Here is a 144,179-nt window from a genome sequence, read left to right as displayed (position 1 = left end):
TGGATTTTAATACCTAATTTTGTTTCCTTTATTGCTTAGGGGTATCTCAAATAATTTACTAGCACTTTCTACCAGTTTTGCATAAAAAGACATCGAAAGTGCTGTCACTTCCGACCCATAATCCAGAGATGCTCTCGTCTTAATTCGATTATTTCGAATAATTTAAGAAAATTATTAGTTATACTATGCTGTGTAAAATCACAAAATTATGTTGAAATTTTTTATTTTCTTTGTTTCGCGATAGTTACCTTTTAATACACATTCAGTAATGAGTTAAAAGAAATAATTATTATGGTAGTAAGCAGGTTAACTGAAAACGAGTGGTGTGAATCATGATAGTGTTACGGTGCTGTTACGGTGCTGTGGGCACACTTAGAATTTGTCCCGGTGCGCGAACCTTCAGGTAAAGTCTGGCGCCGGCGGGCCAGCGCTGCGGCTGCGGCTTCAAAAGGACTAGAGCAGAAGCGCCTGGAACCCTCCGCCTCGCGTTGCCTTAACGCTTCGAGACATTGCGACACTGCTACTATGCGAAGCCCACCTTGCTGTCGCAGTCATTCAGTGTGGATAGTTTCGTTCAGTGCATGCTGCAGACGTGTTTAGTGTTCCGACTTTAGTGTCTAGTGGACTGTTTTATATGACTGTATTTTATTCGTTTACTTTAGTTTCTTAGTATATTGTGTTTCAATGGATGAATTTGTTACCAAAAAGGCGCGCTTGGAAGTTGATACTGCAAGTCAACCTCCAAAAATTATTGTGAAGTCAACTGCTTCGTCGTCTTCAGGCTAGAACCGTTCACAGCCGAAACCTGGACAATCTGGTAAGGGAAGATCATTTCAGAAGTCTTGGTTGATCAAATATATATGGCTAGAATATGAAGCATCTACCGAAAAAGTTTTTTGCGAAACTTGCAAAGAGGCAGATGCTAAAAATCTATTAGAATTTTCTTAAAAAAAAAGAAGATACATTTACTTCCGTAGGGTTTTCTAACTGGAAAAAGGCTTTAGAAAACTTCTGTCTTAATGAAAATACGTTTACGCATAAAGAAGGTATTCTGAAATTAAGTTCTATCACTAACCGAATTGTGGCCTCCCAATTGAATGAACAGTTAGATAGTGATATGAAGAAAGGCCGTTTAGCTCTTGAGACAGTTTTTACTACCGTGCAATTTCTGTGGCAACAAGGACTAGCAATTAGAGGACACGGAGGTGTAAACTGAAATTCTTTTCAGTTGTTCGAACTCCGAAAGAATGACATACCTGAGTTTAAAGATTGGTTAGGGCGTTCGGGGTATAACTGGACGTCCCACGAATATTCAAAACGAGATCATTGATCTACTAGTAAAGTCTGTGTTGAGAAAGGTACTGGCTTCGATCAAGAAGACTGAACATTTTTCTATTATGGTTGACGAAACAAGTGATTCTTCGATTCACGAACAAGTGTCGTTTTGTATTCGTACTGTCGATGATTCCTTAATCATCTACTAAGACTTTATTGGCTTATACAAGACCCCAAACACTGAATCACAAACTCTGTTTGGTATTTTAAAAGACGATTTTGCTCCTCTTTATTTGTCAATGGATAACAGTGCTATGATGGTGCCTCGAATATGAGAGGTAAGTTCAGAGGACTATAAAAGTTAGTTTTGGATATACAACCAAAAGGACATTATGTGCACTGCATTGCTCACAGTTTAAACTTGGCAGTTGTAGACAGTCTCTGCCTTCTTACGTCTATGAGGGATATTATGGCTTTAGCCAAGGACTTAATAAACACCGTAAGGGAATCCAACAAAAGAATGGGACTTTTCAGAAGCATATGCTGTGAAGGCGCCAACGACCAAGCTGGTCTACGACCCCTTTGCCGGACTCGATGGACTATGCGAGCTTCTAGTGCCTTGAGAATATTGAAGAACTTCTAGAGTTTTATGAAACATTTTCTGCAGGGGACAAAACAGAGGCAGGGTACAAACGTGCAGGCTACCTTGAGCCAATGTTACTATTCAAGACTTATTTCTTTTTACGTCTTTATTGCCATTCAATGAACCCAGTAGAGGATGTCAATGAAGTCAGTCAAGGAGCAATTCAATGCCCTCATCTAAGTGTTGATGATCTGGATAAAATATATGAGGGCTTGATTTGTATATTGAATGGAAAGCGTGATGGTTTCGAACACTTTTGGAAATTGTGTTTAAAAGAAAAACCTTCACAAGTTAATGATCCTTCGCTTCCTCGGAATCGAAGTGTACTAAAGAAGTATGAAAACAACGAAGCCATCTCACCACACACTTACAAAACCCCAAAGGAATACTACAAAGCTATTTACATTGAAGTTTGTGAAACGGTGCAGTCTTGCATTACTGAGCGGTTTGTTTCAGCTGGACTCTTAACACAGGTTATTGCAATTGAACAAGAGTGCTTGCTTTTAGTAAACAGAGGTGAAACAAATTTGGAAAAAAATAAACTGAGTTTTTCAAAAATGACCTAGACATTGAGAGACTGCGCTTATACTTGAATATGTTACCCGATATCGCTAATAAAAAACAACTGGTCTTAAAAAACATGCATGATGTGAGAAAGTACATTACACAAGAGCCTGCAGTTGGAGAAATGTTATGTGAAGTAGTGAAGTGCATTAAGCTTCTCCAAGTAGTTCCAATCACGACAGCAACAGCAGAACGGTCATTTAGCGCCCTTAGACGTCTGAAGTCATGTCTCCGATCAACAATGGAACAGAAGTGATTGAACAATTTGGCTGTTCTTCATGCCCACTGAGATGTTTTGGGTGAATTAGGTATTCGACCAGTCATCAACGACTTCATATTCAGTACTCCAGTCAGACAGTCGACATTTGCACCTTTATAAAGACACTCTAGCCCTAATAATGGCATTTAGAGCAATATTAAAAATCTTTATAAAATAGATAATTAAATACATACATAGTTGTTGTTGTTGTGGTCTTCAGTCCAGAGACTGGTTTGATGCAGCTCTCCAAGCTACTCAATCCTGTGCAAGCTTCTTCATCTCCCAGTACCTACTGCAACCTACATCCTTCTGAATCTGCTTAGTGTATTCGTCTCTTGGTCTCCCTCTACGAGTTTTACCCTCCACGCTGCCCTCCAATACTAAACTGGTGATCCATTGATGCTTCAGAACATGTCCTATCAACCGATCCCATCTTCTAGTCAAGTTGTGCCACAAACTTCTCTTCTCACCAATCCTATTCAATACTTCCTCATTAGTAATGTGATCTACCCCATCTAATCTTCAGCATTCTTCTGTAGCACCACATTTCGAAAGCTTCTATTCTCTTCTTGTCCAAAATATTTATCGTCCATGTTTCACTTCCATACATGGCTATACACCATACAAATACTTTCAGAAACGACGTCCTGACACTTAAATCTACACTCGATGTTAACAAAATTCTCCTTTACTACTTTAAGTGTCTCATTTCCTAATCTAATTCCCTCAGCATCACCAGACTTAATTCGACTACATTCCATTATCCTCGTTTTGCTTTTGTTGATGTTCATCTTATATCCTCCTTTCAAGACATTGTCCATTCTGTTCAACAGCTCTTCCAAGTCCTTTCCTGTCTCTGACAGAATTACAATGTCATCGGCGAACCTCAAAGTTTTTATTTCTTCTCCATGGATTTTAATTCCTACTCCGAATTTTTCTTTTGTTTCCTTTACTGTTTGCTCAATATACAGATTAAATAACATCAGAGAGATGCTACAACACTGTCTCACTCCCTTCCCAATCACTGCTTCCCTTTCATGTCCCTCGACTCTTATAACTGCCATCTGGTTTCTGTACAAATTGTAAATAGCTTTTCGCTCCCTGTATTTTACCCCTGCCACCTTCAGAATTTGAAAGAGTGTATTCCAGTCAACGTTGTCAAAAGCTTTCTCTAACTCTACAAATGCTAGAAATGTAGGTTTGCCTTTCCTTAATCTATCTTCTAAGATAAGTTGTAGGGTCAGTATTGCCTCACATGTTCCAACATTTCTATGGAATCCAAACCGATCTTCCCCGAGGTCAGTTTCTACCAGTTTTTCCATTCGTCTCTAAAGAATTCGCGTTAGTATTTTGCAGCTATGACTTATTAAACTGATAGTTCGGTAATTTTCACATCTGTCAACACCTGCTTTCTTTGGGATTGGAATTATTATATTCTTCTTGAAGTCTGAGGGTATTTCGCCTGTCTCATACATCTTGCTCACCAGATGGTAGAGTTTTGTCAGGACTGGCTCTCCCAAGGCTGTCAGTAGTTCTAATGGAATATTGTCTACTCCCGGGGCTTTGTTTCGAGTCAGGTCTTTCAGTGCTCTGTCAAACTCTTCACGCAGTGTCATATCTCCCATTTCATCTTCATCTACATGCTCTTCCATTTCCATAATATTGTCCTCAAGTACATCGCCCTTGTATAGACCCTCTATATACTCCTTCCAGCTTTCTGCTTTCCCTTCTTTGCTTAGAACTGGGTTTCCATCTGAGCTCTTGATATTCATACAAGTGGTTCTCCTTTCTCCAAACGTCTCTTTAATTTTCCTGTAGGCGGTATCTATCTAACTCCTAGTGAGATAAGCCTCTACATCCTTACATTTGTCCTCTAGCCATCCCTGCTTAGCCATTTTGCACTTCCTGTCGATCTCATTTTTGAGACGTTTGTATTCCTTTTTGCCTGCTTCATTTACTTCATTATTATATTTTCTCCTTTCATCAATTAAATTCTGTATTTCTTCCGTTACCCAGGGATTTCTATTAGCCCTCGTCGTTTTACCTACTTGATCCTCTGCTGCCTTCACTACTTCATCCCTCAAAGCTACCCATTCTTTTTCTACTGTATTTCTTTCCCCCATTCTTGTCAGTTGTTCCCTTATGCTCTCCCTGAAACACTCTACAACCTCTGGTTCTTTCAGTTTATCCAGGTACCATCTCCTTAAATTCCCACCTTTTTGCAGTTTCTTCAGTTTTAGTCTACAGTCCATAACCAATAGATTGTGGTGAGAGTCAACATCTGCCCCTGGAAATGTCTTACAATTTAAAACCAGGTTGCTAAATCTCTGTCTTACCATTATATAATCTCTCTGAAACCTGTGAGTATCTCCATAATTCTTCCATGTATACAACCTTCTTTTATGATTCTTGAACCAAGTGTTAGCTATGATTAAGTTATGCTCTGTGCAAAATTCTACCAGGCGGCTTCCTCTTTCGTTTCTTACCCCCCAATCCATATTCACCTACTACGTTCCCTTCTCTCCCTTTTCCTACTGACGAATTCCAATCACCCATGACTATTAAATTTTCGTCTTCCTTCACTATCTGAATAATTTCTTTTATTTCATCATACATTTCTTCAATTTCTTCGTCATCTGCAGAGCTAGTTGGCATATAAACTTGTACTACTGTGGTAGGCGTGGGCTTCGTATCTATCTTGGCCACAATAATGCGTTCACTATGCTTTTTGTAGTAGCTTACCCGGATTCCTATTTTCCTATTCATTATTAAACCTACTCCTGCATTACTCCTATTTGATTTTGTGTTTATAACCCTGTAGTCACCTGACCAGAAGTCTTGTTCATCCTGCCACCGAACTTCACTAATTCCCACTATAACTAACTTTAACCTATCCATTTCCCTTTCTAAATTTTCTAACCTATCTGCCCGATTAAGGGATCTGACATTCGACGCTCCGATCCGTAGAACGCCAGTTTTCTTTCTCCTGATAATGACATCCTCTTGAGTAGTCCCCGCCCGGAGATCCGAATGGGGGATTATTTTACCTCCGGAATATTTTACCCAAGAGGATGCCATCATCATTTAACCATACAGTAAAGCTGTATGCCCTCGGGAAAAATTACGGCTGTAGTTTCCCCTTGCTTTCAGCCGTTTGCAGTACCAGCACAGCAAGGCCGTTTTGGTTAGTGTTACAAGGCCAGATCAGTCAATCATCCAGACTGTAGCCCCTGCAAGTACTGAAAAGGCTGCTGCCCCTCTTCAGGAACCACACGTTTGTCTGGCCTCTCAACACATACCCCTCCGTTGTGGCAGCACCTACAGTACAGCCATCTGTATCGCTGAGGCACGCAAGCCTCCCCACCAACGGCAAAGTCCATGGTTCATTGGGGGGAATACATACATAATGTTAAATTTTCAGTTTCGAAATATTAGTTGTACTTCAGTACTCATTACAATAGTACTGTATTAGTTATTTTCAAATACTTAAATTTTTTTATGGTGTAAGACCCAATTAAAAACCGTTATTTACATACTTTTTGACTGAAAGTATTAGGCACACTGTATTAACTTTATTAACTGTATTAAAGCATTAACTTTGAGATATTGCTTTTATTTAATTAACCCTGGGCCTTATTCAAAGTAAGCTTAAATTGGTTATTTCACTTATTAATCAAAGTGCTATTACTGCGCGACAGCAATATTTTATGTTTTATTCTTTTAATGATAGTTTAGGATCTATTTAAATATAATTTCTGCCTTTTCAGAGCTATTTATTCACTGCTCTTTAAAAGTCTATAAGCATGATTATTGCTGTAAATTAGATTAGCTTTTTACGAAAATACCGTGCGTGATTGTTTTGTTTCTTTTTTCAGAGCCAAAAACTGTGTCAGGCATGTCGAGTTTCCCGGAGTGTCGAGTTATCCAGAGTCCAGTTTTCGGGATTCTAATCTTAATCATATGACTCTAAAACGCTTTAAAAAACTTTAAATCTCACTATTTTTCATCTAAAATTTAGAAAATTTCCCGGGGCAAGACCCCCGGTATGGGTCCCCCCAATATTTTTTATAAGTCGGCGCCCCTGGTGATGGCCCTTCGCTACTGTGCCGTCCCCTGCGATATCTCACTGTCTGTGGTAATTCACGCTCCTCTGCCTGATGAGAGGCCAGAGGTGGTGAACCTCCATTATTCTCACAGTCTCTCTTTCATTATGCGATGCTTCCACGCAGTTCACGTGGCGTCTGTGGTTTGGCACTTCGTTCCTGCCCTGCTCTCCCTGGTGTGAATCATGGTGTCTTTCTCGCTATCGCCTACTCTCTTCTTCTTTCCTTCGTCCGTTACTGCGCCAGTTCTGCCTGTCATTGCGGTGCACAACCCCTTGTGGCGCCCTATTTTGTGTTCTCATTGCGTTGGCGTGTGCCGTCCTTTGTTTCTCCTGCTCTTCCATGTCGTCCAAGGACCTTAAAATAGCGAGGAATCGTTCTCTCGACAGTGCCCCGACAAGTGCAAGTTGTACGTGAACAGGGAAACGTGAGCGCATCGCGCTACACGATTTCTCACGTCATTTCGTCGTCCAAGTATCCCGCCGGAACGACAAAGTGAGCAGCGTACGTTGTCATGGACTGGCGTAATTGTGGCGCATACTGTCCCTGATATTTACTCATCTTCGCACTTGTCTGTGCAGCCAGGTTCCAGCATGTTGCCAGAAACGCAGCGCAGAAAACCTTGTAACTACTGTTATCGCGAATTGTGAAGTCAAACTAGGCACCTTCCTCCTGGGAGAGCGTCTGCTGTGCAACCAATAAAGCATTACATTCATCCACTTTTTACGCTCGCAGATATGCATCTTTAGATATGCCTTCTGGTGGGTACTGCGTGTTCGGCCGAACTTAGGCAGTGGTATGTCCACCCCGTGCATCGGGAATGCATGACCTGCATTACAGAGACATTGCACACACTTCTTGCTCGAGGACTGATACTCGTGTTTGTGTTTTCTTGGACGATATGCTTTCCCTTCTCTATGGGATATATGGGCACAGACATGTCTGTCATCTTCGCTAAGTTGTCAACTTTCGTTTCACACGCTTTCCTCACCTTGTCCAGGCTGTTAGTGATCTCCGTCTGTATCTTTTCGTCCCTAACCGCAGCGATCTGCCAATCAAGTTTTTGACTGCAAAGTTTTAGTTCAGTTTCCACTATTTCAAACCGTATTTTATTCTCCTCGCTCATGACTGTTAACTGTGATGTGTAGTTTTCTAATATCGTGATCATTCGATCCAGTGGACTCAGCCTTTTTTCAGCCCAGTATTGGACCACGCCCAGGGCTTCTTTCTTATCCAGCCACAGATCCTCGAGGTTCCACGAGTACGGACAGTCTGGACAGCCCAAGGGTGTTCCATGTCTTACAAAGCACTTTAATCGCATTTGTCTTCATCCACATTACCACGACCCCTCCTGGTCACTCTTGTTTTCACTGAGGCCATCCTTGATCTTATAAAGTTCAGGGTCCTCCATGTTTTCTAGTTTGTTCTGGAGCCGCCAGGCCCTACCTGTACTGGTGGATAGTCAGGTGGTGGTTCTTCAGTGGCTGTATTTAAGAACATTTTACAGGATCTCAGTCATCAAGGTTCGCACTCAATACCAAAGAGAGGATCTCAATCGCTGATGGTTTGTCTGAGCCTCTCCAGAAATTCGTGAGATGTTCTTCAGAGACATGTTTCATTAAGGCTTATGTCGATTTTCTTTGCATAGGTTGATCTGGTCTACAGCCAGCAGGCACATTCAGCTGCATAGAGCTTGGGTAGTGGTTCACAGCATAATAAATTTTGCTCCACATTTGCTATTTACGAGTTTTCACAAAATATTATTTCTAGAGGCCACTAGGTCTGTTTATCTGTGTATTCCAATGACGTATTAGTCCATGAAACACTGACTTTCACTTTGCTTGCTGAGATCGAAAGTGGGTAGCGCTTATTTGAGCCTTTGAACTATTCGATTTACAGGACTTATTTTGATAGTATTCTGACAAATCTCTGGGTGCTTTTTCAGTTTCTGCTCTACGTCTTCAAAAGTCCTCCCCCTGAGCTGTGAATATCAGGTCGTCTGCATATAGGAAATATTAGGTTGATTAGGTGTTGGCTGGTCGTTAATTTATATGTTAAAATGAGAGGGGTGCTAGGTTCCTTCCACAGGCCAGTACATTTCTTCGGTTTTTCCATCGGCTCTTTTTTTTCCATCGAGGACGACGTAAAATTGACCCAATGATCTTGACCACGTGGTAAACTCTGAGTTTGTTATAGAGTTTCCAAAAGAGCAACCTGCGCCTGACTGTACTGTATGCAGAGCTGAGGTCGATCAATTGTAGCCGTGTAGTCCGTTTATCTTTCTGTCAGGTACAGAATTTGACTGGTAGTTGATTTGCCATGTCTAAAACGAGCTTAGTGACGGATAAGTCTCAGATCGATAGAGTCTGCCATATGGTCCAAAATGAGTCTCTCATACAATTTGTGTACGTGACAAAGAAGTGACATAGGTCGGCAGTTTCTTTCGCAAGTCTGGTTCCTTCTCAGGCTTCAGCAGCACTACTATCCTTGCCTTTATCCACATCTTTAGGATCTTCGTGGCCATGGCTGAAGAGCCACAGAATCCACATTTTGGCGTCTGCGTCAAAATGTTTGATCTGCTCCATCCACCTGTCACCCTCTCGAGACACTTACCGTTTTTCATAGTATTGAGGCACTGGTTGAGTCCTTTTATTGCGAAAGGCATTGGGAGCATATGGGTTTCTGACTGTTGGACCCTGTTGATTTTTACTTTTTGGTGTTTTGTATTGGAATTTCCATTCAAGAGAAATTGATGGGCCAGTTGGCTGGGTGTTGCCTCAGCAGACTAACTGGAGCCTCTTGGGTCACCATTGAGCTTTTTGCTAAGATTACAGGCTATTTTACTGCTTTGTGTCGTGACCATCCTCTGCAATGTCCCAACCCATCTATTTTGCATTGCTTCACTTAGCATTTCCATAAGTGCTGTACCGCTTGTCATAGTTTTTTCATTGAAAGGGCTTTCTGATAAACACTCAAGGTGGAGAAAAAACGACGTACCACGAAGGAGTTACCCCAATGGGACGGAAATCGGTAGATGTGATGAACATACACAGGCAATCAAATGATTACAATTTCAGAACAATTCGATGATTTGTTTAAAGAGGAAAGCTCCACAAACTTAGCAAGTCAACACCGCGTTGGTCCACCTCTGGCCCTTACGCAAGCGATTACTTGGCTTGGCATTGATTGACTGAGTTCTTGGACGGCCTCCTGAGGGATATCGTACCAAACCTGTCCAACTGGTGCGTTAGATCGTCAGAATCCCGAGATGGTTAAAGGGCCCTGCTCATAATGCTCCAAACGTTCTGAACAGAGATTCGGCGACGTTGCTGGTCAAAGTATGGTTTGGCAAGCACGAAGACAAGCAATAGAAACTCTCGCCGTGTGCGTGCGGGCATTATCTTGCTGAAATGTAAGTCCAGGATGGCTTCCACGAAGGGCAAAAAATGGGGTGTTGAATATCGTCGATATACCGCTGTGATGTAAGGGTGACATGGATGACAAACAAAGGGCTCCTGCTATGAAAAGAAATTGCAGCCCAGACCATCACTCCCGGCTGTTGGATTGTATGGTGGTTGACAGTCAGGTTGGTATCCCACTGCTGTTTGGGGCATCTCCAGACATGTCTTCGTTGGCCACCATGGCTCATTTCTAAGCAGGATTCATCAGTTCTACTCCAGTCAATAAGATTACAGGCCGAAGACGTATCTGGAGACACTCTGGACAATGGTGGGAAATCAATTTCAATGGCGTAAACGCCGTGGTCAGCAATCATTGGTGGATTCTGGATAGAATCTACCAGAGGCTGATGATCTGTTTAGATGGTCAGAAGTGTGCCCTCAACATCGTCTCTGAACTGACATTCTACTCTATACACTGTCAACAATTCCCGTTGTCGGAGAACGATAGGTGTGCGATGGTAGTGGGTGTACCAACTTTGTAGGCTGAGAAACGCAGTCTTTAATTTGCTCAAATGCCTGCTGGATTTGAGGGGTCCATTTAGTATCTCACTTGTCCGTTGTGTGCTTGCTCGCTAACACATTCATCAGCTCGTTTAGGGCATCGAAATTTGAGTCAGAACGTTCTTCATGTTCATGTTGAGAAGACTGATATATCATCAAATAATCGTAGCAAAAGGAAAATAAAAAACGTCTATGGACATCTGCCAAGTCTCTGCTCCATTTTTGTGTCCATATGGCGTGTAAAAGAATTGATGAACTCCAAAAGGGGTGATAGTGGCTATCTTTGGTATATCTTCTGGATTCATGGGAATCTGAAAATAAGTCTTCCTATAGGCCAAGACGCTAGTTAAATTATGAGTAAAGTTCTGAAAATTCAGGATTGGATAAATGTCTGGGATTGTATGGGCATTAAGACCCAATATTCGCCACTCAAACTGTGTGAACCATCCTTTCTGGATATCAGATAAATGGGCGAGGCCCAAGAACTATAGGACCGTCTGCCGATATCGGCTTGTAGTATCTCATGTGTAAACAACTTGGCCACACGCACTTTATTCAGCGCTAATCTGCGTGCCTTGTGACGAACTGGAGGGCCTAGTGTGATGTTCGTTTTATGAACAGTTTCACTGCGGATAGCACTCTGCCTGAACAGCATATATAAATCTAGAGGGGTGGGGAAAACACACACAGTAGGATTATGGGCACCGGGAGAAGGGTACACCGTACTAAGCTGCGGTACGATGGTACAGATGTTGCAGGCTTCTCCAATGAGATGTGTGTGTGTGTGCATCTCTAGCCAGCTGCCCCACGCCCGCTGTCTCATTTGTGATAATACTGTCGAAACAATGCTATTCTCGAGCGAGATGTATGAAGTACTGAACATGCGGCAGTAAGGTCGTGAACTTGAACACACCCAGAGTAGTTCTCTTCGCATAGACGAAGTGTTTGTTGTTTTATGTCTATAAAGAGTTGGGTGAGTTGCTGTAATTCCAACACTGATGACAGACAGTCTTGGTGGTTCTGTTGGCCGTGATTGTATGTCTTGCCTGAACGAATAGTTTGTGAGCTGGTGTTCGGGGGGCGGCTGCGTGGATGGCAATGGAGCGCCGATGATTCTGGTTAAGAAACATCCGCTGCTGTGATACAAAAAGAGTTCCACGTGCCAGAAGGAGGGGGGTGGCGGTGGGAGGAGGGGGGGAGGTGTAAATGTTTGAGGAAATCATCCACTAGTATGGGTTCCTTGATGTTGGTGATGAAAAACTGCCATAGGAACATGTCTTCTAAAACCAGGTCCACGGTTAGAGATGTGGTTCCATATACGGCAACACGTTTGGGATAAAAATAAGCAAATATATGTGTCGGCTTATCCGGAAATTCTCGACTGTTTCTGAGAATACGACGCCAAAGCTTTTGAGGTACTTTATGTGCCTTTTATTGAGTAATTAGTTCAGCCGTAGCGGTGGCACAGTGGCTCGCTAACTTTTGCGCCATGCGTTCGAAACCCGATTATTGTTTTTATTTTTATTTTTCATTCATCTAGGCATGCCTGTAGAAGATTACCACACGAATGTTTTCCAATGTGTCTTTATTTGTCTACTAATTCCATGTCTAGTGAATAAATTAAAAAGAAAAAAAATAAATGAACGAGAAAATTGTTTGAAATTGTTTCCGGAGAAGTTCCTGTAGTGTCTCTTGAATCTTAATCAGTTTCACGCGCCAGTTTTCGGTAAATTGATCCGTTGTGAGTGGTTTGCCACGAAATTATTGCCAATGCATGAGATTTTTAGTAGTGTTAACGATGCTTATTTCCCGAGAGAGATTCATACGACGAAATGTCAATGTGGCAAACCTGCCGTCGCACGATGTTAGCGGAGTTCAGAATTTATATATTTCGAATGTTTCTTCAAACAGTATCATCCAAGGGAATGCCAAATCTTCCTGAAGAATAAACAGAATAAAATATGCTACTTAATATAAGAATTGATATAAGAAAGAAACATAAGAATATGAGAATTCAGGGAGATTGTAGCCCATGAAAATACCATACACACATTTACTATATAATAAGTATATGACAATTATCGTGAAACCCAGTTGTAATTTGACAATTAATATAACACCCTTGTAGTTCCTAACTTGAAAAGAAAGATTCGTGCAATAATCTTCTACTGACATTGGTAGATAAAAGAAAAAAAACAAATAAATAAAACAAACTAAAACAAATAAAAACAATTAACGAGTTTCCTACATCAGGCGCAAAATTGACTGGCCACGACGCCAGCCACTGAAATTATCGTTTGCCAAATTCATCTAAGGTACCTCGAAAACTGTGAGCGTTGTTTTCTCAGAAAATATCCAGCATCTACGGATAAGCCAAGACAACTATTCGCTTATTTTGACTCCTCTTCCACTGAGCGAAGTTTCTGGGAAATCTGGATATAGCATTTGCCGAGTTATTCTCGTTAGCGATTGGTCCTCATCAGTAGTGTACATCCATCTGGTGTTGTAAGGCCACTGGAGATATATCCTACTTATTTCGTCATTAAATGTAAATGTAAATGTCGTGCGACTAGGGCCACCAGTCAGGTAGACCGTTCGCCGGCTGCAAGTCTTGCTATTTGACACCACTTCGGCGACTTGCGCGTCGATGGGGATGAAATGATGATTAGGACAACACGGCACCCAGTCCCTGAGCAGAGAAAATCTCCGACCCAGCCGGGAATCGAACCCGAGACCTTAGATTGACATTAGGTCGCGCTGACTACTTTTTTTTCTTCCATTTTGTTCGGTATTGTTCGTTGCGGTTGGTTGGGCGGACGTCACAAGACATCCGTTCAAGTTGATAGTTGATCCCTTTTTACTCAGTTTTGTAATACAGAGGGCGAGCAGCCCTCTGACCGAATACGCTGAACTACCGTGCCGACAACCACTCAGCTAACGGGGGCGGACATTTCGTCAGTGGTCTTGCGCGAAAGATGCACTGAGACACACTTAACCATTGGAAGTCTATAGGGTGTTTGCTGATCACCACGGTAAATATTGTTATTTCATACTGTCAAGGCATTTTTTTATGACAGTGACAAACTTAAACACAACGTAATTTCTTCTTTTTCTTTCCTCCATCGTATTTTGTAATTTAACAGGGATGAGTTACTAATGAATCTGCTAAAACGTTATAAGTTTATAAAATTATTGTTTTCTCTGAGAAGTTACTGTATCGCCAAATGTTTCTTTCGTTAGACGACAGAGTCACGCTCTACGAACAATGCAACGAAACCTCACAGTTGAGGAGTTAATAATAATTGCCAGTAGGGAGCAGCAGTGGAACCAGAGAAAATTTTGAAGTGATTTTTCGACCTGCACACACGTAACAGTGATGAGCACACGAAATTTTTTTTTTATAAAAGAGTGGTGTTGGTTTCTTCTAGAAAAACAGACTTTAGAAGCATAAATGTACAGTTGAAAAAACTGGAAAGATGTTACGGAAAGAGAAATATAGCTGATAATGTGATATAAAACGTGAACATTGTTTCCTAGGTTTACTATATTTATTTACATGGGAAATTTGAAACGCCATAAATTTTAGTCAGTAATAAATGTTACATGATGTGCATTCATTTGTGTTTTAATAAAGACCCACCTAGTAATTAATACATCAAGTAAACTGAAATTTTATTCTTTTTAAGTATGGAACTTTGCTACTTTTCATACCAATGTACTCTTGAGTCCGATAAGTAGTTGTAGGTATGATGTATAGTATAGTTGGACAGTGAATAAAAGTTCCATCACATAGCACTTTCATGAACGAACATTTAGAGAGGATTCTAGTGCAGCCTTGATTTCATACATTGTATGTGTAAATAAGTACAGTGTTACAGTAATTTGGTGTTTACATCTGAGTGTGCAGAGTCGCGGTGGCTTGATTGATCCATGTACTTTTGTTTGATTTCACGTATTTCAAAAAATCAGAGTTAATTGAAAATGGTCATTAATTCACTTTTTATCAAATTCGGTGTACATTTATTTCGTACATCAGTCCATTTTAATGCCATCTGTGAAAAAACCGTTACTACGAAGCAATTCGAACTAGGAATACTAAAGATGAACAATATGACGTGAAAAAGTCAGGGATGTCTTTCTTGGAAAACCCATCCATGATTTTCTTCTATTTATCAATCAGACTCTTTTTTTGTCATCAAAAGATTGTGCCATGTCCACGCTTCCTTTAATTATCTGAAATCATTCGTATAAGGACTCCATGGTCAGTTGATCGATTCTTAAAAGTTCCACAAGTTTTTGAAAATGGCCGTAATTTATTGGTGATTTTATGTTTAGAAACAGCATCTTGGAAAGGATGATGTTTTCTGAGAAATCATATCGTGGTAACAAGTGTTCTGCAAAATTTGTGTAGAGCTGTGGAAAAGCATTCCAAATAGATTCTTTTGCGTAAGTGCTTAATTCACCCATTATTTCGGCTATCTTACTTCAGAAAATGTTGTCTTTTATTCTTTGCTCAATCTTTTCGCGAGTCCTGTGCATTTCAGCATGCGTCTCAACAACTGACAGATAATCTGATTCAGTTTTCTTCATGGTTGTTTCTGCGGAAAACATTACGTTATTAAGAATCGACATTTTTTTCTCTTCTTCTTCACGTGTTATTATCTTTTCTAATAGACGAGGACATTCATTGTGGAATTCCAGAAAATGAGATTTTAGTGCACGCCATATTTTTAATACTCTTTCGACAGCAGGAACAAGAGATAAAAATCTCGTGACAACATGTTTTATTATTTCTTCCCATTACATCTCATTCGCGTCAAATTGGAGCTGCAAATCCACTCTTCGTTTCGCAGATCTACTTAAGTGATTCGATATTTTCAGTATCAGAGTTTCTACATACACTTCGAGTTTATCAGTACTTTATTTTGCAGAATTGTGGAGAATATGGACGGGCAACCGGCATTCACAGTTTCATTATTTTCAGCTAAAAAGGTGTATAAATGTAATGGTTTCTGCTGAAGTTTATGTGTGTTGTTAGCGGCGAATGCTGAAACTTTCTTTAAAGAGAATCCCTTCTTCTCCAACGTGTATATTAATAACTTCGAAACTTGATATGCTCATTCATTGTTACATTTTACAAATTCCAGTAGACGGTTTACAACCCGGCTATCATAACAAAGAAACGTATGCAGATTGGAAACATTTTTCTTTTTTTTATTACTTGTATCTGCCGCTATGGAAAAGTATAGATGTTTTCTTGCATGGTCTTAAAATACAGGGTGTCCCACTCAAACCTCCCTGATTTCAAGGACCCAGGAGGGAAAAACCACAGTAGATACGACAATGAAAAATGCACCACATTGTAGAGCATTTCAAAGAATTTATATTCCCGCATAAGAAGTGCCAAGTATCATCGTCAGAGTGCAGCATGGTCGCATGAAGTGAAAATAGCGACTCCACAGTAGCCCGCACAAGCAGTAGTGTGGTTTTCAGAAACAAAATCGCCGATTACTGTGCAAAGAAATTATCGTCGTGTGTATGAATGTGATCCACCTGATGTGAAAACAGTTAATGGATGGTATAGGAATGATAGCTCTAAACATCTAGTGTGGGATATAGAATGACAGGGTTGTTGGACCGTTCTTCTTTCCGGAAAAAAAAACAGTGAATGGGTCAGTGTATCTGGACATGTTGGAGCAGTTTGTGTACCCTCAGATACAAGACTTGCAACCCAACATAATTTTTTCAACGAGACTGAGTTCCGCCGCATTGGCCAACGGCTGTTTGCAAGTTCCTGGATACGAAATTTCTCAATTGTTGGGTCGGACATGAGGACCCATTGCCTGGCCACCATGTTTACCTGACACTACGCCGCTTGATTTCTTCATGTATGAATTCGTGAAAGACCGCGTGCGCGCGACCACAGTGGATGACATTCCTGCGATGCGACATTGCATCACTAATGCGATTGCAACAATAACAGAGGAAATGTTACACAGAACTTGGCAAGAAATTGAATATAGACTCTATATTCTTCGTGCTACAAATGGTTCACATGTGGAGCTTTATTGATGATAAATAAATAAATTCTTTGAGATGTTCTACACTGTGGTGCATTTTTCATTGTCATATCTACTGTGGTTTTTTTTCCTGGGTCTTTGAAATCGGGGACGTTCGAGAGAGACAACCTGTATCTTTAACACATTCTCTAGCCAATACTTTGCATACAGTAGCTTTTGCTTTTGTTCTTCTGCAGCTAAAACTGTGCGATTTTTGAATCACTGGAGATATATGATAACAAATTGTGTGAACAATCCATACCATTGTAACTAAGAGAATGCTTTACCGTGTGATAAACATATGCAAGTTATCCAGCAGTAATCTAGTCTTCTCCGAGGCAGATGGTTCAGGATTCGAGAAATATTTGTGAGATTTAGTAGATACATGTTGTTTTAGATCAGCAACGCTTCCGTGAGCACAAGAGAAATCTTTATTTCACAGGTAACAGTACGCCTTGTTAAAGTTTTCTTCTACTTGTCTTAACCAGGAATAACTATTTTCTCAAAAATGGTTCGAATGGCTCTGAGCACTATGCGACTTAACTTCTGAGGTCATCAGCCGCCTAGAACTTAGAACTAATTAAACCTAACTAACCTAAGGACATCACACACATCCATGACCAAGGCAGGATTCGAACCTGCGACCGTAGCGAACTATTTTCTCAGTTCGGATCACACTTAGTTAAGCCTTTGGCTTTCTGAGAAGGTATTCTACCACTTCCAGACGAATTATCTGTGTCACTGCAACTTAAAATCATTCATTTTCTCTCTAGTTTTACAAAAAATTCACAAGCACAACTGGTTCAATAGTCAGCAGTTCTCGCAAAACAGTGAACGAAGTTTTAAACTAGAATGACAATCAAGACTGGAATTAAAAAATCCTTCCAGAAACACGCGTTGACATAGCATTTAAATGACGTAGCAAACGAACGAAAGTTGTAACCGCAAAACTGTAGAAAGAAAGATGCATAATAAACAAATAGAAGAATGTAAAACAGACAGAGGCGATGCGCGAGATGCTGGGAATCGGTAGTATGGGTCCGTCCGGCACTGTTATAGACTGACAGCCGAGCTTGTATTTTCGTGGGGTACGTGCGTAAATAGTAGGCACTTGCTAGCTGTAGCGCGAAAGATTTTGCGATAGCAATTGAACAATGTTGAAATACAGGACAGCCTGTCCTATACCGGAAGTATGGGAGGGATGTCTGCCAACAGTAGCCCGCTAGTATGTTCTAACAGCATCAGCACTTTTTTATTTCTTTAAAGATAAAAACGAAGCCCACGCCTATCACAGTAATACAAGTTTATATAGCAACTAGCTCCGCAGATGACAAAGAGATCTATGATGAGATTAAAGGAAATTATTCAGATAGTGGGACGAAAATTTAATAGTCATGGGGGGACGGGAATTCAATAGTTGGGAAAGGAAGAGAAGGAAAGTAGAAGGTGAATATGGGGTAAGGAATGAAAAAGGAAACAGAGCATAACTTAATCATAGCTAACACTTGTTTTAAGAATCATGAAAGAATGTTGTACACGTGGAAGAGGCTTGGAGACAATGGAAGATTTCAGATAGATTATATAATGGTAAGACAGAGATTTAGGAACCAAGTTTTAAATTGTAAGACATTTCCAGGGGCAGATATGGACTCTGACCACAATCTAGTGGTCATGAACTGTAGATTAAAACTGAAGCTACTGCAAAAAGGTAGGAATTTAAGGAGATGAGACCTAGATAAACTGACAGAACCAGAGGTTCTAGAGAGTTTCAGGGAGAACATTAGGGAACGATTGACAAGAATGGGGGAAACAAATACAGTAGAAGAATGGGTAGCTTTGAGAGATGAAATAGTGAAGGCAGCAGAAGCTGAAGTAGGTAAAAAGACGAGGGATAATAGAAATCCTTGGGTAACAGAAGAGATATTGAATTTAATTGATGAATGGAGAAAATACAAAAATGCTGTAAATTGTTGTAGTTGTGCTGGGAAAGTCCCTGAGCTTCAAGCGCTAATAGAAAGCACAGAAGCTGAAATCGTTATAGGTACAGAAAGCTGGCTAAAGCCTGAAATAAGTTCTGCAGAAATTTTTACGAAGTCTCAGACGGTGTTCAGGAAAGATAGATTAGGCAGAATTGGTGGTGGAGTGTTTGTGTCTGCCAGTAGTGGTTTATCTTGTAGTGAAGTCGAAGTAGATACTCCGTGCGAATTGGTATGGGTGGAGGTTATACTTAACAGCCGAACTAAGTTAATAATTGGCTCCTTCTAACGACCCCCAGACTCCGATGATATAGTTGCTGAACAGTTCAGAGAAAATTTGAGTCTCGTAACAAATAAATATCCCACTCATACGGTTATAGTTGGTGGGGACTTCAACCTTCCCTCGATATGTTGGCAAAAATACTTGTTCAAAACCGGTGATAGGCAGAAAACATCTTCAGAGATTGTCCTAAATGCTTTCTCCGAAAATTATTTCGAGCAGAACCCACGCGAATTGTCAATGGTTGCGAAAACACACTTGACCTCTTAGCCACAAACAATCCAGAGCTGATAGAGAGCATCATGACTGATACAGCGATTAGTGATCACAAGGTCGTTGTAGCTAGGCTCAATACCGTTTCTTCCAAATCCACCAGAAACAAACGCAAAATAATTTTATTTAAAAAAGCGGATAAAGTGTCACTAGAAGCCTTCCTAAGAGACAATCTCCATTCCTTCCGAACTGACTATGCAAATGTAGACGAGATGTGGCTCAAATTCAAAGATACAGTAGCAACAGCAATTGAGATATTCATACCTTATAAGTTGGTAGGAGATGGAACTGATCCCCCGTGGTACACAAAACAGGTCCGAACGCTGTTGGAGAGGCAACGGAAAAAGCATGCGAAGTTCAGAAGAACGCGAAATCCCGAAGATTGGCTAAAATTTACAGACGCGCGAAATTTGGCACGGACTTCAATGCGAGTTGCCTTTCATAGGTTCCACAACGAAACATTGTCCCGAAATTTGGTAGAAAATCCGAAGAAATTCTGGTCGTATGTAAAGTACACAAGCGGCAAGACGCAGTCAATACCTTGGCTGCGCAGTGCCGATCGTACTGTTACCGACGACTGTGCCGCTAAAGCGGAGTTATTGAACGCAGTTTTCCGAAATTCCTTCACCAGGGAAGACGAATGGAATATTCCAGAATTTGAAACACGAACAGCTGCTAGCATGAGTTTCTTAGAAGTAGATACGTTAGGGGTTGCAAAGCAACTCAAATCGCTTGATACGGGCAAGTCTTCAGGTCCAGATTGTATACCGATTAGGTTCCTTTCAGATTACGCTGATACAATAGCTCCCTACTTAGCAATCATATACAACCACTCGCTCACCGATAGATCTGTACCTACAGATTGGAAAATTGCGCAGGTCGCACCAGTGTTTAAGAAGGGTAGTAGGAGTAATCCATCTAACTACAGACCTATATCATTGACGTCGGTTTGCAGTAGGGTTTTGGAGCATATACTGTATTCAAACATTATGAATCACCAAGAAGGGAACGATCTATTGATACGTAATCAGCATAGTTTCAGAAAACATCGTTCTTGTGCAACGCAGCTAGCTCTTTATTCGCACGAAGTAATGGCCGCTATCGACAGGGGATCTCAAGTTGATTCAGTTTTTCTAGATTTCCGGAAAGCTTTTGACACCGTCCCTCACAAGCGACTTCTAATCAAGCTGCAGGCCTATGGGTTATCGTCTCAGTTGTGCGACTGGATTCGTGATTTCCTGTCAGGAAGGTCGCAGTTCGTAGTAATAAACGGCAAATCATCGAGTAAAACTGAAGTGATATCAGGTGTTCCCCAGGGAAGCGTCCTGGGACCTCTGCTGTTCCTGATCTATATAAATGACCTGGGTGACAATCTGAGCAGTTCTCTTAGGTTGTTCGCTGATGATGCTGTAATTTACCGTCTAGTAGGGTCATCCGAAGACCGGTATCAGTTGCAAAGCGATTTAGAAAAGATTGCTGTATGGTGTGGCAGGTGGCAGTTGACTCTAAATAACGAAAGTGTGAGGTGATCCGCATTAGTTCCAAAAGAAATCCGTTGGAATTCGAATACTCGATAAATAGTACAATTCTCAAGGCTGTTAATTCAACTAAGTACCTGGGTGTTAAAATTACGAACAACTTCAGTTGGAAAGACCACATAGATAATATTGTGAGGAAGGCGAGCCAAAGGTTGCGTTTCATTGGCAGGACACTTAGAAGATGCAACAAGTCCACTAAAGAGACAGCTTACACTACACTCGTTCGTCCTCTGTTAGAATATTGCTGCGCGGTGTGGGATCCTTACCAGGTGGGATTGACAGAGGACATCGAAAGGGTGCAAAAAAGGGCAGCTCGTTTTGTATTATCACGTAATAGGGGAGAGAGTGCGGCATATATGATACGCGAATTGGGATGGAAGTCATTGCAGCAAAGACGTTTTTCGTCGCGGCGATATCTATTTACGAAATTTCAGTCACCAACTTTCTCTTCCGAATGCGAAAATATTTTATTGAGCCCAACCTACATAGGTAGGAATGATCATCAAAATAAAATAAGAGAAATCAGAGCTCGAACAGAAAGGTTTAGGTGTTCGTTTTTCCCGTGCGCTGTTCGGGAGTGGAATGGTAGAGAGATAGTATGATTGTAGTTCGATGAACCCTCTGCCAAGCACTTAAATGTGAATTGCAGAGTAATCATGTAGATGTAGATGTAGAAGCAGGCAAAAGGAATACAAACGTCTCAAAAATGAGATCGACGGGAAGTGCAAAATGGCTAAGCAAAGATGGCTAGAGGGCAAATGTAAGGATGTAGAGGCATATATCACTTTGGGTAATTTAGATACTGCCTACAGGAAAATTACAGACACATTTAGAGAAAAGAGAACCACTTTTATGAATATCAAAAGTGCAGTTGGAAACCCAGTTGTAAGCAAAGAAAGGAAAGCAGAAAGGTGGAAGGAGTATACAGAGGGTCTACACAAGAGTGATGTACTTGAGGACAATATTACGGAAATGGAAGAGGATGTAGATGAAGATGAAATGGGAGATATGATACTGCGTGAAGAGTTTGACAGAGCACTGAAGGACCTAAGTCGAAACAAGGCCCCGAGAGTAGACAACATTCCAGTAGAACTACTGATAGCTTTGGGAGAGTCAGCCCTGACAAAACTCTATCATCTGGTGAGCAAGATGTATGAGACAGGCGAAATACCCTCAGACTTCAAGAAGAATATAATAATTCAAATCCCAAAGAAAGCAGGTGTTGACAGAGGTGAAAATTACCGAACTATCAGTTTAATAAGTCATGGCTGCAAAATACTAACGCGAATTCTTTACAGACGAATGGAAAAACTGGTAGAAGCCGACCTCGGGGAAGATCGGTTTGGATTCCATAGAAATGTTGGAACATGTGAGGCAATACTGACCCTACAACTTATCTTAGAAGATAGATTAAGGAAAGGCAAACCTACATTTCTAGCATTTGTAGAGTTAGAGAAAGCTTTTGACAACGTTGACTGGAATACACTCTTTCAAATTCTGAAGGTGGCAGGGGTAAAATACAGGGAGTGAAAGGCTATTTACAATTTGTACAGAAACCAGATGGTAGTTTTAAGAGTCAAGGGGAATGAATGGGAAGCAGTGGTTAGGTAGAGAGTGAGACAGAGTTGTAGCCTATCCGCGATGTTATTCAATCTGTATATTGAGCAAACAGTAAAGGAAACAAAAGAAAAATTCGGAGTAGGAATTAAAATCCATGGAGAAGAAATAAAAACTTTGAGGTTCACCGATGACATTGTAATTCTCTCGGAGACAGCGAAGGACCTGGAAGAGCAGTTGAACAGAATGGACAGTGTCTTGAAAGGAGGATATAAGATGGACATCAACAAAGGCAAAATGCCAATAATGGAATGTAGTCAAATTAAATCGGGCGATGCTGAGAGAATTAGATTAGGAAATGAGACACTTAAAGTAGTAAATGAGTTTTGTTATTGTTGAGCTAAATAACTGATGATGATGGTTGAACTAGAGAGGATATAAAATGTAGACTGGCAATGGCAAGGAAAGTGTTTCTGAAGAAGATAAATTTGTTAACATCGAGTATAGATTTAAGTGTCAGGAAGTCATTTCTGAAAGTATTTGTATCTTAAGCAAAGAAGGGAAAGCAGAAAGGTGGAAGGAGTATATAGAGGGTCTATACAAGGAAGATGTACTTGAAGGCATTATTATGGAAATGAAAGAGGATATAGATGAAGATGAGAAGGGAGAAATGATACTGCATGAAGAATGACTTAATCGAAACAAGGCCCCGGTAGTAGGCAACATTCCATTAGAGCTACAGATAACCTTAGGAGAGCCAGCCGTGACAAAACTCTTCCGTCTGGTGAGAAAGATGTATGAGACAGGCGAAACACCCTCAGACTTTGAGAATAATGTAATAATTCCAATTCCTAAGAAAGCAGGTGCTGACAGATGTGAAAATTACCAGACTATCAGTTTAATAAGTCACCATTGCAAAATACTAACACGAGTCCATTACAGAAAAATCGAAAAACTGATAGAAGCTGACCTGCGAGAAAATCAGTTTGGATTCAGGAAAAATGTAGGAACATGAGAAGCAATACTGACCCTACGCCTTCTCAAAGAAGGTAGGTCAAGAGAAGGCAAACCTACGTTTCTAGCATTTGTAGACTTAGAGAAAGCTTTTGTCAATGTTGACTGGAATGTACTCTTTAAAATTCTGAAGGTGGCAGGGGTAAAATACATCAAGCGAAAGGCTATTTACAATTTGTACAGAAACCAGATGGTAGTTATAAGAATTGAGGGGCGCGAAAAGGAAGCAGTGGTTGACAAGGGAGTGAGACAGGGTTGTAGCCTATCCCCGAAGTTATTCAATCTGTGTATTGAGCAAGCAGTAAAGGAAACAAAAGAAAAAAATTGGAACAGGAATTAAAGTCCAGGGAGAAGAAATAAAAACTTTGAAGTTGCTGATGACATTGTAATTCTGGCAGAGACAGCTAAGGACTTGGAACAGCAGTTGAACAGAATGGACAGTGTCTTGAAAAGAGGATAAAAGATGAACACCAACAAAAGCAAAACAAGCATAATCCAATGGAGTCGAATTAAATCATGTGATGTTGAGGGAATTAAATTAGGAAACAAGACACTTAAAACAGGAAAAGAGTTTCGCTATTTGGGCAGCACAATAACTGCTGATGGTCGAAGTAGGGAGAACATAAAATGTAGACTAGGAGTGGCAACAAAATTGGTTCTGAAGAAGAGAAATTTGTTAACTTTGAGTATAGATTTAAGTGTCAGGAATTTTTTTTTGAAAGTATTTGTATGGAGTGTAGCCAGGTATGGAAGTGAAATGTGGATGATAAATAGTTAGACAAGAAGAGAATGGAAGCTTTGGAAATGTGGTGCTACAGAAGAATGCTGAAGATTAGATGGGTAGATCACATAACTAATGAGAAGGTATTGAATAGAATTGGGGAGAAGAGAAATTTGTGGCACAACTTGACAAGAAGAAGGGATCGTTTGGTAGGACATGTTCTGAGGCATCAAGGGATTATCAATTTAGTATTGGAGGGCAGTGTGGAGGGTAAAAATTGTAGAGGGAGACAAAGAAATGAATACACTAAGCAGATTCAGAAGGATGTAGGTTGCAGTAGGTTCTTGGAGATGAAGAAGCTTGCACAGGATAGAGTAGCATTGAGAGCTGCAGCAAACCAGTCTCTGGACTGAAGACCACAACAACAACAACATGGTGATGTTCTCTGTATGTTTCAATGTAACCTAAGATGTCTTTCAATACTAGTTTAATAATGTCTTATTGACTTAAATCATAATTTCAGTCAACATCAACTGTCACACTTGCAATATTTAACTGTTACATGCTATATAATTTGCATAATGTCATTTGTATGCCCACAACTTAAAGTAACCTGTATCACATTTTTCTCACATGGGAATCTCTTTATCGCATCCCTCTCAGATTTAGTGGTAAGGTGGCCCCGTTGATAACCTGTCAAAAACTGAACACAGATCAAGCATGAAAATAGGATGAGGGTGTACTGAACTGTGAAAAAAGGAGGAAAATAGAAACAGTGAATGGTCCTAGCTTACGATGTGCAACATCAAGTGAATTTGAACAGCCACAACTACGAAGCGGGAGATCCATGTTAAAATGTCCCTAGTGTCGCTTTTTTTTTTCACAAAGTTATGAACTGTCCATCTGGTAACTGACGTGTCTGTTGGCTGTATTCAAATTTGTGTCTGTGTAATAGTGTAATGTCCATTTGCAACAGGGAGGTAAAGGAAGATGTATGTACACCCTATTTGTTCTACACAAGTACCACATGTTATGATCCTTGCATTCCATTTTGGAAGTTTTGACTTTTAAATTCTTTTGTTGTAACAGTTCACACCCATTTATTTGTTGTTTTCATTTCTGTGAAAGGTCTATGTGGCATCTTGCCTGCTCTCGCTATTCATCACATTTACTTGTGATGGTAATATATTCTCACCACATGTCTCTTATTCTATAAGTAAGACTACGGAAGGAGAACGAATACATCACTGACTGGACAGGAAGTAAATAATTTTGTAGATAAAAAATTTGGGCACAAGGGAGGTTTAAACACAGATCTCATCAATTTTCTAGTCGAACACCATGATGGCACAAACATTCTTGCAGTTCACTCAATGTTGCATGTCTTGAGCTTGGACCATTCACTGTTTCTATCTTGCTTCGTTTTTCACAATTCAGTACACCTCCTTCCTGTTTTCATGCTTGATCTGCGTTCAGTTTTTGGCGGGATATCCAGTGGGCCATTTTACCACTAAATCTGAGGGGTGTGCACTGGGGAGTTTCCATTGTCAGTAATGCACTTAATGCAAACCCATTTGGTTCACCTCTAACTTCAGTTTTCAAGGCTTATTGTTCATTTTTTTATGCCTGTCATTTCAGTGATACGGCATTATACGTATGACATCTTTCAGTAAGCAATACATCTTACAGCTTACCAGAAATGTTTTTGGTCGCTCTTCTACTTGAAACAGGAAGAAATTGTAACATAATTAAAGAGGAATGGCTTGGATTGTAAAGCCATATGAACAGATCTTCTGCCACCTTTATATAGTATGCACATACTTGCAAGAGAGTAAATACACAATGAGGCTAGAAGCCTAGCTGATAACTTAGTATTAAACTCTAACTCTAAGCAATTAGTAACTGCACTAGCAGCCATTCCTCATTATGTTGGTCTTGTTGTACTTGTTAAGTCTGCTGGCACAGATACTGCATAACATCAACATTAGGTCAGTTCGTATTTATTCCAGTGGTCCGCAGGTGAGTGTTATCCTACAGTTGAACACGGAGTGACTGTTCTGCATCCATCCCTTTTATACCATTCCATGCTGCACATTTTAGTGTTTTACACGAGTGCCATGAACATTTTTGATAGGGACTTTTTTTTTTACCTTTCTTAAGTAGGATAACTACCAATCAAAATTCTATTGTAAGTGGTGGGGAGGGTGGGAGGGAGAGGTGTGTGTGTGTTGGGGGAGGGGGGGGGGTGTAAGTTATGGAAGGTTATAAGCTGTCTGGCTTGCCTAATTCCATTTATACTAAATTTAACTCCCCCTCATCACGACTGGTGATAGGTGGGACATTTTTGTTGCATCTACTTAAAAGTCTCGTTACATTGGTTTATTACCAGGAAACATATTTTATAAAATTTCAGTGCTCTCGTCAGTAATGGGTCTAATCTGTGAATATGTGACAAATGCACAGCCTGCACACTGCTCTGAACGCGGCATGTATGTTGTGGACACTCAAAGTTGCATGCTGGCTTGAACATATGACGTCAGAGTTGGCGGCCTGCTGCAAGACTTGCCACTTGAGATGCTATGATACCATAATATATGGTGGAAAAGGCCAAAAGTCTGGGAATGTGGTTTGGCCTCCAGAAATTCAGCAGTGTTAAACTACACTCTGACTCACCCATTGCTGCCTGACATGTCAGAAATTTCTAGGACAAACTAGTGAGGAAGATGTGATCTGATTGGCCCACCCACGACTGACGACATTCTGGGGTGGGGATTTGTTAAACATGGCACTGACATGCTATTGTCAAAAAAGAGTAATGTTTTTCCTATTTGGTGTTTATGGCCAGATTGGCACAAACTGGTGAGTTGGGAGTTGGTGAAAGAGGAAGGGATACTTTTGGTTTGATGGTGGATGGAGATAGGTTGCTGGTTAGAGATGTCATAGTGCTTGGAGGCGTCTGACTCCTGAAGAGCGAGATTCTGGTTCTCCATCATGACCACATTCCTCTGACTTACCACCAAAGCAAATTGGTGAGACTATACAACAGCATGGCTGACTAGATGGAGGTTAATGTTTTTGTCACAGCTCTGCAAAATCTGATTCATACCATAGTATTGTTTGATGTGGTATTCAGTTGACAACTGGAGTTTCCAACTTAATCATTGGACTGTATTACATTAATGATTTAATATGAAAGTAGGATATGGTAGCCATTCCTTCGCTTGCCTATCTTGTTAGTTGTTGTCAGCAATTAACTTTGATTTTTTGTAGAATGTTGATATCAATAGTTTGTCATTAGTTAATACAATAAATAATCAGTTTATGTTTCATTTGCATTTTTATCTCAAGGGGCATGTAGTTCCCTTCAATCGACTGATTTATTCAACTGATTGAATTCATAATTATATAGGAGGATTATTGCAATTTCCCACCTCATAATTCTATGTTATGGCATTGAAAGATAGTGATTCTGTTGTGTAATGCACAGTTAACGTGGAGTCTTAAGGGGAGTATGTTGCAGTTTGGGTAACTTCGTTAGTCGGATAGGTTTCACAGTTTCACACACATTGGGATATGGCATAATGTGGCGTACCCTGCTCAGCCTTCGTTCTTTGGGATATTCTGCAGGCACTCTGACTTTTCCCATGTGTTGTGGGTATCATAAATGTGTGTGTGAGAGAGAGAGAGAGAGAGAGAGAGAGAGAGAGAGAGAGAGAAGGCTACCGAGATCATCATATTATTGTTATGAGGTATCTTTTAGGACATCAGTTATTAGGCAGTTCTAATGCATTATCCTGCATATTTGGTAAATGAGTACATTAGTACTCTGCATTCACAATTACACACAGTAAGGCATGGGAACAAATTACTATAATAGAAGCTGACACAATGGAAATACAGATGACAGTCAGTCTGACAGTGTCGCCAAAATGGGGGAAAATCAGATAGTCATTCCTGTCGTACAGGCAGTCTCACATGAGGTAGTCGATCATGCGACTGAATGGCATCAAATACAAGCTGAGACCAAAATCCACCACTGTGGTGATATGGGCAAAACTGAGGGGAAAAAGAAGCGGAAAACAGGACAGTGAAGAGAGAACAACAGTGGGAACAAGTAGTGATCGAGAAGATTAAATCAGAAGTGAAAGAAGAAGGCAGAAAGACCTGAACACTAGCTCCACATGCCTTGAAGTTGGCACAAGAAACTAAATACTTAGCAGCAATAGCGGTCAGAGAGATGAAGAAGGCTCACATGGTGATTGAGACGTTAAGAGAGCACAGTCACAAGATTAAGCAAGAAACAGATAAGGTAAATATGAAATGCACCACACATTATGACAAAATTGCGAATAATTTTACAAAATTACGGGAGCATGTGGAACAAATATAATGAGACAACAGAACGACAAGTGGTATAAACAACAGCACACCACCACCCAGAACTGACGAGCACCTCAGCAATGTGGTGAATCCTTTAGCAACTAAGGCATTATGAGTTCGGAGTCAGCACCAGACAGTTTGTCTGGAAAAACATTACACAGACGTAGATGACACATTCAGCTGTGTCAGTCAGAAAATTTCAGAACTACAGAGAAAATAGGAATACCCTACACCCAAAGACCTTCAGTTCTCAGTCTGACGTCTCACTACGTCCACAGTAGCCACTCAAGAGCAAGTTAGATTTTGTATGAGGGCACCTTGAGTGAAGTGTCACAGAAAGAATGCACGTGATCATGAAAACATGCTCATCATATAAGGAATTTATGGGTGCGTTCAAGGCAAACTATTGATTAACCAACTGCAGGAACGTGTAAAACATGAGATTATTTTTAATAATGTTCTGGTTGCCTCAGGATTTAAGAGCGCTATGAAATTTTCGGAGCCCCTAATCAAATAGAACTGTTTTGTCAATTAGATTTGTAGCAATGCTGAAATAATCTGCTTTTGCCATATGAAGCTCCCACCAACCCTCCAAATGTGGGAACAATTGAGAATCATTCAAAGGCACTCTACGAAGCCTGGAATTCACACTGGATGAACAGAGCACAAGGGAATGCAGATTTGGGCCTGATTCCAGAGACAACAACTGGCAGTAAGGTAACTATTATGAAGAAAGCATGCAAACGGTGATAAAAACTGCAGGTGACAGTGGACACAACCGCAACCATCCCTGGCATAGCAGGATGCTGGAATAACCAGTACTACAGCTCTCATGATAATGGGAAACAGTTTGGACAACATAAGTTTATTTCGAAACAATATTGAATACAAAGACAGGTCATTGAATGGCGCCCACCAAACCCTAACAGGAATAATCAACAGGGAAGTCTGGGCAGCAATGACTATTGGTATCAGTGGGACAGGCAATACAAATGCCCACAAAGTCAATTGGAAAAAGCCACATCAGTGCCCTGCAGTATGAGGACATATGGGGTTTTCTGTTAGAGGAAAGAGCATGGCAGAATTGCAGGAACTGCACCTAACCATTGAAGTATACATAGGCAACACACAACTGAAATGGATTTTGGACAGTGGGAGTGAAATTTCAGTTATCACTGACACGGTCTTTGAAAAGTGTACTTTCAAATACAATTGGCCGGTCCCCTCAGTGAAGAGAGCAAAAGTGAAAGCAGCCACTGTAGGCAATGTAACAAAAGACAGATGAGGTTAGGCTTCAAGTGTCAGGGACACATGTTAACAGTGAATTTTATGGTGGTGCCAAAATTGGCAACTAACCTCGCATAAGAGTAGATTTCTTAGAAGATCAACAAGCCATACTCTATTTCAGGAGAGGTATTGTGACATTACAAAAAGGGCAAGGAGATCCAGTTGCCTTTCAAAGAACAAGCTATTCATGCCCAAATCTTTGCAAACTGTCTGAAGCTTGGCTACATGCAGGAACGCTCTGCAAAAACTGGGGAGGACCTGCATGATTACCGTCACCAATAAGCATAGAAAGACGAGAGTATACAAGAGATCACAAGTAAAACTGACAAAAGGATTGAGCACAAACCATGTCCAATGGCATGATAAGGATGAGCTGTGCGACATACTTCACTCCAACATGGAGGTATCTGCAATGAAAGTGAGAGTCATTAATGATTTACAGTATGTATTTATGGTTAAAGACCACAACAAGTTGTTTATCAATCCATATCCAATACCACTGGCGTAAAAGAAGAAAGTAGAAATTGAAATACAACGGATGGTCAATGATGGAGTAGCTGAACAGGCTGTGTTCACGCATAACAGCCCTCTCCACGTGGTTGAGAAGAAAGACTGGTTGATACAACTGGTACTCGATTCACAATCAATCAATAGGATCATTGCGCCAGAGACATATCGACCAGTGGAACTCAAAGAGTTGCTGCAAAAATTTCAAGGGGTGAAAGTATTCTCCTCCACTGACCTCTGCTTGAGTTTTTGGCAAGTGAAGTTGCATCCTGCAAGTAGGAAGAAAACGGCATTTTTTGCATTTGCTCTTTGTCCTGAACATTTCCTCATCTGCCCCACTACCATGCTTCAGTAGGGCAACTCCTGTGTGAAATTCTATTGTGAGGTTATGTACATAAACGATAACTTTAGTACATAACCTCCTCCACCCCCCTCCCCCACCCATCATCACCACTGGCGAAAGGTTGGACATTTTAGTTGCATCTATTTAAAAGTCTCATTACATTGATTTATTACCTGGAAATGTATTTTATAAGATTTCAGTGGTCTTCAGTAAAGGGGCTAATAGTTCCAGTCTGTGAATATATGATAAATGCACAGCCTGCACATTGCTCTGCATGCAGCAGGTGTGTTGTGGGCACTCAAAGCTGTGTGCTGACGTGTGCGTCTCAAGTGGCCACCATCAGAAACTCATGGAACCTACCAGTCCTTTTCGCGAAGTCAGGATTAGCGGCCTGTGGCACAACTCACTTCTTGAGATGGCCGAGGGCAACAGTTTGAAGTGCTTGCTGAGACACCATAATTTATTGCAGAAAAATGCAAGTCTGGGAATGTGGTTTGACCTCCAGAAATTCAGAAGTGTTAAAGTACAGTCTGCTTCACCCACCATCGCCTGATGTCAGACAGGAGTTTTTAGGACAAACTAGCATGGAAGATGTGCTTTGATTGGCCCATGATTCATGACATTCCGGGGTGGGGATTTGTTAAAGGTGACACTGACACATTATTGGCAGAAAAGAGTAACATTTTTCCTGGTTGGTGTTCACAGCCAGTTTGGCACAAACTGCCAAATTGGGAGTTGGTGGAAGAGGACACTCACGATTTGATGGTGTATAGCGGGCTGCTGGTTTAAGACTTGATGGCACTTGTATGCATCCAATTCTTGCTGAGTAATATTCTGATTCTCCACTATGACCACAGTCCTCTGGCTTACTGCCACAGCAGATTGGTGAGAGTATACAGCAGCACAGCTGACTAGGTGGAGGTTAATGTTTATATAGGAAGCATACTGTTGCCACAGCTCTGCTAAATCCAATTCGTGCTTTAGTATCGTTTGACGCGGTATTCAATCGATCACTAGGGTTTCAAACTTAATCATTGGGTTGTATTGGATTAATGATTTAATGTGCAGGTAGAATGCAATACCCAACCCAGTATTTGCCGGCCAGTGTGGCCGAGTGGTTTTAGGCGCTTCAGTCTGGAACCGCACGACCACTATGGTCACAGGTTCGAATCCTGCCTTGGGCATGGAGGTGTGTGATGTCCTTAGGTTAGTTAGTTTTAAGTAGTTCTAGGGTACTGATGACCTCAGATGTTAAGTCCCATAGTGCTCAGAGCCAACTTGCCTATTTTGTTAGTTGTCGTCCACAATTAACTTTTTTTCTGTAGAATGTTGATATCAGTACTTTGTAATTCATTAATATAATAATCAGTTTATGTTTCATTTGCATTTTTATTTGAAAGAGTATGTAGTTTCTTCCAAACCACTGATTTTTTCTGTTGATTGGATGGATATTTATATAGTAGGCAAATTGCAATTTCACACCTTATGATTCTATGTTAGGGCATTTCAAGATAGTGATTCCGTTGCATAATGTATAGTTAACATGGAATCTTGAGGTGAGTGTGACAGTCTGGGTAAGTCCATTACTCTGATAGATTTCACAGTTTCTCACACCAAAGGGTATTGCAACATGACCACTGTTTCCAGGACGTAATTTTATTTTGAATTCTAATTAAAATTGTGGATAATCTGGTTATTCAAAGCCTACTGTAAGAATGGTAATTCAGCAAAACAACAACAGAGTTAATCAAAGTGACTAGCCTGGAACCCAGTGACAGGTGCAGGTTGCCTATGTAAACAGCCTCCATATGCAACAAACATTTTATTTTATTTGAGGTGATTATTAACTGATTTTAAAATTTTTAAATGCTGCCATAATCTACTCAGTAACAGGTTATCACCTACCGAAATCTGTTGTGTTGAACGTTACAGGTCATATTATCACCTCAACTCATTACTAATCACCTGAACGGTTATAGATGGATAAAAAATTATTATGATGTGTTTTATTATTTTATAATTTTTTGTGTATAAAACATCGTTGTAGAGAGCTGGTGAGTGAATGGAGCTACCATTCATTCAATGACTAGTGTTTCCTGCCTCACATTGGTATGTGCAGCATGGAGTTTGCACCACGCTGCTGCTGGCTGCTATGACTGAAAACGATGGCAGGAAATCACAAAGGGTCAACTGTTAAAAGAAAATGGTTGCATAGTTCAATTGTTCATTCTGAATGGTTTTACATGATCTTAATGAGCAGTACCACTTTGGCAGAGCACCAGTTTAGACACTGTACTAGTTTGGTAATCTGGCCAAGGAAACTTGTTACTCCATGTATAGATGGGTTCGACATTGCAAAGTATGATTAGTCAACTGCTTAATTTCGCTTAAGTGCAGTCTTGAGGTGACACAAATAGTCAGGGCAAATTTTCTTGGATAAAATTAGCCCAGGTTCCACCCAATAATTTGATTCGGTTGGGATTCTCTAATTAGAATCTTCTGCGGAACTTTGAGATCTTGTTCAGCGCAGTATTGTACTTGGAGCATTAAATACAGGGTGGCACACGAAATGTGTTACCATTTTGTTTTTGAATATAAACTTTATTGTCAATACAATCTGAAAGGAACATATACTACAACGAAGAGCCATCCATGGAGATTTGTTCTAACTCAGCACATGCTCAATATGTCCACCATTTCGTTTCCTAACTTCCTTCAAACGAACACTGAAGTTAGTGATTACCCCATGGCACATGTCTTCTGTAATTTCACTGCAAGCTTGAATAATAAGTCTTCTGAGCTCCATTAAATCACGTGGACATTTCGGAAAAAGTTTTTCCTTTAGGTACCCCCAAAGAAAAAAGTCACATGGATTGAGGTCTGGACTATTGGGGGGCCAATTTTGTCTGTCACTGAAGCGACCTGGAAACCTGATTGAAATGATCCAAATGTCGAAATGCTCGTGTAAAAACCCCAACACAGTGTTTGCAGTATGTGGCTTTGCTCCATCTTGCATGAACCACTGCGTGTTGAAGAGCAAGGCAGTAGCAAGAAGCTGTGGAATTTAATCTCTCTTCGTTGTAGTATATGTTCCTTTCAGATTGTATTGACAATAAAGTTTATATTCAAAAACAAAATGGTAACACATTTTGTGCGCCACCCTGTAGTTATTTGGTGGTCTTGTGTAATTTAGACTCATACCCTGTGTATGTTAATAAGGCGGTAGACTGCTTATGGTATTCGGTTGAACATTTGAATGGTATTGGCTTTAGTTCGAATTTTGTTCCGTATTTGAGGTTCGTTGATCTGGGGGAGGGGACCAAACAGCAAGGTCATCGGTCCCATCAGATTAGAGAAGGACGTTAACTGTGCCCGTTCAAAGGAACCATTCTGGCATTTGCCTGAAGTGATTTAGGGAAATAATGGAAAACCTAAAGCAGGATCGCCAGTCATGGGTTTGAACCATCATCCTCCCGATGCGAGTCCAGTGTGCTAACCACTGAGCACCTCGGTCAGTCATATTTGAAGAATGGTAGTACTGTACACAAGCCTCTCAAGTGGAAGACCGGTTTTCGTTTGTATGTGAAAAGGGTAGTATGAGTCTGAAAAGAGCACTGAGTACCTTAAGTCAGCTAAAGTGTATCATCATCAATTTGTAGTCTCTATCCAAATTTGGTTATGCTATGTAACAGTGGTGGTGCAAATTTTTTTGCCCAAAAGAGAACACAATTGAGACCCGAAATGACAACAGGGGTATTTATAACGGGGATCATTAACTTGGAACCATGAACAGCATCTTTATTCTCTTCTGAGAATTCACTGTCAAGTGGCCAAACTTCAGTAATATTACAGGGATTGAGTTGTATCCAGATGCCAATATCTGAACAGGATTAGCTGTCCTTCCTCGTGTTGAATATAGGGTCAAAGTGACGGTGACACTAACTGCTTCTGTTTGTTCGGCAAGATTGTTAATAGGACCTGGGGTACACCGGGCCTCAAGCACAGCTTGATATGTAACTGAAAATTAAGTAAATATATCTAAAAACACAGCTGATGTGACTTACCGAACGAAAGTGCTGGCAGGTCGATAGACACACAAACAAACACAAACATACACACAAAATTCAAGCTTTCACAACAAACTGTTGCCTCATCAGGAAAGAGGGAAGTAGAGGGAAAGAGTGTGTGTGTGTGTGTGTGTGTGTGTGTGTTTGTGGTTTACGGGCGCTAAACAGCGGGGTCATCAGCGCCCAAACGCATAAAAACAGGAACACATGCAGGGAAGGGACGAAGACGAACAACGAACAAGGGGAACAGCTAAAAGACACAGACCTGCCGCAGTTCCAAATCCTAACATATAGAGGCAAAACAAGAGGAGAAGGAGTGCACTAAAAAAGGAAAGGAAACACAAGGAAGGGAGGACAGAAACCGAAGGGAAACAAGGAGGTATTCGTGACTGGCGGACCTCTTACCTAAAATCTGGGTGAGCCAGTCATCCAGCAGCACATTAAAACCCTCTCCCTAAAATCCGTGGCAACAAATTGGACAGCACACAAAACCGTAAAACCTTAACAACAGACGTTGCGTCGTCTTTCAAAATAGAGGGCAAATCCGGTGGCAAAGAAACCACCGCCCGCTGGTCAGAGAATAAAAGACAGTCAAGTAAAATGTGGCGGACAGTAATCTGGACGCCACAAGCAGTGCAGAGGGGGGGATCCTCCCGCCGAAGTAAAAAACCATGGGTGAAGGGACTGTGCCCGATGCGGAGGCGAGTGAGGAGAACCTCATCCCGCCTGCGTGACTGGTAGGACGTACGCCATGGCCGCGTGGTGGCCTTGACCAGACGCAGCTTATTTTCACCGATTGCCAGCCACTCCTCTTCCCACTGACGCATAACGCGAAAACGCAGGAGGGAGGTAACAGCATGTAGGGGGACGGCACATGCAACAACGTGAGGGAGGGAACACGCATCTTTGGCAGCCACATCCGCCAGTTCGTTGCCCCTAATACCCACGTGCCCCGGCACCCAGCAGAAGGAAACCTCCTTCCCCTGCCGTTGCAGGTGGAGTAGGGCATCATGGATGTTCTGGACGACCGTATCCGCTGGGTACAAGTGTTGCACGGTCTGAAGGGCACTCAGGGAGTCGGAACAGATGAGGAACTTAAGACTGCGAACACATCGCATCTGCTCCAATGCCCGCAAGATCGCAAACAATTCGGCATCAAAGATGGTAAACGCCGCAGGAAGCCGTAACTTGACGACTCGATCAGGGAAAACAACAGCACAACCAACAAAGTCCCCCTGTTTAGAGCCATCCGTAAAGACTGGTACATGGTCGGGATGCTGGTTTAAAATATCATAAAATAAGGAGGTAAAAACAAACGCAGGAGTGCAGCTCCTCCGGTACTCTGACAAGTCTAAAAGGACGCTGGGCCTCTGGAGCAACCAGGGAGGCAGGCGAGTAAAACCTAGTCGTTGGGGGGGCACACGCTCCACACCAAGGGACTCAAGCAAATGTTTGGCACGAATCCCAAATGGTCTCGTTGCCCTGGGACGACAGGAAAAGAGACGTTCCAGAGGCGGTCGGGCAACGGTAGGGTACGCAGGGGAGGTAGGACAGGCAAGGAATTGACACACCCGTCGCACCATGAGGAGTTTCCGCCGGATGGCGAGCGGCGGTTCCCCTGCCTCAGCACACAGGCTGGGGATGGGACTGGTACGGAAGGCACCAGTGGCCAGCCTGATACCCTCATGGTGTACTGCGTCAAGAATCTTCAGATACGAAGGCCTTGCTGACCCATACACGGTGCAACCATAGTCAAGACGCGATCGGACGAAAGCCCTATAAAACTGCAGCAGACGCGCCCGATCTGCTCCCCAGGACCGATGGCTCAGGCACTTCAAAATATTCAGTGCCTTCAGGGCCCGCACCTTGAGGTCTTTAAGGTGAGGCAACCACGACAACTTGGAATCAAAAATGAGGCCCAGGAACCGCACAGTGTCGCTAAAAGGAAGAATGGTGTCCCTCAGACGCAGTGCAGGGGAGGTAAAAAGACGTCGAGAACGATTAAAATGAACACACACACATTTGTCTGCAGAAAAGGTAAAACCCGTCTTCGCAGTCCATGCCTCTAATCGCTGTATCGTAAGCTGCAACTGCCGACTAGCAGTGACAAGACTGGAGGAAGAACAGAAAACAGCAAAATCGTCCACAAACAAGGAGCATTGGGCAGGACTCCGGATAGTGGACGTGATACTGTTAATGGCGACGGCAAAGAGGGTGACACTTAAAACGCTTCCCTGAGGAACACCATTCTCCTGCACATACAAATCAGATAGCACATTACCAACCCTATATCGAAAGAGGCGGTGGGAAAGAAAGGACCGAATGAAGATCGGGAGACGGCCACGAAAACCCCACTCGTGGAGTTGATTGAGGATATGGCGGCGCCAAGTAGTGTCATACGCCTTATGAATGTCAAAGAAGACACCGAGACAATGCTGGTTACGTAGGAAGGCCTGCTGGATGGCCGCCTCAAGCAGGGTCAAGTTGTCTATAGTTGAACGATATCTCCGAAAGCCACACTGCGAGGGGCTAAGGAGCTGCCTGGTTTCGAGCAGCCAAACCAGGCGACGGTTGACCATGCGTTCTAACGTCTTCCCGACACAGCTCGTCAAAGCAATACTGCGATAACTACTGGGATGCGTTCGGTCCTTCCCCGGTTTCAGGAGGGGGATCAAAATCGCCTCTCTCCACGAGTCAGGGTACGTGCCAGATAACCAAACCATATTAAAAAAATTCAGGAGAACTTCCTTGGAAGGCAGTAACAAGTGCTTCAGCATGCTGTACCGGATTTGATCATGGCCAGGCGCTGTATCATGAGCCTCAGACAGCGCCGAATCCAGTTCCCACATTGTGAAGGGGCAGTTGTAGGGCTCAGAATTTGGAGACCGGAAGTCCAAGTGAGCCCTCTCGATGGCAGTGCGGTAGCGGCAGAAATCTGGATCACAGTGAATAGTGGCGGTAGATGCCGCAAAATGCATGGCCAGTGTCTGGGCAATGTCTCTCGGCGCCGTGAGAAGACTTCCCTGATGCAGCAATGCCGTGACAGGTAGTTGGCTGCGTTTCCCGGAAATCCTCTTGATGGCTTCCCATACTTTTGTAGAACTAGTGGAGCGGGAGATGGAGTTCAGGAACGATTGCCATGACCGTCGTTTGCTCTCTTTAATCACTCGCCGCGCCTTGGCCCTTGCCACCCGAAAGGCCGCAAGATTGTCAGCGGAGGGACGGCACTTGAAGCGGCGCAAAGCTGCACGGCGGGCTCGGATAGCTGAGCGGCACTCAGTGGTCCACCAAGGGACAGGACGCCTCTTGGGATGACCGGATGACCGTGGGATTGATAAGTCAGCAGCATGGGAGATCACGGCTGTAACATGGTCTACCCATTCGTGGATGCTGGCACGGTGTTCCAAAACAGCCAGTCGGCCGAAAAGTGTCCAATCAGCTCTGCAGAGGTGCCACCTGGGCAGCACTGGTAACACCACAGCCTCATCCAGGAGGCGAATCCAAAGGGGGAAGTGGTCACTAGAATGGAGGTCTGCAGCAACCTCCCACAGAGCAGAATCGGCGAGTGCTGGAGAGCAAAAGGAAAGGTCAATAGCTGATGACGACCCAGAAGCAGTACAGAAATGAGTGGGAGCACCAGAGTTCAGGAGGCACAGTTCTTCAGACATCATGAGGTTTTCCAGAAGGCGACCCCTGGGGCAAGTAGTCGAAGAGCCCCATAAGACATTATGAGCATTGAAGTCCCCCAGAAGAAGAAATGGGCGGGGGAGTTGGCTAATAAGGTCTGTGAGAGCCTCAGAGTCTATCGCAACCTGAGGTGGTAAATAAAGGGAACAGACCGTGAGCCTCCGACCCACGAGAAGGTCAACTGCAACTGCTTGCAAGTCTGTAACGAAAGGGAGCTCAGATGAGGGGTGCATGTCACGGACAAAAACCGCAACACCACCTTTCGCCCTTTCCCCCGTCAGATCATCTTTCCGATATACGGTATAGCCCCGTAAAGAAGGAGCATCAGTGGCCCGAAAATGTGTCTCTTGGAGACATAAGCACAAAGGGCACTCTCGTACAAGGAGTAGTAATTCGGCCACATGCGTCCTGAACCCATTCAGGTTCCACTGTAATATGGGAGCCAGTGATCAGGGTGGTTGAACTTTCACCCTGCCTCTGTGTTTTGGAGGAGAGCCCGTACTGGCCGGAGATTTATTCCTGGGGCGAGAAGATCGCCCCCGGTCGACATCAATGTCCATCAGCTCCGATGACGACCCACGGGAAATGTCAGACAGTACGATGGCCTCGTCATCGGACCGACCCTGACCAGTCTCCGCAGGTGGCAAAACCTTCACCTTCGGCGTCTTTGTCTTGGGGGGCTGAGAAGGCAGAGCTTTGGCAGCAGGTGGAGCTGTAACCGCCTTGGCAGAAGGCGCCATATGGGAAGAGGCAGGAAGTACTCCGATGTCAGCAACCACAGCCTTGTCCGACGTTGCGGGGAGAGCCGCAGGTTGCAAAACAACCGCAGCAGCACAAGTGCACTGGCAAACGCAAGTATTAGTGCTAACACTAGCAACCTCCGTTTGCGTAGCAACAGTGGCCATTTGTACCGGTTTTGTCAGAGCGGAAGCGAAAGATGTCGTAAACACAGGAGGTTGCATGGCCTTAAAGAGCTTCTTAGCCTCACCATAGGGGATGCGCTTAGATGTTTTGATCTCCTGGATCTTACGTTCGTCGAGGTAGATGGGGCAGACCCGGCTCCAGACAGGGTGACTCCCAGAGCAATTCACGCACTTCACAGGCGATGAACAATCGGCTCCTTCATGGGCAGGCTGACCACATTTACCACAAGTGGCTATCCCATTGCACCCCAACGTAGTATGCCCAAAGCGCTGACATTTAAAACAGCGCATTGGGTTGGGGAAATATGGCCGTACTGGCAAACGTAAGAAACCCGCTTGAACATGCTCCGGGAGTCTCGGGCAATTGAACGTGAGAATAAACGAGTCGGATTTGACTAGGTCACCATCGACTCGTTTCATAATATGCTGCACATCGACAATACCTTCGTCAGCCCACTCAGATTTCAACTCGTCCTTGGGGATATCCACCAAGTCCCTACATGTCACAACACCCTTACTATAGTTCAAAGTGGAGTGGAGCTCGGTCTCGATAGCGTACTCTCCGAGACAGGTTGCTTTCCTAAGAGAAGTGACTTGACGGGAACTAGAAGTTTCAACTAACAGAGTCCCATTGCGCAGACGCTTCACAGATTTCAGTGTTCCTGCAATTCCCTCAAGACCCTTGTGGATGTAAAAGGGTGAAACTCTCTCAAAGCTACCTTCCTTCCGTTTAACAATCAAAAACACATTCTGGATATCAGCATGTGCTCTGTTACGACAGTCTGATAAATCTCTAGTAACACCAGGCGCTGGAGGACTCCCAGCACGAAGTCGCTTTTTCGATTGGGTGTGTTTTCCTACCAGTGGCCCACCCAATCCACTGGTAGGGGGAAACGTAGAGGGCGAAGGGTCCATTGTGGTCCCACGAGCAGCTAGGGAACGAAAGGTCCGCTCAGACAGAGCCCCGCGTGCCTGAGTAAGCCTTATACAACTGGGGTGCGGCAGGTGCCCCAGAGGTTGCCCGCTTGCGACTGTTCCACCCCAACAGCCATGCATCTCATAGGCGCGGAGCACACCGGAAGATTGAGGGGTTTTTATAGAGGTTGTCCTTCCTCGCAATCCAGGCGGTCAAGCCAAGATTACCATTCCCCGCAGCACACAACATTCCACCGCCGCGCCATACGGTGGTCGCTGAAGCATGTCCGGGGGTTACGGAGACAGGAGACTGGCGGCGCTGACCAGTCCCCAGCTCAGGACCCCGGGGTCGCCAAGCCCGTACTCAGCAATTGAATGCTGAGCCCCTGGGGGCAGAGGGAAAGACGAAAGGATGTGGGTTTTTAAGGGAGAGGGTAAGGAGTCATTCCAATCCCAGGAGCGGAAAGACTTACCTTAGGGGGAAAAAAGGACAGGTATACACTCGCACACACACACATATCCATCCGCACATACACAGACACAAGCAGACATTTGTAAAGGGCAAGAGTTTGGGCAGAGATGTCAGTCAGGGGCAAAGATGTTGTTGAAAGACAGGCGAGGTATGAGCGGCGGCAACTTGAAATTAGCGGAGGTTGAGGCCTGGCGGATAACGAGAAGAGAGGATATACTGAAGGGCAAGTTCCCATCTCCGGAGTTCTGACAGGTTGGTTTTAGTGGGAAGTATCCAGATAACCTGGACAGTGTAACACTGTGCCAAGATATGCTGGCCGTGCACCAAGGCATGTTTAGCCACAGGGTGATCCTCATTACCAACAAACACTGTCTGCCTGTGTCCATTCATGCGAATGGACAGTTTGTTGCTGGTCATTCCCACATAGAAAGCTTCACAGTGTAGGCAGGTCAGGTGGTAAATCACGTGGGTGCTTTCACACGTGGCTCTGCCTTTGATCGTGTACACCTTCCGGGTTACAGGTGTGGTGGGAGGGTGCATGGGACAGGTTTTACATCGGGGGCGGTTACAAGGGTAGGAGCCAGAGGGTAGGGAAGGTGGTTTGGGGATTTCATATGGATGAACTAAGAGGTTACGCAGGTTAGATGGACGGCGGAAAGACACTCTTGGTGGAGTGGGGAGGATTTCATGAAGGATGGATCTCATTTCAGGACAGGATTTGAGGAAGTCGTATCCCTGCTGGAGAGCCACATTCAGAGTCTGATCCAGTCCCGGAAAGTATCCTGTCACAAGTGGGGCACTTTTGGGGTTCTTCTGTGCGAGGTTCTGGGTTTGAGGAGATGAGGAAGTGGCTAAATTAAGTAATAGACTCATGATGCTTGTCTTGGAAAATCATAGTGAGAGAAGAGGGAAAAAGTTAATTTTTTTTTCTTCAAAACACTGAGCAGAGTATTAAGCAAAGTGCTGAACAGGCAGAAATAATAGCAAAGTTTTTTAAGAAAGTATTTAAACATGATATTAAAGAAAGAAGTCATAAGTGTGTGAATTCTCTAGTAAAAATATGAATAACCTTTCTAGAAACTATACAGAACATTGAAAAGAAATAAGCAGTAATAAAGAAAAACTACATAATTGTTATCCATAATCTCTTCAGTGTTCCCTAAGAATTGTTTAATTATATTTTTATCTACAGGGAATTTTGTGGTTTTTGCAAGGCTTACTATGTTGGTGATATGATTGGTGGTTAATACTGAAGGCACCACAGTAATTTATGTTCTCTTGTGTTTCGGATCAATTTTCTCAGTATAAGAAGTTGATATTAGTATTCAAATTATTACTTTCATACAACGCTTATCACATAGATTATCTGCAGAACGGTAATTAGGAACCTTAAGCTTACAAGAAAAATATGTAGATTGACGGATTATTTTCATAGTACGGGGCTTAAACTCTATGTAGCATCACAAGGTGTAACCTCATGTTAAAAGTTTAACACAATACAACAAGTATTACAGGTAGAAACAGTGTGTTTGTCTTGAGGTGCATAACTGATGGCATACGAATACTCTGACTTTATCCATTATTTGAGGATGAGAGCACTTAATGGGTTCCAAGGGACTTTACACATAATTTCAAACCTTTTCTAAACTTTTCCTCACTTAGATGCTTAATGTCAAATACTTAACATATAAATACATTTGAATATTCAACATGGCCCGAGCTGCCAGTCACATATGCGTGAGGTGTGCTTGCTTGTGCGACTGAATAGTGTGTGTTTCTCGTCTCGATGAAGGCTGTAGCCAAAAGGTTGTGTGTAAATGTCTTGACTGTGCCTGTCTGCAACTTAGTGCGTCATCTCTACGGTACGTAGCAACCTACATTTTTCTACATTGTCATATTCCCACCTGGAGTTTCCATTGCACAAAACAGTAACTCATTTGTAAAGTAATCAGATGTTTGAAGCTGTTTTATACATGGAACTTCACTTGTTTAAAGAACTGGTGTTTACAGGTAAAATACTAATGTAAATGTAAATGAGACTTGCTCTGTTATACAGTGACATTGGCATAACATACACTACGTGATCAACAGTATCTGGACACCTCCAAAAACGTGGGTTTTTCATATTGGATGCATTCTGCTGCCATCTACTGCAAGGTACTCCATATCAGTGACCTCAGTAGTCATTAGACATCTTGAGAGAGCAGAATGGGGCACTCCGCGGAACTCATGGACTTCGAATGTGGTCAGGTGATTGGGTGTCCCTTGTGCCATACGTCTGTACGAGAGATTTCCACACTCCTAAGCATCCCTACGTCCACTGTTTCCAATATGATAGCAAGGTGGAAACATGAAGGGACACGTACTGCACAAAAGTGTATAGGCCGACCTCTCTGTTGACTAACAGAGACTGCCTCGTAACGAGTAATAGGCAAACATCTATCCAAACCATCACACAGGAATTCCAAACTGCATCAGGATCCACTGCAAGTACATCTACATCTACATGGATACTCTGCAAATCACTTTCAAGTGCCTGGCAGAGGGTTCATCAAACCACCTTCACAATTCTCTATTATTCCAACCTCGTATAACGCGCGGAAAGAATGAACACCTATATCTTTCCATATGAGCTCTGATTTCCCTTATTTTATCATGGTGATCATTCCTCCCTATGTAGGCCAGTGTCAACAAGATATTTTTGCATTCAGAGGAGAAAGCTGGTGATTGGAATTTCGTGAGAAGATTCCATCACAACGAAAAATGCCTTTCTTTCAGTGATTTCCAGCCCAAATCCTGTATCATTTCTGTGACACTCTCTCCCATATTTCGCGATAATATAAAACGTGCTGCCTTTCTTTGAACTTTTTCGGTGTAACTCCATCAGTCCTATCTGGTAAGGGTCCCACACTGTGCAGCAGTATTCTAAAAGAGGACGGACAAGTGTAGTGTAGGCAGTCTCCTTAGCAGGTCTGTTACATTTCCTAAGTGTCCTGCCAATAAAACGCAGCCTTCCCCACAACATTTTCTGCGTGTTCCTTCCAATTTAAGTTATTCATAATTCTAATACCTAGGTATTTAGTTGAATTTACGGCTTTTAGATTAGACTGATTTATCGTGTAACCGAAGTTTAACGAGTTCCTTTTACCACTCATGTGGATGACCTCTCACTTTTTGTTATTTAGGGTCAACTGCCATTTTTCGCACCATTCAGATATATTTTCTAAATCGTTTTGCAGTTTGTTTTGATCTTCTGATGACTATTAGTTGATAAACGACAGCGTCATCTGCAAACAACCGAAGACGGCTTCTCAGATTGTCTCCAAAATCGTTTATATAGATAAGAAACAGCAAAGGGCCTATAACACTACCTTGGGGAACACCAGATATCACTTCCGTTTTGCTCAATGACTTTCCATCAATTACTATGAACTGTGACCCTTCTGACAGGAAATCACAAATCCAGTCACATAACTGAGATGATATTCCATAAGCACGCAATTTCACTATGAGCCGCTTGTGTGGTAACAGTGTCGAAAGCCTTCCGGAAATCCAGAAATATGGAATCGATCTGAAATCCCTTGTCAATAGCACTCAACACTTCATGTGAATAAAGAGCTAGTTGTGTTTCACAGGAACAATGTTTTCTAAACCCATGTTGACTGTGTGTCAATAGACCGTTTTCTTCGAGGTAATTCATAATGTTCGAACACAATATATGTTCTAATATCCTGCTGCATATCAATGTTAACAGTATGGGCCTGTAATTTAGTGGATTACTCCTACTACCTTTCCTGAATATTGGTGTTACCTGTGCAACTTTCCAGTCTTTGGGTACAGATCTTTTGTCGAGCGAACGGTTGTATATGATTGTTACGTATGGAGCTAATGCATCAGCATACTCCAAAAGGAACCTAACCGGTATACAGTCTGGACCAGGAGACATGCTTTTATTAAGTGATTTAAGTTGCTTCACTACTCCGAAGATATTTACTTCTACGTTACTCATGTTGGCATCTGTTCTCGATTCGAATTCTGGAATATTTACTTCGTCTTCATTTGTGAAGGCATTTCGGAAGGCTTAGTATCTCTGCTTTGGCAGCACTGTCGATAGTGCCTTCATTGCTATCACACAGAGAAGGCATTGCTTGTTTCTTGCCACTAACATACTTCACATATGACCAGAATCTCTTTGGATTTTCTGCCAGGTTTAGAGACAAAGTTTTATTGTGGAAACTGTTATAGGCATCTCACATTCAAGTCCGTGCTAAATTTCGAGCTTCTGTAAAAGATTGCCAATCTTGGGGATTTTGCGTCTGTTTAAATTTGGCATGTTTGTTTCGTGGTTTCTGCAACAGTGTTCTAATCCGTTTTGTGTACCAAGGAGGATCAGCTCCGTAGTTTGTTAATTTATTTGGTATAAATCTCTCAATTGCTGCCAATACTATTTCTTTGAATTTAAGCCACATCTGGTCTACACTTATATTATTAATTTGGAATGAGTGGAGATTGTCTCTTAGGAAGGTGTCAAGCAAATTTTTATCTGCTGTTTTGACTAGGTATATTTTTCGCTTTTTTTTTTTTTTTTGAGGATTTGGGGATTACAATATACAATCTCACTATGACAACCCGGTGTTCATTAATACCTGAATCGGCTTTGATGCTCGTTATTAACTCGGGATTATTTGTTGCTAAGAGGTCAAGTGTGTTATCACAACCGTTTACTATTCGCGTGGGCTCATGAACTAACTGCTCGACATAATTTTCAGAGAATGCGTTTAGCACAATTTCGGATGATATTTTATGTGTACCTCCAGAATTAAACATGTATTTTTGCCAACATATCGAGGATAAATTAAAGTCACCACCAACTATTATCGTATGAGTCGGGTATGTGTTTGAAATCAAACTCAAGTTTTCTTTGAACCTTCCAGCAACTGTATCATCTGAATTGGGAGGCCAGTAAAAGGATCCAATTATTATTTTATTCCAGTTGCCAACAATGACCTCTGCCCATAGTAACTATGAAAGTTATGTGGAAGGTGAGAAAACTTTGATTTCATGGTCGAGCAGCTGATCATAAGCCACACATCATGCCAGTAAATGCCAAATGACGCCTCGCTTGGTGTACGGCACATAAACATTGGATGATTGAATAGTGGAAAAATGTTGTGTGGAGTGACGAATCATGGTACACAATGTGGCGATCTGATGGCAGGGTGTGGGTATGGTGAATGCCCCGTAAACGTCATCTGCCAGCGTGTGTAGTGCCAACAGTAAAATTCAGAGGCAGTTGGTGTTATGGTGTGGTCGTCTTTTTCATGGAGGGGGCTTGCACCCCCTTGTTGTTTTGTGTGGCACTATCACAGCACAGGCCTACATTGATGTTTTAAGCACCTTCTTGCTTCCCACTGTTGAAGAGCAGTTCAGGGATGGCGATTGTATCTTTCAACACGATCAAGCACTTGTTCATAATGCACGGCCTGTGGTGGAGTGGTTACACGACAATAACATCCCTGTAATGGACTGACCCGTACAGAGTCCTGACCTGAGTCCTACAGAACACCTTTGGGATGTTTTGGAATGCCGACTTCGTGCCAGGCCCCACCAACTGACATCTATACCTCTCCTCGGAGCAGCACTCCATGAAGAATGGGCTGCCATTCCCCAAGAAACCTTCCAGCACGTGACTGACCTTATGCCTGCGAGAATGGAAGCTGTCATCAAGGCTAAAGGTGGGCCAACATCATACTAAATTCCAGCATTACCGATGGAGGGTGCCAAGAACTTTTAAGTAATTTTCAGCCAGGTGTCTGGATACTTTTGATCACATAGTGTATCTACATGTCACATGTTAATACAGGTAACCAGTCACAGGTGTGCCAGAAAAATTCCACGCAGATATGGAGATGAGAATTATCAGAAAAAGGGAAACATTTGAGGAAGATGCCTCAGTTTTAAACTAGTACATGCAGCTGTATTTAGGATGGTTATGTAAACAAAATCACACACGTGTCACCAAATGATGCACCATCATACTGATGTTCAGAAAAATGCAATGAAAGATATGCTATTATGGAGTCAAAAGGACTCATTACAACAAGTGTGGCTGCCCATGAAAGCTCACTTTCTGCTGTGTAAGCAAATAAAATTACTTTACTCTGATCAGTTTACCACCTGAAGATGAAGAGTAACCATCAAAATACTTTGTACTTATCAAGTAAAATGACTGATGCAGAAATATCTCTACTTTCTAATTTGACTTTACAGCAGCTACGTCAAAATAGTTCATTTTGGATGAGAATGTGTAAAAATTGGTGAATAATTTCAAATAATATATTTAATAATCTAAATTCTGAAATTGTGCAATACAGGAACAAAAAAGCACTGGCTCACGTAATATGTAAGGAGCCACTTACACCTTGTCAACAGGTTTTTTATAGAAGAAAAATGTTAGTTTTGAAGCTCTTTATAAGATGTATAAAACTGAAAAACTCGACACCAGGGTGACTACTCACACTTGGGGCTTCCAGATGTGAGGAGGGAGATGGTGTCAAGAAGCTCCTGATGCTGAGGAGGGGAGGGGGGGGGGTTAGAAATACAGTAACAACTTTCTTTCTTTCCTCACAGCTGATATATACTACTCGTAAACAACAGTTTAAACACAGGTTTTAAACATAGATATTTTATAGGCAATAATATTCATGTAATTACCACACTTCGTAATATTAAGTATCTTAAAATCCGTGATTTATAACTTATAAAACTAAGTCAGTGCTCAGTTAGAAACACAGAATTACATGAGGTTTTATGAAGTTCCTGAAATTCCCCGGGATTTTCCAGATTTTTCTACTTAGAATGTAATTTCCTGAGTATTCCCTGTTTTCCAGAAGACCACCACCCTGAACACTGTCAAGATGAACTGTTTGAATAGGATAATGAATTCTGGGCAAGCAGTCTAACAACAATACCAACGGCAATAATGTGGGTGAAACAGTTAAATGTCAAATGGACAACGTGAAGCTCCTGCTGCAGACAAGGAAACCCTGCTAATATCTGGTGAGCAAAATTCGAGAATCAAACAGGAGAGGTGGGTGGGCGTATATGACACTGGTAAATTTTGGACATTCTCCCAGACACAAGAAGTGTGGTGATTTGGGGAATACAGAGGTAAATTAAAAACTACTTACCTGAGATATAAATTTAAATGCTTAACTTTAATGCAGATTACAAGAAAAATTACCATTTGATTTTAATTTAGTTTTACCTCTTGAAGGGTGTGTATGTGTGGCAAACACCCCCCCCCCCCCCCCTGGTCCCTACATTCAATGGTAGTTCATAGAAGCCTTATACACATTACCAAAGTGTATTTCTGCAAATAGAGAAGAGTCAAACAATGGAAAGTCCAGAATGCAATGAAAAAAATGCTGTTCAGAAACAGATCTCTTGTGCCTCCTCTTTCCAGTCCGCCACAAAGGAGCACTCCTCTCCTGGCTCAGTACCACCCAGGACTGGAGCAACTGAATGCCACTCTCTGCTGGTGTTTCAACTACCTGTTGTTGTGCCCTGAAATGAGAAATATGCTCCCCACTACCCTCTCCACCTCTCCCACAGTGGTATATCTGCTGTCCACCAAATCTATGCAACATCCTAGTCCCTCCCAACTCTACCCCTGCTCCCAACCTTTTGCCTCAGTCTTTTTTTCCTGCAACAGACATAGATGCAAAAGCTGTCCCATACATCCTCCCAATGCCACCTACTCCAGTCATGTCCCAGACATCTCCTACTCCATCAAAGGTGGGCTACCTGCGAAAGCAAATATGTGATCTACAAAGTAAGCTGCAACCACTGTACCACTTTCTACATGGGCCTGACAACAAACACACTTTCTGTGCGCATGAATGGCTACTTCCAAACTGAGGTCAAGAGAGAGCTGGAGCATCCAGTTGCTGAACACGCTGCCTATCATGATGTGCTTCACTTCAACGATTACTTCACAGACTGCATCATCTGGATTCTACCTACCAGCATCAGCTTTTCTCAACTGTAGGGAACTCTCCCTACAACATATAGTTTGCTCCCATAATTCCCCTGGCCTCAACCTTTGCTACTCCCATAAGTAGTCTTCTCATTGTGCCTGTCCGACACAACATCTCTTGTTGTAACAATAAAGGTATTTGACAACATTATTTAATTAGATAGATAAAAAATCTACTCAAGTGGCAGCAGAACACAAAAATAAAGATACTGTTGTAATTGGCAAGCTTTTGGAAGTTTGTTTTAGGGTCTCATTCTTAGACATACTGTGCAGTCTTGCAAAGGCAGTTTGAAACACATGCTTGTATCTGGAAACTTCAAGTTATGAGCTATGCCCAGGAAGCACAGTGTAAGGTAATTGATTTTTCTGTTGTGGTTGACTAAAATGAACATTTCAGAGATCCTATTCTTACATAAACTGATAATCCGAGAAAGAACGTCAACATTTCTCCACTACCTTCACATGCCACAAAAAATCCTTACTAGAACAATAACTGGTATTTTCAAGAAAATAAGGCATAGTTACATTTTACTTCTAATTTAAGTTTTCATAATACTGATGGATTAAAATAATTACTTTTTTACATACTTATTGTTGATATTTTGTGACGTACATTTATTGCAACAATACAATTTATTAGCAAAAATGTAAAATAGTAATGTTTATATACACCAAGGAAATCTGTTTAAATATGTTTCTCTTATATAAGTTATCATTCATACTAGTACAAAATACTTCTGAGCAGTTATTATATTTAGTGACAGTCAGCAGTTCATACTCCTCATAAATGCAGAGGCCATGAGAATAACACTGTACAAATACTGTAAATGACACACGGTTCCATGAAGGACAGATCACAGTTCCTCTTAAAGGTACACAAAAAACAAACCAATAAATAAACTGGACAGTCAATAAATTTATGAAGACAACAAAGACTGAGAAAATGTCACATACTGTTCTATTTTTCCAGTGTGATTGATGAAATGATCACATTACACAAAGTGTGAGAGATGAAAAGTGTTCATGATTACAGAAGAAGACATGTGCCTATATCTTTGACTGACCCATGAATTCAACATTTAGTGTTTTCCTCAGATGTTCAAAACAAAAGGTTTGTCTGATACATTAAGTGATAAAACTTTCTACTCATACAACTCATATTTCACTCCCAATATTTTCCTCAGTTCATCTTCCAATTCTGCCAACAGTATGCTCTCATCGTGTGTTATTTTAGGACTCTCCAACAGTCCTGTAACATATCAAATGACATGGTTATTATTTCTACATGTACAACAAGTTGTTTGATAATGCATAAACTGCATTCAAAATATAAGAAGCGTTATGGCGTTCAGTATCAAATCCAAAATGTTAAGAACAAAGCCTCTGTTCCAAATTGCAGCATCTTAACTGTTGCTCCAACTACTTAAAACACAGGTAAAAGGATGAATATTTGTGCAGAAAGTCATCTCAGTTTCACTCACAATTCAGACAAATAATGAAAGTACAAGAAATGCAACATTATACAGAGACAATCCTCTTAAATATTTAAAAAGTAATCTCCATTTGCCTTGCAATATCTCTACGAACCCAACAATTTATATAAAAGTTACAGAGGATTTTATTACAGGAAAGCACAATGTCAGAATCATTTCAATATTGGAACTTGTGCAACAGAAATAAAATACAGCAAGAAAGAGACAGCAACAACACTCCATGCCCTGAGTTGAAATTTAACAGCTAGAGTCAATAATTTTGAAGCATTTACAGTTATTAACACCAATACCGAGCGTGTAAAAGACACATCAAAGCAAAATTTACATATATTATAAAATAAAAACACAAAAAAGGAATAAGATGAAACAAAAAGTGCAGAAGAAAGATGGTGAAAACAAAAAAGGGCAGAAGAAAGATGACTTAAAATTGGAAAAAAAAACTGCATTAAATGAAGGCTTTAAAAGTAAATGAACATTGATTAACAACACAAAGAAAGCAAGAAGTGGAAAGCAGGAGGCAATGAGAACACTACATAATGTGAGGTTTGGTACTACGAAAATAAGATGAGGGACATGTGAATCAGTGAAGAACAATGGAAGGAAAGCTTGATGTCAGTACAATAGAATTTGTTGCAATCTGTTGCATTAATGATATAAAAATGATATAAAAACAGACACACTGCAATCTATATGGATCTGAAACAGCTACAGCAATATTGTTCTGCCACCAGGCATTTCCCACAAACATGCAGACCGATAGTGTCTTTATGTATCTGCTTTTGTTTTAACTCACTGAACAGATTCCTCTACAACTGCCATTAGAATTTTAATGTTATATAAGCATACAATCAAATAGAAGTGTTGATTAATAATTTGCCCCTTTCATTATTACTTTACTGTCAAACTGAACATTATCAGGAATAATGATTCTTTAAGTATGTCTCTCCCTGTCTTTTTGCAGGCAAAGGTCCCAGGTTTGAATCCCAGTCTGACAGACAGTTTTAATCAGTGTAAAGATGGCTGATAGCTGGGAGAGAGAGGCAGCAGGTGCACAAGATAGGAATCTGACATCTATGAGTTCATTCTGGTCACAGATGGGAAAATGGTATGCAACATATGGTGGTATGGATAGGTGGCTTGGCAGGGAGGGATAGAATAGAGGAAAGAGGTAGGCTGTGAGGAAGAAGATGTGGATGCAGTATGAGTTAACTTATAGATATGGGGCAGGGGAGGTGCTGCATGTGAGGGCAGCAGGGGGTCAGGACAACTACAAGACCAAAGAATGTTTTGAAGAGAAAACTCCCAGCCACATAATTCAGAGAAGCTGGTATTGCAAGGAATGGTCTGGATGACACATGCTATGAAATGGGCTTTGAAATTGAGCATGTTGTGCTCAGCAGCATGTTAAATCCCTGGATTGTCAACTCTGGTTGACGGTGGTCATACATTCAATTGGACAACTAGCTGGTAGTCATGCCCACATAAAATGCTGTCCAGAAATTACAGCAAAACAGATACATGACATGAATGCTTCCACAAGCGGCCCTGTCTCTTGACAGAATAGGATAAGCCTGAGATGGGACCGGTGTGCGTGTATTGGACAAGTTTTACATATTGGTCTTCCAAAGTTGTATGGCCCATGTAGCAAGGGGTGGGAGCAAGTATGTGTAAGGACGGCCTAGGATGTTATGTAGATTGAGTGGGGTGTGGAATACCACTCTGGGAGGAGTGGGGAGGATTGTAAGTGAGTGTTTCTCATTTCTGAGCACAATGATAAGTAGTTGAGCTGTGTGAAGGATATTGTTCAGTTGTTCCTGTCCGTGATGATACTGGGAGATGATCTAGTACTTCTTTGCAGCTTGCTCCTGGGGTTGTTTGGAGTGGGAAGGCGGGGGGGGGGGGGGGTGGTGCCTGTCAGTGAAAGCCTTACTAAGACCTTCCTCATCATGGACAATGGATTGCTTGGCACTGCAGATGTGCCATCTGTGTGTGTGGCCAAACTATAGGCAATGATATTTTGGTGTGGAAGGGATAGCATCTGTCAAAATTCAGATATTGTTGATAGTTAATAGGCTTGATATGGACAATGGTTTGGATGGAGATATCTGAGTGATGGAGGTCAACATCCAGGAATGAGAGATACTGGCCTGGTGAAGTGGATGGGAGAGGTGTTGAGGCTGTGGAGGAATGACGATAGAACATCTTGGCCCTGAGTCCAGATCATGAATGAACTTGACTGGAAATATTTTCTGTAGGTGGCCCATAGGCAGGTTGGCATAGGAGGATGCCAAGCAGGTGTGCATGAGCATGCTGTATATTTGTTTGTTATTTTCTCCTCAAAGGAGAAGTTGTTACATGTGAGGATTAATTAGTTAGGTGTGTAAAGAATGAGGTGATTGGTTTGAGGTTGTAATAACACTGAGGGGAGGTAGTGTTCAAAATGCAAGGCCATCCACATGGAGGAGGTTGATGATGTATACAGAGATGGTGTTAACAGTGACAAGTACTGTTTTAGATATCAAAAATGAGATGGGGAAGTTGAGAGTTGGCGAAGGAAGTGTGGCATGCGTTTGATATTGGAATCTAGGCTGTGGGCAATGGGTTGGAGGTATTGGTTAACAAGAGCCCAGATCCTTTTGGGCTGAGCATTGAAAATAACCAGCTACAATGGAGTATCCAGAACTGTTATATTTATGGTGAAGTTCTGTCTTGCCTGTGTGTCTAGTGAAGGCTTAGTGTCTCCACCATCTGGTGATCTGTTGCCTTTATTCCTCAATTATTTATAGTCCACCAAGGATTTTCCATTCCTATATGTTCGTAAATGAGTACTTTCAGATATGCTCGAGCGTGTCATGCTAATTGTAACTTACTAAAATCAACTGACAAGTGGCAAAAACTGTTCACATATAGAGACTTCAATCTTGTTTATCTCACCTAGCCATCCTCATTTGGGTCTTCCCAAACCAGTCCAAGCAAATGACTGTACTTACTAACCTGCTATGGTCAACAGCTTCCACTTTCCTTACCTATTATAAAGATATGCAAAATGAAGCAAATTATTACACTATACTATTGATGGCAGTGTTGTAGCTGTTAATTTTGTCTTGGAATTTCATAGTTCATTGTGTTACTATCTTTATCTACATACAAACTATTATGAAGTGCTTGGCAAAGGATGCTTCCCATTGTACATGTTGTCAGGGATTTCCATTTCTGTTCACATAAGGAGCACAGGAAGAAAGAGTGTTTAAATGCTTCTGTGTATGGTGAAACTATAATTGTGATATCTTCTTTCAAAAAAGTTATGTTGTTTCTGTGACCTTATGTAATTGACACTGACTAAAAATGAACTACTTCTATCTCATACGATCATATCACTCCTTTCAAACCTCTGTCATATCCACTTCCATTAAACAAAGGAATGTAATTAAGTTTGTAAATACATGTTTATAAAACTGATGAGACTCTAGCAAGAACAAAGGATGTATTTTGTCTACAGTCCACTTATACATGGACAAGAAGCTGAGAACTAAGATGCAGAGTGTCACCCATGCCATAAGCAAGCCACAGGGCATGTTAACAAATGAATTCTAGACTCAAAAAAGAAGAGGGGGAGGGAAGAATTTCGCTAAGCATGAATCTGAGCTCTACCTGACCAAGACGGGCAGATATGCAAGTGTAGTGCACAGAACTAATATGGGCAACCTGCCACTAATATCGGGAAAGAATGGAGACAACTGTGAGATGATGATGATGATGAGAGAAAACTGCAAATGAGAACTGGACTATGAAATTATAAGAACAGATTAACTCTTTCGTTGCTGTAGATGTGTATGCATGTCCTGTTCCAATGTTCCCAGGTGCTGTGGACATGGATAAGCACGCAGCTAGGGTTTTCCTACTGTGCTATTGACATCTGTGTGCGTACTGAGCTGGCAAACTCTCATTGCTGCGGACAAGTTACTTCCGTATCTCAGTAAACAAAATAAGTTCTGAGTATTGACCATACAAAATGTGTCTCTCTTTGTGCACTATAATTTTCAAAAAAACCTAGTTTCTATATCTTGAACTATTTATGAAATATGACTATTGTTGTGACCAATATTGTTAAAAGGATGGCTCCTACTCACCTTATAGTGGGGATGTTGACTTGCAGATAGGCATAACAAAAAGACTGTCAAAGTAAACTTTTGGCCAACAAGGCCTTCATCAAAAATAGATAAAACACACACACACACACACACACACACACACACACACACACACACACACACACACACACACAAAACCACAGTCTCTGGCTGCTGTTATAACCACTTTATTAAAGATTTGCAGAGACAGAAATGGGTGTGTCATGCGCAACAGTTTGTTGGGTCTGAAAATCAATAATTTGAGAACAAAATGAGATATGATTCTGCTCCCAATATTAAATAAAATTTCAGTATCTTATCTACATTTTGTATACTGCAATGTATGAGCTAAAATCAGCCATACACAGTTTATGCACTGCATACTTACCTCTGCAAACTATTTAAAATTTCATGCAATATTTTACTTCATTTGATGCAGCAGAGTAACCATGACATATAATGAAAAGAAATTTAGTTATTTATTGAGTGAAGATATCAGACACTAAGATGTGCAAAAATCAAATTTTTTCAGTGAATAACTTTTTTCAAATCTGATGATAAGTATCTCAGAGTGGCTGGAATGCCATTTGGTGAGCAGTGCATACTGGGAGTGCTTATTAAATCATTGGGAGATGATAGACATTAAAAAATCTAAAATTCATACATGAGAAAGATAAAATTTCACTTGCTCACTCAATTGTATGCACATTCCTCAAAACATCCATTCACAGTCACATGGGAAGATAAAAAATCTAAAATTATTAATACAGTCTTGCTTAAAATATTCAGTTCAGGACAATAAAACTAATGATAAAAAGCTAATTCAATAGCTTGTGGCTAACTCATCATTTACCAAATAAATGTGTATGTTAGCCATCCTAAAGTACACTAAAATCTCAACCCTGACAGTACAGGGAGAAGCAGTGAAAGGAGAGAAGGTAACCAAACACTGTACAGTCGGGGCACTGAACAGTTGATATACACATAACAAGACTGAAATTGATGCTAAGGTTTCAGACAATTTTCCTCAGAGCTAACAGATCAACAAAAACAAACGCACACACAAATGGGATAGTGTGTGATTCAAATGGCTCTGAGCACTATGGGACTTAACATCTTAGGTCATCAGTCCCCTAGAACTTAGAACTACTTAAACCTAACTAACCTAAGGACATCACACACATCCATGCCCGGGGCAGGATTCGAACCTGCGACCGTAGCAGTCCCGCGGTTCCGAACTGCAGCGCCTAGAACCGCTAGACCACCGCGGCCGGCGGATAGTGTGTGATTTTTTTGACAATGGTGCAGTTGTTAGATTTAATGAGATAAACTATACCTCAGGCGAGTTACTGTGGTTTTCTATTTAGAATCCTACATTACAATGCTCAAAACCTTGTTCATCCCAGAACTTTGATGACACAGGTGTGCAACGAGGAAAGTATGGTTTCAACAGATTGGTACAACTGCATACACAGCTTATAATTCAATGGCTGTCTTGGACTACAATCATAGCATATGCACTCGCTTGTCTCCTAGGTACCTTGTGACTTGCTAAGTGCTTGGATGCTCTGAGGCCACACCAGAGCATTGATGCCAGTCACTACAGGTGTGTTGCTCACTTGTACCACTGAAATGTATCTTCCAGTGTTGAGTCAGAAAATGCTTCTGGCAGAAAATATTTCTTTGAAATATGAATTGTTACGGAAACTATGAACTGTGTACATAGTATTAGTTGTGAGGGATGTGCCTGTGCTGAATTCATGTTTTACAAAGAACTATAGCAGTTCCCAGACAAACTTTTGCTTACTACAAATAACTGTAACATCATTGGACATCCCTCTCACAGCTATTACAGAAAAACTACAGAAACAAAATACTAATTATAGAGCTAGTATATCTCCTGAGGCACATCTAGTGGTAACATTAGGATCAAGAAACATATTTTCAGTACATTCATTTTACTTCTTACAGAAGTTGTTCAGATGAATGCATATTACAAAATGAGTTAGTAAGAAGAAACTTTCTAAAACTTTATTTACATTTCCAAGAAATTGAAGACAGGATAAAGAAATCTGGCATGATGATGCACTTGTTTGGGAAATAATGAGACTACAACAACAATGTATACATGAGTATCCAAAGATGGCTGGTAACTGCCATCTTGAACCAACCGAAGTTCTGCAACAATTAAATTTTGAATTGTACTTGGCACTTTAAGTTTTTGCGTATATATAAGGAGGAGTGTTAATTTTCAATTTTTTTTTTTTTCACTCAAGGTTCAACAACTGGTTGACTGAAAGTGGAGAGTATCACAAAAAGCTATTGACACTGATGGAAGTATTCCCATAATAATTACAAAAGCAGTGTGTTCTCCATAACTTTGTGATGGAAGATGGACAATCCTCCATAACTCAAGACGACAATGACACACATTTTTCGCTAAAATTCAGTTCAGAAGAACCCCAGTGAAGATATACAAAAAGTGCAGTAAATATGAGGAGTATCTTGGTTGATTAAGTCAACAGGGGTGGCTCGGTGCCCTGGCAAATGAACTGTCTGCCTCAAAACATTATTTAACATGATGGTCATTAGATGAATTCATTCAGCGTTGAATTTATTACAAAATTAAAAATACTGTAAATCACTATGATTACTATCTTAATTACAAATGTTAATTAATCTGTAGCTGCTTTCACAAATAAAAATAAAACCAAAACTTAACAGAGCTGCCTGTTTTCCTCTGCAACACCTTCCCACACTTTCTTTAAAACAATTATGTTTTTATGAAGATCATGCACTGGATCCCACAAACATTCCCTTTTGAAAACAGCCCATATTAATGCTTCGTTATCCATGGTAGAGATGAAGCAAGTGAAATTACATAGTCAGCAACATTTATAAGGTAGTATTCTCTCTTAAACCAACAGGCAACACACCAGGAAGAACAAACATGACCATTCATCTAGCGACATGTCAAGCAACTGACGTTGTCACCTAGCAATCAGTGCGGCCAGTCTCATAGGCTCACAGCTGTTTGTTTATAAAGATGAGTCGCCTGGTGAGACCTGAGGTAGCTAGGCACCAAGCCACGTGCATCCTGTGTGGCCGTAGCCATATGCGTGATCAGTTTCCCCAGGTCACCTTATCTCTAGATAAGGCAATCTTCATTCACCATCTTGCTGCTCATAATCACATTCACTAAGTTGCTGATATACCCCAATTTTGTATGGGTGTTAATGATCATTGTGCAGAATCCTTCACATTGTTGCCTTGTTAATCCCTAAACTCACAGCACACCCAAGATCTGACCATTTAGGGCTCTGTATTGCAGATGCCCTAACTTGCGTGATTTTTTTGGGCATACTGGCTGTGTTGACAGGATCTTGTGGTTTCCTGTTCATTATGGAGAGCTTTGAACACATATCAGAAAAGTGTTGCAACCTGGAACATATTGGCAGATTGGGCTATTAAAACAGAATGCACCTGCATCACAAAGTCGCTGTTTATTAAAAATCACTGGAGTATGAGCATACAATACTGCACATTCAATGACATCATGAGAACTAGACTTCCCACTCTAATGGACAAATTGAGGCCATTCCACAAGCTCTCTCAGGACAATACCTCGGACATACTATCCAATACAAAAACACACCGATACTGATGAAATGCATTCTGTGATGAACCTTGTAAATGTTACCTGAATCTCTGATTTGCAATGTCAGCTGGTATTGCTCTTTGACTTATGAGGCACAGTATTTCTGCACCTGTACAACCTCTGGACTATGTGTGTTGTTGGTTTGTGTAGGAACCATTTATTGGTGAAAGTATATTTTCATAACAAAACTCAGAATTATATATGCAGAATGAAGCAATGAACAAAAATTTGTACACAGGCTGTGATTCGAACCTCGGTCCCCTGCTCGTGAGGCAGATGTGCTAACTACTATGCCACCCTGACACAGTTGCTTTGCAGCTGTTCAAATTTGGGCAGAATGCCAAGTGGGTTCAGGCACGAATGGGAAATTGGACTGAGGAGGAAGGTGTGCTAGGGTAGTCTGTGCAGTTGTGCAATGTCACTGTGCTGGGGTGGCACAGTGATTAGTGCATATGCCTACAGAGCAAGGGATCCAGGTTTGTTCCTTGAACAAATTTCCATTTGTCACTTCAGTCTGCGTACATACATCACAGATGTCTGGGACTTGGAAAGGTCTCTGAAACCATATGGTTTATTTTGAGAACCACAGTCCTTTCTGCTGAAACACCTTGTAAGTAGCTTTATCTATTGATTAAAATTTATAAATCCATTGTCATATTATGAGTGGAAATTATACCTTATTTGTAGTACAATGAAGTTCAAAATGGACATCTGGTTACAGCCATCAAATGAAATTCCAAATCTGAGTAAATTTACTGATCTGGTATTGAACAAGTCATCAAACAATTTATTTTAAGATACTATGACTTACAGCTTTTAAGTACACTGTGTCACACGATTAAAGGGTCACTTTTTTGAACCCATAATTGTCTCTCATTGTGATGCAGATGTTTGAAATTTGGCTCAAAGGTGCCTACAGCCTTGCTCTGTGTGGTGCAAAAGCATGGCACCCTGTAACGTCAATTTTGGACTCAGCAACAGTTCAAACAGCATGGTGACAACACATGCGAAAAAAATGCCATAGCTTACAAGTTCCTGTGAGGTGTAAGGTGGTCTAATGATGTCACATTGGCTCCAAATTTCACCTCAGTTCTGTACAGTGTCACCATGGACATAACACACCCCTCTAATCTACACTTCACCCCTTCTTTTGATGCCCTTGTGACGGAGGGCAAAACGGTGATGCCCAGCATTGATTTCACACGGTTTTCTTATGGGTGGCCAAGGAAAACATTTTAGACAATCTTCCACTCACTCACAACCAACATGAAAAGGCCTCAGGAGGTGGCATAAAGGGCATCAATTAAACCACCACTTCCCATGGGGCATAGACTCCCACAGATTTTGCAGCAGGATGAGTAACAGGATGTTATTCTTGACAACATTTGACACTGCTGATACCCACAGAAAGATTCAACCCTTCTGTAAGGACATTGTGGGTCTCCGACCCCTTTAAAAGTGATCAGACCCCTTTGAAGTGTAATGTGGCCATAATTTTCACTCTGGTGTACAGTGTGGAACCAGTAGGGACTGTTCAAACCATTTGACAGAATCTGAATGTGATCCGAAGCAGCAAAAGGGTGTTTATCCTTCCTGTCGCATGATCATGAAAAAGGGGGGGGGGAGGGTGGCATTGCAACAATGACATGTGTATGAATAAAACAGCAAAGAGTCCCTCGAAGATCTCCCATTTTGGCAACACTCTCAGTGCTACCTGAGCACCTTCATTGAGCACTTCAAAGATGTACCTGTACACGTTCAGCTGAGAGGCACTCTGCTGCTGTTATAGTGCCTGAGGGCATACAACCCCTTCAACACCCTTAAGGTTTCACATGCTATCAGGGACAAAGATAGTAATAAATCAGAAATGAACAATTGCCTCCCAACAAAATCACTGGGAATCTGCTTTAATCACAATGGTGGCTTGTGCAATTATCGATCATGTTGCAGTAGCATTCAATGGAGTTTTCCAACTCATTGTCTTTGATTGAGGCCATCAGGCAACAGTTGACAATAAATGTCAGTAATTATGGTTACAGAAGTGGGAAACAGAATGTAGTGCACAATGCATTCTTTAGCCCCTTATACACATGAAAATACATTTCATGGATGGGTGAACATTTGTGTAAGAAGAGTTTACTTTTCTGTTAATACCAATGCAGTCCTTTCATGTTTCAATGACAATATGGAGGTGCCATATTTCAAAATCAGTAAAATATTTGGATAAGAATAGTCACTGGTGCTCCTGAGACAACAAGCAAACTGAGATGCACATATAGTCACTCGAAATTTTTGCTATTTTCACTTACATAGCACACACTGTAGTTCCAAGCTTTGCTTATTCCATTCAGATCTAGTACAATAGTTGATTGGTCACTATTCCTTACATATTTCAACTCTGGGGATGACCAAAGTGTATAATCATAGATCAGAATGTATTCTTAAACATCCTATGGGTGACCTTTCTGCATTGTGTTTAATCACTCACATAACAGCGGCCCTCTTTGACATGGCAATCTCACAGTAAACAGAACAATTGTTTGAAGACACTACCACAAGCCTCAAAAAGCAAATATAATGGAAGTGTTAGTTATTCTATACTCGATACAGCATAAAAAAAAAAACCTCTTTGAATGTAGAGCTTTAAAACACATTTACAAGTGCAACATACCAAATAAACAATGATAGCTGATAAATTGTCTTAGCAAAATATTGCCACACTAATGAACATACATGCTATAAACTTATGCACTTATCTAATAAATAATTTGTGGTACAGGTAAAGACCATGAACAGACATTTAAGTGGATGACATTAACAAAAAAATAACTACCACTCCATTTACAATGTCAGAAATTGGCTTCAAAAATCAAAAGGCAAGTACACCTAAAATGAGCCTTTTATATTCTAGTTGCACACACAACTTTGATAAAATGAAGCAGTTACCAACTTCAAAATCTCGTTTCTCAGAAGCTAAACACAGTTACATATATATTAGCCTGCTTATCTGTGGTTTCATAAAAAATGTCAAAACAATCATAAAACTTACGGAAACTTTCTTTCATGTGAAGTGCTTAAAATATATCATACCTTCTCTCAGGCATCGCCTAACTTCCATAGCCTCATAGCGCAGCCCTGCACTGTTTATGAAATTAAATGCCTTTGATGCTGTTGGAAGAATAAAATCAGATGTCTTGTCTGGTGCTGCCACTCTTGTAGGACACCAGAAATTTGGTATCTGTACAAATAACATCAAACAAATTAAGTAATCTGAGTTAAAGCATAGTGATGTAAACATTTTAACATAAGGGGTGCAGTGACAGTGTATTTCCTAAAAAGTCATACAAAGTCCAACTTACATGGTTGTTAAAAACTGTGGCTTACTAACAACATAAGAGTAGCCTGTGAGGCAATTCTACATATCATTAAAACACTCCATAAAATATTCACAGTCAAGGCATTGTCCTAGTTAACTATGACAGTGTTAAAATATTCAATTCACTGCCTAATAATATCAAAGACACAAGAAGTTATATTTCTTTCTCAGAATGGATGGAAGAGGTATGTGCCTGACACCCCATTTTTACTCTAGAGGCTTTTTTTTTTATTTTTGCAGTGACAAATAAAATCTTTTATGTGAAGCTCTCTCATTATACAGAGAACTGGAAATACCTTATAATAATTTCCTTATTGTATATAATTTTTAATCTATTATTGCATCATTTCTGTGAAAATATGCATTTAATCTAAGGTGGCAGAGCAAAGGAGTGTTTAACTTGGCACTCCTTTTTAATTTTATTACTACTAGTGCATAGTTATTGTTGAAACTTCCTGTCAGATTAAACCTGTGTGTTAACCAGGGAATGCTGCTTTTCTCAGGAAAGTGCTCTACCAACTGAGCTAGCCACGCATGACTCACAATCTGTCCTCAAAGCTTTACTTCTGCCAGTACTGTATCTCCTACCTTCCAAAGCTCAAAGAAGTTCACCTGAAAAACTTGAGGCACTAGTACTCCTTTAAGTTAATTCTGCAGTGTAGTGTGCCTGGATCTGAAACTTCCTGGCAGATTAAAACTGTGTTCCAGATTAGACTTGGACTTGAAACTGGGTCCTTGGTCTTTTGCAGGCAAGTGCTCTACTGACTCAGTTATTATCATTGTGTTCATTACTTCCTATACTCTATACATTGATATTTATATTCTATGTATTGTTCATTCCACACCCAAGCAACCAGCTCATACGTAATATGAATCTACCCAGCCAGTGGTTCTCCACCTTTCTGATACCATTACCCTTAAGTTCAATCAGATATTAGCAAGTCTCCCCAACCCCCTCCAATTCTCCCACCATTACATTAGTGCCTCACTAAAATTTAGAATGAAAACGAATTTTCTTTGAACACTTATTTTTAAAATGAAGAAACGGAAATGACGTTTAGGTTTGTAGATATTTTATGAAACCACGAACTATTAAGTCAATGAGACAACTGGTACTGCTTATTTCCAACCCATTTCTTTAAGAATAATGAAGTAATTCTCAGTATATTACAAGTGCTATCTTCAATTTCTTCTCAGAAAAGAAAACTAACTGTCACAGTAATGGTAGCCATTTGTTACAAAACATTCCTCCTCTGCACCCCCATTTGAAATCAACCAGGTTAAAACGTGTGCACTTCACTTATTCATACAATGTAGGCTTTCACGGCCGGTGTTGTCTTCAGCTGAAACTTCGGGGCTGAGAGGCCGTAGTTGATGTATAAAATTTCCACCTAACATTTCGTCTCCATCTGCGGGAGACATCATCTGAGGTTGTCTGGATGACTTCAGATGATGTCTCCCACAGATGGAGATGAAACGTTAGGTGGAAATTTTATACATCGACCACAGCCTCTCAGCCCGGAAATTTCAACTGAAGACTTCACTTATTCTTTGTAAATCACATGATTGCTGGACCCATTACTTCTGAACTGGCACAAATTGAAATACTCCAGGCTGCCAATACTTTATGTCTGACTAATGCCACTAATGAATGATGATCATAACAACAACAATGTGTAGGGCTTACAGAAATGTAGTAGCCATTGCATTGTTACTCTTGTCTTGTGCTGTCAATTAGTTTGATTAGCAGTTGCGAAGTGAATACTGAACAAATTTCTGGTCCATTGCAGAACTACCTAAGATTTGGAGAACGCATTTTCATGACATACTTTAAGCATATGTGTTGTATAAGTCTCAGTTTTACTGTTACAGATGCGTGGTATGAGGTACAAATTATGTATGCAGTAAGTGTACTATGCGGGGGAGGTATTAAAGGTATGATCACTGGTATGTAATCAGTACTACAATCTTACAAAACAGTGATAATAGTAATGATCTTTTAAAAGTAATTTGGTTTCGTACTATTTGTTTTTACCCTCCAGACAATTTAATTTTAGCCCTTAGGGACAATTACCCCCAGGTTGGGAACCACCTTACGAGAACTTAATATATTAACAAATAAAAACAGATGGAAAGCATCACAGAATACAAAGAGACAACAGTAGTTAATATTACACACAATCAGAGTTTGGCGCTTTCAGTGAAGCAAGTAAAACTGCTTGTGTGGTACACTGACAACAAAACACATTTTACCTAATCTTTATTTGTAAAGAAAAATATTACACAACACAAAGAAAAGTAGTTACTTTGAAAAATGCTGGTAGTTTACACTGAAGAAAGTGAATATACAGGAACTATAATAAATATTAACTGCAATATACTACATAGTCTGGACACCATAGATCCATCAGGTGTACCCTCCCAAGACGATGGAAGGAACATGCTTTGACGTTATTTTAGCTCCATACTAATGTCCAAGGCAAACAAAATATGTACAGCCATGAAAGAAAGATTCAGAATCTGCCCTTCTGCTCACGAAAGAGACAGCTATTAACTACTCATATCTAAATAAAGATTAAGCAAGAGGCATTAGTTGCATGTATAAATTTGACACCCAAGATAAAGAAGTACTTTGTAAAGAGGTTTTTCATTTCATGAATATATGGCAAATCAAATGACAAGGTGGAAAGTCATTCAAGAGAAAAACATGCAAAGCTGACACTGTGACAAACACAGCAGATCACAACTGAATCACAGCAACCACACTTCCAGCAAAGAGCACCTGTCTGGTTGGTTGGTTTAAAAGGGGGGAAAGGGTCATTGGTCCCTTGTTCCCAGTAGACAATTAGCCAAGGGAAAGAAGAAAACAAAGACAACATATGGCACTGTGAAAGGTGAAAGCAAGAACCAGAAGAAGACAGAAGGACAACAAACACTACAATGGACAAAACAGGACAAGAAAACCACAGAGAGACGGAAGAAACAAGGAGAAGAGATTAAAAACAAGAAAGCAGATTACCATGGCTGGCTGACCATAAGAATAGAAAAGGAGAAGCCAGCCTCTCTGCAACACATTAAAACCTCCGCCCTAAAAACCCTAGGATGGAGGACACAGAGGGACGAAGGACACATGCTAACACTCAGATCAAATGATAAAAGGTAAAACTAAAGCTGCTGTTGAGGCACTGTTGCCCAACACCAAAGGTAGGGTGCTGGGAAAGTTAAAAGTCTGCCGCAGAATGGCTAAAAGTGGGCAATCCAGCAAGAGGTGGACAACTGTCATTTGGAGCTACAGCAACACTGATGTGGGTCCTTGCGATGGAGGAGGTAGCCATGTGTGAGCCACATATGGCCAATGCGGAGTCGACGAAGGACAACAGATTCACTGCGAGAAGCAAGCAGGACTTCCAGACATTTGCAGTCTACTTAATGACACCAAGTTTGTTGTGCATACTGTTATGTCACTCCGTCTCCCAAAGCCGAAACACCTTGCGGCATAAGACAGAACGCAGATCAGTTTCAGAGATGCTCATCTCCAGGAGTGATTTCCACGTGGCCTGTTTGGCCAGCCTGTCAGCAAGTTTGTTGCCTGGGATTCCGATGTGACCTGGGGTCCACACAAACACCACTGGAAAATTTGGAAATTTTTGGTAAGTCCTATGGGACCAAACTGCTGAGGTCATCGGTCCCTTAGCTTACACACTACCTAATCTAACTTAAACTAACTTATGCTAAAGACAGCACACACACATCCATGCCCGAGGGAGGATGAGATGATGATTGGTTTGTGGGGCACTCAACTACACGGTTATCAGCACCTGTAAAAATTCTGTACCTTTGCTCAGCCCAATCTCGCCACTTTCACGAATGATGATGAAATGATGAGGACAACACAAACACCCAGTCATCTCGAGGCGGGCGAAAATCCCTGACCCCAGTGGGAATCGAACCTGGGACCCCGTGCTCGGGAAGTGAGAACGCGACCGCGAGACCACGGGCTGCAGACCCGAAGGAGGACTCAAACCTCTGACAGGGGCAGACGCATGAACCGTGACAAGGCATCTCAGACTGCCCAACTACCCTGCATGACAAACACCACTGAATGACTGGACCGTTCCAGGGCAGAGATGGACCTCTAGATGTTCGCTACCCAAGGATGGCGAGGGTAGCACTGGTCGACAGCTTGTAAGCTGCTCAGGGAATCAGAACAGAGAAGAAACGACTCACCAGAACAGGAACAGTGTACTGATGTGCACAAAATATGGCCACAAGCTCTGCAGTGAATAGACTGCAGTCAGCAGGCAAGGAATGCTGTTCAATATGGCCTCTGTGGACTTAGGTGAAGCCAACATTACCATCAGCCATCAAGCCATCTGCGTAAACAACTTCAGAACCCTGGAACACATCAAGAATCAACAGGAAGTGACAGTGGAGAGCGGTGGGGTCAATGGAATCCTTAGGACCATGCAAAAGGTTCAGACGAAGCTTCGGCCGAAGTGTACACCATACACCATGGAGGTGTAAGTGAATGGATCTCAAGTAGAGGTGGTAAAGGGAAGGACTCCAATTCAGAGAGAAGGGATCGCACACGAACCACAGTCGTGAGCCCTGACTTGGGCCGCCGATGCGGGAGATTAACTGCCACGGGTGGGGAAAAGGAGATGGTAATTCAGACGCTCAGGAGAACTACAAATGTGAGCAACATAGTTGGAAGTTGTGCATGTTGGGTCTGCAGTGGAGGGTCTCCTGCCTCCACCAGGACACTGATCACTGGACTCGTTCTAAAAGCTCCCGTCACTAGGCGAACGCTACAGTGGTGCACTGGGTCGAGTAAATACAACACTGAGGCTGCCGCCGAACCATAAACCAGACTCCCTTTGTCAAGGCAGGATTGAGCAAGGGCTCTGTAGAGCTGCAGCAGCGTAGAGCAGTCTGCACCCCAGTTGGTGTTGCTCAGGCAGCGGAGAGCATTGAGGTGGTGCCAGCACTCCTGCTTAAGCTGACAAAGGTGAGGTAGCTAAGCCAATCGGGCATCAAAAACCAGTCCTCAGAATCAATACGTCTCCACTACAGTGAGTAGACCGTCATTAAGATAAAGTTCAGGTTCCAGGTCAATGGTAGTACTAAGCAACACCAGTACTGGAGGAGTAATACGAAATGCAGAACTCATCCGCATACAGAGAAGGGGAGACCGACAGCCCTACAGCTGCTGCTAGACTGTTAATAGCCACTAAAAATACAGACACAATCAATATGGAGCCCTGCGGAACGCTATTCTCCTGAATACGGGGGGAACTATGGGAGGCACCAACTTGGACACAGAAAGTACAGAGCAACAGTAAGTTTTGGATAAAAATCAGGAGCGAGGCCCGGAGACCCTATGCATACAATGTGGCAAGGATATGATGTCACCAGGTTGTGTCGTATGCTTTATGTAAGTCAAAAAAGACAGCAACCAGATGTTGAAGTCTGGAAAAGGCTATTTGGATGGCAGACTCGAGGGACACAAGATTATCAGTGGTAAAGCGACTCTGGCGGAAGCCGCCCTGAGATGGAGCCAGTAGGCCACGTGACTCCAGGATCCAATCTGACTGCTGACACACCATATGTTCCAGCAGCTAACAACGAATATTGGTGAGGCTGATGGGCCGATAGCTATCCACATCAAGCGCATTTTTACCGGGTTTTAGCACCGGAATGATGGTGCTCTCCCGCCATTGTAACGGAAAGACGCCATCGCTCCAGATCGGGTTGAAGATGATGTGGAGATATTGCTTGTAGTCCGACGAGAGATGTTTAATCATCTGACTGTGGATCCAATCCGGCCCGGGAGCTGTGTCGGGACAATGTGCAAGGGCACTGAGGAACTCCCACTCCGTAAATGGGGTGTTATAAGGTTCACTGTGGGATGTAGTGAACGAGAGGACTTTCCTTTCCATGCACCGTATGAGGGTGCGAAAGGCTGGGGGCTAGTTCTCCGACACAGAGGCTTGAGCATAGTGCTCAGCAAAGTGATCGGCAATCACGTTTGCGTCAGTAGAGAGCATGCCATTGATGTTAACGTCAGGGACACCTGTTGGGGTCTGGTACCCAAAAAGACGTCTGATCTTCGTCCAGAACTGGGAAGGTGACGTATGGCATCCAATGGTCGACACGTACCTCTCCCAACACTCCTGTTTCTGTCGTTTTATAAGCACGCGAACGTGGGCACAGAGCCGCTTAAAGGCTATTAAGTGTTCTAGGGAAAGATGCCACTTATGTCGCTGTAGAGCTTGCCGATGCTCTTTAATTGCCTCAGCGACTTCCAGTTACCACCAAGGGTCTGTCTTTCGCCGGGGGCACCCTAGAGAATGAGGGATCGTGTTTTCTGCTGCGGAAATTTTTTGTTGTAGTGACCTGCTCAATCACGACATCAATGGCACCACGTGGGGGAGACTCAATGGTTGTTTAAAGCCCACCTGGGTAGGTGTCCGTGGGCATGATGCGGGGGGGTGGGGGGTGACAGGAAGATGGGAAAGTGGTCACTACCACACAGGTCATCATGTGCTCTCCAGTGGATAGATGGGAGGAGTCCTGGGCTGCAAATTGATAAATCAATGGCCGAGTAACTACTGTTACCAACACTGAGATGTGTGGTGGCCCAAGTATTTTAAGAGGCAGAGGTCGATTTGGGACAGTAAATTTTCAACATCTCTGCCACGGCAAGTAAGCATGGTGCTACCCCGTAAGGGGTTATGGGTGATAAAATCTCCCAAAAGTAGGAAAGGTTTAGGGAGTTGATCAGTCAGTGCAGCCAATACGCTCGGGGGTACCATACAATCTGGGGGGAGATATACATTGCAGACAGTTATTTCCTGCATTGTCCGTATCCTGACAGCCACAGCTTCAAGAGGAGTTTGAAGGGGCACAGGTTCACTACGTACCGAGTTCAGGACGTAAACGCAAACTCCACCTGACACACTATTATACGGTTCTTGTAATATTCCCTGTAGCCACGAAGGACAGGGGTCCACATTGCCGGGAACCAGGTTTCCTAGAGGGCAATGCAGAAAGCAGGTGGGTCATTCCATGTCAAGTGTCCCAGTTTATAAGATGATCCCAGCTCGATCATCTTTAATTTTGATGAAATTTGTACAGTATGTACCTGAGGGCCCTAAATGAACTTATGGAAAGTTTCAGGCTCACCTGTAACTTGGTTGAGGTGCTAGAGCCATTTTCGTGAAGACTACTTTTTACAGAGACTGAAAAGTCGTGAAGAAATCGTCAAGTTTGGCATTCCACTGTTCCTAATGTAAAAGAGCTAGACTCTTGCTTCTGGGTATAATGGTACAACTTTGTGTGCTCTACACACAAATGTTGCAAGTAGAGTTCACAAAGCAATGCATTGGCATAATCTCAGTTCAAAATGGGCAACAAATCATGTTGCGAGAAATTTTCACCATAGTTTAACGAGACATAAGTAGTGGAGAAAGTGTGCTATGGACCTGGTCTTTTGCCAAACTACTGTCTGTCTGGGTGTTTGATATAAAAAATTTTGCCCTGGCTTGTGTGTTTAATTACTGTGCTACCATCCTGTAAATTTGCTAAAAAAATGAATTTATCAAAATATACTCGTGTTCAAAGTCATGTACCTCAAGATGGACACCTAGCACATTACATTCATTAACACCATTCAACAGAGCACATTTCATTCTATTAGAAAAACTTATTTTCATCTTGATGTCTCTTTGGATAAGGTGCAAAAAATTCGCCTAAACTACTGACTTTTTTGGTAATTTGGAAAATCGTTGCGTTGGTCCCTGGTTGCTATGTCACTACCAATCGACTGGTAACGCCATCACCAAGGGGCCACGCCCGATATCCATGCAAGGTCAGCAATGGGTGGATTTCCTTACTGCAGGTTCCCAAGCCTGAAAGTGGGTGTCTAGCAGGTTCCCAAGCTGGAATGCGAATATCTAGCAGGTTCCCAAGTCTGAATGTGGATATGTAGCACGTTCCCAAGCCTTTTTTGGGCCTCTCTGTGGTTCCCAATTCTTCAATTGTTAGATGTTCTAAATTTTTTGCTGATGTCCAAAACTATTGCTTCCAGGAAACTGTATTGTCGCCCCATCATTGAAGCAGCTGGGACTGGATGACTGCAATTATCTGTTGTTCTGGGATCCAGCATGTGTGTCTTCTAGTAGGCCAATGAAATGATTGAGGCAGCTCCATGAGGATGCATGAAATTAATCAAGGCATCTTTTTCTTCACATGAAACCTTCACAGATATTTCCTATACACCATTTTCCATCATAAACATATGTAATATACGGCCAGGCTGTAGTTCCTAATGGCAACATGTTTAGTAGCAACTTCAGCATGTCGGTTAACATTTGCTATAAAGGACAATGTATCATTTGATTGTGAATCTTAAGTAGCTTTTCATCAACTGACACAAAATATATTCAAACAGATCAGTTGGTGTTCAGATTTGGTTGTCAATTGGGTGTTGAAGGCTAGCTATTGCTACTAAACGCTTTACTGTGCCCCCAATTCCGTCACATGGTGATTTCCCATGGCTTGTTCTGAAAAAATTCCATTCTGCAGTAATGCCAAAATCTTTTTGATAATGGCAAAGATTTAGGAAGCTCTTAAAATTTTTGTACTGTGTTGCAGAACCATCACTAAAATAACGAATATGATTAATTTCTTTAAAAATGCACTTAAGGGATTTGATCAAGTATGTTAAAAACACATGCATTGCAACTGTGTCATGTCGGAGGCAATCACTGATTGCGCAGTAGCAGACACGCTTTAGGTCTTCATTACCTTTGTAGTAAATGACAAATGTATGTATTGTAGCTTGACTATTTTCCCAGTGGAATCCCTGCACTGCGTCTTGGACATTAAAGGAGTAATTTTCTGCGAAATCCATTAATATAATCAATTCTCCTGGTTTGAGACCTTCTTTAGTGAACTGCAAATGCTTGCTCTGATGCTTTGCAATGTAGTGGTGAGTAGAAAGGGCCAACAGTTTTGCAACTAATAGTTAATGAATTCTTCAACTGTCATTTCTCTGGTTTCAAGTGTGTATCTATCAGTGTGAGTCCATTGTTTGAACTGAATTGTATTGTCAGGATCAATATCTGCAAAAGTGCTTTCCAAATATTCATTTAGAGTTCCTGTTCCTGGACATACTTCACAGCGATGAAGCATGCAATCCTTTGTTTCCAAATTACAGACAATTTTGCTCAGTAAAATTTTGTAATCTTCTTTTATTTGGCTATTATAATCTTCTTTTATTGGGATATGTGCCAACATTAGTTTCACATTGTGATGTATTGTGCAGACACAAACTGAATGTCAACCAGCTGTGCCTACAGTCACACACCACTTTGACCTTAATTCACAATTTTTTTTTTTTTTTGCGGTACACAACAAACATTTCTTTTAAGCGGCTAAGTGATAATTATTTCTGTTTTTTAACCTTTTCTCCATCTATACGAACAGTAATACAGTCCTTTTTTCCTGGACAAATTGAACTAAACTCTTCATCATAAAAATGCTCTATCACTCTTGCCTTCACATCCTCAGAAAGCTTTTTCCCACATTTACCTTTGAGCTGTGCCAATATTTCCTGTTCAGCTTTTAACTTTCTAGCCTTCCTTACCATTCTTTCTGAAACACAAAATTCTTCCATAGTCTTTTTGATAGACCAGCTTTGGGGAACTAAGGTAAAAATTTGAATTTTCTCGTTATTATTTGATATATGTAATTTTTCCTTCAATTCTTGGATCGGCTCAATGTAATCTAAACAAGTCAAGCATTGATTGCTTGTGGATGGTTGCTCCAATTCACTGGGATCAAGTCCTCGCACTTCTGCAATTTTCTTAATACTTGCACCTTCAACTTCATGTATTTTGCCCTTTGCATATCCTTTTGTATCCCTTGCACCAATTCATTGAAATTTTAATGGTGATATTCCAAAAGATGTTAAGCTTGTATTAAAATTGTGACCAACATTAGTCTCATCATCTTCATCTGACTAATATGTATCGTCCATTTGTGACTATTTCAGTGTATCTAATTCTTTTCTACAGGAAGGGCACATTTTTAGCCTGGTTTAATATGACATGGTTATCCTTTTTAGTAGGTCAGGTGCTACTATGTTGATTGAGCACAAGCTTTTTCGTGCAGTGTGATTTTTCTTGCCAAATGGGTTGCAGCATGATCTTTGCAAAAATTCAAATCTTTTTAGGAGTAATGCTTCATTATAATGGAAGTATAGTTGAGTATTTTCAGTAGAGTGTAAACCACTCCGTCTAGTAAGTAATTCTTGTTGTTCTAAGGAAAGTTGCTTTACAGCTTTCAGTCCTTTCAAGGCACTATATGTTGTTAAATGGCATGGGGAATCAGGATTTCCAAAACTGTATACATTAACTTGATCTTGTTCTTCCATTTTAGCAACAACTTGATATGCTTCAGACACTAAAATCTAATTGTTGAGTCCTAAATAAAGAAAAGAAATAAAATTAATAAGCATTCAGCTTCCCAAAAATTATGTAGCAGTCTCTAGTAAAGTTAAATGGTTAAATTTAGCAGTGAACCTGTCACAAACACGTTTAAAAACACTGAATAAACAGCAAAATGAATATTTAAACAATGAAGACATAAGCAACAAAATTCCAAATTTTAGGCAACATTTTTGCACCTTACCCAAAGAGAAACCAAAATGAAAATAAGTTTTTCTAATAGAATGAAATGCGCTCTGTTGAATGGTGTTAATGAATGTAATGTGCTAGGTGTCCATTTTGAGATACATGACTGAACATGGGTATATTTTGATACATTCATGTTTTTCAGCAAATTTACAGGATGGTAGCACAGTAATTAAACACACAAGCCAGGGCAAAATTTGTGATATACTAAACACCCAGACAGACAGTAGTTTGGCAAAAGACCAAGTCCATAGTGCACTTTCACCACTACTTATGCCTCGTTAAACTATGGTGAAAATTTCTCGTGACATGATTTGTTGCCCACTTTGAAATGAGATTATGCCAAATGCATTGCTTTCTGAACTCTACTTGCAACATTTATAAGTAGAGCACACAAAGTTGTACCACTACACCCAGAAGCAAGAGTCTAGCTCTTTTACATTAGGAACAGTGTAATGCCAAACTTGACGATTTCACAACGACTTTTTGGTCTCTGTAAAAGTGGTCCTCACGAAAATGGCTCTAGCACCTCAACCAAGTTACAGGTGAGCCTGAAACTTTGCATAAGTTCATGTAGGGCCCTCAGGTACATCCTGTACAAATTTCATCAAAATTGAAGATGGTCGAGCTGGGAGCCCTAAGACACTTCACATGGAATGACCCAGGTGTAAAGCTTCCCTTGGTCTTTGGGATCTTCTTTCTGGATTTCTCTCGCTGATCCTTGGGTTTCTCTGGCTGGGATGGTTTCACTGTTTCAGTCTCCAGGACTGAGCATGATCGTGTAGCCCTATGACCAGCTGCTTTTGGGCACTTCAACCACTGGCGGGTGTTATCTTTCCCACTAGCAGAAATGTGGGAAGGGAGTAACCCAAGGAACCCCTTCATAGCGAGAGGAGCTGAAGAAGACTTAAGCTGCTCCAGCTGAGAAATTGGGACTGGTGTCCCCGATGGTTTGGGGGACAGTGCTCCTGAGGTAGGTGGTATGGGAGCAAAAGGGAGGGAAGTGCCCCCACCATCAAGGGGGCAGGTGCAGGCTTCCGGCTCTGAGAGCCGACTGGAACTCGCGGAACTGATGGGGCTACAACTGTTCTCGTAGCAGTGGCATAAAAGAGGAGGTCATAGCCACTGGATGTAGGTGCTCAAATTTCCTCTTGGTCTCATTGTAGGTCAGTCGATTTAAGCCCTTATGAGGCATGATGGTAACGGAAACATCCCGTAGCTTGTCACAAGTAAGTAATGCCCATGACTGGGCAGAGGATGCCGTTTTTATCAAGACTGACCCTGACCGCATTTTGGACAAGCCCTCCATCTCCCCAAACTTGTCCTCTAAATGCTCTACAAAAAACTGAGGCTTCGTTGAGACAAAGGAGTCCCAATCAGCTCTCGTACATACGAGGTACTGGGGCGAAGAAGGTTCACTGCCATCCTTAGCCTGGTGTTCGTCCCATGGAGTGGCCAGGGAGGGAAACTATTTAGGATCATACTTCCATGCATTGTACTGAGACTTGGAATACTTAGAGACTGCTGGCGTTTGATCACCAGCAAGTGATGACGTGGTACGCTCCATCGCATGTCATCCACCCTGATGCCACCTACTCAGAGCAGGGCCCCTCCTCACGGGCACACCCACCTGCAGCAAAGGCCACCTGGCAGGATGGCCATTGCCGGGTGTCCCGTTGCCCCAGGGTGACAGGCATCTACTCTGTGGCATATGTCGGGAGTTAACGGTGCAGGCATCAGCAGAGCGATCCCTATGTAGTCAGGAGGCTACAACCAACAGGGTACAAGGCGGCCCTGCCACAACGGACTGGCTACCGTGCTGGATATGAGATGCAAAGAATTCCATAGTCCTCATTGGCGCACAAGACGACACTGCATAGTGGGTGGAGGAAAACACAACCAGGAAGGTGCTCTTGCTCAAGAGATGGAGGATGAGCAGGACTGCAATGCCACGACGAGAAAGTGGGCTAAAAATTTCAATGCACGATTGACACAATGCACCATGTAAGACGCCCTTCCCCAACTGGCTCGCTCTTTGGGAAAATTCTGAAAAATGGAGGTCAAACCATACAGGGGACCATCACATAAAGACCGAAAGGTGTCGCCTCTTACGACAGACAGGAATACCTCAGGCGTATTCTAACCCCAGGGCCTGCAGGGGTGGGCACCTAGGGTGGATGCTGGTCACTATAGTGTACTGGTAGGGAAACTCTGGAGAGTTGCCAGAGTCACCTCTGCCATCCCAATTAGCTGTGTAAGCCACTAATGGATAATGATGATTAGCAGCATATGACAAGGTCATAGGGATTGCTACCAGCAATAACTGGATGGTAATCACTGGTTCCAACATAGGAGTTACTGCTGCCATCTCCACCACTGCTGCGTAACAACTAAGCAGCAATGTGGTTGACAGAGGCTACGAACCAACATCCCAAGCCATCTAGTCTGCCCCTGACATGATTTCCCTTGGCACAGCTAGGACAAAGGTGGAATATTTCAGTTTCACATGTCACCTATGGGTTTGTGAGTTCTCATGTCCCAGCCAGGCACTGATGACAATGAAACATGTATTGAGGGTGCCACACTTGCTTACATGGCACCACTGTACATGCAGCACTGTCCAGTGGGTGGGGCCTATTTTGTTTGAAGACACATAAGGGGACACATTAAAAAGCGAGTCCTTAGTGCATGCTGCTTGCTGCTGAATGTTCTCTTTCTTTGTATGCACAGTGCCTTTTACGACAATTATTTAAACAGACCTAGTCATTCTTTCTAGATATACCTAGTCATTCTTTCTAGATATCCTTTGATACTTTGTTTTCAGTTGAGCTGCTGGTACTGTGAACTCTGATGTTCAGCTACTTCATAAAACTAGATCAGATATGCTCTAACTGGATGCTACTTTTAGATGATAAGATCCTGCAAGATATAAAACACACCTGTCTTTCAATACTACTTCATGCTACTGTAGAATGCAATGAAATTACATACCTTTAAACTGCCTTTGGTCCCAACTATAAATCCTTCATTAGGGAGATACGTTCGAGCATTTGTACTCAGCACTGCTGTTTTACCACCTTCATATGTTAATACACAGGCCATGCTATCATCACATCCAAATTCATTCAAGTGTCCGAGAGCAACAATATTTTTTGGGTGTACAGGACCAAATACGAATATAGCGAGCTGTAGGCAATAAACTGCCAAATCAAGTACGGTACCACGACCAAGCTCCTTTGATCTACAATGAAAAATAATTAAATGCGTTATTAATTTGTACCACACTGGCAATGTGTTAGATGTATTTCAGAATCATATAAATAAACAAAGGTAATCTGCACTCTTACAAGAACTTCAACCATTAAGATGAAGAATTAGTGAACATTGTATGAGAGAGTATTTCTATTTATGGTCTCCACTTTGGTGTAAATGATGTTTGACATGTTCTGAATGGTTGTTGGCTTGTTAGCATATGCTTTAGATTTTGTTTGCTAGTACAGAGTTCACCTTTGGCATGTTAGTGTACAAGATGTCCTGAAAGCAGCTAAGTGCTCAATGCAAGCATTTTGCCGGTGTGTTTACTTATTATGTTTATTAACTGAGCTCTGGTAGTAAAGTCACATGTGTGACATAAATTGGTTTCAAAAACCTAACAATATTACGAAAAGTAAAGTTGCTATTCACCATATAGCGAGAAGATGCTGAGTCGCAGATAGTCATAACAAAAACTGCTTTTTGTTGCACCTATCTGCGACTCAGCATCTCCGCTATATGGTGAGTAGCAACTTTCCTTTTAGTAATATTGTTACACTCCATCTTGTATTTTCCATTGTTTGATTTCAAAACCCTAAGTAATTTCAACTCAAATTCAAACTTGTTTTTGTGTTAATTGTATCAAAGCTCATAAATGTCATGATATATTAAGTATTTTGACCACTGTGTGTTACAGAAAACATATTTCATAACATACTATCAGTTGAAATCTGTATATGTGCTACATATAATTTTAGTAGTAGTAAGCTAATAAAGAAAAAGGGTTTAACCAAAATTTTAGTGTATATCTACATGTATCATCAGTATAATCACATATTATTGCAAATTTTTGAAAGAAGTGAGTGCTGCACATAACATAGTTCAAAAGAAGTCAGTGTATGTGAGTTACTGTTACTGTAGCATACATTAAAAACTTAACTGGCTCTTTCTACTGATCACCAGACTTGCCGCAGATGTACTCAAAACTTTAGAGAAAACCTTAGTTTTGCTATTATCAATTTTCCCTAATTATAGTATCTTCATTGGATGATACTTTAATCATTCAACACTCAACTGGGACAATTACAGTTTTGTGAGTAGTGAGGATGACAAAAATCCTATGAAACATTACTAAATGCCTTCTCTGAAAACTACCTAGAATGGATAGTTCAGAAGCCTACTCCATGATGGCAACAAGAGACCCAACCTCTTTGGGCGGATCCACACAAACTGAAATAAGTAACCATGAGACAGTTATAGCAACAATGATTACCAAAGTGTAAAGGGGAGCTAAAACAAGTAAAAAGATTTAAATGTTTTGCTAACTAGATAAAGAGGTTGTAGTGTGGTGTCACCGCCAGACACCACACTTGTTAGGTGGTAGCCTTTAAATCGGCCGTGGTCCGGTAGTATACGTCGGACCCGCGTGTCGCCACTGTCAGTGATTGCAGACCGAGCGCCGCCACACGGCAGGTCTAGAGAGATGTCCTAGCACTCGCCCCAGTTGTACAGACGACTTTGCTAGCGATGCTATACTGACAAACTACGCTCTCATTTGCCGAGACGATAGTTAGCATAGCCTTCAGCTACGTCATTTGCTACGACCTAGCAAGGCGCCATTACCAGTTTATATAGAGATTGTAATTATGTATCATCAAGAGCGATGTTCTCCAATTATGGATTAAAGTTAAGTATTCCAGAAGCTATGTACTATTTTTGGCTACTATAACTCCTTTAACTGTTCCAGACCACACGCCAGCCTGCGTGAGCTTAAACGCGTGCATTTCGGCCTCCTCTAGCAACATGGTGTTGGCTCTTCTGCCAACACATCACATGGTGACGAGTGTAAAAACGGTCTTCTTCTTTATCCTTGCTTAAATTACTTGTGTCATGGCTTCGCCACAATCTCCAGATGTACTGTCCGAATTTTATCGCTTGCAGAATCAGCAGACGCAAGCCTTATTGGATGCCCTTGGACAGCTCGTCCAGGGTCAACGTGCAATGCAAAACGATGCGGCCGCCGCCGCTCCACCGCTACCGCAGCCACAACACGCTGTTGCACCACCTTTTTGTCCTTTTGATGTGGCACTGGAAAGCTGGACGGAGTGGTCACGTCAATTTGGATTCCATCTCGCTGCCTACAGAATTCAAGGTATTGAGCAGCAGCCTTTTTTGCTTTCTTGTGTAGGAGTGTCCACCTACCGTGTGATAGTGGAATTGTTTCCCCGATGCGACGTAGCAACTCTGTCCTACGAAGAAATTTTGTCTACATTAGATGCATATTTCAAAGTATCAGTCAATGTAGTTGCAAAAAGGTATGCTTTCTTTCGTACAAAACGTACGGCCGGTCAAACTAATAGGGAGTGGGTTGCAACTTTGCAAGGCCTTACTAGGGATTGTGCTTTTGAGTGTGAATGTGGACTCCCTTATTCAGATACTATGGTACGTGATGCAATTGCACAGAACGTTTCTGTTGTTCGTATAAGGGAACAGATTTTGAAACTAGTCAATCCCTCCCTTCAACAAGTGATGGACATCTTGGATAGGCAGGACACACTTGACTTTGCTCAGGAATCATTTGAAACTTCGCCAGCCGTGTGTCACATTAACCGGCCCGCCGGGCGAGCTGCACGGAACTGTAAACAGCCCTCGCGCCCGTCTGCGCAGCTGCCGCCAAGCTCTCTGCTACGTGTGCCACGCAAGCAAGCAAATGCAGTGCTAAAATCATGCCCGCGGTGTGCAACTAGACATTCGCGTGAGAATTGCCCGTCACGCCAGGCTATTTGCTTTTTCTGTAATAAAAAAGGACATGTTCAGAGTGTTTTCCAGAAAAAGCTCAGATCGGACACTCGCATCCATTCCAGGCCCTTTGCTTCATGCCGGAATCTGAATCGCACCAAGAATACTCAGGCTCGTGAACCTTCGCCCATGGAAATTCATGTAGTTAATTCCACTCCGCCCAGTGTCACTTTCTCTAACAGTGACTGTGTTCGTCCCACAAATAGTGTGCGTCGATGTCGACGGAAATCCCATCAAGTTGCAAGTGATTCTGTACCAGTGTCAGTTCACGTTGCACGAGACAGTCGCTCTTGTCGTCAGAAGGACAATAAACTTTTTGTAGATTTGGACATTAACGGAAAAGTGGTACCATTCCAGCTCGATACCGGAGCTGCAGTTTTATTGATCAATAAAGACACGTAAAAACAACTGGGCACACCTCCGTTGCGTGCCGCAAATGTTAAGTTAAATAGTTATTCAGGACAAGCTATCCCTGTGTTAGGACAGTGCAGCCTTCTTACAACATACAAGGGTCAAACAAAACTTGTGTCATTTTACGTTCTTCGTTCTTCTTCTGCAGTGAACTTGTTAGGTTTAGATTTATTTCAGTTGTTTAACTTGTCTATAGTAAATCAGGTCCTCTCAGTGAACCAGACTGTGCCTTCAGCACAGACATTTGCAGACATTTTTGCACTGGGCCTTGGTTGCGCTAAGAACAATAAAGCACATTTGGAACTTAAAGTAAACGCGCAACCGAAATTTTTCAGAGCCCACAATGTTCCCCACGCATTGCGTGATGCGGTCGCAAGAACATTACACAATTTGGAATCACAAGGTGTCATTGAACGTGTGCAGGCTTCTCTTTGGGCCTCACCCTTAGTAATTTTGCCAAAACCTTCCGGAAAATTGAGACTTTGTGTGGACTTCAAACCTACAGTGAATCCACAATTAGTGATTGCAACTTATCCTTTACCCGCCCGGAAGATCTTTTTGACAAACTGTGCCCGGGTGAATATTTTTCGAAGTTGGACCTAGCAGATGCGTACTTGCAAATACCAGTGGACGACGAATCCCAGCGCGTCTTGGTGGTTAACACGCATCTTAGTTTGTATCGCTTCAAAAGACTGCCATTCGGGTGTGCATCCGACCCTGCATTGTTTCAGCAATATCTGCAAACTGTTTGTGCCTCGGTCCCTACTGCAGCAAACTATCTGGACGATATTGTGATTTCCGGAAAGTTGGAAGAAGAACATTTAGCCAATCTCAGAACATTATTTCAGGTCTTGCGACAAAATGGTCTTCGCTTGCGGAAGGACAAATGTGTGTTTTTTGCTCGTGACTTACCCTATTTGGGACATGTAATCAATGCCCAAGGCATACATCCCAGTCCAGAGCACCTCCGTGCCATACAAGACTTGCCTTCGCCGCAGAATTTGAAGCGGCTACAGAGTGTGCTGGGAAAAATAAATTATTACCATAAATATGTGCGCCACGCCTCTTCCATTTCAACTCCGCTTCATCGTTTACGCCGTAAAGGTGTTCCGTTCGTCTGGACAACGGAATGCGAATGCACCTTTCGCCAGTTGAAATCGGCGTTGCTTTCCACTACTTGCCTTACGCCATTCGATCCCCAAAAACCCCTTTTGTTGATGGTGGATGCATCGGATTGCGGGATCGGTGCTGTGCTTGCGCACAAAGATGGATTGCATGATCGCCCTATTGCCTTTGCGTCCAAATTGCTCTCGTCTGCGCAAAGAAATTATTCACAGATCGAGAAAGAAGCATTGGCTCTCGTATTTGGTGTTACTAAGTTTCATGATTTCTTGTATGGTCGTCACTTTACCATCATCACAGACCACAAACCTTTGACATCGCTTTTTCATCCGAACAAGCCTGTACCTCCACGTACAGTGCAGAAATTCATTCGCTGGTCTATTTTCCTCTCGCAGTACCGCTACGATATCTTGTATCGGTCCACTGCTAAGCACGGAAACGCCGATGCGTTGTCCCGTTTGCCTGTTGCTGACGATAGAGCATTCGATTCCTCCGAACTTGCTTGCATGTTCATTGATGCGGAAACCGATGACGTGGTCGAATAGTTTCCGATTGATTTTCATCATATAGCTACAGCAACAGCTGCTGACCCTGTCCTTGCTACCGTTTTGCATTTTGTTGCTACGCAGTGGCCCTTGTCAAAGTCACGGATCGAGGATCCGCTGGTTCACCGATTTTTTGCTCACAAGGAGAGACTTTTTGTTCGACGTGGTGTTTTGTTGTAGCGTTCTGATAATGATCAGTCCAGGGTCGTGGTCCCACGTTCGTTACAGTCCTCTGTCTTACGACTTCTCCACCAAGGACATTGGGGTATAGTGCGAACGAAACAACTTGCTCGTCAGCACTGTACTTGGTTCGGAATCGATGCTGCGATTACGAATATGTGCTCTTCTTGCATGGCGTGTGCCGAACAACAATCCGCACCGCCGCGGAAATTCTTTGCATGGCCGAAAGCCACTACCCCTTGGCAACGCTTACACATCGATTTTGCTGGTCCATTCTGGAATGCTCGATGGTTGGTTGTGGTAGATTCCTTCAGTAATTTTCCTTTTGTTGTGCGGATGTCTTCCACGACATCATCTGCCGCCATCCAAGTGTTATCGGCTATCTTTTGCATTGAAGGTCTTCCACAGACTATTGTTTCCGACAATGGCCCACAATTCATGTCCGCAGAATTTCAGTCATTCTGCAAGGCCAATGGTATTCAACATCTGACATCCGTGCCATTTTTGCCGCAGTCAAACGGTGTCGCTGAACGATTGGTCCGGACTTTCAAGTCACAGATGTTGATGTTCAAAGAGTCGCATTCTCGGGAGGACGTGTTATTGCTCTTTTTGTCCTCGTATCGCTCTCAGCCCCAAGATGGTCAGTCGCCGGCTGAGTTGCTCCACGGTCGTCCTCATAGAACCTTGATGTCTTTGCTGCATCAGGTTCCTGTGCAGCGGCAGACATCTGCTTTTGCCCCAGGCGACGTTGTATACTATCGCAACTATCGAGGTTCACGGCGTTGGCTCGCAGGGCGCATTCTTCGCTGCCTCGGCCGCGCTATGTATCTGGTTTTGGGGGCCACTGGGGAGGTAGGTGCGTCGGCATCTCAATCAGCTGTGCCTCTGTCGTCGCACGGGATCTGCCGCTCCCCGTCTGCTTTCAGCGACGGTGCCGTCCGGTCAGCACCCTGGGTACCCATCTACTGGCTCGTCTCATCCCCAGGTGTTACCGATGCTGCCTTCCATTTTGCCCCATGGCGACACGCCGCCGACGCCTGTTTCTCCTGCCGGCGCCGCCCGCAGTGGACGTGTCGCTGCAACCGCGCCTCCCTGGGTCACGCGCCGCCGATCGCTTCCCGTGACCAGCTGTCCTCCGACATGGAACTCTTGCCTGCTCCGGACTAGATGTCGCCTTCGCCCGTCGGCTGCCCCGCCCCGATGGAGGTCGAATCTTCGGCCCCTCCTGTCTCTCTCCGGGCGCATACACCGCATGTTGGCGTGCACCCTGGACTAGGTTTTCAGGCGTTTCCTAGCTCCCCTCGGGCCGAATGGCAGGGTGCGGGTGGCACAGCCTCGCCTGTTGTTAGGCTCCCCACCTCGTCGCATACGTCAACATGGTCTCCTCCCCACGGCGGGTGGAAGCCTTATAATACACCCGTACGCTGATTTGCGGGGGAGGAATGTGGTGTCACCGCCAGACACCACGCTTGCTAGGTGGTAGCCTTTAAATCGGCCGCGGTCCGGTAGTATACGTCGGACCCGCGTGTCGCCACTGTCAGTGATTGCAGACCGAGTGCCGCCACACGGCAGGTATAGAGAGACGTCCTAGCACTCGCCCCAGTTGTACAGACGACTTTGCTAGCGATGCTATACTGACAAACTACGCTCTCATTTGCCGAGACGACAGTTAGCATAGCCTTCAGCTACGTCATTTGCTACGACCTAGCAAGGCGCCATTACCAGTTTATATTGAGATTGTAATTATGTATCATCAAGAGCGATGTTCTCCAATTATGGATTAAAGTTAAGTATTCCAGAAGCTATGTACTATTTTTGGCTACTATAATTACTTTACCTTGTTCCAGACCTCACGCCAGTCTGCGTGAGCTTAAACGCGTGCATTTCGGCCTCCTCTAGCAACACGGTGTTGGCTCTTCTGCCAACACATCATGTAGAGTCTTCATTTAGCTCTGGACAAGAGCAAGTACAAGAGCTGTTGCTCAAGTTTAAATGAAAAGTGGACTATGCACTGTTCAGATACGTATGAATGGGAGGGACATTCTACGATATACAGTCACTATAAAGAAACTTCAAAAATAACAGACTACTACACAATAGGTGTAAAATACAGCATGTGGCTATAAATAGGGAAATGCAAAAGACGGAACAGTGTTTGCCCAAAGATCAGGTGTTACATTGAATTTTCTGTGCACAGCTTCCAGAAATAACAAACCTCTAACCCAGTTTTCACAACAATTTCCTGATGTCAAGCAAAAATACTCAACTCAGTAGTTTTCAAATGCTTCTTTACAGAGGAAAATCCCGTGTCCATCTTCATTCTCACACTGCAGCAGCAAAGACGAGAGACAGACACAGACATTAGTATCAATATTGTTGCAAAACAGCTGAAATTATTAAAACCAAGTAAAGCTCCAGGGTCTGATGGAACCTCTATCAGATTCCACGCTGAATTTGTGGCTGACTTAGATTCTTTTTAAACCGTAATATACTGTAGATCCCACAAACAAAAAACTATTCTTGGAAGTTTAAAGAAAGCTCAGGTGACACCTATCTACAAGAAGGGCAGCAGAAGTGGTGATGATTGGTTTGTGGGGTGCTCAACTGCATGGTTATCAGCGCCTCTACAAATTCCCAACCTCTGCTCAGTCCAAACTCGCCACTCTGATGAATGATGAGGACAACACAAAAGCCCAGTCATCGAGACAGGTGAAAATCCCTGACCCTGCCGGGAACTGAACCTGGGACCCCCTGCTCGGGAAGCGAGAACGCGACCACGAGCTGCAGACGGCAGCAGAAATGATCTTTTAAACTACTGCCCAACATCATTGATGTCCATCTGTTGTAGAATCCTACAACATACAATGAGTTATCTGTAACAGAATGACCTCCATGCGAACCAGCATGAATTCTGAAACATCGACCGTGCAAAACCCAACTTTAACTTTCCTCACACATCATCATGAAGGCCATATGCCAAGGCAATCAGTTGTGGGCTGTATTTCTTGACATTCAAAAAGAATCTGACAGTAATACACCACAGTTTGTTAATTAACTATCATTATATGGGATATAGAACAAAATTTGGGACTGAATTGAGGATTTCTTAAAGGAGGATGCAACACGTTTTTTTGCACGGACAGTCATCGGCAGAAACAGAAGTAAATTTAGGCATGCACCACAAGACTGTATTGGGACCCTTGCTGTTCATGTCGCATACTGACAACCTTGCAGATAACATTAATAGTAACCCCAGATCTTTAAATGATTGTGTATTGGTTATTTATAACAAAATACTGTCTGAAAAAAAAATCCTTACAAATATTCAGCCTTGATAAGATTTGTCAGTGGTGCAAAGATTGGCAACTTGTTTTAAAATGAAATTGAATGATCACACAGGCTCAGCCATACAAAAAGCAAATAGCACAATTTGGTTTATTGGTAGAATTGTATGGAAATGCAATCAGTCTACAAAGAAGATTGTTTACAAATAATTTGTGTGACACATCCTAGTATTTTGCTCAACTGATGGGACACATACCAAAAAGGACTAACAGGGGATATTGAACATATACACAGAAGGGCAATGAATGGTTGCAGGTTCGTTTGATCTGTGGGAGAGTGTCACAGCGATGTTGAAGTAAGTTAACTGGCAGACTCTTCATGACAGATGCAAACTATCCCATGAGAGCCTAGTCACAAAGTGTCAAGAACCATTTTTAAGTGATGACTCTTCGAATATACTACTGCTTCCTCAGGAACCGCAAAACAAGATTATACTATTTATAATTGAATGGAACAGGAACAAGCTGTACTACTTGTTATGAAAGGAAGTACTTTCTGCCAAGCACTTCATAGTCATCTGCTGGATATGGATGTAAATGTAGATTTGAGAGAACAAAATCCCACGTTGATAAAGTGGGAAAATGGGGTGGCCATTTAACATTATGACATTAAGAAACACGGTGCTCTGGAGACATTCAGCATAAGGTGCCGTGGGTGTTCTGGCCATGTTAGCAATTGTTCCATCCTGTTGGAACCAAAACTGCAAATGGATCATCATGTGGCTCACTTACAGCACTACAAATTGTTGCAACACAGCAGTCTGATAAGACAGAGCATCGCCTGCTCCATTCTTAAAACAATAGTGTAAAAAATATCCTGCTCAGACATGCCACACCACACAGTAACTTTGGCATTATGAAGTGATGATTCTTGAAATTGATAAGGATATACAGGGGCAATACCTTAAGGTTGATTGTCTGCGTAGCCCAAAAATGAAAAGTGGTCTCCTCGCATATCATGAAATTTTTTGAGAGAATCAGGTTAGGCGTTTGCTATCTTTAGAAGCTACGTACATAAAATGCAATGTACCCCCAGATCTCCAGGCAAAACCTGTTGAGTCACTTGCAACTTATCTTTTGTGGGCTCCATTTAGTATCCACACGCAACATCTGTCCTCCAGTCTTGCTGGAAGAGTTAAAGACCTCACCAACAAAGTGATCTTGCTGGAGTTCACTTGAAAGTAGCTCTCACTGCTGCAAAGTTATCTGGACTGTGAACTATACAAGGAGTACCAAGAAAACCGATGTTTTAAGCAGAAGCTGTTTACCTGACCTGCTAGGCTCAACTTGTAAGTGCCTTCTACTACAAAACTGGTCCCGTCCACCTGATGTCAGAGTGTCCACAAAACAAATTCTGTATTATTATGAAACTATTATCACGTTTGAAAGATGTTTCAATTGAAAAAGCATGATGTGCATACATCCAATGCTCCAAATGCATTGGTTACAGGAAGCAGAGGTGGGTTGAAAACCAACACATCTGCCAAGGCGGATAAAATCTGCTTTCAATAACAGTGCTTAAATATTAGCAGTTTACAAAGCTGTGACTACTGCTGGTATGACACGGTCTTTCAAATAATGTACACTGACATGAAGTTCAAATTCTTTATATTTAAATATAATGTTCAAAATGGGTTAATGTTTCTATCACACATTGGACAACATTCTAGAACAATGTTTCTCAACCTTTCTCAGATCCATTACCCCTGAACAAGACAGCATGTCAGCTGATATCCTAACAAAGCTTAGTACACAACTAACTGCTAGATCAAAGGAAAAAAAATTAACACTACTAATTCTGAAGCTATGAAATACAACTAAAATTTAGTTAATGTTCAAACAAATATAACTCCTACGCTTTTGCAGCTTTTTTAATTAGCAAAGAAATAGCGATCACTTGGGACATTTGGTAATGTCCATTTCTCCTTTTTCTGTATTATCAGTTTGATCTCAGCCAATGTACATCACTTGAAAATCTACTAACACATATTTTAGTTGTGGCATATAGAATCCATATACTTGAAGGTTTAATAGATTTTCACCAAAAACCTTTCATGAAATTTGTTACCACTTGTCAATATATTTTTGGTATGTTGTCCTTGCAGAGACCAAGGCATTGTATTTTGACTTGAATTTCACATTCTCGATCATAAACGCTTTTTGTTTTTATCCCTTAAAAAATTTCATAATCTATTCAAGGGGGTATATAACCCCAGACTGGTAACCATTGTACTATAACATTTAATTTAATAATCCAACAATCACATTTTGTAATGATGTGTCTGTCTTTAGAAAGACTGTATCTTCTCAAACAAAGTTAATAATACTTCATAAAGTTGCTAAGTTTCTGTGTTGAGTTTCACTGAATGGCAAACACAGACACAACATGTTCTATCCAAATCTTACATCAATTTCCCAGTGTAATATGCTGTATCAGCATTGGTACATGCAAGTACACAACATTTATAAAAGTAGACAATTTCTGACATGGAGGTTGAGCATAAGCTACATCTAATAAGCAGGGAAATCAAACACTTTAAAGTACTGGAGTGATGGAAATTTCATAGAAACAGAGTTCTGCTGGCTTCTGTATAAGAATACTCTCCGAGATACTTGTGCACCCAAGATTTATTTGCCAATTTTTATCCTATTAGGTCCTATGGTATTTCATCAAGGGTTAGCCAAAGGATATTTTTAACCTTTAAAATGCCACCAGAGTGATCTGACATGTTAGCTCATGAATTTGGTACTGGCTATTGTCACAGGGTGTAAGAGTAGCAATATTGACACACCACTACAACATATATTTCCTAACAGGATCAGATTTTAATAATGAAAGCTAATTCAAAACAAAATGCTACATCTGATTTGGAAAGGTGACTGAGTGAGTTGAACTGAACTTCGATTAACTAATGTACACTATTCTCTTGAGTCAATTTTGAAAAAGCTTTCAAAACAAATTTAACATGTAAGCAATGAATTTATAACAATTCTAATTTATTTTTTAATCTCAGTAGCACATTTTTTGATACAAGACATGTTTTGATCCTCTCTGAATCATTTTCAGATCTATTTAGTTGCACCAGAAACATGTCGAATCTGTGTCAGAACATTGTATCTGAGTACTGTACACCAAAATGAGGTTCTGACCCAGACTCAGTAAATTCCTGACACAACTACATAGATAATAAATGAGAATTGTTTTAAAGTTGTTCTCTTGTGACAAATATGTTGGCTATAGTGTACACAATAAACCTAAGACTTTTAAATTTTAGGCTGAGGCTTTCACATGCAGCTTTCTGGGAGGACCTGTAGGAGAGGTGGGGTGGGTGGTGGGAAAGACAATGCACAATGTTCAAAACAACTGCTAAAACCGTTTATGTAACTATGCAATTAATACTTAACAATAATAAAAGGTACCAGCAGTAAGGATAACTATATTTTTACCTTGGGCGGTCTTCCTTCTCCAAAGGAACACCAAAATTCGCTATGACCTGGACAATGTCACCCAATGTACCTGCATTCATTTCCCTCCTAAGCATGGCATAAGCAGGAAAACAACGGGACCAAACTGCCTCCATTAAAAATAGCTTCTTCTCTCTTGCCAATGCAATGAGTTCTTTTGTTTGTTTAGAGTTAATAGTGAGCGGTTTTTCACAAAGTATAGGTTTTCCATTCTCCAACATCAATTTTCCAACATGGTAATGTTGTGGATGTATGGCTCCGATGTACACAACATCTAAAAAAAATGACAGAACAATTAGATGCATTTAACTACACAAAATGAGTCAGTCTGATGGGTTGTCAAATATTTCTGCACAAATATCTTAAAATACACAAACTACCTCAGCAGTGGGTCAGATCTGAAACCAACTACTGAATCTCTCTCAAATGTAGAATTTATTCCAGCTATTTTAATTCCTGTTTCTCCTTCATCTAGCCTCGCATTCCTCATGACATATTCTGCATACAGATTGAATAAGTACGGTGACAGTATGCAGCCTTGCCGGACCCCTTTCTGAATCTATCCATTTCGTTGTTCCATACATAGTTCTCACCGTGACTTCTTGGTCAAGGTATAAACTCCGTATCAGATGAATGAGGTGATCTGGTACACCCATGTTTTTCAGAACGTTCCATAATTTGTTGTGATCGACGCAGTCAAAGGCTTTGGCGTAGTCAATAAAGCAGAGGTACACATCTTTCTGGAATTCTCTAGCTTTTTCCATAATCCACCGAATGTTAGCAATTTGATCTCTAGTTCCTCTTCCTTTCCTAAATCCAGCTTGTTCTTTTGGTAGCTCTTGATCTAGATATTGGCGAAGTCTATTTTGTAAGATTTTCAACATAACTTTGCTAGCATGTGAAATAAGTGCGATTGTTCAGTAATCTGAGCATTCTTTAGAACTTTTCTTCTTTGGAATGGGGATGACTACTGATCTTTTCCAGTCTTCTGGCCACTGCTGCGCGATCCATATTTTTTGACATATTGAGTGCAGCACTTTCACTGCATCCTTTCCAGTGACTTTGAACAATTCTGCTGGTATTTCATCATGTCCACTAGTTTTGTTATCAGCCATATTTTCAAGGGCCCACTGGATTTCGCTCTCCAAAATATCTGGCTCTAGTTCTAAATAAACATTAACATCAGCAATAGGAGCCCTGTCATGATGCAGTTCTTTCTTGTATAGGTCTTCTACATATTCTGCCCATCTTTCCTTAACATCCTCTGCTTCACTCAGATCTTTCCCGTTTCTATCTTTTATCATTCCAATTTTTGCCTGGAATTTTCCTTTAATTTCTCTAATTTTCTTACAAAGATCTCTTGTCTTCCCCATTACGTTACTATCTTCAACTTCCTTGCACTGTTCATTAAAGAATATATTTTTATCTCTTCTAGCTAATTGCTGAAAATCTTTATTTAATTCAAACATAGCTGATCTATCTCCCTTGATTTTTGCTTTCCTTCGTTCTTCTGCAACTTGCAGTGCCTCAACTGATAGCCATCTAGCCTTCTTACTGTTCCTTTTCTTGGGAATGTGTTTCTCTGCGGCCTCCTTGACAGTATTAGCTACTTCTGTCCACATCTCTTGCGAGCTTTTGTCCTCCAGCTGTAATACATTAAATCTGTTTTGTACCTCTACAGCATAGTCGGAGGGTATAGAGTTAAGGTCGTATCTGCAAGTTGGGATACTTTTTGCTACATTCTGAAGTTTCAGCCGAAATTTTGCAATCAGGAGCTCATGATCTGATCCGCAGTCAGCCCCAGGTCTTGTTGTAGCTGACTGAACTGCGCTCTTCCACCTCTGATTACAAAGTATGTAATCAATTTGGTTCTAGTGTTGGCCATCTGGCGAAGTCCAGGTATATAGGCGTCGTTTTGGTAGTTGAAACAGTGTATTAGTAATTATCAATGAATTTTCTTGGCAGAATTCTAGGAGTCTCTGTCCAGCTTCATTTGTTGTACCAAGACCATATTTCCCTGTTATACCTTCTACAGCTTCATTTCCCACTTTTGCATTCCAATCTCCAACTATGAAGACGATATCCTTTTTTGGTGTTGACAGTAGTAATTCTTGTAAATCTCCATAGAACTGGTCAATAATTTCCTTTTCAGCATCGGTTGTTGGTGCATAAACTTGAATTACTGTGATGTTGAGGGGCTGACCTTGAAGTCTGATGGACATCATTCTATCATTTTTAGATTTGCATGCCATCACAGCTTTTATCACTTTATCACTAACTATGAAGGCTACTCCATTACTTCTGTTGTTATCGTGCCCAGAATAATACACCATATGGCCATCCAAAGCAAATTCTCCCATGCCAGTCCACCTCATTTCACTTATTCCCAATACGTCGATGTTAATTTTCTCCATTTCTCTTTTCACTATGTCTAGTTTTCCTTGATACATGGATCTTACATTCCATGTTCCTATGCAGTGCTTCTCTTTGCACCATCTTACTCTTCGTGAAGCTCCTCTCAACTTGGTTCCCCCCAGAGATCCGATCGGGGAACTTGAAACTCCGGAACATTTTGAGCTGAGCGAAGCCATGGGGTTTTCTTGGTATAGTTCAGTGGTGGTTTCCCATTGTCCACTGTCCTCCAACTCCTATCTGCTCACCGACTCAGTTTCCCGCTGGGGTTGGTTACCCAACCTTCCGCTGAGTTTCTCGGCTTAACAGGGGCACCACGTGTAGGCAGGAAGTTGGAGAATTGAGGTGACAGAGGCTGTGAGAACTCTCTTGCTGAGTTCTTGTAATCGCATATCATCCCCATTTTATGCCAGAGTCTCATGATGTCTGCAGAGACCCCCCCAAGTCATTTCCTGGGCCACTAGCTGGAAACAATCTGAAGTTGTGTTGCCCATAGCTGTTGCTCTGGACCATGGTGGTGCAGAGGAAGCCGAGATGAATGTACTGACACCTCCAGTGCCTATGGAGCACCCGGAATCCCTGATATTGCAGCAGTTTATGATTCTCTCATCCTGGCCTGTCGACACTAACCTGATGATGAATGGTGAACAGTGGTGGGTTTGCAAATCTTTGGGCAGAAGGTGAAAGTTGTTGTTGGCTACACAGTTGCTCCAGTACACCTTAAAAACAGATTTGAGGTATTGGCCACTGCTGAAATACATCTAGGCCAGCAAGGGATGCCATGTTGGAATTGGAGCCAATCAAACTGAAAGGTCCCCTTATGGCAATAGTTAGCATGTCAGGAAGGAAGAACAGTGTCCACTCTGTTAGCATGGCAGAAGGTTAGTCCAAGATATGGAGCAGTGACTGAGTGCACTGGGTGTACCTGACTGCAAATCATGGTTCATGTCTGCACAAATGAATGCTGGTAACTAGGTTCAGAGGTCACCCTTGGTTCCTAAATTTGTGGCTGGCTGCTTGGGTGAAAAGAGCTAGCCACGCATGCAGGGTGGAAACAGGATTAGCACTGTCAGAACCGTTTACAGTCCTCTGGTTTGGGTATGAGTAGAAAGCTTAAACAAAAGGTTCTGACATTGCTATGATGTCTTGGATGCACATTTCTTGACCTCTGCTATTGTGCTATTGCATGGGGTATTGTAAGATCCCTCTTATTAGAAGAGGTGTGCACTATATGCAGGAAGGAGCTACTGGAGTAGCAAAGTATGTAGGACATGCACATGTGGTTTTTCAATATAAATACATCATTGCACAATGAGTTATATTCTGATTTCAGACACAGAAGACTATCAATCCCATTAATTAAAGAAAGGAGAAAGGACATCAGAGAAAGGAAACTTGACATAAGTATCAGTTAACTTAAGAACATCTATGGAAAGTTTCTAGAACTAGCCTTACTTATAAATGGCACTAATGTTCTCATAGTACTAGGGGCAAAAATCTGGCTGAAACCACATGTTATAGCAATAACATTCTAAATTCTGATTGGAGTGTATATTGAAAAGATAGGTGAACACTGGTTGTTGAGGGAATTGTAGCCATAAATAATACAATAACATTTTGAATGCAAAATAATTTGGGTGAAGATAAACATTACAAAGTGGCTGAAACACGGTAATCAGGTGCTTTTATACTTTGTGCCCCTCCTGGGAGCAGTAGTGGGAAAACATTTCAGAGAAAACTTTGAAGAGGGTGATGTAGTAGCCACCAGAAAGATCGCGGGAGGCGCACATTGGCACGGCGCGTCACGGGCGGTAGTTGCCGCAAGTAGAGTCCCATCCACCAGAGGGCACGCGAGAATTCGGACGCGACCTCTGCCGGCGTAACAACAAGAACAACAACAACAACAACAACTCCGGCAGCACGGGCCGTGCCCAGTCAGTTAACATCGGGCATGCCTAGGACACAGTCCCGGTCTACGCTAAGTGAAGTGCGACGTAATGTGAACAGTGTTACTACACAATTGGCGACGAGTAGGGTCGTTCTTTCGCGTGTTGCGTCGTTGTTCCGGTTTCGCAGCTTCTCCACGGCATGGAGGATTTGGTGCGGGTTTTGGTGGCGCAGCAGACGGAGCTCATGGCCAGCATGAAACAAGTGCTTCCGGCATTGCTCTCCACGCCGTCTGCTCCGGCGCAGTTCCCTCCTCCCTTTCCCCCGTATGACGAGACGGCGGAGGATTGGGACGCATATGAACATCGCCTTCGGCAGCATTTCCAGGCGTTTCATGTTGCCGATGCGGAGGTATGTCGTGCTCTCTTCTTGTCTTGGATATCTCCCTCGCTGTATCAAGTTTTGCGGCAGCTAGCGCTGTTGCAGGAACCCTCGTCCTTGTCTTTTGACGCATTGTGTTCATTGCTGTCTTCCTATTATCGCCGCTGCACGCATGTTGTGGCGGCTAGGGTTGAGTTCTATCAATGCAAGAAACAGCCCCATCAGTCTTACCGGGCGTGGGCCGCTACCCTGCACGGTCTTAGTCGCAAGTGTCATTTTGTCATGGAGCAGTCGCGAGAGTCGTATGCCCACATTATGGTACGCGACGTCATTGTTCGTTCGGCCCCTGATAGGGAGGTCCGGCAACGGGCCCTGCAGTTAGAAGACCCTTCCCTCGAGGAAGTCCTGTCCATTGCTCAATCGTATGAAGTCTCTCACGCAGCAGGTCAACAGCTGGAAGCGTGGTGCGATGTCGCGGAGGTTCAGGGCGGCGCGGCCGCGTCCACTGTGTCCGGGGTGGACGAGCGGTACAATCCGGCCGTTACGGCCGCTCCCGCACGGTGCGTAAACAGAATTCCGGCCGCCGGCCCTTGTTGCCGTCCTGTGCGTCGTGCTATATACATCATGATCGGTCAGAGTGCCCCCGGCGTTGGGCCGTTTGTCGCAAATGTAATGAACAAGGTCACATTGCTAAAGTTTGCCGCTCAGCCTCGAAAGAATCGAAGGAAGCAAGTACAGAGGACATGGACGTTGACATTCAGGAAGTTTCATCGGGCCAGGCTCCCGACGCATCGGCACGCAAACTCTTTATCGAGGTGTCGGTTCGGTCGCGCCGGTTACAACTGCAAGTAGATACGGGCGCGGCAGTTTCGTTGTTGAATGCACAAACTTATTCCGACCTTGGATCGCCCCCATTGGCGCCAGTTTACCGGCGTCTACGCGGTTATGGTAAACAGTTCATTCCCCTACTGGGTCAATTCACTACCGACGTGACTTACAAATCAGTCACTCGGCCTATTACTTTTATTGTTGTCAGTGATGCGAGCTCCGCTAACCTTTTTGGCCTGGATGCCTTTCAAGCTTTCGGTTTTTCTATTGCTGACACCATACAGTTGGTCTCCGAAGACGTTCCCTATCACTCATTGGAATCTTTGATCTCAGACTTTCCAGATATTTTTGAGGAGGGCCTGGGGCGTGTTTCCGATTTTGAAGCTCACTTAACGTTGAAGGCGTCGGCTCGCCCGCGTTTTCTACGCGCGAGACAGATCCCCTTGGCTCTCCGCCCTCAGGTAAAGGAAGAGCTAGACCGGCTGACAGCCCTAGGGGTCGTTCTTCCCGTTTCTTCCAGTGAGTGGGCTTCGCCCCTCGTTATTGTCAAGAAGCCCTCGGAAAACTTACGTCTTTGTGGCGATTTCAAGGCCACCATTAATTCTCAATTGGTGGTGGACACCTATCCTTTGCCTCGTGCTGATGAATTGTTCTCCGCCGTGGCAGGAGGCCAATATTTTTCGAAAATCGATCTGTCGGAAGCTTATCATCAGATCCCACTTGATGAGGACTCCAAACGGCTGCGGTCGTCAACACCCCGTTTGGCCTTTACCAATACCAGTGGTTGGCTTTTGGAATATCCAGTTCCCCAGCGATATTCCAGCATTATCTTGAGCATGTCATGTCGACAATCCCTCATTGCATTAATTACCTGGATGACATAATTGTCACAGGCCGCAGCACGAAGGAACACTTGCACAACCTTTGCACCCTCTTTCTAAAATTCAGGTCTGTGGGCTTGCGTTGCAACCTGCATAAGTCAACCTTCTTCCAACCGTCCATTGAGTATGTGGGCTACACCATATCTCGGCATGGCATCCAGCCACTAGGAAGTTTGGTCCAAGGTATCGTCAACCTTCCTCGGCCCACTTCGCTGAAAGAGTTACAAGCTTTTTTAGGCAAGATAGCCTATTACCACCGGTTCATTCCCAGGGCTTCCACTATGGCCCACCCCCTGTACTGCCTTCTGCACAAGGGTGTTCCTTTTGATTGGTCGCCTGCATGCGAGCGAGCGTTCACCTCGTTGAAGGGCCTCCTCACTTCAGCCCCTTGTTTGGCTACTTTTGATCCCCATAAGCCGTTGGTCCTGGCTACAGATGCTTCGCAGTATGGGGTGGGGGCGGTCCTGGCCCATCACAACGCAGATGGTTCCGAGCAACCACTAGCGTTTGCGTCTAAAACACTTAGTCCCGCGCAGGCCCATTACTCCCAGGTGGAAAAAGAGGCTTTGGCCATTGTCTACGCTGTTACCAAGTTTCACCCTTTCTTGTATGGCACGAAGTTTCAGTTAATCACTGACCATAAGCCGTTAATATCGTTATTTGGCCCCGCCTCTCAGATTCCGGATAGGGCGGCCCACAGACTACAGCGCTGGGCCTTGTTCCTCTCTAAGTACCATTATGACATTCATTTTCGCCCTACAGGACAGCATGCCAACGCTGACGCTCTTTCCCGTCTTCCAGTGGGCCCGGATCCTATGTTCGATCGAGAGGAGATTATGTGTTTTCATTTGGATGTGGCGTCCCGCCAAGCAGTTGATGGCTTCCCGATCACTAGTTCTCGAGTCGCCAGGGAAATGGCGGCTGAAAGTAGTTCGCCTCATTCAGCAGGGGTGGTCCTCCCGCCCTCCGGGCCGGGCCTCGGACCCTCTTCGTAATTATTTTCTTCTACGAGACCGCCTCTCGGTCTTGGAAGGAGTTCTCCTTCTGGCTACCGATGATACAGCTCCTCGCGTGGTTGTTCCTGCAGGTTTACGAAGGGAGGTCCTCACGTTATTACATGCGGGGCACTGGGGTGTTTCCCGTACTAAAACCTTGGCTCGCAGACATGTGTACTGGCCCGGTATTGACAGAGAAATTGAGCACTTGGTGGCCGCCTGTTCCCAGTGTGCGAGCCAACAAGCATCTCCCAGGGCAGCGTTCTCTTCATGGCCGCTGGCAACCCAAGCATGGGAACGTGTTCACATCGATTTTGCGGGCCCGTTTCTCAATGGCTTTTGGCTCATTGTCATTGATGCTTATTCCCGATTCCCATATGTGGTTCGCTGCTCCTCAACCACTTCAGAAGTTGCAATCCAGGCACTAGCAAAAATCTTTTCTGTGAAGGTCTGCCAATCACCCTGGTCTCAGACAATGGACTGCAGTTTATTTCGCAGACCTTCCAGGATTTTTGTAGGCGCTTCAGTATTCGGCACGTTTGCTCTCACCCCTTCCATCCACAGTCGAATGGGGAAGCTGAGTGCATGGTGCGCACATTTAAGATGCAGATGAAAAAGTATGTGCACGAATTTCCTGCAGAGGAAGCCTTGACGTTTTTCTTGACGGCGTACCGGACCACACCAATGGGCGAACGCAGCCCCGCAGAGCTCCTCCATGGGCGTCAACCTAGGACTCTGCTGCACCTCCTCCGGCCTGGTCCTCGCCAGTCTTCCCAAAATGGAGTACCTGGCTTTCCACTGGGCATGTCGGTCTGAGCCCGTGGGTTTGGTCGCAATCCTTGTTGGATACCAGCGGTGGTCCTGCGCCAAAATGGCCGCCGGCTCTATACCTTGCAGGCGGGGGATCGGGTGGTACGTCGTCACCAAAATCAGCTGCGTCCACGTTCGGGCACCCACCCTCCGACCTCTCAGACACCGGCTTCCCCATTGCCGGCACCGGTATTGGTTTCACAGGGGACGTTACCTCCTCTCCCCGCTGTGACTCTGCCGCTCTGCGATGGTTCTCAGCCTTGGCAACCTCCAGTAGCTCCAGCACCGGCATCGCCATCATTTGAGATGCCCCAGCGAGAGCCGGCCCCCCTAGCAGGCCCGGATTCTCAGGGGACTAGTTCACCTGTGGTCGTCCCTTTCCCTTCGTCCCCGCCACTGGGTCTTGCCCCTCCCGAGGTGGAACAGGATCCGGAGTTCGACAGCTTGTCACCCGTTCTGTCCCGAGCTCTGGTTGTGGGACGACGGGGGCCTCTTCGTGTGGGTCACTTCCAGCCGTATTCGAAGGTTCCGGCTCGAGGGTTGGCAGATCCCCTCGACTCCGGCCATCCAACGGATGTGGAGGTCATCGCTCCTGCCCGACGCTCCACCTTCCGACGCAGTGGATCACAGTGGCTTCACCCCCCGAAGGAGGAGGAGTGTAGTAGCCACCAGAAAGATCGCGGGAGGCGCACATTGGCACGGCGCATCACGGGCGGTAGTTGCCGCAAGTAGAGTCTCGTCCACCAGAGGGCACGCGAGAATTCGGACGCGACCTCTGCCGGCGTAACAACAAGAACAACAACAACAACAACTCCGGCAGCACGGGCCGTGCCCAGTCAGTTAACATCGGGCATGCCTAGGACACAGTCCTGGTCTACGCTAAGTGAAGTGCGACGTAACGTGAACAGTGTTACTACAGGTGACTTAATGCATTAGCCAAAAATGATCTTGAGCATTAATTAGAGAACCAGCTTGTGAAAGTTACATATTAGATCTCCTTGTCACTAACAGGTTTGAACTTTCTGACTTGGTTAACACAGAACAGGGAATTAGTATTGAAAAAACAGTTACATCATCACTGAATATGGCTGTAAGTATGAATACAAGGAAAGGTAGGAAGCTGTTTTGGCTTAGCAAGTGTGACAAGAAGCAGATTACCACAGTGGTCAACACAAAACATTCATTTCTCATATTAAAAAGATTGAGTATAAATGAACGACGTTTAAAGCAATAATGTACAATATGCTTGGACTGAAAAGTGCTGAACAGAGTTGTGAGGGATGGGGAAGCCCAGCTGTGGTTTGACGGTCATGTCAGAAAGCTACTCTGAAAGCAAAGAGAGATTCAATGGAATTTTAAATGTAGTCAAAGCCTCACAGAGAGGGAGGAAGAAAAGAAAACTGAATGAGGGCAAATTTAGCATAAGGAGAGCTATGTGTGAGGCATTCAACGAATGTAAAAGTAGGGTTCTACTTACCAATTTAACCGTTAAATCCTAAGAAATTTTGGTCTTATGTTAAATTATTAAATGGATCAAAGTCATCTGTCCAGATACACGTTGGCCATAATGACACTGAAATGGAGAGTGACAGAGAGAAGATCCCAACCACCACAGTCCTTTTTCCACAACTGTTTCATTGAGGAAGATAGCACCACAATTCCTCCCTTAAATCATTGCATGAATGTCAAAATGACAGATAATGAAAATTGTAACTACATAATACAAAATTAATTGAAATCACTCCAGAGAGGTAAGGTGACGAAACCTTGCTCCTCTTCTAGCAGCAATGTACCCTTAGTTGCTGATGTAGCAAAGCATAGCCAGTGACTGGAGAGATGTGCAGGTCATTCCTGTTTACAGGAAGAGTTATTGAACAGACACACTAAACTATAGGCCCACATTGCTAATGTCAGTGTGTTTTAGAATTTTGGAAAACTTTTCATGCTCCCACACTGTGACCTTTCTAGAGAGCAACGTGGATTCTGAAAAAAACAGTCATACGAAACTCAGCTTGTTCCGTTCATTCATGAGACTCAGAAGGCATATACCAGCACCTGGGTTCATGGTGTGTTCCTTGAAATCCAGAAGGCACTCTCATTTCCAAATTGTCTCCTAATGAATAAAATATTAGCCTATAGAAAGTTATACCAGCTTTGTGACTGAAGAGTTCCTAGCAAATGGAGCATAGGTTGCCATTACTAACAAAGAGAAATCTTTGGACATAAAAGTAACTTCAGGCATACTCCAAGTGAGTGTTTTAAGACAGGTGCTGCAACCAACTGTCTTGTGTACGTCCACTGCCCAGATTCCAGTCAGACAGTATTGTTTGCGTCATATGGCTTTTTACCCCTGAGACTGACTTCTAGCATTTAGCATTCCTTTTAAAGTAGATTACGTGCATTTATTTCTAATGTCTGAACTGGTGTTCTGTGAAACATACATTTCCTTGCTGTTTTTGAAGGTTAATATGTTACTTTTAAGATTAACTCAATAAATCATTTAAATTTATTTGGGAATCTATATTACATGGGATTCTATAGCATCTATTGTTAAACTGTTTGCTACATACCGATTATCTTCAAGCCCCCAATTAGTGTGTGTGTGATATGATCAAATGTTGCAGTCCCTAAAAAAGTTTTCATCTATTCCGCATCTTCGTGCACGAGGAAACAAGTACTGACTCAGTAAACACAGTATCATTGTTATCTCAGCCTGAGTTTTGTTTCATTTATGGATTGTGTAATATGATTCATTGCTTTCTATGGCAATAAGACTCTAGCCATGGAATACAAAGTCCTACCATGTCATGTCTAACAAAATTGTTTCACGCACACAATCTTGGATCTTTGCAAGAAATGTCAACAGTTTTTTTTTAATTATTTGTCAGTCTTACTTGTTGTTGTTGTCTTCAGTCCTGAGACTGGTTTGATGCAGCTCTCCATGCTACTCTATCCTGTGCAAGCTTCTTCATCTCCCAGTACCTACTGCAACCTACATCCATCTGAATCTGCTTAGTGTATTCATCTCTTGGTCTCCCTCTACGATTTTTACCCTCCACGCTGCCCTCCAGTACTAAATTTGTGATCCCTTGATGCCTCAAAACATGTCCTACCAACCGATCCCTTCTTCTAGTCAAGTTGTGCCTCAAACTCCTCTTCTCCCCAATTCTATCCAATACCTCCTCATTAGTTATGTGATCTACCCACCTAATCTTCAGCATTCTTCTGTAGCACCACATTTCGAAAGCTTCTATTCTCTTCTTGTCCAAACAATTTATCGTCCATGTTTCACTTCCATACATGGCTACACTCCATACAAATACTTTCAGAAACGACTACCTGACACTTAAATCTATACTCGATGTTAACAAATTTCTCTTCTTCAGAAACGCTTTCCTTGCCATTGCCAGTCTACATTTTATATCCTGTCTATTTCGACCATCATGAGTTATTTTGCTCCCCAAATAGCAAAACTCCTTTACTACTTTAAGTGTCTCATTTCCTAATCTAATTCCCTCGGCATCACCTGATTTAATTTGACTACATTCCATTATCCTCGTTTTGCTTTTGTTGATGTTCATCTTATATCCTCCTTTCAAGACACTGTCCATTCCGTTCAACTGCTCTTCCAAGTCCTTTGGTGTCTCTGACAGAATTACAATGTCATCGGCGAACCTCAACGTTTTTATTTCTTCTCCATGGACTTTAATACCTACTCTGAATTTTTCTTTTGTTTCCTTTACTGCTTGCTCAATATACAGATTGAATAACATCGGGGATAGGCTACAACCCTGTCTCACTCCCTTCCCAACCGCTGCTTCCCTTTCATGCCCCTCGACTCTTATAACTGCCATCTGGTTTCTGTACAAATTGTAAATAGCCTTTTGCTCCCTGTATTTTACCCTTGCCACCTTCATAATTTGAAAGAGAGTATTCCAGTCAACATTGTCAAAAGCTTTCCCTAAGTCTACAAATGCTAGAAATGTAGGTTTGCCTTTACTTAATCTATTTTCTAAGATAAGTCGTAGGGTCAGTATTGCCTCACGTGTTCCAACATTTCTGCGGAATCCAAACTGATCTTTGCCGAGGTCGGCTTCTACCAGTTTTTCCATTCGTCTGTAAAGAATTCGCGTTAGTATTTTGCAGCTGTGACTTATTAAACTGATAGTTCGGTAATTTTCACGTCTGTCAACACCTGCTTTCTTTGGGATTGGAATTATTACATTCTTCTTGAAGTCTGAGGGTATTTCGCCTGTTTCATACATCTTGCTCACCAGATGGTAGAGTTTTGTCAGGACTGCCTCTCCCAAGGCAGTCAGTAGTCCTAATGGAATGTTGTCTACTCCTGGGGCCTTGATTCGACTCAGGTCTTCCAGTGCTCTGTCAAACTCTTCACGCAGTATCGTATCTCCCATTTCATCTTCATCTACATCCTCTTCCATTTCCATAATATTGTCCTCAAGTACGTCGCCCTTGTATAGACCCTCTATATACTCCTTCCACCTTACTGATTTCCTTTCTTTGCTTAGAACTGGGTTTCCATATGAGCTCTTGATATTCATACAAGTGGCTCTCTTTTCTCCAAAGGTCTCTTTAATTTTCCTGTAGGCAGTATCTATCTTACCCCTAGTGAGACAAGCCTCTACATCCTTACATTTGTCCTCTAGCCATCCCTGCTTAGTCATTTTGCACTTCCTGTCGATCTCATTTTTGAGATGCTTGTATTCCTTTTTGCCTGCTTCATTTACTGCATTTTTATATTTTCTCCTTTCATCAATTAAATTCAATATTTCTTCTGTTACCCAAGGATTTCTACTAGCCCCCGTCTTTTTACCTACTTGATCCTCTGCTGCCTTCACTTACTTAGTGAAATCAAATCATTCTGTAGAACAACATTAGTCATGGCAAAACTCAGAATCAGTTAGCAAGTTACTGCCATGGTGACCCTATAACATAAGCCTTTATTCTCTCTCCCTCCCTCTCTCCAGAAATTGTAATGTGTGTCTACTTTTGTGTCTACTTGCTTACTTCCACCTTTTCAGGCGAGCAGGTGAGGCAAATGTTTCTGTCTTTCAGAAAATTTATCTTCAGTCATTTGACAATTAGAATCACTGTCATCATTTTAATATGATGGTTAACACAATGGGTAATACCTAACAGCTAAGTCAGAGAAACCAAAGTTCTTGTGCCACTTTTAGTAGTTGTACAATCCACAGAAGTTGTCCAGAAAGTTCACTAAAAGACTAGTAAGCCACAGATAAATAAAAGGATTAAAATTTAATATAAGGAGAAAAGGGAAATTTAGATAGAGGTCAGAATAAGTTCAGATCTGATGTTACTTGCCTTCTACAAAAAGTGCTGTAATATTTTAAGTAAAGTCCTTAAGCTTTCCAGAAATATGCACGCCCTAACAAAAATTAATAATGCAGACAGTATAATTAAAACTATACGGGATATCAAGAAGGGGAGACAGGACAACCACAAAAATTAAACTAAATGACAATGTTGTGACTAATAATTCACAACTGGCAAGTATTTTTAACACTCACTTTCTAACTGCAGTAACAGGAAGAGGATAAACAGGTCAATTGAAGATGCAAGAGAAAATAACATTAAAATCACCAATCTACAAAAATTTAAGCAACTTTAAATAGCACCAACATCCTTCACAGAAACTAATAGAATTACAAAACTTTTAAAAACAAAATCTCATATGCTGTTGATAGATTTTCAAACAGAATTCTGAAAAGCTGTTCTAATTTAATAAGTAATGTCCTTAATGATAAATGCAATGCATCACTAGCTCAGGGAATTTTTCCAGTTTAAAATATGCAATTGTTAACCTTCTTTACAAGAAAGATGACAAGAAATAAGTAAATTGTAATAACACTGTTCACGTTTACGTCGCACTTCACTTGGCGTAGATCGGGACTGTGCCCTAGGCATGCTCGATGTTAACTGACTGGTCATGGCCCGAGCTGCCTGAGTTGTTGTTGTTGTTGTTGTTACGCCGGCAGAGGTCGCGTCCGAATTCTCGCGTGCCCTCTGGTGGACGGGACTCTACTTGCGGCAACTACCGTCCGTGACGCGCTGTGCTGATGTGCGCCTCCCGCGATCTTTCTGGTGGCTACTGAATAAATAATTATCATCTGATTTCCTTACTAATGTCTTTCCAAAATATTCAAAAAGTGATGAGCTCTAGAGTAGTCTCTCATTTGAGTAGAATTAATTTACTTGGATTCCAGAAGAGCTGCTCAACTGAGAATACAATTCTACATTCATTAATCAAATATGCTAAGCCTTAAATAATAAAATATCACCAGTTGGCAGTTTTTGTGATCTTTCCAATTGAAGATGATTGCAAAGATCATATTACTCTCTTGGAAAAACTTAAGCTTTGCGGAACTGATGGCTTTACACACAATTGGTTTGAATCACACTTGACAAACAGAACACAAAAAATCGTGCTGAATAATTCAAACAATGTTGAAAGTAGAGAAAATTTTTGTGACTGGGAAGAAATCACAACGTTCAATTTTTGGTCCACCCCTGTTCCCTAGATATGTAAATGATGTCCCCTTAACATTCAGCTAGCACAGCTGATACTTTTTTCACACAATACTAGTATTATAACAAACACAATTATAGAGAAAGCAACAGAAGAGATTGCTAATTGCTGTGGTGCCCAGGGGCACCAGCCACAAAACGCAAAACGATTATAATGCTGGTGTTACAGAAAGCAATGCTCACTCGGTCCATAGCAGCCATGTGGGATTTTCAAGTATACCACCAGGAGGCGCACTCAGAGCTGTGGACCAACAGGTACCTCATACATAGCAGCAAGAGGTCCTGGTCTCATCGCAAGACCATGCCTACATCCGTTCACGAGTTATTATGGGGGCAGCACATCTCTTCTGGAGAACAGTTATTGAAGGAAATCCAAGGACCACCACAAGCAGTTCCCATCGATGAGAACTGGCTGATCCATGCACCAACTGTTTGCAGTCTCTCAATTAAGCCCTTGGTGACATGCCATCGATAAAGACAAGTTAACACTAAGAAATAGGCTTCTCCACTGGAAAACAGACCTTCAGGTGTTGGTCATTTCAGTGTTTAGTTCCGGCTCCAGGGAGTTAGTTGAAGTCAAATCCACAGAATTGCATTTTGGTTGCATTTGCAGGAGAGGTGGTGTTAATTTGCAATTATAAATTGCGACAAGCAGTTTCTTTGGTTTTTGGAAGGTAAAAAAAAGCTATTGCACTCCTACAGGGATTTTCTTTCAATTAGGAACTATAAACAGATTTAGCAGTGGTGATCAGGATTTTATTGAACTGATTACAGTATGTGTGCCACGTTCCAGGTAGATCAGGAACAAGTAATGTCCTTGCCACTGAACGGAGACATTACGCATCCAGAAGTTCTTGCTTTGAAGGTGCCCCCTACAGATACTGCGGAGCTTGGGGTCCAGCTCGCTGCCCAGCTATGTTCAGGTGCATCAGCACCACTGCCCTTTCAACCCTTTGACAGGAAAATTGAGCCTTGGGCCTGCTACAAAGCACGATTAGAACATAATTTTGCAGCGTACAACGTCTGTGGCGATCAGCAGCAGTGCACTTTCTAATGGCCAATGTGGGACCCGCAACCTACCAGTTGCTACAACAGTTACATCTCCCAGCAACCACACTTAGAGAAGAAAAGCTTAGCTGATTACTTTGACACTCAGATACACATTACTGCAGCACAACACACGATTTTTAACTAGCGTCTCTCCCATGAATGCTGGTTACGATGGGTTAACGAACAATGCAAGCTCCCTTATGCATCAGCTCTGGTCCACAACATGATTTTAGTTAACACACCTGACGAAGTCTCTGGCAGGATCTCCTGAAGATCAAAGATCTGTCACTCGACTCATGCCTTCACATCATTCTGTCACAGCAGCAGCTTCCATCCAAGACCCAGCTCTGGTATTTGTCTTCCATCATGAACTGGAAGCATAGCAGCAGCAGTTGGTGTCAAAGTCTGAAAAAGACCGTCCAGGACATGCCGTTTCAAACAATTTCCATCTTGTAAATGATGTTTTGTTACCCATCCGCAACACCAATGCTGTTTCCATAAGGCAACATGTACAGCCTGCGATAAGTCCGACCAAAAAGATGAAGTTTGTCACTCGTCCACTTCTATGTCCATGGACTGGGCACAGGATGACACCAGGGTGATCCTTCCCATCCAAATTTTCCAGATGTGCCACTGGTACATGTTGTACTCCCACATTCCAATCAGCTGCTGTCAAAACAGATTGAGCTAGTAAGCAAACCAGTCACTTTCCGAACTTATACAGGGTCATTGGCTACAATAATCAACAGATCCCCTCCACTGCGCCACTTCACAACAAAGTTATGTAGTTTTAGTAATGACCTCATTTTCATGACAAGATGCTTTCGGATTAGACTCCATCTTTGCCCCACAGTAACCACAGCGTGGATTATGGAAGTTGTGTTCCCTGTGGCATGTAAGTTGCTTCGCCAAGACTTATTCCATATCTTGGGCTTTGAGATCTGCGACACCTCCGAAACCGTCCACACCCTGGGCCTCTGACCCTATACCACTGACACCTCCTGGCGAAATTTGGGCCACTGTTCCAGAAGTCATCGGTGGGGGTTTCGAGGTTCCAGGCAAATACTCCATTACCCACTATGGTAAAAAAAAATTAAGGCATGCTGTGTCAAGTTTGTTTTTTGGGATAAGATTCAACTGGAATTTCAATGCCTCCAGGACAAGGGCGTCTTCATTTCAGTCACGCATAGCCAATGGGCTTCCCTCATCATGATTGTGGAAAAACTGTTGGGTGCTGTCCAAATTTGTGGTAACTTCACAGACACTGTGAACACCCAGTCCTTAGATGCTGCATATCCCATTCTCAAGCTTGAGGACATTGCTTCCTGTCTTGCTGGGGAGAGCATGACGGGGAAGGTTATGGTGCTCATTAAAATCGATCTTCAGGATGCTTATCCCCAGCTCCCATTGGACACCAACTCCCACAAGATTGCAGTCATAAACATTCCTTTGGGATTGTTCCAATATACGCAGCTTCCATTCGGCATTGCCAATGCCCCAGCGATCTTCTAGAGGTACTTGAAGCAGCTTGTAAAGGATGTCCCAGAGACAATAAGCTACCTCTGTGATATTCTGGTCACTGGAAAGAATACAGCAGATCTCGTCCGGAATCTCGACAAGCTCTTCTCCACATTCACAGCGGCGATCCTTGACAAATATTCTTTTTTCGACCGCCAGGTTGAGTATTTATGACATATCTTCACCTCATATGGCATATGCTGCAGCATGTGTCTGTCAACCAACAATTACTGGCTTCCACAGATGCTTACCAGCTAGAGTCTGAACTACTATATATGGTTCACTTCCCATGCCGTGACCATTGTGGAGCTACTACACCACTTGCTCCATAAGAATGTGCCATGGATGTAGCCTTCCCAATATGATATTTTTCATGAGCTAAAGCAGGTCCTCTTCCAGCCTACTTGCCTAATGGCATACAATCAAATGAAACCACTGGTGTTAGCGGCTGATGCTTCTGACTACAGTATCTGCACAGTTTCGTCCCACACTGAGAATGGCATGGAGCGATCCATCGTATTTGCATCCAAAACTCTCATGGCAGCACAGAGGAACCACAGCCAAATAGGAAAGGAAGCTTTGGCCACCATCTTTGGCATCAAACGCTTCCATGATTACATCTATGACTGCTGTTCACACTTGTGACAGATCATAAATCTATACTGCACCTCTTCTAATCTTCAGCAACAATACCGACCCACATAGCACAGTGGCTGGAACGGGTGCTCTGGTTCACTCAGGATTTACCAATGATATTCAATATTGCCCTAATGCTGTCCATGCCAATGCCAACTTCCTATCATAATACCTGTTGGTCACAATCCGAAATTCAATGAGACGCCAGAAGTATGTTTTCATGTGTACAGTGAGGCTGCAGATGTCATAGCCCATCACCTGATTGACACACATCTTGTGGGACAATACATGGTGAATGATCCTGTCCTCCAGGAGGTTTTGTGTTATACAACACAAGGATGGCCCACCGACATTAAACATCTCACACATTGGACTCCAAGCCTTCTGGACCAAGCTGCATGAGGCTTCATCCTTACGTTGTGTTTTGTGTGTGTGTGTGTGTGTGTGTGTGTGTGTGTGTGTGTGTGTGTGTGTCTTTTTTTTTTCTTTTTAGGGCACAAAACTGCTATGGTCATTAGCGCCCGGTCCGTGACTTAGGAAACAGTAAAAAACGAAAATGGAAACCAACAACAATTGGAACGAAACTCAAAAAATTGGAGAAACTAAAAGCAGAAGGAAAGCTTAAAAATCCACTACAGAAAGAGGTTGTTGTCCCCAAAAAGCTTCAAATGACTGACGTCATATCACTGGCACTAATAAATTCGAGAACGCGATCGGCCAAGCGCGTGTTATCTGCTAAAATGGACGATATATCAGGCGACAGCTGTACACAGGCGCGTAACGGAGTAAAATAGGGGCACTCAATTAAAAGGTGTTTTACGTCCACAGCTGAGAGCAGTGGGGACAGAGTGGCGGAGGATCGCCGCTTACCTCCTCCTGACGACGCGTTCGGGAGGAAGAGGTCCAAGCACAGGGAAGAGCTTTCACGTCCCGCAATTTATTATGGTGAAGTGTCGACCAATGTGTGTACCATAAAAGAACAACACGACGACATAAAACGCTCCGTAGATCGGCGAAGGGAATCGATCGAATAGCTGGCCGAAAAAGAGAGACTGCAGCCTTGGCCGCTATATCGGCAGCCTCATTTCCACAGATACCAACGTGTCCCGGGAGCCTACACCTAATGATGTTTTCGAGCCATCGGTGTAAATAAATGTGGCTTCCTTCATTTGTGCACATAGAGCAGCAAATGCCCGACGATAAACAAGTGAAGGGGTACCATCCTTGGGAAATTGACAAAGGTCACGGAGCAAGCAGATCCGGGGACGGAGCCAAGGCGGTGCTGTACCCCAAGTTGTCAAGAAGGTTTTAGGAAAGTGGAAGGAAAGAGAACGGAGCAGTTGACGGAAGCGGACTCCCGGTGGTAGTAGGGAGGAAGGGCGGCCTGCATACCCTACATCCAAGGAGGCGTCGAAAAAAATGTCATGGGCTGGATTAGCAGGCATGGAAGACAGATGGCTAGCATAACGACTCAGAAGGACTGCTCGCCGATTGGACAGCGGAGGTTCAGCAGTCTCAGCATAAAGGCTTTCCACAGGGCTGGTATAAAAAGCGCCAGACACTAAACGTAATCCACGGTAGTGGATAGAGTCGAGACGCCGATGAATAGACGGCCGAGCAGAGGAGTAGACTATGCTTCCATAATCCAATTTCAAGTGCACTAAGGCGCGATAGAGGCAAAGAAGGACCACTCGGTCCGCTCCCCAGAAGGCACCATTCAGGACACGGAGGGTGTTGAGGGATCGCAGACAGCGAGCCGAAAGATAGGAAATGTGGGAGGACCAGCACAGTTTTCTGTCAAACGTAAGACCCAAGAATTTAGCGACGTCTGAAAACGGAAGGTTGACAGGTCCTAGATGTAAGGAGGGTGGAAGAAACTCCTTACATCGCCAAAAATTAACACAAACGGTCTTACTGGGAGAAAAACGAAAGCCGGTTTCGATGCTCCAAGAGTGGAGGCGATCGAGACATCCTTGAAGACGTCGTTCAAGAAGGCTGGTCCGTTGAGAGCTGTAGTAGATCGCAAAATCGTCCACAAAGAGGGAGCCCGAGACATCAGGAAGGAGACAATCCATAATTGGATTTATGGCAATGGCAAACAGTACAACACTAAGCACGGAGCCCTGGGGTACCCCGTTTTCTTGGGAGAAAGTATGGGAGAGAGTAGTGTTCACCCACACTCTAAATGTGCACTCTGCCATAAACTCGCGAAGAAAAAGGGGCAGCCGACCTCGAAAGCCCCAAGAGAACAGTGTGCGGAGGATGCCTGTCCTCCAACAGGTATCGTATGCTCTCTCCAGATCAAAAAATATTGCTACTGTTTGGCGTTTCCGGAGAAAATTGTTCATGATATAAGTGGAGAGAGCAACAAGATGGTCAACTGCAGAACGATGCTTTCGGAAACCGCATTGGGCAGATGTTAAAAGACTGCGGGACTCCAGCCACCAAGCTAAACGGCAATTCACCATATACTCCAAAACCTTACATACACTACTCGTGAGAGAAATGGGGCGATAGCTAGAGGGGAGATGTTTGTCCTTTCCAGGTTTCATCGTCTGGGAAAAGTACTGTCGGTCCAAATTCGATTATAAAGGTGAAGGAGGTAATGCAGACTATGGGTTGATAAATGCAGCAACATTTGGATGTGGATACCATCCAGTCCTGGGGCGGAGGAGCGAGAAGAAGAGAGTGCATGTTGGAGTTCCCGCACGGAGAAAACAGTATTGTAGCTTTCGCGATTTTGAGAGGAGAAAGCAAGAGGTTGCACTTCCGCTGCACGTTTCTTCGGGAGAAACGCTGGCGGGTAATTTGAAGAGCTCGAAATCTCAGCAAAGTGTTGACCCAACGAGTTAGAAATTGCGACGGGGTCCACTAACGTATCATGCACGACAGCGAGCCCAGAGACCGGGGAGAAACTAGGTGCGCCAGATAACCGTCGAATCCGACTCCAAACTTCCGAGGAGGGAGTGAAGTTGTTAAATGAGCTAGTAAAGAATTTCCAGCTTGCCTTTTTGCTATCGCGGATGACGCGACGGCATCGCGCATGGAACTGCTTATAGCGGATACAGTTGGCCAAAGTAAGATGGTGGCGGAAAATGCGAAGAGCACGTCGCCGCTCACGTATTGCGTCACGGCATGCCTCGTTCCACCAAGGAACTGGGGGGCGCTGGGGCAATGCGGAGGTGCGTGGTATTGAACGTTCCACAGCTGTAAGAATAACGTCGGTAATATGTGTGACCTCATCGTCGATGCTGGGAAAGTGATGGTCATCAAATGTCGCTAGAGACGAAAAAAGTGTCCAATCGGCTTGGGCAAACTTCCAGCGTCGCGGGCGCATATATGGCAGTTGAGGCTGCAGTTTAAGACCACATGGAAAGTGGTCACTCGAGTGTGTATCATCAAGGGCGAACCATTCGAAGCGCCGAGCTAGCGAAACAGTACCGACCGAGAGGTCCAAATGAGATAAATTCGTCGTGGAGGCAGACAAAAATGTAGGGACCCCAGTGTTGAGGCAAACTAGATCCGCTTGGTGGAAGACGTCTAGCAATAGTGAGCCACGTGGACAAGGATGTGGAGATCCCCAAAGCGGATGGTGGGCATTGAAGTCCCCAACCAGCAAATAGGGGGGTGGAAGCTGACCAAGAAGATGAAGGAGATCAGCTCGTGCCATTGGTGTGGACGATGGAATGTATACAGTACAAAGAGAAAAGTTATATCCAGAAAGGGAAAGACGGTCAGAGACAGCTTGGAAGGAAGTGTTTAAGGGGATTGGGTGACAATGGAGAGTATCATGGAGAAGAATCATGAGTCCTCCATGTGCTGGAGTGCCTTCAACAGAGGGGAGATCAAATCTGACAGACTGAAAATGGGGGAGAACAAAGCGGTCACGGGGACGCAGCTTTGTTTCCTGAAGACAGAAGATGACCGGCGAGTAGGATCGTAAGAGGATCGACAATTCATCCCAATTGGCTCGAAGGCCACGGATATTCCAGTGGATAATGGACATAGCGTGACAGAAAATGGAGGAATGTGACCAAGGTTGCCGTCAACTCAGCGACTGCTTAGAGCTTGCGACTGACAGCACGGAATGGCATTCAGCCGAAGGCAGAAGATCCTGATCCATAGGTTGGTCAGGAGCAGCTCCTGCCACCAGCGACCGGCCGGTTGATCGGCCGCCAGCAGTGCGCCTCGGCGACACAGAAGACGGCCGAGGGCGACTTCCGCCAGGTGGTGTTGTAGATAAGACACGCCTTGGCGGAGAAGGAGATGAACTGGGTTTCTTACTAGCTTTCTTGGAAACATGATGTTTAGATGAAGGAGGAACCGATGGTTGTGAAGTTGGGGTACGTAAAAAATCTTCACGAGTATGCTCTTTTTTCGAAGTCTTGGTGTCTGACTTTTGGGCTTGAGATTTAGCAGAACCCGATGAAGGGTGAGCCATAGAGTGGGCAGGCAAAAGTGAGGAGGTTGAACAGGCGATCTTTGTGCTGGCCGATCTGACGACCGTGGCACTAAAGGTGAGGTCACAAGTCTGTGTGGCCGCCTCCTTTGTTGGCCGAGGAGAGGCAAGGAGAGTGCTGTATTTTCCTGTCTGAGGCACGGTGGGCTGTCGACTGGCAAATAATTTTCGAGCAGCAAAGGTCGACACCTTTTCCTTCACTCTGATTTCCTGGATGAGCTTTTCGTCTTTAAAAATGGGGCAATCTCGAGAGGAAGCAGCGTGGTCATCCATACAGTTGATGCAACGAGGGGATGGAGGTGGACAAGCACCCTCATGGGCATCCTTGCCACACGTAACACATATGGCCGGATTGGAACAGGACTGGCTGGCGTGATTGAACTGCTGACACCGATAGCAACGCGTAGGGTTTGGGATGTAAGGGCGAATGGAAATTATCTCATAGCCTGCTTTGATTTTCGATGGGAGTTGAACTTTGTCAAATGTCAAGAAGAAAGTACGGGTTGGAATGATGTTCGTGTCAACCCTTTTCATGACTCTATGAACTGCCGTTACGCCCTGGTCAGACAGGTAGTGTTGAATTTCCTCGTCGGACAATCCGTCGAGGGAGCGAGTATAAACGACCCCACGTGATGAATTTGAAGTATGGTGCGGTTCCACCCGGACAGGGAAGGTGTGTAGCAGTGAAGTACACAGCAATTTTTGTACCTGGAGGGCACTGACTGTTTCTAACAACAAGGTGCCATTTTGTAATCTGGAACAAGACTTTACAGGACCTGCAATTGCGTCGACACCTTTCTGAATAATGAAAGGGTTGACCGTGGAGAAGTCGTGACCGTCGTCAGACCGAGAAACAACAAGGAACTGTGGCAATGATGGAAGGACTGCCTGTGGCTGAGACTCATTGAACTTACGCTTGTGAGCTGACATAGTAGAAGATGAGGAAACCATTGCGAAAGTATCCCCCATGATTACTGGCGTCTCCGATGGCACGCTCCTTCCTTGTGGGGGCCCTCTCTGAGAGCACTCCTGCCTTAGGTGATTGTTCACACCTCAGGTCACACCTCCCGACAAACAGACAGAGGGACCAATCGGCACTTTCGGAAGGTATCAGCTCGGGTAATCATCCCTCCCTGGGCCTGGCCGTTACCAGGGGGTACGTACGTGTCCTACTTGTCTACCCGGGGCGGGGAATTTCGCATTATCCCGTCACCGGCTACACATGGAAATGCGTGGGTCGGCCTTCAGACATGCAGAGGGAGGAAAAAAGAGAAAGGGAAAGGAAAGAAGAGAGGTCTCAAACGCCGCAGCGGAGAAAAGGGCAAAGAGAAGAGGTAAGGAAAAGAGAAGGACAGAGGAAGGACGAAGACTTGCAAGCGGAGAAAGCAAAGAATTTGTTACAGTTTCGAGCGTCCGTCTCTGGACGTAGGCACAAACCATACTCCCAGAGGGGGAGAAAGGGAAGGAAAGAGCCAGAGGTGAGGGAGGGGGGGGGGGATGGGGAAGGATGCGGAAAGGGAAGGTATGCAGCCCGGAAAGGAAGGAAGGCCACATTAGCTTGGGGTCCCGTGCTCACTACACATGTATCCACGAAAGAGTTGTGGACCCCCTGGGGGGGGGGGGGGGGTTGTGTTATGTTGACAAGGGTGCCTTGGGCCGTGCTCAGGTGCTCACTCCCAGGACACACTGGTATAATGTTCTTTGGCTTCTCCATGACGGCCATTGGTGAACCATTCTGACAAAGTGCCTCACCTTGCAATACGTCTACTGGAGGGGTATCAATGCAGAATGTTGCCAGAACAGTGAAGGAGTGTAGCACAATTCCAAGCAAGCAAGCGGCGCCTCCCCTCCCACCCCGGTTGGTGTTTTCAATTACCCACCCATGGTGCCATGATGCCTCCTTGGTCCTATCTCCATTTGGATTTCGCTGGTCCATTCCTCTGTAGGATCCGGTGTAGGTGCAGGTGCAGATATACGAACAAGATCATCAGCAGTGGCAGCCTGCCTTCATTCTCCATTTGACTGCACATGTGATGGTCAAAGTCCAGCTGCTGCAAGAACGCCACTGTTGCCGGCATATCAGTCAAGTCCAGGCCTGTCATGGATCCAATGTAACAATGGACACACTAACTCCTTCAGTTCCAGATTCCCACAATGAGGCACTGTTTGCACCATCTGCCACTGCCCTGGCTTAAGACCTCCCAAGGCTAGATGCAGTTCATTGTGACACTCATCCTACGCTAACAGAGGTAGATCCGGTTCTGACCTCCCACCCCAAAGACGGCGAAGACTCCAACACTGTGAAGACCTCTGGGGCCTACCGTTGCCTAGACACACCAATGGGCAAGAGGACTGTATGGTGCCAAGGGGCACCAACCACAACATGCAAGACAGCTGTGATGCACATGCGTGTCGCAGAAAGCATTGTTCACATGGTCCGTAGCAGCCACACAGAATTTTCAAGTACATCACCAGGAGGCATATCGATATCTAAGTGCCTACATCTGGTCACCATTTACTAGGGGGCAGAATGTCTTTTTCGGGAGAATAGGTATTAAGGGAAACCCAGGGACCACTGCGGACAGTTCCCATCAATGAGAGCTGGCAGATTCATGCATCAACTGCTTGCAGTTCCCTCAATTAAGCTCTCTTTGACATGCAATCAATGACAACAATGTAACACTGAGAAGTAAGCTTCTGTGTTGGAAAACAGCTCTTTGAGTGATGGTCATTTCAGTGTTTAGTTCTGACTCCACAGAGTTAGCTGAGGCCCAGGGTGTATACGTGGACAAGAAAAAAAAATTACCAGATTTTTCCCAGGTATACCAGTTAAAAAATATGCATTTCCTGGGCAGAAATACACTTTTTCTGTGCCAAGTGACAGTAGGTTTTCCGTCGGAACTGTAAAACTTATCAATCCTTTGAACGGTTAACATTTTATACATTGGCGTAGAAATTCGCAGCACTTTAGGGGGAGAGACAATAAAAATAAATAAATAAAATAAAAAAAGGGAGGGGGGAGGAGAGAAATTTTGGAAAGACCTTTGATGTGCAGCAACATATATGCTCCATATTTTCGTATTTGAATTGCACCAAACACAGTACATTACTTTCCAGAGCATTGAAATCAAGATTGTGATTCCCTTTTGTAAGCCAATCACATCTCATGCCACCTGATCTCGCCAGCCAATGACAGCAGATATTCAGAGCATATGTCGTGAATTGTGGTCAGCCAATAGCAAGATCATTGTTAAGTAGCATGAACACACAAAGAGGAAAAGTTAATGGTGTACATTAATACAGATAGTGTAGCTACAAGAAAAACTAAGCTTTCACATATAATATTGCTCTTGAAGATTAATAAGCTACAAGAGAAGCTAAGCTTTCACATGTAATATTGGTCTTTTTTTGCATGTGTTACACTTTAAGACGCATAACACAAATGTGCCAGTCAAATTTAAAATAATGACACAAATATCTGATCTTCTGGACTCTAAATTCTTCTAAGGGGCTGGTTCCTCATAGTGTTAAGTTTCAAACAATAGTCAAATGCTCTGTGATTTAAGAAATTCATCCCACATTCTCACATGTAACATAATAGATCTTGCGTAAAAGGAAACTTACTTTGAAAATAATGCTTTTCAAACCAACATTCTCAATACTTTTCCCGAGACTGTTACAAATAGGTTCATTTTAGTAGTTGCCACAGAGCGCCAGAAAATAGGCATTATTGCGAATGTGCAGCTGCAGTGTGTAGGAAGTCCACATGTTTGTATGTATAAAGCATTAGGAGATCTTACATTACACCATAAACGAAACAGGACATACCAATAGCTACAGACCATCAGGTACCTCACCAGGCAACAGCCAGAGGTCCTGGTCACATCGAAAGATCATGCCTACATCCGCTCACAAGGTACTAGGGGCCAGCATGTCTCTTTCGGGAGAATAGGTATTAATGGAAACCCAGGGACCACTGCAGACAGTTCCCGTCAATGAGAGCATTGGAATTTCGTAAACCATACTAAAATGCATAATCCAGCTTTAAGTATACATTGGTTTTTTCTGATTCACAATTAAGTAGGTCCCATCTGGTATTATGCTTTTCAGGGTGGTTTTTGGGATATACATTTTCTTGGAGTACTAGTAGTGTACTATCTCATGTTTGGTTCTTCATTATGCCATAATGCCATACATGGCAGAAGATGAAAGCGTGCACTTGAAATTTAGCAAACAATTGGGACTAGCCAATATTGTGGAATGAAACATTTCGTTTCAAATAAATTGATTGCCTCAGTGGAAAAGATTAATAAAGCCAAATTTCTTTAGCAAACTGACAAAAATGACTTCACTGTTCTGCAGTGTGATTAATGCTCGACTGCCAAAAACTTGGAAATAAAATAAAATCAGAAAACTGAAACTAATAAGATATTTTTTCCCTCCGTAATTATGTGAATGAATTTTAATTCACTTGATAGCTCCCAGCCGCAGAAATCCGTTTTGTTTTCATTTGACGTGGGAGCTGTAAACGAAGAGGAAACAGTGAAATCACTTAACGCAAACACGGGTCACGTGGTGACTACCCCCCTCCCCACTACAACTGAGACAACTCTGCACATGCACGAATCTGGCAGCCAGGGTGCATGAGAGAAATTTTTATCGTTAGCATCTGGCTGCTTCTGCCACTGCCGATACAGCTAACAGCCACACTTCAAGTAGCCAGAAACGGGAGGAGGTACTGCTCATACGTGAGTCAACTGCGCACGTGCGTGAGACCGCTGGAACTACTCACAGGGAACTAATGTAAACAGTTGTGATGTCACACACATAGAAAGAAGTTTACTGTTACAAAGTATTATGTAGTCTTTGCCCTAAGGCCTTTGACACGTTTTTGCTGTTTGCAGACGCTTGTGCATGCACGGTGTTTTGTTACCGTAAATGGGGCATTTCCTTTGCAAATGAAGTTTTATCTTTTTCTTTTGTTTATGTTTTATTGCTGCAGTATTATTCTCCAGTAGCAGGATACAGTAATGTTCTTTGCTATAGTAACAATTCTTACCAATCAAAATTACAAAAATTTTACTGAAAACTAGAGAAATGAAAAATTCCTGGGTTTTTCCTCGTTTTCTCCTGGATGAAAAAATTCCCGGGTTTTATTTTGGCTTTAACTGCAGGAGAGGCAGTTTTAATTTGTAATTATAAATTGTGACAATTTTGGTTTTCAGAACATAAAGAAGCTATAGTACTCCATTCAATCAGGAATAATAGATTTTGCGCTAATAATGTTTTTCAAAGAATTATTAAATGGTTCTCTGAAAATGGACTCTCCCTTACTTTTGAGAAAACACACTATATACTTTTCTGCACAACAGTCATACCAACAATTAGTGAAATCGGTAGAATGCTTCAATTTACATATTGATGTAAACTTGAACTGGAAGAAGCAAATTACTGAGCTCCTCAAACAATTATCTTCAGCTACTTTTGCTCCACATATGATTACTAGTCTTGGAACCAAACAAATCAATTTCCTGACATATTTTATGTATTTCCACCCAATAATATCTTATGGAATAATTTTCTGGGATAGCTCATCACTTGTAAAGAAAGTACTGATTGTATGAAAGTGACCAGTAAGAATAATATGTGGTATTCACCCACCGACATCATATAGGTACCTTTTCAAGGAGCTGGGCGTTCTAACTGTGCCATCACAATATTTATATTCACTAACAAAATTTGTCATAAATAATCCATCAGAATTTGAGAACTGTAATGACCATATCTACGATACCAGAGAAACAAATGTATTTTATGAACCATTATTAAAGCTGTTGGCTCAGAAAGGAATTCAATGAGCAACAACAAAATTTTTTGATTATTTTCCCAAGAACATTAAATGTCTAACAGGTAACAAAGAACGTTAAATGCAACCTAAAATCATTTCTCTTGGACATTTCCTCCTATTCCATGGATGAATTTTTATTTAAATACCGGCAGCCTGTGGAGGGGGAAAGAAAAAAAAAAATAGTTTCCAGGTGTAGTTGCATGATCAGAACTAAAAAATAATATGTTCATTAATGTTAGGGTAGACATCCTGTAAACTGATTTGCTGCACATCACAAATGTGGCTGCCAATATTTGCTGCACCAAGTAGCTTCTAACTTGTTAGTTACATGTTCCGCAGCATGATTCTTGATAAAAGAATCATTCAAATGATCTATGGAACATGTAACTAACAAGTTACAAGCTACTTGGTGCAGCAAATATTTGCAGCCACATTTGCTGTTTTTGTAAGAAGCAAGTTACAGTTAATTATTGATTATTAACAAGCATACAGAGTAATTCCCAATAGCAAATTTCTCTTCATGTATACTTTGAAGCATTCAATATTGCAAAAAAGTCTTCCTCTAAGAATGAATGTACAGAACACAATGTATTTACATTTATAGGAACTTGGGTTATAAATGGTAGAGATGGCACTTTGTAACAATATTGAAATAGACATGCACACACTCACCAACATTTGGGTCTTTTGCAAGCTCTTCATAGGATCCATACACAGAAGGTATTTTGTGATGATTTCCAAATATCTGTGCTCTTTCAAACTCCCTGGCAGCTACAGCTACTACTTTGTGCTCATCATGAGACAGAGTGTTCAAGGCAACAACAAAATCATGGCTGATTCTGCCTGCACTTGCAATTCCCCACTTTGTTGCCATCTACAAATGACAATATGTTACATTATAAACTCTGAGTTCCCTAAAAGATACATACAATAGAAGCAAAACTAAGTACTCTTAGCTTGGTGAAATTACAAGATTAAAACTAAACTGGATAAATCACCAGGATTTTTTTTTTGAGACACTTATCAATATTGTCTTGTATTACAACATATTTAATTTACTTTTGATTAATTTCAAGGAATTTTACACTAGTATGGCCAAATTTATCACTCTTCAACCCGATAAGAATTCATTAAAACTTGTTTGTAATGGATATGCTTAATCTTTGTTACTGGATGTTTTTCCTCTCTTATCAACTGTGTATCCTGCTGCGGTGAAGGTAGCTTATGTGCCTCAATGATACAGACAGACATACCATAGGTGCAACGACATCGGAGCGGTATCTGTAGAGAGGCCACACAAACGTGTTTCTTGATGAGGGATTGTGGCCTATTCCATAGTTGCAGAGGCAACAGTCTAGAAGACTGACTGATCTGGACTTGTAACATTAGCCAACATGGCCTTGCTGTGCGGATACTGTGAATGACAAAGCGAGGGGACACTACAATTGCTACTTTTTTCAAGGGCATGTAGCTCTACTTTATGGTTAAATTATAACAACAACTTCTTAGGTAAACTATTCTGGAGGTAAAAAATTGCCCCATTCAGATATATGGGAAGGAACTATATAGGAGGATGTTGTCATCAGGAAAAACAAAACTGGCATTCTATGGTTTGGAGCAAATCAAATGTTAGATCTCTTAAATGGGTATACGGATTAAAGAATTTAAAACGGTATATGTATAGTCTGAAGTTAGATATAGTTCGAATTAGTGAAGGGCAATGGCAGGAAGAACAGGATTTCTTGTCAGCTCAGTACAGGGTTATCAACACCCGGGAAGCTTCAATAACAGTAGCAGAGTACATGTGGCGTGACATGCACATGGGGCTTTTTTAGGTAAGAGAAACCCTCCCTTGGGATCACAGATTATTTGCCTGATACATCAGCCCCCAATGTTCTCAGAGAATGTTTGTCCACACAGATCAGAGGCAGAAAAGGTTAATATGATTTTAGTAGACTGCAGGAGCATCCAAGGAAAGGTCCCAAATTACTGCACAGGTAGTATCAGGAACAGAAAGTTGGTTGAAACCAGACGTTAAAGACAATGGAACCCTATATTCGGACTGGAATATTTATCGTAAGGATAGTTTAGTCACCAATTGTAGCAGTGTGTTTGTTGCAGTAAAGAGTTCGATAAAATCTAGTGAAGTATCATGGATTCCAATTGTGAATTAATCTGGATGAAGTATCAAAGATCAGTTAAAAATGGTAATCGGATGCTTTTATAGACCACCTGGGTCCGGAGCTCTAGCGGTTGACCGCTTCAGACAGAACTTGGAGAATATTGTAAACAAATTTCCTGCTCATGCAGTTGTAATAGGGGGTGACTTCAACTTGTGAGGTATAGATTAGGAGCATCATGCTATCACAACTAGTGCCACAGACAAGAATTCATGTGACATTGTTCTGGATGTCTTGTCTGAAAATTACTTTGAGTAGATAGAGAACCAACTCGTGAGGGTAAAATCTTAGACCTCCTGGCAACAAACAGAGCTGAAATTATTGAATCAGTTAACATAGAGGAAGGTATCAGTGATCCAAGGCTGTGATAGCATCTATGACAGGGTACAAATTTCAGAGTATCTGAGCAGTCAGCATCAAATATTTGTGATGAGGATGAAGAAGTGGAGAACAAATGGAAAAAATTCAAAGGCATTGTGAAATATACTCTTGGCAAGTGTGTTTCAAGTAAGATATTAAGGTATCGGAAAGACCCACTGTGGTTTAATAACTGTGTTAGGAAACTACTATGTAAACAAAGAGAACTTAACATCTCAGATTCAAGAAAAGTAAAAAGCCAGCTGACAAACAAAAGCTGAATAATGTGGAAATGAGTGTAAGAAGAGCAATGAGAGACGTGTTCAATGACTTTGAAAGTAAAACTTTGTCAACCAATCTGAACAACAACCGTAAGACGTTCTGGTTGTATGTAAAATCAGTATGTCGGTCAAAATCACCTATTAATTCATGCAGTGGCCCCCTCCCCTCCTTTTTTTTTATCAGCCTATTGACTGGTTTGATGGAGCCCACCACGAATTCCTCTCCTGTGCTAACCTCTTCATCTCAGAGTAGCACTTGCAACCTACGTCTTCAATTATTTACCGGATGTATTCCAATTTCTGTCTTCCTCTACAGTTCCCTCTAGTACCATGGAAGCCATTTCCTCATGTCTCAATAGGAAGTCCTATCATCCTGTCCCTTCTCCTTATCATTGTTTTCCACATATTCTTTTCCTCTCAGATTCTGCGCAGAACCTCCTCATTCCTTACCTAATCAGTCTACCTAATTTTCAACATTCGTCTGTAGCTCCACATCTCAAATGCTCCGATTCTCTTCTGTTCCAGTTTTCCCACAGTCCATGTTTCACTACCATACAATGCTGTACTCCAGATGTACATTCTCAGAAATTTCTTCCTCAAATGAAGGCCGAGATTTGTTATTAGTAGACTTCTCTTTGCCACGAATGCCCTTTTTGCCATTGCTAGTCTGCTTTTGATGTTCTCCTTGCTCTTTCTGTCATTGGTTATTTAACTGCTTAGGTAGTAGAATTACTTAACTTTATCTACTTTGTGACCATCAATCTTGATGTTAAGTTTCTCGCTGTTCTCATTTCTACTACTTCTCATTACCTTTGTCTCTCTTCGATTTACTCTCAATCCTTACTCTGTACTCATTAGACTGTTCATTCCGTTCAGCAGATCATGTAATTCTTCTTCACTTTCACTCAAGACAGCAATGTCATCAGCGAATCTTATCACTGATGTCCTTTCACCTTGAATTTTAATTCCACTCCAGGACCTTTCTTTTATTTCCATCATTGCTTCCTCAATGTACAAATTGAACAGTAGGGGCAATAGGCTACATCCTTGTCTTACACCCTTTTTAATATGAGCACTTCATTCTTGATCGTTCACTCTTATTATTCCCTCTTGTCTGTTGTACATATTGTATATGACCCATCTGTCTCTCCGTATAGCTTACCCCTACTTTTTTCAGAATTTTGAACATCTTGCACCATTTTACATTGTCAACACTTTTTCCAGATCGACAAATCCTATGAATGTGTCTTGGTTTTTCTTTAGTCTTGCTTCCATTATTAACTGCAGCATAAGAATTGCCTCTCTCATGCCTTTACCTTTCCTAAAGCCAACCTAATCGTCATGTAGCGCATCCTCAATTTTCTTTTCCATTCTTCTGTATATTATTCTTGCAAGCAACTTGGATGCATGAGCTGTTAAGCTGATTGCGTGATAATTCTCGCACTTGTCAGCTCTTTCTGTCTTCAGAATTGTGTGGATGATGCTTTTCCAAAAGTCACATGGTATGTCACCAGACTCATACATTCTACACACCAACATGAATAGTCGTTTTGTTGCCACTTCCCCCAGTGATTTTAGAAATTCTGATGGGATGTTATCTATCCCTTCTGCCTTATTTGACCGTAAGTCCTCCAAAGCTCTTAAATTCTATTAACAGAATCTTCCGTCGGTTCTTGGTAGAACAATATTATAATAATAAATGAAAAAGCAAACTGGTGCTTTTCATCTCTTAAATTCTGATTCTAATACTGGATCCCTTATCTCTTCTAAATCGACTCCTGTTTCTTCTTCTATCACATCAGACAAATTTTCCCCCTCACATAGGTTTTCAGTGTATTCTTTCCATCTATCCACTCTCTCCTCTGCATTTAACAGTGGAGTTCTCGTTGTACTCTTAATGTTATCACACCTGCTTTTAATGTCACCAAAGGTTGTTTTGACTTTCCTGTGTGGTGAATTTATCCTTCCGACAATCATTTCTTTTCCGATGTCTTCACATTTTTCCTGCAGCCATTTCATCTTAGCTTCCATGCACTTTATATTTATTTCATTTCTCAGCGACTAATATTTCTGTATTCCTGAGTTTCCTGGAACATTTTTGTACTTCCTCCTTTCACCAATCACTTGAAGTATTTCTTCTGTTATCCATGGTTTCTTCAAAGTTTCCTTCTTTGTACCTATGTTTTCCTTGCCATCTTCTGTGATGGCCCTTTTTAGAGATGTCCACTCCTCTTCAACTGTACTGCCTACTGAGCTATTCCTTATTGCTGTTATCTATAGCCTTAGAGAACTTAAACTGTATCTCGTCATTCCTTAGTACTTCCATACCCCACTTCTTTGCGTATTGATTCTTCCTGACTATTGTCTTAAATTTCAGCCTACTCTTCATCACTATTACATTGTGATCTGAGTCTACATCTGCTCCTGGGTACACCTTACAGTCCAGTATCTGATTTTGGAATCTCTGTCTGACCTAAAAATAAATGTAAAGCTGCCTGGAACATAGTCAAAAGTGAGATAAACATGGGGAAAGAAGAAATCAGTAACCCAATTACTTGCAACACTCTCAACAAACACTTCATAAATTCAGTAAATGCCCATGTACCAAAAAGTGATGATTTAACTGATGCAGAAGTTTTTATTTCACAATCAGAGAATAAAAGCGATAAAAGTTTTAACTGGAGTAGAATAACTGCTACAGGTATAAATAACTCTGTAAACAAGTTGAACAACTCCAGAACAGAAGACTACAATGGATTCAGTAACTTTGTAAGACAGGAAATTAGAACTCCTCTACTCTACCTTGTAAATAAAATCCTTGATGATGGCATTTTCCCCAATTGCCTTAAAATTACGGTTACACTCCCCATACACAAAAAGAGTGACAGAGAAATGCCAGATAACTATAGACCAATATCAATTGTCCCTATACTGGCCAAAATCATAGAGCTGCTCACAAACACAGATTTACATGTATTTTAAGAGCAATAACTTACTTAATGACAGCCAGTTTGGATTTAGAACTAATCCGTCAAACATAAAAGCTATTGAAAGCCTGATAACTGAAATCCACAACGCTTCTGAAAGGGAACTGACCACTTGTGCTATACTCACAGACATAAGCAAAGCATTTGATTCAGTGTCACATGACATAAATTCTTTTAAAAAAAATTAGAATATTATGGTATTGCTGACAAACCACTTAATTTGAGTATGTCATACCTAAATAACAGGCAACAGTGTATGTGAACAATGAAATGTCAGACCTAATGAAAATTAAAAGAGGAATTCCACGGGGCTCCGTTCTTGGACCCTTCCTCTTTATTATCTATGTTAATAATTTCTCAAACTACACAGCCTGCAAAAATGTTTTATATGCTGATGATATGACCATGATCTCCAAAGGCGAGAGTATGCAAGAGGTGGTAAACAAAAATAATGATCTTTTTGAAAAATGTAGGGTGTGGTGTATTGCTAACCAGTTATGTATAAACAACACAAAAACAGAAGAAATTTATTTTAACCTGAAGGTACAGAAAACAGAGACTCACTGTGTCAAACTACTGCGACTAAGTATAGATCAAACTCTCTCATGGGATGACCATATAAGCTATCTGACAGGCAAAGCTGCACACATAATATCCCTGCTATATAAACTAATATATTCTGTCAGTAAAAGTTTATTGATGATTTGCTACTACTTTCAGTCACAGCTACAATACGGGATTCTGTTATGGGGTAATTACCAGGCACTAACTGTGTATTCAAATCGCAAAAACAAGCAATTGGATGTATACAAGGATTGGGTCCAAGAGAAATGTGTAAGGAGCACTTCAGTATATTAAACATAATGACACTCCCAAGTCTCTATATGTATAACTGCATAATACACGTAAAAGAAAATGTACAGCAATTTACACAGAGAATGAATTTACATTTGCACAGCAATCGAAACAATTGCATGCTTGATATACAGTATTCTAGGCTGTCATTGACACACAACAGTCACAAACACCTAAGTCTAAAGTTATATAATAAACTGCCACAATCCGTCGAAACCCTCACCCTCTTTAAAATTTAAGGAGGTATTACACACATGGGTCCTCAGAGTCTCTCGCGACAGCATATATGAATAAAACGTTCTCGGTTTTCCAGCCACGTCAATTGGAATAAAATCCTCAAGCTTTCAATGACCATATCCGCCATCATCGTCAGTTCACTGACTGCCGGGGCTGTTACGGTCTCTCGCTTATATAGGCATGATGACATCATCAGCAGCCAATCAGATCGATCCAATGTGGTGCGCTCCCGTATGTCGACCCGGGCAGCTAGCGGAGCTATTGCCCGTGGCAGCACCAGTGACATCAGGTGGCTCCAGGGGCAGGCGCCACGTTTGAAACTGCCGCTCCCTCGTGCATCTGTCTCTGCTTTCTTTCGATGTCCAACACCCGTCCCATGCCCTGCTGAGTGTGTATCCCTGGTCTCTATTGAAATTGTTGTTGCTTAAGCGAATCTCAGCCGCTTCCTTTATAACGGAGTGCCAATATGTAGATGCATGAGCCAACACTTTTGTATTTTCGAACTGTATTTTATGTCCGTTTTCTAGGCAATGCTTCGCTATGGCCGACTTGTCAAGCTCCCTTTGTTTTATATGGAGCTTGTGCTCAGTACAACGCTCCGCAACCATGCGAATTGTATGTCGAATGTACATGCTGCCACATTCACAGGGTACACCATACACACCGGACACTCGAAGAGCAATGTCATCTTTAACAGGGTGCAACATATCTCGTATCTTGGGGGGCGGGCCGGAACACTGGCCTTAGCCCATGTTTCTGCAGCAGACGTCCTAACTTACTGCTAGTTGCTCCACAGTATGGAAGGAATACAGTCCATTTGGCCTCTTCTACTGATTCACCAGGTGTCCGTCGGCGGCCCTTGAAAGTGTTTGCGTGGCCCTTGAAAGCATTTGCGATGTCTCTTTTGCTGTATCCATTTTCCCTGAAAACACGTTTTAAGTTCTGCAATTCAGATTGTAGGTGGTCGTCGTCAGAGATAATCTTGGCTCTATGAACAAATGTGTTCAGGACAGCTTTCTTGTGTACAGGGTGGTGGAAACTATTGGCTTTCAAGTACCGATCAGTGTGTGTTGGTTTCCGGTACACTGAATGACCAAGCTGGCCTCCTGCCTTCTGCCCAACCAAAACATCCAAGAATGGTAGCTTGCCATGCTTCTCCATCTTGACAGTAAATTTAATGTTGGGATGGACACCATTCGTATGATCGACGAACTGTAGTGTATCTTCACCATGAGGCCATATCAGGAACGTGTCATCAATGTATCGTAGAAAGCAAGATGGCTGTAATGTCACAGTTTGCAGAGCCTGCTTCTCAAAGCGCTTGAGGAGCAGGCTCTGCAAATTGCGACGAAGGACACCTGGTGAATCAGTAGAAGAGGCCAAACGGACTGTATTCCTTCCATACTGTGGAGCAACTAGCAGTAAGTTAGGACGTCTGCTGCACAAACGTGGGCTAAGACCAGTGTTCCGGACCGCCCCCAAGATACGAGATATGTTGCGCCCTGTTAAAGACGACATTGCACTTTGAGTGTCCGGTGTGTATGGTGTACCCTGTGAATGTGGCAGCATGTACATTCAACAGACAATTCGCGTGGTTGCGGAGCGTTGTACTGAGCACAAGCTCCATATAAAACAAAGGGAGCTTGACAAGTCGGCCATAGCGGAGCATTGCCTAGAAATCGGACATAAAATACAGTTCGAAAATACAAAAGTGTTGGCTCATGCATCTACATATTGGCACTCCGTTATAAAGGAAGCGGCTGAGATTCGCTTAAGCAACAACAATTTCAACAGAGACCAGGGATACACACTCAGCAGGGCATGGGGACGGGCGTTGGACATCGAAAGAAAGCAGAGACATATGCACGAGGGAGCGGCAGTTTCAAATGTGGCGCCTGCCCCTGGAGCCACCTGATGTCACCAGTATTGTCACGGGCAATAGCTCCGCTAGCTGCTCGGGTCGACATACGAGAGCGCGCCACATTGGATTGATCTGATTGGCTGCTGATGATGTCTCATGCCTATATAAGCGAGAGACCATAACAGCCCCGGCAGTCAGTGAATTCCTGACGACGATGGCGGAGATGGCTATCAAAAGATCGAGAATTTTATTCGAAGTGACGTGGCTGGAAAACCGAGAACGTTTTATTCATATTACACACATGGCTCAAAAATAAAGCATACTACTCAACTGAAGAATATCTTGGAAGTAATTTGGAAGGAATGTATAAACAAAAAAATAATGTAACTGCCATTAACTAAATGTGTAAAACGGTATAATTAATTCTTGAACACAAACTGTATAATGATTATTGCTGAAATTGTCTGATTAGTAGAAGTTTATGTATTTATAAGTATTTATGTATATGTAAAATGATGATGTGAGTAAATGTACAAATTACTACCTACTAAAAAGATGTATGTATATGTATGCATAATGTATAATGAAACAATTAGCAACAACTATACTTTTATAAAATACGTGAATTGAATTTTGACGCAGCCAATTGTGTGGTAAACATGCTGAACAGCTAATAAATAAACATGATTTAATCTGAAATCTTCCCGTATCACCCGGTCTTTTCCACGTATACCTCCTCTTCTTGTGATTCCTGAAAAAGAGTATTCGCTATTACTAGGCTGAAACTTGTTACAGAACTCAATTAGTCTTTCTCCTCTTTCATTCCTTGTCCCAAACCCATATTTTCTTGTAATATTTTCTTCTACTCCTTCCCCTACAACTGCATTCCAGTCCCCCATGACTATTAGATTTTCATCCCCCTTTACATACTGTATTACCCTTTCAATATTCTCATACACTTTCTCTAACTCTTCAGCTTGTGATGTCGGCATGTATACTTGAACTATCGTTGTCAGTGTTGGTTTGCTGTCGATTCTGATAAAAACAACCCTGTCACTGAACTGTTCACAGTAGCACACTTTCTGCCCTGCCTTCCTGTTCATAACTAATCCTACTCCCGTTATACCATTTTCTGCTTCTGTTGATATTACCCTATACTCACCTGACCAGAAATCCTTGTCTTCTTTCCATTTCACTTCACTGACCCCTGCTATATCTAGACTGAGCCTTTGCATTTCCCTTTTCAGATTTTCTAGTTTCCCTACCACGTTCAAGCTTCTGACATTCCACACCCCGACTTGTAGAACGTTATCCTTTTGCTGGTTATTCAATCTTTTTCTGATGATAACCTCCCCCTTGGCAGTCCCCTCCCAGTGATCCGAATGGGGGACTACTCCGGAATCTTTTGCCAATGGAGAGATCATCATGACACTTCAATTACAGGCTACATGTCCTGTGGATACATGTTATATGTCCTTAATGCACTGGTTCCATTGCCTTCTGCACCCTCATGCTGTTGATCATTGCTGATTCTTCGTCTTGAGGGGCAGTTTCCCACCCCAAGGTTAAGGGAGTGCCCTGAACCTCTGTCCACTCCTCCACCCTCTTTGACAAGGCCGCTACCAGATTGAGGGTGACTTCTTATGCCGGAAGTATTCGGTCACCAATGCAGTTTCCCACCCCACGACAAGAGAGTGCCCTGAACCTCTGTCCGCTCCTCCGCCTTCTTTGACAAGGCTGCTGCCAGAATTGAGGGTTCATGCAGAAGATTTGATCTTATGCCAGAAGTCTTCAGCCGCAAATGCTGATTATTAATCAAACTTTAAGCAGTGGCAGGATTCGAACCCAGGACTGAAGATGTTTTGATTATGAATGAAAGACACTATCCCTAGACCACAGGGTCTTACAGTGAGCATACTGGCCCAAAATGGAAGATCGGAGACAGGAGGCCAAAATACTGAATTTGGTCTTTCAAAACTGTTTCACCACAGGAGATCGTAACACTGTCGCTCCACTCAATAGTGGTACGAATGTCGAAAGGGCAGATATTGAGATAGCTGATTGCAGAATAGAAAAACAACTACAACTGCTTAGCAGTGGAAAGGTGTCAGGGTCAGATAAGATACTTTTAAGATTCTACAAAGATTATGTGAAAGGAGAAGGTGTAGAGTTCAGAAAAGTCACAAAGAACCCTAGGTCAGGGGGGGACTTACTGTCCGTAAGTCTCTTCTGGCCCGGGATTCTGGGTAACTTTTCCGAACTCTAGCTCTTTTCAATGGATATACCAAATAAGAAGCGTCAGATCAGAACTGATAGAACCAGTTCCACAGCCACCATGGTTGCCTGTTCTGACACTCCTTATTTTCTGTGGTGTAGTATGAGGAGTATGGAGTATGGCACACATATAACATCAGCAGAAGGGTCATTCCATGTAAATGAGGAATCATTATCAAAAAATTACTTTTTCTGTGGGAATATTTTCCCCTGTTACATGTGTAGGTTGGGGACTGAATTTTGTTGGCAAGATTGATTTTTCCATCCAAAACCTATTGTTTACTTGTGGGAGCCATTGTTTTGAAGACTAAATTGTTGAGTTTGTTCACGCAGAAGATTTGATCAATTTCAAGGAAAGAAAAAAAATCATGAAATTTGTAATAATTCTTTATTGTTTATATATCACTTTAAAGTGCACAACTTTTTCTTCTTTTTGGTATATTTTTAAAAGCAAACAATTTACGCATGATAAATACAAAAAAATTTATATAACCTAACCCAAAAGTGTAACACGAGTTACCAAATGCCATTTTTTTTTTTTACGATTTTGACAAAACACATTAAACTGTAGAAACTTATATGCCATGCTGTCCTTCACATAAGTGTACCTGATAATTTGGTGTCTCAAATAAATTTCCTCCTGGAAGCCTTCTCCTGGTATAGGATATTTAATTCACATAATGTGAGTTACCTTTATTTATCTAACATGAGTTACCATAATTTTCGTAGGATTAATTATAATTTTGAGCAGTCAGATTGGTTATGAATTACATACAACACAACTAACAATATATCTCAACATATTTAATGTATATTTATCTCCGTATGCCACATAAAATCCCATAGGAAACAGGTACTTCTACTTTACAACAATTTTCAATTTTTGCAGAATGCCTGTAAGTGCAGCTGAAAAGATGAGAAGAAGAAGAAGAAGAAGAAGAAGAAGAAGAAGAAGAAGAAGAAGGCAGAAATTGAAAGATGGACAGATATGAAGAGTATAAAATCAAACACAAACTATGAAAAAATTCAGGAAAAAGAAGCAGGAACAGGAAAAATGTTTGAGTTAAAGAGAACAAGAAAGGATTGCTGCAGACAGGAAACGGAATGTTAGAGAAAGAGTTGCCAAGTACAGGAAGCGGCTAAAGGAAGCATCTTCAGCTACACCAAGTAGTTCTGCCTCTCTACCATATAAAAATATGGTCTTCATTGAGAAAAGCTGTATCAAAAGAGAAACTTGTACTTCCAGCATCACCCACAAAACAAAAATGTGTTATTAGAAGGTTGTATCATACATTTTTAGAAGTAGAAGGAATCTCTAAACAAAAAATAAGTGATGAAATACCAAGTTCAGTGAGCAAATCCTATGAAAGGGATGACATTAGCAGACAGGCCCCTGGACACAAAGACGTTGTGACTGTAAAAGATGAGAAAGGTAAGAGTAATTTGCAAGTACGACACTTGATGTTTCCTTTGAAAGAAACCCATGCAATGTTTTGTGAAGAAAAATGGCAAAGTGATTGGTAAAAGTACATTTGCAGAATTAAGACCCAAACGTGTCATGCTTACCAATAAACTTCCACACAATGTGTGTCTCCGCAGATATCACGAGAATTTCATCTGTGCTATTAACTCTCTTCATAGCATAGTACCTCAAATACCTAAGTACACCTGTAACTGACCAGAATTTTGTGTGTGTGCAAAGCCTACAGCCGATTGTTGGTTGGGAAAGTGCCTGAAATGTAAAGATTTATTGGCAGCTAAACTTCTTGATTTATGTACTGGTGTACAAGAGTACGGCCTGAAGTGATATGTGTGGCAGGAGAGTGATGGCAGAATTTTGAAAGTAGAGGAAGAAAGTAAATTACTGAATCTTATTGACCATATTCTTACCATGGGACCTAAATTTTTAGAGCACTGTTACTTTAAGAGAGAACAATCAAAGAACTATCAGAGTGATAAGGAATCACTGCCTTCTGCGATGCTAAATGCCATGATGCAAATCGATATTTCTGAAAATTTTACATGTGCATGTGAAGATGACATTCAAAATGCACATTGGCAGCAGAATAAAATTAGTATTTTTACTGCCATGATTTGGCATTCAGGTGCTTCTCAACCCTATGTGTTGGTAACTGATAATCTGGATCACACGAAAAACACTGTCATTCCCTATGTTGATAGACTTCTTGAAGAACTACCAAAACATATTAGGTAAGTTACAATGTGGTCAGATGGTCCTGCTTCCCAGTTTAAAAACAGATATATTGCAGAGACTATAAAAGTTCTAAGTAAGAGTCATGCCAAAAGAATTACATGGAAGTATTTTGCAGCTTCTCGTGGGAAGGGGCCAGTGGATGGAATTGGTGGGGCTGTCAAACACAAAGTTGGGTCTCGTGCGAAAAGCAGGAAATGTGTTCTAAACAATGTACAGATTTTGTAAAAGCATTGTTAAATTCTTCTTCTAATATGGCAGCAGTTCTTATGGGTGAAGAAGACTTTAGCCAAAGAAGCAAAAACTATATCTCTCAGCCTTAATTGAGAACTGCAAGCCTTTCTTGAACATTTCTAAAATTCATCACTTGGAACTCTATAATAATGAAGTTGTAGGACACACCACTTTATCAGCTGCAGAGGAAAACAATAACAGAATAGAAAAATCATTAGATATACAAGTAGATGACTGGGTGGTGGCAAAATATGACAATTCATATTTTCCAGGTAATGTTACTAAAACTGAAAATGGTGAGTTTAAAGTTGATGTTATGATGAAAAATGGGAAGTTTTGGAAGTGGCCTGAAATTAACAATGAGATATACTACATTAAAGACAAACTTGTCAGAAAAGTGAACCCTCCAAGTGTAAATTCCCATGGTTTTTTCAAGTTTGACTGATTTGTGACAATGTAATGAGTTACTGTATGTTGTAATGCGAGTTGTGTGTTCATTACGTCTTAACATTTATTTTATAAAGGATTAAATGTTTGGAACTTTATTAACATACTTATAAGATCTTCTGGTATTGTGTGTAAAACTTACAAGAAATGTTCACATAAAACCGAGCAGACTTTTGTATTTTCTTTATCATATAGTAATGTAACAATTATTGTGATATAGGTTTATAGAGCATTCTGTATAAAGAATGTTTTGAGGTATAAAAAATATTTAATAGAAACATTTCCTTCTGTTAATTGTCCAAAACTTTAATATAAACATCACTTAGTAACATGAGTTACCATGGAATGACCCAGAAGACCTTATTGCTAGGGTCCACAAAGCAACTGAAATACACCAAAGACAGAGGCTCAGCACTGCTGATGTAGGCTCTACATTGAGGTAGGAGATACACAGTTCGAAGCCTATTTTTAATGTAAACAGTTCGATGTTCTACTCATGTCGGGTTTATTTACATAATGTGCAACATACCCATCTGAGACTTTGATGCTCTCCAGTGCCCAAGCCGTGTGTTTCCAGATATGGATTCCTTCTTGAAAACCGATTAGTGTGCCTTCCTGCACAATATACTGTGTGTTGTCGTCTTTTTGGGATTCTTTGTATACATAATATACAGGGTGGTCCATTGACAGACCGGGCCAAATATCTCACGAAATAAGCAACAAACGAAAAAACTACAAAGAATGAAACTCGTCTAGCTTGAAGGGGGAAACCAGATGGCGCTATGGTTAGCCCGCTAGATGGTGCTGCCATAGGTCAAACGGATATCAGCTGCATTTTTTTTAAATAGACACCCCCATTTTTTTAATTACATAGTCATGGAGTACGTAAAGAAATATTAATGTTTTAGTTGGACCACTTTTTTCGCTCTGTGATAGATGGCGCTGTAATAGTCACAAACATATAAGTACGTGGTATCATGTAACATTCCGCCAGTGCGGATGGTATTTGCTTCGTGATACATTATCCGTGTTAAAATGGACTGTTTACCAATTGCGGAAAAGGTCGATACCATGTTGATGTATGGCTACTGTGATCAAAATGCAGAACGGGCATGTGCTATGTATGCTGCTCGGTATCCTGGATGACATCACCCACGTGTCTGGGCCGCTGGATACTTACGTTATTTAAGGAAACAGAAAGTGTTCAGCCACATGTGAAACATCAACCATGACCTGCAACAAATGATGATGCCCAAGTAGGTGTTTTATATGCTGTTGCAACTAATCCGCACATCAGTAGCAGACAAGTTGCACGAGAATCGGGAATCTCCAAAATGTCGGTGTTGAGAATGCTACATCAACATCAATTGCACCCGTACCATATTTCTATGCATTAGAAATTGCATGGTGACGACTTTGCATGTCGTGTACAGTTCTGCCACTGGGCAAAAGAGAAATTACGGAACGATGACATATTTTTTGTATGCATTCTATTTAACGACGAAGAGTCATTAACCAACAGCGTTAATGTAAACTGGCATAATATGCACTACTGGGCAACGGAAAATCCACGATGGCTGCGACAAGTGGAACATCAGCAACCTTGGCAGGTTAATGTATGGTGCGGCATTACGGGAGGAAGGATAATTGGCCCCCATTTTATCGATGGCAATCTAAATGGTGCAATGTATGCTGATTTCCTACGTAATGTTCTACCGATGTTACTACAAGATGTTTCACTGCATGACAGAATGGCAATGTACTTCCAACATGATGGATGTCCGGCACATAGCTCACATGCAGTTGAAGTGGTATTGAAAAGCATATTTCATGACAGGAGGATTGGTCGTTGAAGCACCATACCATGGCCCGCACGTTCACCGTATCTAACATCCCCTGATTTCTTTCTGTGGGGAAAGTTGAAGGATATTTGCTATCGTGATCCACCAACAATGCCTGACAACATGCGTCAGCGCATTGTCAGTGCATGTGCGAACATTACTGAAGGCGAACTACTTGCTGTTGAGAGGAATGTCGTTACGCTTATTGCCAAATGCATTGAGGTTGACGGACATCATTTTGAGCATTTATTGCATTAATGTGGTATTTACAGTTAATCACACTGTAACAGCATGCGTTCTCAGAAATGATAAGTTCACAAAGGTACATGTATTACATTGGAACAACCGAAATACAATGTTCAAATGAACCTACGTTCTGTATTTTAATTTAAAAAACCTATCTGTTACCAACTGTCCGTCTAAAATTGTGAGCCATATGTTAGGGACTATTACAGCGCCATCTATCACAAAGCTAAAAAAATGGTGCAACTAAAACATTAATATTTCTTTACATACTACACGAATATGTAATAAAAAATGGGGGTTCCTATTTTAAAAAACGCAGTTGATATCCGTTTGACCTATGGCAGCGCCATCTTGTTTCCCCGTTCAAGCTAGACAAGTTACTATCTTTGTAGTTTTTTCATTTGACGCTTACTTCGTGAGATATTTGGCCCGGTCATGATCAATGGATCACCCTGTATGTGAATGCATAGCTATGCTTGTTCTTACACTGTATATATTCACGTCGTGTGACAGAAAAATCATGTTGTAGTTGGATGACTAGATCATGGGTCCTTTGGTCATTTGTGACTGGCTGACTAGACCGTGTCACCTGTACTCACTGCGAATAGCTGACAGAAACAAATCTAACAGCAACCATCCCGATTTCAATCCTTACAAAGTTAATATGTTGAACCTGGTGACTGTCAAATTTATACTAGTGAGTTATGAAATTATGCAGTTCCAGTGTACTGCATTAAAGATCTCTCAAAAATGCATAATTTTGGATATGGTATGTTGTGCTAATGTGGAAGGAAGTGGGGTTACAGTATATAAAAACTTAACTAGAAGCAGCTGTATGAATATCAACAGTTCAGGTGGCATACCAGTACTAAGCAAGGAAGATAAAAAAGCTGAAAGGTGGAAGAAATATATAGTGTGTCTGTATAGGGGAAATATATTTGGGACAATATTATAAAAAAGAGAGGAGGATAAACATGAAGATGAGATTGCGAATGTGATACTGTGAAAATCTAAGAGAACATTGAAAGACTTAGGTGGAAAAAAGGACCTTGTAGTAGATGACATTCCTTTTGAATTATTGAGATCCTTGGGAGAGCCAGTCATAACAGCACTATTCCACCTGGTGTGCATGATATAGAGACAGGGGACATACCTTCAGACTTCACGAATGTAAAAATTCCAGTTCCAAAGAAGGTATTTGCTGCCAGGTTTGAATACTATTGAACCATCAACTTAAATCATGGCTGCAAAATACTGATACAAATTATTTAAAGAAGAATAGAAAAACTGGTAGAAGCAGACCTTGGGGAAGATCAGTTTGGGCTCCCAAGATATGTAGAAAACCATGAGACAATACTGATCTAATGTCTTATCTGAGAAAATAGGTACAAGAAAGGTAAACCTTTGTAGCATTTGTAGATTTAGGGAACATTTTTGACAATACTGACTGGACTACACTCTGAAATTTTTAAGGTAGCACAGATAAAACACAGGGAGTAAATATTTATTTACATCTTGTACAGCACACAGACTGCTGTTACAAAAGTCGATCGACATGAAAGGAAAGAAGTAACTGAGAAAGGAGTGGGACAGTATTGTATCCTAAATGTTATTCAAGCTGAATATTTAACAAGCAGTAAAGGAAACCATGGAGAAATTTAGAAAGGGAATTGAAATTCAGGAGGAAGAAATAAAAACTTTGATGTTTGCTGATGACATTCTAATTGTCAGAGATGGCAAAGGAATTGGAAGAGCAGTTGAATAGAATGGAAAGAGAATATAAGATGAACACCAACAAATGTTAAACAAGAGTAATGAAACATATCCAAGTTAAATTAGGTGTTGTTGAGGGAATTAGACACACACAGTAGTAGAGGGTTGCTATTTGGGCCCCAACATAAGTGATGTGGGCCAAAGTAAAGAGGATGTAAATTACAGCCAGGAAAAAGCTACAAAAGCATTTCTAAAAAAGAAAAATTTGTTAACATTCAATATAAAGTGTTAGGAAGTCCTTTCTGAAAGTATTTCTGTGGAATGTAGCCTTGTACATGACAAACATGGACAGTATGCTGTTCAAACAAGAGAATATAAGCTTTTGAAATGTGGTGCTGCAAATGCTGAAGAATAGATGGGCAGATTGAACAACTAAAGAGATGGTTCTGAATGAAACTGGGAGAAAAAAAGAAATTTATGGCACAAACCGACTAATCGAGGCATCAAAGAATGGCCACCTTGGTAACTGAAGGATGTGTGGTGGGTAAAGTGTTTTTCAAGAAAATGATTTAGAAGTTGGTATTAGGTATGTCTTTAACTGAGCTGTAACTTTCAGTTTTTCTTATGTCTACCTATGAGAAGCCATTCATCTTACAAAATTATTAATACTACCACCAGGTAGAGCCCCCCCCCCCTCCTCCCCCGCCACACTCTAAAAACTATCATATGGGCACCCTTGCCAAGAAGTTATGGAAGAATTATATATAACATAATATAAAAAGTTTCCAATGAAGTATGTATCACGCATATTGTTCATTCTACAGAAAAGTTTGATAATTACAAAATAAGAGCATCTAAAAATTAAAAATATCTGCACAATTTATAATTACACTAAATTTCTTTAGGTACTGGTAATTAATTCAATGCCCATATACACAAATGGAAAAATTTTCCAAGTAAGTAATTTGGTAGCAAATTCTATGCATCCACAGACATAAAATCTTATTTTCAAAAGGCAAACTTCATCTGTATGTGTGTAACTGTTCTATTTACATTGACCAACTAATATCTTTTAGAAAATTCTAATAAATATCAGTTGTCAGTTGGCAAAGATTCCCATTTGATGTTATAGGCCCCTAATTGTTCCACAATTTTCAATTCTGTGCCAGGGATATTTTTACACAGAATGACACATTTATGAGTTATTATTTTTGAACTGTAACTTCTTGTTATTAATGTCATGTTTCATAGGGCAGTAGGCCTACAGTGAGTGTGTTGAGAACAAGTATCTGACCAAACATTTTTTCTGAAAGGCACCTGTGAGTGCACACACTTATTTTATTTCATGAAACTATTCTCAGACATCGCACCAACAGATGAACAGATAGTTAATCAAACAGACGCTTCTTGTCCAACTTTAGTAACAATGTCAGTTTTCTATTCAATAACATGGCATGGGGATTAATATGTGTTGAAGATGCACTAGTATTGTCCACATATATAGAGAAATAATGAAATTTAATATTGTTTACTAAGTATATGTACATTAAAGTTACATTATAACACTAGATAAAAACAAAAATATAGCTGGTGCTAATGTATCAGTGGTACTTTGACCAATCATGGGACAAGGGTTCATATAGTCAACAATACTGATAACCAACTATAAATTTTTGTGTGTCAGCAGTGATAGTAAAATATGCTACAGCAAGTCAGGAAAACCAAGTCTACCATCATTGTCCTAATTTATGGATTGCGACAGCATAGTTCTGAAGCCAAGAGTGTAAGACCAGAAAGATTAAATTCCATTATAGTACTTTTCAACCGTAGTTTTTTCTTAGCAAGTATGCATTCCACTAACGTGATTACTACAAATCTAACTTCGCATATAACATGCAATATCTCAAAATACGCTATTGTGGACCGCCACTTTCTTGCGTTGACCCCCTCTGGCATCAAAACGGAATGAGATATAATTTACTCCTAGTAAAACACGATAATCACTGCTGAGAATCAGTCGGCCTACACGTCGAGCACATTTAAAACGGAAAACTAACAAGTGCAATGAAATTGGTTTTAGGTTAATTTTGCATTTCTTTAAGCTAGCAGCAGGGTGTGTGAAAAACTAAATGACGTTGGTACTCACGGACAGCTGTACGAATATACTATGGAAGCACGTTAGAACAAACCTACATAATGCAACTAGCCCTATAGTGTAATCTGATGAACTTGATAATTTTCTCGAGTGGCAGCTAGATGTTAGTAGCGAAAGAGGGTGTCTTAAATTCAAACCATGTACGGCTAACCTGCATGTAGGCATCCCATACAATAATTCATTTTCACGGTAATAGAAATTCTAAAATTCTTAACAGATGGGCTAAATCGCTCATACATTAAATGAATATCATATAGCTGCTTCAAACCTTACATGCGACTACAGCTTAACACTTCTTTTTTGCGACAAACAACAACTACCAACACAGCATGAGAATTGTTTGCAAAATTAACAAATTCTGAGAATCGAATATTACTGTCAGTTTAAAGGTTATGTAATTATGTCGATAAAACTGTAGTCCCTAATTTCGGACACATGGAAATCAGATCTTCCATGTGCTGGTGTTAATCAAAGCCAGCACATTTACAACTGCTGAAAATGCTTTCCTCTACCAGCACTTGCATGTCATAAAGCAACAGCTAAAATATTTCTACTTCTACAGTTAGTATGTAACTGCAGCGCAGTTGTTACATTAATTCGTGGTCTATGGTTGGCGTCACTGTTGCAGCTAATCGATCTTAGAAACCAAGCATCGACATAATTCGAAGAATGGTACGCGGTATATATGAAACTCACTATGAACCGTACATACAAGTAGCCAGTATTTTAATTATTTCAAAAAGTAGAAGACGATAGAATCCAACTCAAAAGGATGTCTGAAACTTGGAGGAATACTGAGAAGTAGAACTTTGAGACGTACAATATTAATTATATCGATTTTGAAATTGTAGTGAAAGATATAAAATAACACGTCAATTACATGTTTTTATGTTTTCCGAAATGCTGTAGGATATCTCAAGTCCAAAGTTTCATCTCTAATTCCAAGAATGTCCTTCAGAAAAAGAGAAATTCGTTGATATCGAATATAAATTTAAGTATTAGAAAGCCTTTTCTGAAGGTATTTACCTATAGTGTAGCTTTGTAAAGAAGTGAAAAGCGGACAATAAACAGTTCAAATAAGACTACAACAGAAACTTTTGAAATTTGGTGCAACAGAGAATCGCTGATCGTTGGAAGGGGAGACCAGATAACTAAGAGGTGTTTAATTTTATTACAGAGAATAGAAATTTATGACAGAACTTGACTAAAAGGCGAACAGTAAATCTGTCTGTACATACTACTATGCGAATTACTACGAAGTGTATGGTAGAGAGCACTTACCAAGGTATCACAAGTTAAGATTTCCAATCCCAGTTGCGCGGGCGAAAAGACTGCTTAAATGCCACTGTCTGTATTGTAATTAGTCATAGTGAGTTTCATATAGTCTTGCCATTCCTATGGGAACAATTCACAGGCAGTGATGAGTATCTCTAGATTCTTTGTTGTATATTAGATCTGAAAGTTTTTTTTAAGTAGGATTTCTTTCGATAGTTGCTGCCTGTCTTAAAGAGACTGCCAGTTTAGGTTTTCAAACATTCCTATAAAACTGTATCATGAGTCAAACAACCCTGGGCCCATTTGTGCTGCACTTCTTTGTATATGTTCAGTATCCTCTATTTATACCATCTTGTATGATTCCTACACACCTGAGCAATAATCTAAGAAGGGATGCAAAGTGATTTCTAAGCTGTATCTTTTGTAGACTCACTGCACTTTCCCAGTGCACTATCAGAGAACTGTGACCGAGCTTGTAAGATCAATCCATTTTATATTCGTACTGTTGACCTTCAGACAGGATTTCTGATGTACTTTGCATTCTTTCACTCAGTACTGTCCTAGGATACAATCTTCTGAAGCAATGCAGCTAAGGTCAATAAAGTTTTATTCTAGAGTAGTGTACAATAAGAATTTTTTTAACAGTTAATAAATGAACATCATGCAGAAGTGTCTTTGGGGGTCCAGGGATCCTGATATTCTGACACTTACATGCCAATATTCCATAATGGTATTTGTGGCTAACAGTAAGAATAAAGTCAGGATTATCTGTAAATTTCACAACCATAATATTACAAGTAAAAAGAATTTCTGTATAGCATATGCATCTCTACTGTGGTTGAGAACAGAATTTTACAAGCAAGGGTGAATGTCTATGACAGGTTGTTGAGTTGTTGCTTTGATGCAGTTCTCCATACTAGTCCATCCTGTGCAAGACTCTTCATCTTTGCATAATTACTACAACCTACACCAATTAGATAATTTTTTGTAACACCACATATCAAAAGCTTCTATTCTCTTCTTGTTTGAACTGATGTCTATTGTTCACATTTCACTTATTACATTTTATCTAAGTTCAGTAATTGTCCATTTACAGAGAGCTATTAATTTTCGAGAAAATGTTATTTACATTTTCAAGTGTTGAAGCTACTCAAATAGGCTTAATTATAATACTCGCATAGCCAACAAAGAGAACTATTTTTGAGTCTTGAATCTATGATGGAAGATCATTTGCATACAACGAGATCAAGAGTAGGCCCAATATTCATCCCTTTGGTACACCTGTAGTCATTATTTCTTACTCAGAAGATGTGGTTTTATTGATTGCACTTCCTGCAGCTCTTTGCATCCTTTTTGTTATACAGACAGAAAACAAGTTATCTCTTGTATGAGTTTTTGGCCACCAAGGCGTTTCGCAAAAAACAACAAAAAACAAAAAAACAAAAAAAAACCACACACACACACACACACACACACACACACTCAATATCACTCTCTCTCTCATGATGCAACTCACACTCACATGACCACAGTCTCTAGCAGCTAAAGTCAGAAGGGTCTTGGTGGCCGAAAGCTCGTTTTGGTACAGTCTTTTTGTTGTGTCTATCTGCTAGTCAGCATCTCTGCTATATGGTGAGCAACAACTATCCTTTTCATAATACCACAATGTTTGAACTTCTCTAGGAAAATAGAGCATATTGCACAATGAAATGCTTTTGACAAGTCACAAAAAATACCTGTTGGCAATATTTTGTCATATAAATTATGTGTAATCTGATTTGTGAGGTATTCTGCACAGAGTCAACTTCGAAATCCAAATTGAGACCAATTAAATATCTTATTTTGAGAGAGATGTGTTATGGTTCTTGCATGCATAATGTTCTCCAGTACCTTCAAGAAGGAGATAAGTAGTGAGACTGGTTAGTTATTAACATCTGACTTACAACCTTTCTTGTAAGAGGCCTGATAATAGTATATTTCAGTATGTCTGGAAATATCCTCTGTGGTAATGATGTGTTGTAAATGTGACTGAATACATTGTGTATTTTAGCACCAGTACTTTACTTGAGATATTGTCAACTCCATGGAAGTTTTGAATTTTGAGAAAGTTTATTATGTTCTTAATTTCTTTGGCAGGGCATGGAATAATCATAATTTGCTGAATGAATGAGGAATTTCCCCTTGCATATATCACTTTATCCCTTGAACAGCCCATGCCAATCTTCTGAGCTGCTTCAAGGAAGTGATTATTAAACACGTTAGCTATATTTTTTATTTGGGTGTTTTCTTTAAAAATATAGTCTTCACATTTCTAAATCAAATTTAACTGTTGCCATTCAGATTTAATTTTATTATTTGAATTATTGTTTTCACCCATTATAAAGAGTTTTTTTGATTTCTTAATCACTTTCTTTAACTGAGCGCAGCATTACTTATAATATGTAATTAGTTCTGCTCTTCTGTTTGTCCTAACCATTTCAAACAATTTCCTATTCTTTGGACATAATATTTTGGTTTGCTTCAGAATCCAGGGCTTTTTCGATGGCTTTCTAGTGCCATACTTTATTGTTTTCTTGGGTAAGCAGCTCTAAAAATTTATAGAAACCCAGTTGTTAATTCATTAAATTTGGAATTAACATTTGTCACATGCCATTCATTGACTGTGTATTGTAGATCCCATCAAGAATGAGAACAGTCAGGGATGTGGAATGAGTCAAGGTATACATCAGCACAATACAAGAACATAATAGAAACTTAGTCTGTAGACTATATAAACAATAAGTTTTACTGTGCTGCTTGGCATTATCTTAATTTACACTATCTAAACTGAACTGAGTAAATCAGTAAGAAAGTTGTTAGTCTGAGAAAAGCTTCTGCTTTCTTAGTTTTGCAATATAGCTTCTGTTTATCTGCTATTAATAGCTTATCATTTACTAGAATACAATGATATTTTTCAAACAAAAAATTTTCTAACATCTGTAAATACTGAGTCCTATGTACAGTACTTTACTTGTCACGCAGCTTTATAACAAACACTACTAACTGCCATGTAGTTAACAGAACTTTTGGATCCTCAAATCTTGATATTAAGATAGTTTGTGGAAAGGATGACTAACTAGATATATTTTAATTTTCTTTTGAACTGGTAGAGATTCCCAGTTTCTTGCTGATGTTGCTGATGTTTCCCATGAAAACTCCATTATCAGTACTAGACGAGTAGGCAAAGCCCACATGAAAATTATTTTTATGTCTTGTATTGTGGCTGTGTAAACCAAAGTTCAGCTGAAAATGATTTTTATCATGGGCAACAAAACCATCAAGGAGTAAATATTTTGGGATGTGACTGTAAGAATTCCAAAGTCCTTAAAATGGCTTCTGCAAGGTATACAATTATCTACTTTATACAATATTATTACTGCTCACTTTTACTGAATAAACCCTGTACAATATGAATCAGGATAGACTGCTCTATTCACAAAGTAGAGGAGCCCTAGAGCAGTGTACAGATACATTAAAAAGTAGACTGTTGGATAAACTATCAGACAAAGTTCTTCGTCAGATCGAGTAGCACACACATCACGCACATGTATGGGCACTGTTGTCTCCAGGCACTTACAATAAGAATTATTTTGAATAAAGATATTTTCTCAGTTACTTATATTTCAGTGCAATAAGGATATAAAGTTGTTCATGCACGTTATAGTAGTCCCAAAACAAATAATTAATTGCAGGGTAAGATTTTTAAATGAATATGGTATTCCTGAACTATAAACTTTGAACATTTTCCTTAAAGAAAATGTTTATACAGGAACTAGAAGAACTGGCAGTTATGCTAGCACAGTCTGCAGCAGTAATGCTGCAGCTAGATCAGATGACTGGATTGTAGGCAAGTCTTTCAGATCAGTGAAAAGCTCGAGGAGATGTACTTAATCTGATATTTTTAATCTAGCTGTGTCCAATTGCTACAGCACTTTGGGGACTGAGGACAAAAGCATTCATGCAATGCAAGAAGTTCAGAAATAGTCTGACAATATAGGGGCATAAGCTGAGAGCTAAGTGCAAGTATAAATTTTTTAAGAAGAACAAGAAAGTCATACTGCTGGGTAGAAGTCAGAAGGGGGAAATGTCAGACATGAAGTGATTACCAGGTAACTAGTATTTTTAAGTTAAGAGCAGGGCTTAGACATGTCACATGTGAATTAGGCTCTTTGGGAAATGATCTTGAAAAAGATCACGTAATACACTCCTGGAAATTGAAATAAGAACACCGTGAATTCATTGTCCCAGGAAGGGAAAACTTTATTGACACATTCCTGGCGTCAGATACATCACATGATCACACTGACAGAACCACAGGCACATAGACACAGGCAACAGAGCATGCACAATGTCAGCACTAGTACAGTGTATATCCACCTTTCGCAGCAATGCAGGCTGCTATTCTCCCATGGAGACGATCGTAGAGATGCTGGATGTAGTCCTGTGGAACGGCTTGCCATGCCATTTCCACCTGGCGCCTCAGTTGGACCAGCGTTCGTGCTGGACGTGCAGACCGCGTGAGACGACGCTTCATCCAGTCCCAAACATGCTCAATGGGGGACAGATCCAGAGATCTTGCTGGCCAGGGTAGTTGACTTACACCTTCTAGAGCACGTTGGGTGGCACGGGATACATGCGGATGTGCATTGTCCTGTTGGAACAGCAAGTTCCCTTGCCGGTCTAGGAATGGTAGAACGATGGATTCGATGACGGTTTGGATGTACCGTGCACTATTCAGTGTCCCCTCGACGATCACCAGTGGTGTACGGCCAGTGTAGGAGATCGCTTCCCACACCATGATGCCGGGTGTTGGCCCTGTGGGCCTCAGTCGTATGCAGTCCTGATTGTGGTGCTCACCTGCACGGCGCCAAACACGCATACGACCATCATTGGCCCCAAGGCAGAAGCGAATCTCATCGCTGAAGACGACACGTCTCCATTCGTCCCTCCATTCACGCCTGTCGCGACACCACTGGAGGCGGGCTGCACGATGTTGGGGCGTGAGCGGAAGACGGCCTAACGGTGTGCGGGACCGTAGCCCAGCTTCATGGAGACGGTTGCGAATGGTCCTCGCCGATACCCCAGGAGCAACAGTGTCCCTAATTTGCTGGGAAGTGGCGGTGCGGTCCCCTACGGCACTGCGTAGGATCCTACGGTCTTGGCGTGCATCCGTGCGTCGCTGCGGTCCGGTCCCAGGTCGACGGGCACGTGCACCTTCCGCCGACCACTGGCGACAACATCGATGTACTGTGGAGACCTCACGCCCCACGTGTTGAGCAATTCGGCGGTACGTCCACCCGGCCTCCCGCATGCCCACTATACGCCCTCGCTCAAAGTCCGTCAACTGCACATACGGTTCACGTCCACACTGTTGCGGCATGCTACCAGTGTTAAAGACTGCGATGGAGCTCCGTATGCCACGGCAAACTGGCTGACACTGACGGCGGCGGTGCACAAATGCTGCGCAGCTAGCGCCATTCGACGGCCAACACCACGGTTCCTGGTGTGTCCGCTGTGCCGTGCGTGTGATCATTGCTTGCACAGCCCACTCGCAGTGTCCGGAGCAAGTATGGTGGGTCTGACACACCGGTGTCAATGTGTTCTTTTTTCCATTTCCAGGAGTGTAATAGTGAGGGGTTGACATGCTGCTTCCTTAATTTTTCTACCATTGTTAAACTATGAAATATTTAATCAACAATAACTTTCCTTTATTCTGCTTGGTGTTTATATTTCACTGTAATTTCTATAAGTTAGATACATGACATGCAAAGTTGGGAATGAACATTTCCCTTTTATGTTAACTGCTGTGAAGTCTAATTTCAGTTTATCTTCTGTGAAGTGAAAATGAAGTTGGATGGTCCTCAGGTTTTAATATTATTAAATCAAATATGTCATCTCTGGGGTTTATTTTACAATTGCAAAGAAATGACAATGGAGCCAAATTAGTTTGCCAAACAAAGTAAACAAACGGAAATAATACCAAAGCATCTGGTCACAAAAATATTTATAAGTTTTTAAAATTCATATCTTTGTTATGTATTAAGGTGTAGTTAATTTTGTTACTAGTTTACAATATTTTAAGTCTTGATGCCACAACTGCTTTAATAATCTCACTTAAATGTCTTTGCATCACAGTTTTTTACAAATATGAGCTTTTAGTTACAAATCTGTGATGTTTTTATTTGAATTACATTTGCTTTCATATTGTGGAAAAGTACAAATTATTTGTTAATATTCAGTATCAACACTTTCATAGGTCGTTGTTGGCTGCAGCTTCATTCTGAGTATGCGTAACTTCTTACTGCATAGAGAAGGATTCCGACTCAGCTTATGGATGTGTTTCCAATGACTGAGCAGACCAATCCTGCCATAAAACATGCACTCATATGAATTACACTGAATGGTTGTAGGAGGGTGGGGTTTTAATTGATGGAGCTTTCTTACTTGTTGCTTGGCCTCTTCATACCTGCAGTGTATAGTGTGCATATAGTTTTCCTCCACAGTAAACAGTCCAAGGCACATTCTTCCCATGGTTGTATGTTTAAACCAGTCATCTTCATGATGTGTTTCTGCTGGTCATCAAAACACTTAAGAGGGACTGCATGAGGTCTACGGCCAAAGCAGAGTACTCCGTAAAGAGTTTAAAGGGGAAGCCTGGTATCACACATGCAGTGAACATAGCCTAATCATCTCACCTGATGAGGGATGGTGGTTGCCCCAATGCTGTGCTTTTTTCCAGAACTACAGTAGTGGTCACATAGCCCTGCAACTTAATGCTCAAGATGTATCTCATTTTCAGTTAGTGGAAGTGCTCTAGGTTTTTACATCACAGCGATAGAGTGTCAAGTTTCACAGCCATATAGTAGCATAGAAATGACAATAGCTCTGCACAAAATGATTTCAATATGCAGCTTTAGGTCTTTATTCATGAAGACTCTGTGCATTAAACATCTGAATGCTACATGAGCAACCCCAATTCTTTTATTGACGCCCTGTTCACAGGGACACCATTCAGACAAGATGCTTTCAAGATATGAAAAGCGATCAACATGTTCAAGGATTGTTTCTAAGATGAAGATATTGAACTCATGGAGTGTTATTCCTGGGGCAGTTTGTGTAAGTATTGTGTGAGTACCTTCATTTTTTTCACATTGTTGATAGGACTAAAGTGATCACATGCAGTATTAAAGCAGTCAACTGACTATTGTAACTTTGCAGGTTTTGGAGCAGAAATGTGGTGTCATCAGGTAACCTGTGTCCTTTTTTGTTAATAAAGTCTTACCAAACTGAAGAGACCTCTATCAAAACAAAACTTCATCTTCATGCCTTGCTTGTCTGCAGATGATTCATACAACCTGGCAACCATGTACACTGCAAAGAGCATTGAAGCGGGCACAT

The 144,179-nt window shown here is 41.8% G+C and overlaps 1 protein-coding gene across 6 annotated transcripts; it reads right to left on the bottom strand.

Annotated features, from left to right (window-relative positions):
- Nucleotides 1-49,473: 49,473 nt before the first annotated feature.
- LOC126198859 (trans-1,2-dihydrobenzene-1,2-diol dehydrogenase-like) lies at nt 49,474-136,081 on the bottom strand. 6 transcript variants are annotated; one of them, XM_049935454.1, is made up of 6 exons: nt 136,059-136,081; nt 116,260-116,461; nt 87,298-87,589; nt 75,189-75,438; nt 61,215-61,362; nt 49,474-50,092 (listed from the first exon to the last, which is right to left on the bottom strand). In XM_049935454.1, the coding sequence occupies exons 2-6, from the start codon at nt 116,459-116,461 to the stop codon at nt 49,986-49,988; spliced, it is 999 nt and encodes a 332-aa protein (XP_049791411.1). In that variant the 5' UTR covers nt 136,059-136,081; the 3' UTR covers nt 49,474-49,985. The 6 variants fall into 6 exon arrangements, with proteins under 6 accessions (XP_049791411.1, XP_049791405.1, XP_049791407.1 ...); XM_049935448.1 differs by lacking the exon at nt 136,059-136,081 and adding an exon at nt 135,619-135,753; XM_049935450.1 differs by lacking the exon at nt 136,059-136,081 and adding an exon at nt 135,736-136,026 and having other exon boundaries at nt 49,475-50,092.
- Nucleotides 136,082-144,179: the final 8,098 nt, after the last annotated feature.

Source organism: Schistocerca nitens, chromosome 8, assembly GCF_023898315.1.
Source record: "Schistocerca nitens isolate TAMUIC-IGC-003100 chromosome 8, iqSchNite1.1, whole genome shotgun sequence".
NCBI classification, from domain to species: Eukaryota; Metazoa; Arthropoda; class Insecta; order Orthoptera; family Acrididae; genus Schistocerca; species Schistocerca nitens.
The sequence above is the reverse complement of the archived record's forward strand: the minus strand, read 5'-3'. Positions and strand labels throughout refer to the sequence as shown.

Excerpts from the sequence above, each read along its gene's own strand:
- LOC126198859 (XM_049935448.1), bottom strand. Across the intron at positions 87,590-116,259 it reads TGCAAAAGACCCAAATGTTG|ATGTTGTGTACATCGGAGCC; the intron begins GTGAGTGTGTGC and ends CATTTTTTTTAG. Across the intron at positions 50,093-61,214 it reads TAGGCGATGCCTGAGAGAAG|GACTGTTGGAGAGTCCTAAA; the intron begins GTATGATATATT and ends GATATGTTACAG.